General features: G+C 56.1%; 4 protein-coding genes across 8 annotated transcripts; all 4 read right to left on the bottom strand.

Annotated features, from left to right (window-relative positions):
* Nucleotides 1-10,900: 10,900 nt before the first annotated feature.
* UQCRC1 (ubiquinol-cytochrome c reductase core protein 1) lies at nt 10,901-20,105 on the bottom strand. Its single transcript, XM_068409364.1, has 13 exons — nt 19,947-20,105; nt 19,272-19,412; nt 18,799-18,885; nt 17,705-17,834; nt 16,707-16,905; nt 16,017-16,096; nt 15,754-15,869; nt 15,205-15,348; nt 14,307-14,467; nt 13,193-13,278; nt 12,607-12,695; nt 11,977-12,052; nt 10,901-11,119 (listed from the first exon to the last, which is right to left on the bottom strand). The coding sequence occupies exons 1-13, from the start codon at nt 20,094-20,096 to the stop codon at nt 11,055-11,057; spliced, it is 1,524 nt and encodes a 507-aa protein (XP_068265465.1). The 5' UTR covers nt 20,097-20,105; the 3' UTR covers nt 10,901-11,054.
* Nucleotides 20,106-20,860: 755 nt separating this feature from the next.
* SLC26A6 (solute carrier family 26 member 6) lies at nt 20,861-29,158 on the bottom strand. Its single transcript, XM_068409403.1, is given in 22 exon segments — nt 20,861-20,884; nt 20,969-21,090; nt 21,373-21,427; nt 21,544-21,729; nt 22,295-22,399; nt 22,504-22,596; nt 22,767-22,836; nt 22,926-23,032; nt 23,155-23,250; nt 23,392-23,469; nt 23,573-23,686; nt 23,794-23,941; nt 24,038-24,120; nt 24,300-24,452; nt 24,582-24,746; nt 24,843-25,018; nt 25,288-25,398; nt 25,496-25,635; nt 25,955-26,112; nt 26,447-26,515; nt 26,517-26,658; nt 29,082-29,158. Coding segments are annotated over 22 exon segments (2,472 nt in total).
* On the bottom strand, nt 29,118-62,475 carry CELSR3 (cadherin EGF LAG seven-pass G-type receptor 3). Of its 3 annotated transcripts, none has more exons than XM_068409714.1 (36): nt 59,349-62,475; nt 52,071-52,703; nt 50,218-50,440; nt 49,655-49,770; nt 48,726-48,814; nt 48,158-48,315; nt 47,782-47,945; nt 47,202-47,327; nt 46,862-47,031; nt 46,445-46,630; nt 46,186-46,296; nt 45,760-45,928; nt 45,365-45,506; nt 45,053-45,173; nt 44,550-44,733; nt 44,358-44,459; nt 43,704-43,718; nt 41,999-42,093; nt 41,071-41,280; nt 40,399-40,582; nt 39,754-39,903; nt 39,298-39,478; nt 38,851-39,018; nt 38,398-38,524; nt 38,022-38,228; nt 37,745-37,919; nt 37,075-37,187; nt 36,690-36,769; nt 35,925-36,051; nt 35,160-35,273; nt 34,845-34,981; nt 34,652-34,758; nt 33,783-33,956; nt 33,439-33,639; nt 32,178-33,258; nt 29,118-31,458 (listed from the first exon to the last, which is right to left on the bottom strand). In XM_068409714.1, the coding sequence occupies exons 1-36, from the start codon at nt 62,473-62,475 to the stop codon at nt 31,431-31,433; spliced, it is 9,495 nt and encodes a 3,164-aa protein (XP_068265815.1). In that variant the 3' UTR covers nt 29,118-31,430. The 3 variants fall into 3 exon arrangements, with proteins under 3 accessions (XP_068265815.1, XP_068265816.1, XP_068265817.1); XM_068409715.1 differs by having other exon boundaries at nt 37,745-37,847; nt 59,349-62,095; XM_068409716.1 differs by lacking the exons at nt 29,118-31,458; nt 32,178-33,258; nt 33,439-33,639; ... (2 more) ...; nt 34,845-34,981; nt 35,925-36,051 and having other exon boundaries at nt 35,165-35,273; nt 59,349-62,095.
* Nucleotides 62,476-66,698: 4,223 nt separating this feature from the next.
* Nucleotides 66,699-119,614, bottom strand: NCKIPSD (NCK interacting protein with SH3 domain). Of its 3 annotated transcripts, XM_068408813.1 has the most exons (14): nt 119,394-119,480; nt 117,990-118,047; nt 97,492-97,604; nt 96,519-96,720; nt 92,046-92,133; nt 89,208-89,836; nt 81,408-81,578; nt 80,118-80,204; nt 78,531-78,669; nt 73,954-74,034; nt 72,563-72,691; nt 70,610-70,702; nt 68,901-69,073; nt 68,042-68,340 (listed from the first exon to the last, which is right to left on the bottom strand). In XM_068408813.1, exons 3-14 carry the CDS (start codon nt 97,536-97,538, stop codon nt 68,137-68,139), a joined length of 2,043 nt encoding a protein of 680 aa, XP_068264914.1. In that variant the 5' UTR covers nt 97,539-97,604; nt 117,990-118,047; nt 119,394-119,480; the 3' UTR covers nt 68,042-68,136. The 3 variants fall into 3 exon arrangements, with proteins under 3 accessions (XP_068264913.1, XP_068264914.1, XP_068264912.1); XM_068408811.1 differs by lacking the exon at nt 117,990-118,047 and having other exon boundaries at nt 119,394-119,614; XM_068408812.1 differs by lacking the exons at nt 68,901-69,073; nt 117,990-118,047 and having other exon boundaries at nt 66,699-68,340; nt 119,394-119,614.
* Nucleotides 119,615-125,938: the final 6,324 nt, after the last annotated feature.

Raw genomic sequence — 125,938 nt, 5'->3', positions numbered from 1 at the left:
TCCCTGCTCCAGCACAGCATGGGCATCCCCAGCCGGCAGAGGGGGATGCACGGGGCAGCTCTGGAGCTGCCCCCTCTCCAGGCCCTCTTAAATTTGGGGGCTTTCAGGCAGAGGAGAGCAGCGGGTTGAGGTGGGTGAGGGGAGGAGGAGCTGGACGGAGCCGGAGGGGGAACCTCGCCTGCCGCAGGGGCCAGTTGGGACACGCTCCAGGAATGTCTCCCAGCACCAGCCACTGCTGGATCCCTGCCGCAGCACCCAGCTGCCCGCCCCTGGGGAAGGGGTCTGTGGTCCCCCACCGCTGTCACCAGCCAGCTTAGGGAGAGTGCCGGAGGGCTGGCATCATGCTCGCTGGGTGGCCTCGGGGACCCCCATGCCACCCGGCAGGGCTCCCCAGCAAGCCCATAGCAGAGAACCGGTCACCCCTTACCTCTGCTGAGATACCCCAAGGGTTGTGGGGTGGGAGATCAGCCCTCCAGGCAGCACTTCACAGGGGGAAAGGGCAGCAGACCTCCAGCTCCTCTGTGCCGGAGAGGACATCTCACAGCAACCCCCGTCCTGCTGCTGCCCAAAGCCATGTCCCTGCGGGAAAAGGAAGCAAAGTGTCACATCAGGGTGAAATCGTGACCAGTGAGCTGCCCTCTCTGCCCAGTGGCTCTGGGGATGCCCAAAGCGAGGGGGATGCTCCCAGCTGCGGGGACCACAGTGGGTGTGTGGCAGCAGCCGGGAGGGTCTAGGGGATGAAGGACGATGGAGGCAAGTGGTCCCGCTGCAGCCAGACTTGGGGTCAGGCTGAGCCCACTGTGCCCCCTTGCCAGGGCTCCCTGTGGGGCGCACACGTGCCCCGTCTCCCCCCACAGCTGCTGCAGAGCAACGGGAAGTTTTTCCTGCCCATAAACTGTTGTGTCTGGAGGCTGCTGCCGGCGTGGCCTCACACCAGCATCTCACGAAGCTGCGCTGGGCTGCGGCCAGGCTCTGCCGTCCACGCAGACAGGGCTCCCGGAGGGAATGGTGTCACCGTGGGGATGTGACCCCCCCGTGGCTGAGTCAGGCAGGAGAAGGCAGCCCTGGTCGGCCTGACCGTGGAGGCCAGGCTGGCTCTCAGGGACAGTGAGGGAGGGGAAAGCCAGGCACCGCCTGGGCTCTGCCAAGGGCCGGCGGCACTTTGCAATGGCACGGGGCATGTGCCAGAAAGGGAGGGGGATGATGGGGACGATGGCAGCAGGATGAGGAGCCAGCAGCACTGCGTGAGGCTCAAGAGTCCCCAGTTAATGAGCTACCTTCGTTAGCTGCATCCTGCGGCTGGGCTTTGGGTGATGCTGGGGATGCCCAGAGAGGCTGCCCAGAGGCTGGGGCTGGGCATCGGGGACCCAGGGGGAAGCAGGGTGCAGGCAGGGGCTGAAGTGTCCCCGGAGGTGACATGCCCCCATGCTGCACAGAGTGGCCACCCACACAGCCTGGCTCATCCCACAGGAATCTGGCTTCAAAACTGATTGAGGCACGGGCTGCTCCCCTTTGCGCCTGGCCCCGCAGCCCCCACCCGCAGCAGGGACCAGGCTCCATAAAATAACCCTGGCTTACCCCCGAGGATGGGGATGTGGGAGAGGGTGGAAACGCAGGGACCAGGTACAGCAAAGCTCCCCCAGCACCTCCGCGGGGGTGAGTGCTGCCTTTCCAGTGCTGACAACCCCGCGGGCTGCACATGCCCTGGAGGTGCCCTGGCCAGCCTGGTGCACACTGCTACGGAAGGGAAACTCTGGCCTCTTTGTCGGGGCAGACAAATCACCTGCCTGGGGGGCACTGCGGATTCAGGTGGTCCGTGCCCAGCCCTGGCTGCGGGGTGTGCAGGCAGCAGCAGGCAGCGCCCAGGGCACAGCCAGGCTCGGGGTGGCTTTGTGCACGAAGGGGGACCTGGGGACCCATCACGGCGGGAGAGCAGGGGCTGGCAGAGCAGAGGGAGCAGCTTCCCCTCGGATGCCTGCAGGAAGAAGAAGGTGATAGGAAGCCAAAGGAGAGCCGCCAGCCTGCGGCGCGCGCGCTCGGGGCATGTACGGGCCGGGGCTGCAGTGCGCAGAGCGTGACTCGACACGCCGGGCGGCTGAGCCAGCCCGTGCCCGCCCGCGCCCGCCGGTGCCGCCCAGCCTGCTCGCCCGACCCTGCATGGCGTGGGGGTCCCTGGGGACCAGCATCGATGGCGGCGCAGTGCCCTGGGCCCGACGGCGGGACGCGGAAGTGAAAGGTGGCATCCCTGCGTCTGTCCCCTGGGAGAGCGGTCTGGGGCAAGACCAGGTCACGCGTGCTTCCCCGCAGGAGATCGTCTTACCTGCAAACACCAAGGTGCCGCCTCGAGTGGTCACCAGCATCCATCCAGGAGGGCATTGTGGGCAGATGGGTTCGCTCAGACCCCGCCGGGTGCCAGGCGGGCTGTCACCAGGGCAGGGGATGCTCCTGGCCTCGCACCATGTCTGCCACTCTGCACCAAACCCGGCTCCCAGGAGCAGGGCAGGAGGGACACCACAGCTCTGAGGGACCAGAGGGGCACACAGCAGCCCAGCACTGCTCCTGGGGACATTGCAGGAACAGTCACCAGCACCACAGGCAGGATGGTACCACCGCTCTCTGCTTCAAATCAGACTTGACACAGGGAACAGCCAAGCAGGGGCGTCTGCAGGAGCCCAGGACACAGAACGCAACTCCACAGAGCTGAGCGCTGGCCAGCAGCGCAGCAGCCCCTGCCACGCGTGGGGGCAAGCTGCCTGCCAGCTCCCAAACCCTGCAGCCCCCCTGCATCCCATGAGAGGGGGGCAAGCACTGCAGAGCCGTGGCTGCCCCATCCCTCCTCCCCCAGGCACAGAGCTGGGAGCAGCCAGTGCACGGGCAGATGGGCACGGCCCCGCCACCTCCCCTGCACACGGAGCAGCTCCGCTGCCCAGCTCCAAGCTTTTCCCAATCCCAGGGCTGGGAAACGGTGGCTGCCTGGCCCCCAGCATGGCACGCAGGGCCACAAGGCCAGCTGGGGGCTAGCCCGGCCGTGGGAGCTCTCCCAGGAGGGGAGACCTTGCAGGAGCGGGCAGCAGCGTGGCAGGGGGTGCTGGGGGAGCAGTGCGGTGGCAGGGGCACTCGGCAACGGCTGGCAGGGCTGGGAGGAGGAATGGCAAGCGGGCAGCGTGTGTGCCTAGGAAGCTGGAGCCGTTCCTAGGATGCTGCCAGCTGCGCTACAAGAAGCTGCTCCTCGCAGGGGCTTCACACAGCTTGATGGGGCCGGGAGTATTTGTTCCTCCTTCCAACAGCAACAGCAGATGCCTCCCCCACTGCAGCGGCTCAGGGCAGATGTATTCCCAGGGGAGGAGCGTTGCCAAGAGGAATAGCTGAGTCCGAGGAGGCAGCCCGCAGGGGGTCCTACCCCAGCCCCGAAGGCAGGGAGCGAGGGCACGCTGGACCACTGTCCTGGGACCCTGCTGCTGCGCCAGGGCTTGCTGGAAATGGCTGTCACCATCCTAAAAGATGGAAATAATGAGTCACTAACGGCTTGTGCACAAGCCCTCCTGCTGCCAAGCCATGGGCACAGGGGCAGAGACACGGCCAGCCCTGGGCAGAGCAGGACCCCAGCTTGAGCTCACGAGTGACCATCGAGAGGGACCCGCTCTGGAGCTGCACAAGAGGGACGTTGCCCACCTCAGCTCTCCGAGCTCAGCCCTCCCACAGCCCCAGTGCCAGGGGAAGGCTGCCCCTTGCTCCCTGCCCTTTCAGCCAGTCCTGCTCTCACTTCCCCACTTTTGCATCTGGGATGCAGCTCTGGCAGCTGGGAGGGCGGGGTGGTTACTCAACGCTTCCTCTCTGCCATTCAAGTGTTTCACAATCTGCACCAACACCCCCTAAAACACTACCTGTGGCTCCACATAAATTGCTGGCAGGGCTCATGAAAGAGCCCCCGTCCCGCTCTTCATGGGGCTTGGCCGCTCCTTGCGCAACAGGCGCCCGACGGAGCATGGGGAGCACTGCCTGAAGCTCCAGGGCTGGGGGAGACGTGCGGGGCGGCACTGCAGCCCAGCTGGCACATGCTGTGCCGGGGAGGGGACGGCACAGCTTGCACCAAGGCACGGCACGGCCCTGCCCAGGACAGGCAGGGGCATGGAAGGGGGTACATACTGCTGGAGAGCCGGGACCACACTGCAGTCTCCATGGAAGGGGCTTTGGCAAATCTTGGGTGCTGGTAAAGACACGTGGATGGCACAAGCTCCTTTTCCTGCAAGATGCCATCGTGCCTTCCCCTACGAGGGGTATGGCAGCTAACAGCTGTAGGATACTGCCCCGAGTGTTTCAGCAGCCGTGGTCCATGGGAAAGATGAGAAAGGTTTGGCCATCAGTCTTCTAGGGTGGTCAGGAAGCCAGGGGGTGGCCCAGCACCCAGGGGACCAAGGCTGCAGGAGGGGCTGGGAGCACCCCTACCCATGGAGCGGTAGCCAGGGTGCAGGGGGGAACTGTGCTCCGGAGGGATTTGTGCAGTTCACGAGACCAGACTTGTCCTCACGGCTCTCCCCCGCGAGGCTGTGCCACCGCTCCTTCAGCTCTTTGGCTGGGTGCCCGACTCCAGAAGAAAAGAATAAAAAGGACTAAGCACCCGCCCTGCCCCGTCGGGTGAATCGCTGTCTGTCACCATGGGAACTCCTCCCTCCCCAGACCCCCCCCAGGATGACTTCATATCTCCATCGAGCAGGAGGGCTGCGTCACCGGGATGGCACGGGGCGGGTGGCCACGTACATCTCACACAAGGACTTCTGCAGCCGCAGCGGTGGACACAGGGCAGGATGCTGCAGAGCTCCGGGGGAAGGCCGAGCAGCCCAGGTGAGGGTTCCGCAGAGGATGGGGGTACAGTCTGCACCCGTGCAGCGCATCCCCAGAGGAACAATGATGGGGGGCTCCCAGAGCTCCAGCTCCTTGCAGAAAACATGTCTGCAGCACCTCTGCACCCCTCCCCGTTGCCATCAAGGAGGCAGAAGCACAGGATCCTGTCTCTGGCCCCCCACCACCTTCGGGAGTCACCAACCTGGGACCATGGGGACCTCAGCCCTCTCCATCCTCCTCAGCAAAGCCAGGGCAAGGTCACCTGTGAGTCACCGCTGTGCGTGCGAGGCAGAAACATGTCATAGGGGCTCCTGCCAAGCGCTGCACATCTGGAACAGCTGTAAACAAATCAGGGGAAGCCAGAGAGCCATAGCAGGGAGCAGCCAGGGGCAGCGGGGACCTCCAGCCTTGCAGGAGCGAGGCAGGGGGAAGGGGTAGAAGTAAATGCAGAACCGCCACGTGGAGCCCAGACGCCCGGTGCTTAAGCACGCTGCCCCGCCGCCTCTTCCTAGAAGCCCCTTGGCACACCAGGGCATCCTCTGCATCGGGTGAGGGGAGGCAGGAACTCACCATGGTACTGCCTGCTGCTCCGGTTCCTAGAGCCGCCGCTCACCAAGCCTCCAGCGAGAGGCCCCAGCCCCACTCGCCGTGTCCGTGGGCAATTATCGCTTCACAGACCCCTACCTGGAAATCACATCCTCCAAGTTTCACTGGTAGCACCAAGCCTGTTTCTCGATTGCTACGAGCACTACTCAAGAGCGATGTGGTCTCAGTGGAGAGGTCGTGGCTTTGGTATATGCGAATCTGTACAATGCTAAACTGTACAGTTCTCTGAAGCTGGATACACACCAAATCCTAAATCTCAAAGCAACACAACTTTAATTGCCTAGATTAAACATCCAAATAAAGCAGAAAAAAAATCCCCCCCCAAAGAGTCAGCTCACTCTTCCCTAAATAAAACATATAAGAGATAAGCAGCACATTCCTTTTACAGCTTTATCCAAGTGCCTACTTTGAACAAAAGTTACACGCGAAGTAGAAACTAGTGCACAGTACTGGGGCTACCTTACAAAACGCTTTGCACATCTGAGTCACCGTGTGCCGAGGGCAGTGCACGTGGTGCAGCTTTATTCTGCTTATTGCACTGAGTGTCAGTACCCACATTCATGGCAGGGAGACGCAGTGCCCAGAAAACCTAAGTGCTTGACGTTGCACTTCAAGCTCTTGGCGAAACTAGGAAGAGCACTCAGATATTCAGGCTTCTGTTTCAATATCTTAATTACATAATTAGCCTCGCTCAAATCGGGTCATGCGGCATTCAATCCAGCTTCCTGCACTGCCCTCGTGCCGTCTGTGCTATGCGGTTCTCACACCAAAGCGGCGTACGGAGCCTTAAATAATCCCAGAGTGTGGCAGAGGCTCAGCGATGGATGGTGGGACACTGAGCAGGAGCAGTGGCTCCAGAGCACCTGGCAGGTGATCTAGCACAGGCACTACTCCCATCGACACTTCTTTGTACAAAGAAAAATCCCTCCTGCTCTCACAGACCAGGGCTGGGACCTCCCCAGGCTGCCAGCCCCAGCAGCCTAGTGCTGGGCCAGCAGCTCCGTTTTCCATTCCTGGGCAGGTGAGGAACCCTGGGCAGATCCTCCTCCAGGCACCATGCTTCTAGTAGCTTTTTTGGGCATCCCCAGCAACAGGCTCAAGGGGCAGCAAAGCCAAACCTCAGCCCGGCAGCTCCATTAAAAACCTCAGAGCCCTGAGGAAAGAAAATGCGTAAGGGGAAAGAACTGGAAAGAGACTTGCATGGAAAAGCGAGAACCACTGATCCTCTTTGGATGGCGTGTGGGGTAAAGCAGCTTTTAATGAGGGTGTTCAGGGCTCAGACTTGCCACTGAAGAAAGAGATGAGACAATGGAGACAAGTCCTGCTGCCGTGCCCTGCTCGGCTCGTGCCTCATGGCAGCCCGGGGTGGCTGTAGCTGGCAGTCAGGCCTGGATGGGCCCTTTGTCCGTTGCTTTTACACGCAATGAATGCACCAAAGCTTTAGATGAGCCATTTCTTTTTCCAAGCAGGAAACCTGAGTTCTGGGTATGTGTCCAGATACCGCTGCTCGCTGTTCCTCTCTCCCAGTGTACAAAGTCCCAGCGACGTACAGAAGGGCAAGGTGAAGCGCAGGAGGCCTGGGCAGGGCAAGCCTGTGAGCTGCCAGGCATCGGGTACCACCCTCACCCTGGCAATCCTGCAGCCCTGCTGAGTGACGCTTCATCACAGGGAAACTCAGCCCCTCTCTGAGCAAACCACACTACACAGGGGCCAGCCGGGGGAAAAGATCCCTGGTCACGGCCATGCCGATGCCTCTGTCAATCCCTGCCAAGGGGTCCAAGCAGTGCAAGGCTCCAGCAACACGAGACACCAGCAGAGCTGCACCTCTCCTGCCCTGTCTTCTAAACCTCGCTCACCTATTGCTCCCGCTGCCATTTTTCACCAGCCTCGGCAGGAGAGCGGGTAGAGAAGCAGCCCGGAGGGCTGCAGGCTCTCCTCCCAAAAGCTCTCTGGCACCAAGGAGTGGCATGGCTCCAAGCCTCTCATTTCTGTGAAAGTCTCTCTGCAGCTCCCTGCTTCCCTGAGGACAGGCTTGGCTCAGCACCTATGATTAGTATCAACTGTACTTTCCAGGGGGGGTAATTAGTTCAGGTGAGGCAACTACTGACAATTGGCTGCTCTGGCCCCTCTCTTGGCAAGCGCCTGAATCCCAAACAAGCAGCTCACATATCAAAGGGGCTGACTGCTCCATGAGCAGATCCACCCTGCACATCTGCCCCAGCCCCGCAGCCCCACACTGGGGGTACCGACAGCTTTTGCTGCTAGAGACCAGGGAAACCTGGAGTGCTCAGCACAGATCTCTAGCAGGCGCTCCCCATTTTCACTGCTAGATTTTATGTACCTGGAATAGCTCTGTACAGTGGAAAAAGGTCACTGAAGTGCTGTGCAGGTGGCTTTGCAGAGCCTTGGATGGGGTGCACACCACGATGCACAGCATCCTCCTTTCCATATCCTCTTCTCTCCCAGCCAAGAGACAGAGTGCCAAGGTGTCAGGGAGGGAAAGCAATTGCCTAGACGTAGGCGGAGGGCGCAAGCTTCAAAGAGGGAACTTTACGGGAAAAGGATAAGACAGCACCGTGCAGAAGGGGAGGGAGCAACGGCCAATTCATACACCAGACTAAATTTATCAGCACAGTCTAATGGGATCCCAAGTAACCTTCCAAGTGAAGTAGCAAAATAAAACACTTGAGCCATTGAGAACTAGACTGGTCAAAGAGCCCCGCTGAACAATCCCACATTGTCCAGGGAGCCAGGAAAAGATTTATTAGGTCACCCAGGCCATCTCCAGTTTCAGTGAAATTGCCCTGTTCTAGGGATGGTTCCAACTCCCTCCTCTGGCACTGCCACTGTCCTTCACTGGGCAGCGGAAACCGCAGGAAGGGGAAGGGAGAGGAGAGGTCCAGGAAAAGATCTCACTTTTTCAAGGTTCGGGAAAAGCACTGAGGACACTTCTGTCATGCCAGACATTTCCCAGTTTGGATTCCCTTGGACTGAGGCTGCTCTGGTTGAACAGAAACACACCCCTACAGCTCAAACAGCAAGAGACTTGCCAACGAGATCAGAGCTTCAGTTCCTCCAGCACCAAGGGATTCAGCTGCCAAATGCTCAACGCCTCTGTACCAATTCCAGGTTACGCTTTCCAAGCCCCTCACTAAGGCTCAGAGTACGGGTGTCTTTGCCAAGCAGTAACGCTCTCGACTCCTGAATGGGTTTCCCCTCCTCGCCTGTTAGATCCCCAGGCTGGCTGCTCAAAAAGGTTGTTTACCAAGGAAAAATTATATCGCAAACCTCTCGATCCTCAGAGCTGGTGCAACGCCCGTGTTTCTGGAAGCACGGGCTGCCACAGCACCCAAACACGACAGGCACTGCAAGGCAGAGTGCCAACGGAACTGCAGCCAGAAGATGCCAACATCTTGGGCATGGCTCAGCCTTGACTCCCAGCTGCTAGTGGGCACCCAACAGCACTCTGCACCCGGTGCCGCTCACCAGGGCACAGGTCCTAGTCTAGATCAGCCCAGATACTCAGATTTCTACATGGATAAAAGCATCTACAAAATACCTTCCAACGCTGCATGAGCAAGCCACCCTTGCAGAGCTGCAGCCTCTCGGGCAGGAGGAGGGAACGGGCGTTAGTCCTCGCTGAAGAGCTGGGAGCACGCTGCTCAGCACGGCCAGCCTACCACTTCTGCACGGAAACAGAGTCATTCGGAAAGCAACAATCGCAGAGGCGTTTGAATCTGTTCCTTGGACAAAGTAGTACAGGAGGGGCTGGGGAATCACTCAAGGAAAACCACCATTCCCAAGTAGATACCTCCAGAGAAGAAAACTTGTAGGAAATGCTAAAGCAAGGATGTATATCTCCCTTTCCTTGTATTTCTCACCAACTGCAAAACACCCTGGAAGCTCACCTGGGGGGAATATACAGCAATGGAAGACAAAAGAGGATTACAGTCTGATTGCAGTCGCAAAATCAAGACAGAAACATTTACTGGTTCCACAAGGCTTGAGGCGCAAGTGAACTTGTTTAGTTTTTCAGCCCTCAGTGCACTTGTAACGAGCCAGAGCTTGCGACGACAGTTAAACCCCAATTGCATCAAGAACATTTAACAGTTTCAAACTTGCCTAGTATACGCAATGAGTTCAGACACAGAGACTCTCTCATCAAGAATTCAGATTCAGCACAAATGATTTAGTACACTGGATTAGTCTCAAGTGTAATGACTAACTCCTAGAAACTTTTACACTATTTTTAAATCCCACTTGCCAGGGCAGCACCTGGAAATTAAATGACAATCACAGAGAGATGTATCCTAAAGACAAGAATTAAACAGGAGTACCTTCCAGCTTCCGAGGGTAGCTGTGACAGGCTAGTGCCACCTGCTGGGAAGCTTTTCTGCATCCCCCTTGCTTAGATTCATCCTTTCTGTTCCATGTTCCAGCTTCCCAGAGGCAAGACAAGGGAGCAACGACCAGGTTAACACCGGACAAAGCAGAAAGGGCTGGGTAGCTTTTTCAACTATTCAGACCTAGATATTATCTTCCAGGTATAGGCCAGATCACCTTATACTTCAGTCAGCAGCTTCTCAGCTATTGCATAGGTGAGACTGACTGGATAGATGGGAGGCTCACCTGCAAGAGGAATGTGTAGACCAACACCAACACACTGCACAACAATCTCTGCTCGTTACCAAGCTGGCTTAAAGCTAACTGGGAAGCTTAAGATGAGAGGTACCATATCCCCATATAGGCTCTGGAAAGGTGTTTGTCTAGCAACAGCTCCAGCTCCTCATGCTATCCCAACTCTGCTAGACATAACCACCTCAATCGTACCGAGGCAGCGTCAGACAAGGCCAGGCTGATCACCTTCACCAGCTTAAATAGCTGGTGGGAACTCGGCGACCAGTTTTGTCTGTAACTGATGAGGGAGAGAGGGATTTGCACGAACTGCCTCTCCCGCAGAGGCGGTCACTCCAACGAGAGGGTCACAAAGCCAGGCCAGAAACACTAACACCCCACCCCAGGGACAGGACGAGGGCCACCTTTCCATAGATACATTTTGATCTCCTTGACGAGCAGGAGAGCACAGAGGTCCCCTCCGATGAGGGCCCTTCGTTCTTAGCTCTGCACAAACAGCGCTGTTACAGCCCGAATCTGACCATGCTGCTGCCTGCACAGAAAGGCACAGGGGAAATAGCCAAAGCTCCCCTGACAGCCTTGTACCAGTGGAAAGACTTCCTTCAACCAGCCTAAGGACAAAACCTCTGAACCAGGGCACTGCCAGGTCCGGACAGAGGAGGCAGGGCTGCAGACAGACACACAGACAAGTTTCTAGCAAGAGCCCTGACAAATCAAGACTGATTGGTCCAGTATCTCACCAATATGGCAAGATTAACAACGTGTACACACACAACCCAGCAAGACGCGGTCGACTCCCAGAAGAACCAACGCCATATAGGATATATTTATTTTTATTTTTACACATTTAACACCAAGAAGACAGCCATTTTGATGGGACTCATCTTGCCCCTGCTGCCCAAGACATTCAGAGCCAGAGGGAACCTGTCACAGTCCACAGCTTCACTATTTCTGTCCTGCAGGGACACGTCCTAGAAACGGAGCCAGTACATGGCACTGCGGATACGGTTGTAATCCAAGAGCTGTTCAATGGGACCTGAGTGAACAGAACAAGAGTCAGTCACTGGAGACGTAGTTAAAATCCACGTGCAGTTTCCCATGGTCTCAAAGGAGATGGTGGCAGAGCAGGCTGTGCTCACAAGCCAGAGCGGCTATGCACAAAACCAGGCAACTATAGCTCAAATCTACATCACAAAACCAGAAGATACCATCTCCTGACAGGGAAACTGGTACTTGTTTCCTCATGCTGCTCCACAATGCTCAGTGCAAGTCCACATACAGGTATGAAATACAGGGAGCCACCAAGTCACGGAGATTTTGTCTAGTTCATTCCAACTTCCTGTTCAAAAACCTTCTCCCTTTTCCAAGCTGCTCCGCTTTGAAGGCCAGTGGAAACAGCTGCATGGAGGAGGGGAATCCACAACACACAGGAAGGAGGCAGCAGAGCGGAGCTGAGCTGCTCAGGCAGGTTTTCCGAGAGGAATTTGTCCTTGGCCAGACAGACATGCCAGAGCAGCACAAGAGAATCAGGTCCCTTCACTTCCCTTACATAAACCACCGTGACCCCAGGGTAAGGACACCTGGCAGACGCTGCTGGGCCTGCACCCAGCTATGGGACTCCCAGTCGTAGTCATGGCTCCATAGCAAGTAGAGAGGTGGGAGGACAGCCAGCAGCTCGCTGCCACTGCATCTCCATCACCTGCAGGTTTGATCTCCTGGCAAATGTGCCTTGGCACATCTAATGTGCAGAGGTAGGAGGATACCAGCAAAGAACCAGAGTGGTTAGGAGGCCAGAACAGACACATGGAAAGTCCCTGCAGCTCTCTTCCACTCAGCTCTTGACCCCTTCCTGTTTTTTGAGCTACCGTGTACTAATTGCCATGTACTACTTACCAACTGCTGCAACTGCCGGGCACTTGTCATAAATGTATTTACTGCAGACCTCTCTCACCGTTCTCGCATCGACAGCCTAATAAATATCAAGCAAGCAATTAATGACCCTCCTAGCAGACCTGCATTTCTCAAAGTTGGAAGTTACTGTTGCCACTACATATAAAGATCATTAAAAAGATATTGTCAGACCCTTGGGGCCCACCCGCACCAATCGTACAGCTCTTGTCTGCAAGGATGGCTAATGTTCTACACAGAGCGTTCTTCTGAGGGTACAGCAGACGTGGCAGTCCAAAATCTGAAGCCAAGGGATACAGTGGCTGCAGAATTACACAAACTAGATGCTGGCCACCTCTAGGGAAGCTGTTAGAGGAAGTGCAAGTTGTGCTGCTTAACACAGGCATATGCCTTCTTTCTGGAATGGACTGAATCCAGCCACAGGGACACAGGATACACTAAGACTATGCCAGAGATTCTGACATATTTCTATCAGTGTCAGTGAGCTGACTGCCTGGCCTCCAGGCAGCTTGACTGAGGGATAAGTAAGCCTCAGGTTACTGCAGCAAACTACGGCCAGAAAATGCTGACACCAACCATGCTCAGGTACCCCAACCAAAACCAACGGATACCTACAGCAATCCTGGCATCCCATTCCTCCAGAGGGATACGGCGTCCATAGTTTAAGAGATGGCTTCCAATATTCTCACACACTGGCGTAGTACCTAGGTGTTGAAGATATCACATGGTCAGCATAGCAGAAAGCCCTCCAGAATTGCACAGCGTGATCATCAGCCAAAGCAGACAGAAGCAACTCTAGCCATTAAACAGCTTCTAATGAAGCACCAGTCGTCATTACCACTCTAAGCAGCTCCAGTACGAGTTAAGCAACACAAAGATTGCTTCACCAGTCTCCAAAGTGTTACAGCCTAGGCAGACCAGTTTGAGGGTTTCCATTCTAACTTCACCAGGAGAATGTTATTCACCCTCAGCAACAGAACGACTAGAAGCTTACAGAGTCAGAGCTAGCCTGGAGCACAGCAGACTGGGGTCAGCTGCTTTGACAACATGGCAGGAGGAACGCAGAGCGGGGAAAAGGAAGTTTTGCCTGGTGCCTGCCAGCAGCACTGCAACATCTAGCAGAGCTCCTGCTACCCAGGAGAGACATAAGCAGTAACCCTCTGAAAGCTGCACACTAGTCAACCCACAAACCAGAACATACCATCCAGCTGAGCCACCATTGCATTTCGGAGATAGTTCTTGGCTCTCTTCACCTCTGACTCTGTGGTACTAGTGCACAGACGCATCCTGGAGAGGAGATGGAAAGATCACTAAAGCTCTTAAAGATGTTTGTCTGCTCAGACAGAAAGTGAATTCCTCTCTTTCCCAGGCCTCTGCAGAAATAAGCTATTATCAACATCGCTCGTCTTGCAGGCTTGGGATTCATTCTTGATCACTGCAGAGCAGCTAAGAACTGGGGAACACTGAACAGCAGGAGGTGAGAGAAAGAGCTCAGGCTTACAGGCAGGGGATACCAGCCAGCAGGTTACACGCTGAGTTACACTCACAGAGGTCTAAGCAGCCCTGGTGCTGGCTCTAGCTTGCCCCTCAGGCACAGGAGCAAGTGGTCTGCGGTACGCTATCACAAGGCAGGGAAGGCGTGTCAGCTATTCCCACACGTAGGAAGCTGCTATGGAAACTGATGCTGAAAGAACAAGACAGTTCTACAGAGTCTGTTTGGGCTCCAGCTGCAAGATCCCTCCCTCCCCTGCCAACTGCAACGTCTCTGGGGCAAGCGCGAACTCCATCTGCTCCATACGCAGCATGGCTCAGCTCTGAATGTCAGATGTAGCCTCAACCATTACTGGGACACACACATATACAATAAGATGGACAGACAGAAGGCCCCAGAACGCTGGCATGACTCCAGCAGCAGGGCATTTATCAGCCACAACACAACAGTCTGAAAGGCAGGAACTCTGCCTGTTTTGCTCAAGCTTAACAAGACAATGGAGATGCATCTCTTGGACACCTGGGAAAGCCTTGTCTCTAATGAATGATCTCACTTGTATATAAAAAAACAAAGCCTCAGTGCTGATACTTGGAAGCATGAACAAAAGACCTGAAGAGCCCTAAGGGATTAAAACAGCTCCTCAAAAGCACATCCTAAGACATTTACAGAAACCACTTACAGGATCACTTAACCAGAACGGGAGTTATCACAAGTTCATAAAGAGACACAGCTCTCTGAAGACCTAATATGCTCCCCCCACCAGCTCAGTGTCCCACAAGAGGGTCAGATCTTAAAGAGGAACTTTTTTCAAAGTTGTACTTACCACTCCCCCTGAGCACAATACAGCATATCATCTATGGACAGGGGATCAGAAACAAAATGGAAACCAAAGAGGCCGGTATCAGAGTAAGAGGTGTTAAATGTCTGGAAACTGTGGCAGAGATTATGTTCCACAGCAAGCGTAGCCAGTCTGCTGGACTGATTCTGTAAATAAGGAGATACCATCAGCCATTTCACTCTTACAGCTGCCTCACAGCTCAAATTCTTTCCAACTGAGCTGTTTTCACAAAGACCACAGACAAGACAGAGCGGAACACTTTGCTGAAGGAAAGCTTAAATTTAGACCCTTCATGTGGTCACCAGATGAAATTCACTGGTGGAAAAGCCACAGACAATGGCCTAAGAGTCCATCCAGCAGAACCATTTCCTTTCCCAGCCACAGATGAGGAGCTGGTATGCATACTACCACAGGAGTGGGAGAAAATGGGAAGCAAGGTCTCCCAGTAGCAGGGGTTAGCACAGTTATGCTGGCCAGAGAGACTCCAGACAAGAACGGATGCAATATTGGGGTTTTAAGCAAGTTCCACTTGCTTTGCAGTTGTAAGGCAAGCTTGCATCATGAGACTATAGACTGCTCTGTCCCACCTCCATCACCGCCCCCACGTAGAGGTTAGTTTGTGAGGGTAGGAATAAGTTGCTCAGAATTCATCAGCTAAACTCTTCCAAACTTAGCAGAGAAGGCTCAGTTCATCTCCCAGCATCACCTCTCAAGAACGGTCCTGGACTAGCCTCGATTACACTTCTATCTTACTTTCCAGTTCCAACTTTCCGTTGGAAGCTAACCACAACAGCCTCCCATAAAGCACAACCAGCCAGGGTCTCCATAATATTTCGTATTAAAAGGCTCCAAGCTCCCTCTATCACACTCACAAACCTCTTACCTTACCACCTCCAAACGTGCGGTCGTAGCATCCAATGACAGCATTAGCCACATTGAGGACAACGTTGTCTGGATCAGCCCATCCTGGCCCCTCCACGGCAAGAGCAATATGGGCAATGGGCAGAGCATCATCCCTGGCACGGATCTAGAAAACCACCAAGGAGAGGGGGAGAACTGCGTAAGCACTCTGGTTTTGTCTGCTGCCTGCTGCAATACCAGGCTGACAAACTGGGGGACCTGGTATTATCTCAGTGAAATGGTCTCATGCACCACTGAGCACAAAGCAGCTGTTCCAATATGAGTTTTCCAGCAGATGAAGTGAGCAACAGCCTCACATCCCTAACAGATCTGGGTCCTATCTAAAACCCAACCTGTTGTGACAATAAGCCCCAAGAACAGGACATGGGGGCACTACCAAGATGCTGCATCATCAGCGTCTCTGAGATATACAACCAGATTTTTCCTCTCAGAATCAGCTATAACTGGTTTCACATTCATTCAATGGTTTGGCAACAAATGCTTGTTTTATTCGGGACCAAAACAATTTTACCTCGCTCCCTGTGAAGCGACAGCGTGGGAGGACAGGTACTGCATCCTCTTTGTATGTAAAAGGCACTCCACTGAAGTGTTGCTTAGCTACATCTACCAGCTCGTTGTGGGAAATACCTGGCAATGGGAAGAGAGAGATGTGCAGACTTAAACACCTTAATTTAACAAAATCATCTGATTTTACATTAGAGATGTGTGACAGGGGTTTGATCACCAGCTTGAAAATACCCAGGCTTTCCAGAATCACAAGGATCTAGAACTTACCTCCAGCAGCTGCCAGAACCATACGAGGTGCCTTGAAATGAGCATCAACATATGAAGCTAGATCTGCTCGAGTCAGATGCCTGGAAAGAACACAGAGACCCAGTATATCAGCATCCTTGAGTTGGAGGGATGAGAGGCTTAGGACAAGCAAGTTCACAGTGCAGAGACAGCAGTGATTATGTTGATTCTCAGTTGTGTGTAACAATACTTTTTAGAAGCAAGACTGCACTGTCTGTACCTTCCCTGTGCTCTAATTCCAGAACACAGAGAACGGAAACCAGTGACCAAGTCAAGGATAGACTTCAACACAGACAGAGTACTGACCCTGATCACTGAGTTACCAGTACGCGAACAGGTGTGTACGCTCAAGGCCCCTGCTTTAACGAGCACCTCTAGCTCTTAATCTCTCTAACGGTGTCAAACTAACAAGTATGGGAGAAGGTTCAACCTGGCCCTACCAACCTCACGTCTGGTGTGAGGAGGCTTCTAGAGAAGAATGTGTGCAGCATTACGCTTTCACCAGCACCGATAGGGAAAACACAGTCAAGACACAACAAGAAGCCCACAGGCACGGATCACCTCTGCGTAGAGACCGGCTTCCTCGTGCAGTCACCACTACTGAGAAGCAGCAGTCATGCACCCCAAGGCCTGAACCCATGGCCTGTGTACTGCATCCAGCCTGTTGCTCACTTGATGTTCTCTGTGGTCCCCTCGACAGTGCGGGCCAGTGCAGTCCCCTGGAAAGCAGTGGCATGAAGGTAATCAAAGGTAACATCCGTCAAGTTGCTGTCGATTTCTTTCAGCTCCTGAAGGATGACGCCCCGTTCTTTCTCGATCTGAGACTCCTCCAGCGCACAGTTCTGCACAATGTCAGCCAGAAGCTCTACAACTGCAACACATTTCCTACGTTAGCAGTGCCGCAGCCTGACTGCTATCCAGTGCTGCTGAAAGGAGAAAAGACACACAGGCAGCAGGGGCACTGCAAGAGGAGTGAGCAACAAACCACGCTGGGGAGGGGATGCAACATAATAGAGACAAGTACTACCCATTCCCACAGCATCAGAGAGGGACAAACACCACTGTTTTAGCATGAAGTCTCCACATCAGCTTGCCAAGCATCACTGCCAGTGGAAAGCAGGCAACAACTGCAGAAGGTGAAGCATATCAGCAGCAGGGTACTGTTGCAGAAATATGCTGAATCCTTACAGAAAGCTTGCGACACCTGCAGCGTAGCCCACATCTACAGTAGTGCCCACAGCTCTGACTCAAATCCCCGCCTCTGGACAAAACCAAGCATGCACATGGTAGCAGAGAGCACAAGCAACACCCGCAGGAGCTCCACGGAACACTCGTGACACAGCAGCTGTCACTGGCCTCGGTTTCTTAGCTCCATAAAACAACCACAGACTACTCAATCCCCCCGCCCCTCTCCTGGCAATATAGTGCAGCCTGACATAACAAGAGCTTTGCAAAACTGGTTTTAGGAACACATGAACTTGCAGCCTTGAAGCACCATGTCACAGCAGTGCTCTCTTCAGCTACCAATTAGAACCTCTAATTTACTGCTCAGCCACAACTTCATTCCCAAGTCTGTTGTTAGAAAGGATGCTGGTGGGGGAGAAACACGAGCACACACACTTGCTTCATCCTTAACCTTCGGATCAGACTTTGCCCACTGGCCATCCTACCTTTGGGCATGTCCTTGGACAAGGCTTTTATGTAATAGGCAGTCTGCTCACGTGAGGTGTACCCATTCAGGTGAGCACCCATACTCTCCACCTCCTTCTCAAAGGCAGCACAAGGACGCTTCTTTGTGCCCTAAAAGAAAACAGATAAACACAATTATGAAATGAACAGGCTTCCCTCTCGGGTAGAAAAGCAAGGAAGAGAATAATAAAGACCTAAACCAATAAAACCTGTCACACAATTCATAAAAGCCAAGAGCAAGTGCAGAAAGGAAGAGATTTAAAGCTTGGCTTATTTACTCCAGCTAAAGAACAGTTGAAGTATATTTTGGAAGACCAATAAAAACCCAGTGGGGAAGGAGAAGATCTATGTTAAGAGACAACAGTGGCTGAAGATAACATCAGTGGAAGTAAACCAAAAACAAGCCTAAATCAAAAATAAGCAGGTTTCTAGCTATCCAAGCAGCAATATTCAGAAGAGCTCATCTCTTAAGGAGCAAGCCAGATGCTGCAGTTGCCTATGATGGCACAGGCTGGACTCGAGTCAGCAAGTCCCAGGCTTATATGCCTTCTGCCCTAGGGCTGTTCAGCAGACACATTATTAGAACAGTAAGAGCTGTAGCCTCTAAACTTTGCTGGTTCACTAAGAAAACCAAAGAAAAATAAACGGCTACAGGAAATGCTACTTTGAGCTCTGCCTGCTGACCTGAAGAAACATGCTTCATAACATAGTCCTATATGTACGCTACACAGCGGCTGGGACAGTCAGGGACTGGAACCACAGCATCAGAGACTCAGTCTCACTTGTTACTTACAATTTTTTTTCCTTTAAGAGGGGAAATACCAACTAGTAAATAAGAGTTGCCTTAATTCCTGCATGCTTGCAAGTTGCCACATATTCAAACAAAGAGCACCATATAGGCTAGATGCCTTTCGAAGTTTATTTTATACTACGTGCAAAGTCTCTGGGACTCAGATGACCTGATTTACACGTTCTTTTAACAGCTACAGCCTCCATAGCAAGAGCGCAATATAGAAGCGAATATTTAGAACAGCTCTCCACACAATCCTGCGCCAGACCTAGCATACCTCCTTACCTTAAAGGCCAGATGTTCCAGGAAGTAACCAGCCCCGTTGTTCTTCTCATTTTCATGGCGGCTCCCCACTCCAATCCACACACCCACCTAACGGCAAAAGCATCAAGAACACGTATTAGAAAAGAAAACAAACAGCACGCTCAAGCTTCATGCCACAAATATAACAGCAGGGACAAGAAGTCTGCTCCACAGACACTGCACTAGTAGCACCAAAATAAGAACAAGCACCAGCAACTGTTTCCCATACACAATTTCACTTTTTACCTAGCAGCTTCGCAAAAGCCTTTGCTAGTTTTGCCACAGATATAACTACTACTGTTCACTTACTGCTTACATAAAAACTGTAAGGCTAAGAAAACTTGTAGAGCATGAAAGCTTTACTACAGACTTACACAAAGTCACTTTTGGAAGACCAGCTACAGACTAGGCAAGGCTGACTGTTCAAGTAAGCCCTTACCCTATCTCAAACTTACCGTACACGTTGGCTGATTGGACTCCTCTGAAGCTACACGGAGACCATTCTCCAGAGTGGTGACCTGGGTCTCTGGCATATTATGGAGTGTCTGCGCATAGGTGGCAGCACCTCGGTTCCTTGTCAAAGTCAATAAAGCTGCCTAGAAACAAAAAAAAAAACCGCTACCATGACCACTCACCAGCAACTCCCCTCTGCAGGGCCGACCTCCGGAACACAGACTGCTGGGCGCACACCTGACCAAAGCTGGGGCAGACCAGCTCTTTCATGTGTACATTGGGGAGCTCTTGCTGCACACCCTTACCCACCCACTCACATTTAACTGTTCGTTAACCGGAGCGCTGGGAACCCCCCGCAGCGCCAGAGGCCTCAAGCAGGCAAAAAACCCCTTGAAGAGCCCCATGAATCGGCCAAGACCCAGCACCGGGGCGGAGGAGGGGAGCAGGCAGCAGGCCCCCGGCAAGCCCCGCAATGGGTGAAGGCCGCCGCCGCCCCCCGCCCGGGGGCAGGGGCCTTCCATAGCGACTGCCGCCCGCCCCGCACCGGCTGCCGAGTCCCAGTGACCTTCCCACCCGGCCGGCAGGCTGGGCCCGGCAGCCCCACGGCTCCGCAGGGCCTCCCGCTCCCTTTGCCGGCCTCCCCCTAGCCCACCCCACCGCCGGCCGCGGTGACTCACGGAGGGGCGAGGGCCCCGCAGCAGGGCCCGCCCGGCCGCACACCCCGCCCGGCACACGGAGGAGGCCGCCATCTTGTCCCCGCCACCGCCGACCGAGCGGGCCGCAGCGCGCCTGCGCGGGAAGGTGGGGCTCGTGGGCGGGGCGCGCATGCGCACCAGGCCAGGCGGCGGTCAGCCAGTGACAGCGACACGCATGCGCACGGTGGGGGGGGTGTCCGCTCAGGTGGAGAAGCGCATGCGCAAACGGAGGTGGGGGTTGCGGTGGCGCCCCCTGGTGGCGGGAGGGCGCGGCACCGTGTAAGGGCAGAGGGCGGCCGGGGCCGCGGGGCCGCGGGGTCCCGGGTGTGGGGGTGGGCGGGTCTCGCCCGTACCGCTCCCTCGGGCGCAGCCCGACGGGCCCGGAGCGGATCGGGGGGGGCGGGAATGCGCAGAAAAGGGCCGGAGGGAGGGGGGTGGCGGGCCAGCCCGCCCGCAGGGAGGGCCAGGCGCGGGCGGTGCCCGCCAGTGCCAGGGTGCAGCCAGGCGGCCCGGCCTGAGGTCGCCTTTATTGAGGAAAGTACAATAAAACGAAGCCTGAGAAACGCTACACGGTTTTACCCGCCACGCCAGCCCGCTGCCGGGAGCAGGCCCCCCCCAACTCAGCCGGGTCCCGGGGCCCCTCCGCTGCCCCCCAAAGCGGGGCCTGGCCCCAGGCCCGTGCTGGGGCTGAGCGGGGTGCCGTGGCGTGAGGGCCTGCAGCAGCTCCGGCGCAGCGGGGGGCTCACGGCCAGGGCAGGGCCCCAGCTCTCAGAGTCCGGAGGGGCTGGTGGGGTTACGAGGCCTCCGGGCCCCAGGGTGGGCGAGTTGGTGCCATCAGGGAGGCAAAGCCCCCTCGCCCGCCCGGCTCCTTGGGGAGACATCTTCCTCTCACGGGGCTACATCCTGGTGCTGAGGTCCACCTACGGGGGACAGAGAGGCAGGGGTCGGCTTGGCTGCTCCCCCCCCCCACCACACTGATGGGGACGGCGAGGCTGGGTGCTTACCGAGGCCCAGCGCTGCTCCCTGCTGATGTGGGCCACGGCATCGTGCACCGAGGGGAAGAAGCAGTGCTTGGTGATGGTTGAGCTGAAGAAGTTGCCCCGCTCCAGCTGGGCAAGGACAGGCCCTGTGTGGAGGGAGAAACATCCAAAGCTGTGGCACCCAGCTGAGCCCACCACCCCCCCACCCAGAGCAGCCTCCTTCCTCCTGTGCTGCGGAGCCACCAGGGCCAGCACCAGGGATCCAGCTGCCTCGCTGGGGGCTGCGGGGCTCAGACTGGGACAGCCTGCAGCTTCTGTCCCTGGGGATAGGGACACCACGGAGGGCAGCGGAGCCCCAGGCCAGCAGCTGTGTCCCAAAGGGGTGGGCATGCTCAGCTGGGGCTGGTGGTTCTGCAGACCCTCCTCACCCGGGCAGCCAGCAATGAAAACGTCCACTTCTATCTCGTGGAAATCCCTGAAGATCTGCAAACGGCAGAAAACACGTTTTGCCCAGGAAGTGAAAGGCAGCAGCCATCAGGCCACCTCACAGGGCCGCCCCCGGCGAGCCTGCTGGCTCGCCTGCTCCCCCAGCCCCTTACATTCTTCACAATCTTGATGGAGACAGTGTCTACGAAGCTGACAGGGCTGAAGTCCAAGATGACGGAGTGGAAGCCAGGCTGGGGCAGCCCCAGGGTGTGCAGGGTGGGCTCGGGGGGCGCGCTGCCCTCCGCCCCGCTCAGCTCGATCACCGCCACGCCCGGACCATTGAGCCCGTCCTCTGCGGCCTGGGGGAGGGAAGGAGACCCGGCCACACTGCACGGGGGCTCATGGCACCCCCGGCCCTGCTGGCGAGGCAGCGTGGCTCCCCCGGGCTTGCCCTGCCCTATAGCGCAGTGGGGCCTGGCCAGGCTCGCTGGCTGCATTAGGTGCCCTCCTACCATTAGGCCACCCATCCAGGTGGCCCCTGGAACGGGTGCCTTGCTCGCACCTTCACCCACTCTTGGGTGCTTTCCGGACATGTTGAGACCCACCCCTCTCCCCAGTGACCTTCTCCAGAGCCAGGCTCATTAGCTGGCGCCAGGTCAGCCTTTGCTCTCCCTCTTCATTCTGATTAACTCACCAAATGGCTAATGACTCACTGGCTCCACCACCTAATCATTAACGGCCCCGCTTTCCCTGATGACCTTGGGTGTGATGCCCTGGCCTGCCTCTGCCCAAGTACCTCTTCTCACCCCGTGGCCCCAGACTGGATCAGGAGCCCCAAGGGCCACTGAGCCCGGCGAATGCCAGGGCCAGGCAGGGACATGGTGCAGGCTGGCACCGAAGAGGTTCCCCACAGCAGGGAAGCACCTTTTTCCTCTTTGCCTTCTCCTTCTCCACTTTCTTCTGCTGTTTCTTCAGCTTCTTGAGGGCCTTCTTCTTCTTCTCGATCAGGCGGTCCACGTTGATGCCGCTCTGCAAAACAGTGCAGCCCTGTGTCCCCAGGTGCCCCACTGCCACCCTGGTGCTGGCAGGTAGGGCGCACGGAGAGCACCGGGGGGGCCTGGCAGCTCTCCTACCTTCTTCTTCAGGGCCTCAGCATACAGCTCCACGTTGGCAAAATAGAGGGTGGAGGAGGAGCGGAAGATCTTCACACCTGGGACCTCCTGTGCCTGGGGGCAGACGGGAAGGGTGCTACCCCAGGGACAGAACCCCTGCTCCCCTTCCCTCTCTCCCCCAAAATGCCCCTCGATCCTTTCCCCAGCGAACTGCCCCTGGGGGTGCTTCGAGCTGTGCCACCCCCATTGCAGGCAGCCCTTCTCCCAGCCCCTGCTGCTGTTACCATCTGGTATTCAGCCACGTCCCTGTAGACATCGGTGTTGGAGATGCGTCCCAAGATGGAGTAATGGGGGCTGTGGGGAGCAGAGCAAGGGGCTGAGGTCACCACGGGCTTCCCCTGCCCTCAGGACATGGCACCGGCCCCCAGCCCCGGGGTACTCACAGCTGGGTGCGGAAGATGACGGTGAGCAGCCCGAAGGCCACGGAGGCCCCCAGGCCGATGTCCAAGTTCAGTGTGAGGGTGGCCACAAATGTCACTATCCAGACCATCTGGAGGGGGGACACGGTCAGTGGCAGCACGGCCTCCCTGTGGGCACCTGCGAGCCCCAGGGAGGGTGGAGAAACCCTCTCCAGGGACAAGAGCAAAGCCCCAGGGCCGGTCAGCGCCTTACCAGGTCCACCCGGTTGGACTTCCAGAGCGTGCGGAGGTCATTGAACTGCTTGAACATGCCTTTGAGGTTGACGATGATGATGGCAGCCAAGATGGCCTAGGAGAGAAGTCCCTGCAGCCATGAGGATGCTGAGGACAGCTCTGGAGGGCACCCTTGACTGTTCCCCTCCCACACCACCTTGCCATGGGACAAGCACAGGGGTGGGACGTGGCATGGAGGCTGTGGGGACAGATGTACCTTGGGCAGATCCCGGAAGAGCTCTCCAATCTTCAGGATGGTCACCAGGATGACCAGGGATGCGATGACACCAGCTACCTGGGGGTGAGAGCAGGAGGCGAGAGGTGAGCCCCCCACCGCTCACTGTGCTCCTTGCCCCTGGCCCAGCCCCATGGAGGGAGGCAGCGCTGCCCAAACCCACCTGGCTGTTGCCCCCCGTGCTCTCCTGCACCAGGCTCCGCGACATGGAGCAGCTGATGGCGAAACACTGGAAGAAGCCCCCCAGGAAGTTGCAGAGGCCCAGCGCGATCAGCTCCTGCAGGAAGAGAGCAGCGGTGGGGGAGCACCATGCCTTCCCCCAGCTGCAAGAAGTACAAGCTTTGTTTTCACCCAGAGAAGGGGCCCTGCGCATCGGAGCATCACCTGGTTGCTGTCCACTTTGTAGCCATGCTTCAGGGCAAAGATCTTGCCCAGGGAGATGCAGATGGCGTAGCCCACCACGGCAATGGCGAAGGCGTTGCCCACCACCTGCCCAAAGTAGTTGACGTTAGGGGCCACAGGCGGCTTCAACCTACAGCCAAGACAGGGAGACGGGGCTCAAAAGGAGGGGTCCCATGGGTGGCGCGGTGCCCCCGCACAGCCACCCTCACGGCCCGGCCCTGCTCACCCGCTGGGGATGTTGCCCACCACAGAGATGCCAAACTTGGCGTTCAGGTTGACGCCGTAGGAGATGCCAGTGGAGATGATGATCTGGGGGAGGATGGCTGGGGTGAGGCAGGGCCTTCCTGCGCAGGGACCGTGGTGGAGGAGGGGATGCATGCTCTGGAGCTGCGCTCACCAAGGCACCCCATCCCACCCCTCCCCACCCTGGAGGGGACAGGGCCACCCATGGCTGCTGCCCCACGGGCAGCTGGGGCAGCTCTGGGTACCGTGATAAGCTCGATGGGGATGGGCATGGGCAGCTTGGCGGCGAGCTTGTGGTTGAGCTCTTTCACGATGAAGATGGCCACCATGGCAATGATGGCTGTCACCAGGGTGCCCACATTGGTCTCTGGCAGCTTCTGGCAGATCTCGATGAAGGTCTAGAGGATGCAGGAGGAGGGAACGGGCTCAGGAAAGCAGATGCCTCCCTGGCACATTTTTGGGGGCCTCTGTGTGGCCCACAGATGAGCGCCTGGGGGGTCCCAGGGCAGCAGCAAACGCCCACTCACCGTGAACAGTGAGAGCGGCCCTGAGTGCTCATTCAGGGAGACCCCGAAGACGTTCTTGAGCTGGGAAATGAGGACATGCACGGAGGCAGCAGTGGTGTAGCTGCGCACCAGTGGGTCTGAGAGGTAGGTCACCACAAAGCCGAACTGCAGGAGGCCCAGGGCCACCTGGAAGGAGAGGTGACTGGAGGAGTGCCCTGCAGCTCACAGCCATGGGGCACCATGGCCCCCATTCCTTGCCAGGCTGGGCTGGGGCCCCCTTACCTGGAAGATGCCTGTCAGGACAGTGATGGTGGCCACCAGCTCCACCCTGGCGGCATCACGCTGTTCCTCATTGACCATCGTGATATTGCTGCCATTGACAGGCTCCAGGAAGTTCTCGCTGGGCAGCAGGGAGTCTGTCAGGCTCCCGATCATGACGGAGATGACAGCAAAGGGGCCTGGGGACAGACAGCGTGTGGGCAGGGAGCCCAAGGTCAGCACCAGGACCTCTCTGAGGTCCACAGGCACCTGTGCCCTTGGGCCAGGCTCAAAGTGCACCCACTGTGCTTTGGCTCTGGTTTGGCCAACCACCTTCTCGGTGGGGCAAAGTAAAGGCAAGAACCCCCAACCACTGATGTAGCAATGCTATGCTGTGGGTGAAGGCTTTCCCCCTCATCCTCGCTCCCTCTCCACCGTCCCCATGGGAGCACATGGTTCCTCAGCTCACCCACGGAGTTGTGCCTGGACGTCCCGAAGAAGAAGTAGAGGAAGACGGGATAAAAGGAGGAATAGAGACCGGTGACGGGCGGCAGCCCGGCCAGCAGCGCGTAGGCAAGCCCTGGACATGGTGGAGCAGGGAGACACGTCACGGATGGCCGAGCCCTGGCCCCCCACCTGCGGGGAGCCCCCAGCAGCCTGGGCATGGCATTGCTCACCCTGGGGCAGGTGCATGATGCCCACGCTGAAGCCCGAGGCGATGTCCCCGGGGAGCCAGTCCTTGACCGGGTAGCGGGGCACCCAGCGCAGGAAGGGCAGGAACCGGAACAGCAGGGACTTGGCGGCAGAGGGTGAGCATCTGGCGGGGAAGGAGCGGGAGCCGGGGCTGAGCACAAGCGCAGCGGCTTGGGGACATCAGCAGGGGTGGACGGGGTCTCATGGGAAGCAACGGGTCATGTGGGACCCCCAGCTCCATCCACTGGAGCCAGGTGTTCCTCCAGGCAGGAGGACAGAGTGGGGACACGGGTGTTTGGGCTTGGGGGAACTAACCCCTGGGTCTGCACCGTGTCTGCTGCAGGGACTGGGACAGCCGGAGCCAGGCTCCCTGTGGCAGTGTGGCTGGGGTGCGGGGTGCCTGGCGGGGTCCAGGCACATTCCCCCGGCCGGCGCGGTCCTACCTGGTCTTGCGGAGAAAGCCGCGCAGCGAGGGCTCGGCGGGCGGCTTCCGCTGCGCCACCTCCTCCAGGTCGGCCTCGCTCAGCACCTCGCGGGGCGCCCGGTGGCTCAGTGCCATCTCCGCTGCCATGGCCACCCGGCCCTCCCGCGTGCCAGCCCACTGCGGGGGCACGAGGGACAGCTCAGCCACGTCCCCACGGCCGTGGGCACCCAGCACCCTACCCGCCCCACAGCCCCTCCCGCAGCCCCGCTCGCCCCACGGAGCCATCCCACCCCGGCCAGGCGGGCAGGATCGGCCCCGAGGCCAGGGGTGAGCTGGGTTTTGGGAGTCCTGAAGCAGTGGCAGCAGCCAGCGTGTGGGCAGGGACAGAGCCGAGGCCCCGGCAACCAGCGCTGCCCACTCCTGCCCCACACCAGACCCACCTGCCCCGCTGGGGTGCACGGGTGGGGGCTCCCCCTCCCCCTGCCCATGCAGGACCCCCCTCGGTGCCAACCGCCCTTCTCCTCCACATACCGCAGCACAGCCAGGGCAGCGGGCCAGCGCCTCTGCTGAGCGAAGCCCCGGCCACCCCACAACCCTGTCCGCAGACTTTGTCCCTTTACACATGAGGGGAGCAGGAATGTCAACCCCCGGCGAGCGTCACGGGCTCGCCGGCTCTCCACCGGTGTCCTCCCCAGCCCCCTGCACTGCAGAGCGGGGCCGAGCCTGTGGGCGCACAGGAGCGGGGCCGGGATGGGCTCTGTCCCTTCACGGGGCTGGGACGGTGGGACCGAGGCGTCTCCACACGGATCCACAGCCTGGCCCTGCTCGGGGCTCGAGCCGAGAGCTGCCGTGATCCTGCAGGGCTCACCCAGCTGCTGGCCCTGGCTGGTCCCGAGATGCTCACCCACTTGCAACCGGACCCGTGAGCCACTTGTGGGGTGCCCAGGGCTGCACCAGCCCGAGTCCCCGCATTGCCCCCAGCCCTCCTACCTGCTGTGCCCAAGTTGGTCAGGTGTCACCAGCCAGGCGCACGCTCTGCTCCCTCCTATTTATTAATACCTGCCCTTGATCTTTGAGACACCGCTCCCTGCCTCCTGCCCTCCCTCCTGCCCTGCCAAGGAGCTGCCCGCTTCCCAGCCCCGCTGCTGCACAGCACCCACCACGCTCCCCCAGTGCCCTGTTGTGCTGGGTGCCCTGGCTGTGGCAGGCCCAGGGCTGTCACCACTGTCGCCAGGGCCATCCCATCCTGGGGACTGTCCTGGCCAGTTTCAGCTCCTGGCCCGCAGCTGTGCCCGGGGTGCCACTGTGCCACAGCACCCGTGCTGGGCACAGGGCAAGGGTCTTCTTGCCACTGGGCACATCCTGGTGCCACCTCCCTGCCAAGAGCTGCTGGTTGCTCACCTCCCCAGGGCACTGCTTGGGGTCCTGCCATCACCCTCCTGTGCCCCCAGGGCTCCCATGGGTGTCCCTCCATCCCAACCCATGTCTTGGAGCAGGAGCTGTGCCCGGGGCAAGGAGGGTTACCCACATCCTCCAGCCATGGCATCCAGGGTATTTTCCACAGGCTCCGGCCCCTGCTTACCTGCTGGAAACGGGTGTGCTGTGCCCTGTGGACTGCCCCGCTCTCCCACAGCACGTGCGGACCCAGCCGTTATCTTGTTCCAAAGGTCCCCCACAGGCACCAGAGTCCTGCTGAACCCATCACACCTTCCTGGGCTCCACCATGACCTGGTACCACCATTGGTTTCGGAGCATTTCTGAGTCACGCTTGGCCCAGGCCCATGGGGACACAGCAGTGGAAATCCAGGCACCTGTAGACTGGGCTGACTGGTAACAGGGCGTGGGGTTAAGCTGGCGGGCAGGGCAGGGCGGACAGGGCAGGGCGGGCGCCAGGGAGTCCCGGGTGCCCTGGGTGGTGGGATGAGGCTGGCGAGTGGCACGAGTGGTGACACCTGGGAACGCGCTCTCTGGGGTCAGAGCGACTCGATCCCATCCCCTCTGGCTGGGTGGGGGCAACCTGTGGCCGCCCTGGCTCTCCCCATGGTCGGCACTACCTGGGTCCCGCAGCAGCCACACACAGACCCCTCGGCTGCCTTTCAGCAGCGGGGCTGACACCGCTCCCCTGAGCCTCTGCCGCGTCCCCAGCCCCCTGCCATCCCACCCCCTGCCCATCAGTCCCACCGTGGCCGGGTAGCGGCACCCCGATGCTGGCACAGGCGCTCGCACGCAGCCACTGCCTCCCCATCGTTTATCTGCTCTCCTGGCACCGAGGCAGAGGCCGTCACAGGGCTCCTGCTTGGTAGCAGCTGATAGCGCCAGGTGCCATTTACTGCCTCCTTATTGCCGCTACCGGTCCCCGCCCTGCGCCGCTGCTCCCTGCGCCCCAGCCTCCAGCCTCCCACCTGCACCCCGCGCCAGCCCCTCTGCCCCTGGTCCCCTCGGCCACCCCAGCCCCTCGCCCCTGGCCAGCCTCGGGAAGGGCTGCGGGACACGACCGCAGCTCCCACCATCAATGCAGGACGCCCCAGGAGCCACGGTGAGCCCAGCCCCGCCGCGCTCGGGGGCTGCCCTGGGCCAGGCTCATGGCAGTGCTAAGGAGGGAGCCCATGAGGGATGACGATTGATGGCGACCCTTGCTCAGGGCGCCGTGGATCAATACTGCCCTTTGCTCACCTGCTCCTTCTCCTCCAACAGCAAGAAAGGGAGGGACGGAGAGCACCAGGATCACGCTCAGCCTCTGCTCCTCACACTTCCCTCTCCTTCCCCACAGCCCAATCGGGCCATCTGAGGTCACGCTGCCTTTGCACAGTGGATTTTCTCCCCTTGGCCTCGCCCAGGCTGCTGGCCATGGGTGCTGGCTGCTGCCAGGCGCGGGGCCCCACGGCTAACCACAGTCACCGCAATGCCACAGACCTGCCAGCCAGAGCTGGGGCCACGGGGCACCACTGCAGCCAACCCCATCTCTGGGTGAACCAGCCTGGACACAGCCAAGTTCAAGCAAGTGGCAGCACCTGAAGTCCCTGTCACCTGAAGTCACCTTGCCCCAGGCCACAGCAGCTCCCCTTCAGCCCAGGAGCTGGCTGTGAGCTCCTGCCCAAGCCCCCTCCCAGCATTGCCCCAAGCCTGGGGCAGCCCCAGCCACGGACCTCGAGCCCAGGCGCAGGGAGACGGTAGAGGCCAGCACCTTTTTATAGGCTTTTATTTCCAAATCTGGCGCTTCCATGATACACTTTTACACAGCAGGGGGGAGCACGGGCATCTCCCTGCTCCCTGCCCACAGAATCGGGAGATGGAGAGAGGAAAAAAAAAACAACCAGCCAACCAAACCCCCCAGAGAAACAAACCCAAACCCCAGGAGGATGCTCCCCAGAGCCCAGCCCACAGCACTACAATCAGGGACCAAGCTGCAGACTGACTCCTGCTTCTTGACCAGCCCGGCTCTGCGGGGACAGCCACCGGCTCCGCCGCTCTCTTCTTATTTGGCACTTGTCACTTGCTCTCCATTTGGCACCAGCACAAAGAGCCCCCATGCCCAACTTAGCAGAAACACGGGCCCTACGGCACGGCATGGACAGGACCCCAGGACTGGGGTGCGGGCACTGCGCAGCCGGAGAGAACCATGTAAACGAGCTTGTTCCCGAAGGCAAAGACGGGCAGCACGGAGGGGCCTGGCTGTTCCCGGCGTGTGGGGCTGGGCAGGCTTTCCCTCTGCGCACCGGTCCGGAGCGGCATGTAAACACATCAGCAGGCCCTTCCCTCCCCATCCCTGGGAGAAGGGCGGCAGCGAGCCTGCCTCATCAGGGCTGTGCCGGGGGCAGGCAGCCCCCGCCAGGCCCACGGCACCCCCATCACCCAGCCCTTCCAGGGACGTAGCTGAGGGGCCTTGGCCTCCCTGGGGGCCCAGAGGACAGCGGCACAAGTCCTATCCTGTAAACACGTCAGGCTGGGCTGCAGTAAGAAGCCACGGCAGTGTGGTAGTAAGGCAGTAAGGAGCGTGCTGTCACGCAGTCCCGAAAGCACCACGGGTCAGCCAAGCAGAGGCACCGCGCTCGGCAGGTGAATGGGAGCGTGCCGGCCCCCCAAGCCGGCTAGGGTAGGCACAGAGGAGTGTCGCCTCGCAGCAGGGCCAGTGGGAGCCCAGGGCCAGGCACCCAGCCGAGCAGAGAAACCAACAGGGCAGCCTGAATTTCCAGAGAGGGCAAAGTGCTGTTTATCTCCATCTCCCAAAATCCAGGCCCCTCTGAGCTGGGGTCCTCTGCCAGCCCAAGAGCGCTGGGACGTGTGCGTATGTACGCAGAGCCCGCAGGGAACCAGCTAGATACAACTTCTGTGGGCAATGCTGGACCCCGAGACTGGAGCCACATCACGTTCCTGCGGGTGCTAATGCTCTGCAGGGTGAGCGCCGGCTCTGGGAACAGCCCAGCCTGCTGCTGAGCAGGGCTAGGGTCACCCACCACCTTGCCTGGACCCACAAACCGACAGAGGTTTGCTCTGTAACGCGCAGGTTAAAGAGCACAACGTACAGTGGGTAAAAACATCGCACTCATTTGCAGAGCGGAGGAAACCAGCGCTTACAGGAGTGGGACCCTCCTGGTACAGGACGGGACTGAACAACAAAGCTCGTTTCCTCCCCGTGCGGGTCCCTAGTGCCGAGTTTGCTGCCCCACTCACTTGCGCTCTCACTGGTGCCCAGCCCCGGCTCACAGATGGGGGGCAGCCCCAAGGGGTCCCACGGGAGGGCAGAGGGAAGCCTGGCTGCGGGGCCAGCATGGCTGCAGGGGCCTGAGGGACGCCAGGCAGGACGGCACCGAGACACGTGTGGAGCTGCACGGTGGGAGGGCAAGAGGGGCAGTGGGGCAAGCTGCCCTGCAATGGGGATGGGACAAAGCGGTGCTGGCAAAGCCATAGGGGCTGCCTGGCACTGCCTCTCCAGTGCACTGGGATCACGGTCCCTGGTACCCCCAGGGAAGCTGGCAAAGGGCCACTGGTGAAACAAATGCTCCAGGTCCTGGGAACAGACCATCCGTAAAAATAACCATAGAAATTTCTCTTCTCTCTGATTACAAAGTTACAAAAACGTAGAAAACCCCACCCCGCCCCCACGTCCTGGGCTCCGTTTGCATCCCTCTGCCCCTGCCCACCCTCTGTGCACACACACTCGCACACACTGTGTACAAATGGGTTGCAGAGGAAGAGCTCGGCCCCAGGGGGTCAGAGACACCACCCTCACCCAAGCAGGGCCCCGCCGTACCTGTCACACCGGGTAGGCGACCGGGAGCACGGCAGCAGCAGAGAGCCCGGAGGCTCCCGGCGGTGGGTGGTGCGGGCTGCCGGCCCCTCAGCCCGGAGGGCAGGGGAAGGCAGGGTCGGTTTTGGGCCTCTGACCACCATCAGTTCTGGCCCCTGCCCCCTGGGGACACCAAACCTCATCTGTCCGCGCCTGGCTAGGTGAAGGGCCCTGCTTCTTCTGTCTCTCTTGTGGACGGCTTCACCCCTCAGGAATGGCCATCGCTTCTCGTTATTCTTCTCGGAGAAAAGAAAAACAGCGTTAAACTCTGGCATCTCCCCAGGGCTCCAGCTGCCTCCCCCAGCTATGCCCGATGGGGACAGGGCAGAAACCCACTCCTGTGTCAGGGCAGGAACAACTGTCTCCAAGTCCCTGAGTTCAGGGAAGAGGAAAGATGGATGGGATGGGATGGGATGGGATGGGATGGGATGGGATGGGATGGCAGCAGTACCAGCAAGGAGCAGATCTGGAGAAGAAATGACAGACTGGGACAGGGCCCCTGGGGAGAAACATGGCTGGGGCAGGCAGGGTTCCTGCAGGACTTGGGCCCCCTCCTCCCCAGCCAGCCTGGCCCTTGCACACTTCTGCTCGTTGGGACTTGCAGCCGGCACCAAGCGAGGGGACCAGCCAAGAGGTCAGCCTGGCTGCACGAAGCATCTTCCCTGAGCCCCCACAGGCTGCAAGTGAGGGCCATTCCTTCTGGCAGAGCAGGCAGTCTCAGACACACTGATGTTCCTGCTCGCGTTGCACTGCAAGCACCCGGAGCTGTCGCACCCAAGGGTTCTCCCCGCCTGGTCACTATTCAGGACCAGGAGACACCTGCCACTCACTCCAGGGGCTCATCCTTACACAGCCCTCTCCCCCCAAGCCAAACCCCCTTTGGGAAGAAGCCAGGCAACCGGATGATGCACAAGACCAGCTGAAGAAGGCCTGGCCAAGGAAGGGACACACTTACTCTGAGTCTGGCGACAGCTCCGAAATGCTGTGGGAGGTGGTGGAGCGAGGTGTCGAGGGGCACATTGCGGAGGGCGTCAAGGAGGTCTGCACGGCAGAGGGGGTGGCGGCGGTCTGGGAGCCTGACGGCGTGCTGGAAGATTGCACCGAGGACAGGACAGAGGAGTTAAAAGAAGCAAGGATGGAAGAAAGGATATCTAACTGTTCAGTGGAAGGATGTCGGCTGGGAACGGCCTCCAGGTTCTCTCTAGAAGGCTGTCTCCTCGACAGCGGCTCTAGGCTTTCCCTAGACAGCTGCCTCCTAGAGAGACTCCCCAGGTTGTCCTGCGAAGGATGCCTGCTAGGCACTGTGTCCAGAGGCTCTCTGGAATTAGATCTTCTGGAGAGAAAGTCCAGCTGCTCCCTTGAAGTTTGTCTAGCTGATGCTAGCTGGTCCCTTGAAGGCTGTCTTCTAGAAAGCAAATCCAATTGTTCTCGAGAAGTATCTCGACTTGGCAACATGTCTATTTGGTCTCTGGACACTTGCCTACTTGGCAATGTGTTTAGCCACTCTCTAGAGACCTCTCTTACTGGCCCACAGTCTAGCTGCTCTCTTGACCCAAATCTGCAGGGTAAAGTGTCAAGGTGGTCTCTGGAGCCCTGCCTCCGCGGCAGCGTGTTCCCATGATCTCTCTGACTGGGCCTAGCAGCAAGCAGATCCAAGTTTTCCCTAGACCCATGTCTGCTTGGGATACTTTCCAGGTGTTCAGTAGACCCGTGCCTGCTGGGGATAGTGTCCAGTTCCTCCCTGGACCCGTGCCGGCTGGGCACGGCTTCCAAGCACTCTCCTGAATTGTGCCTGCTCAGCTGCTCCCGGGACATCTGTCTCCTCATCAGCATGTCAAGCTGCTCCCGTGACGAGTACCGGCTGGCTGGCTGTGACAGACTGCCCGCCCCAGAGTAGATCCTGCCGTAGGAGGCAGCGGGGACAACCCTGTGACCCAGTGTGGAGGTCTTGTACCATGTCAGCTCGTTGGTCATCCTGCCAACGGATGGCAGGCCTTGGAGAGTCGGAGGGTACTGGAGGCGGTTCTTCAAAATCCCTGCACCAAACAGAAAGAGAAGTCAAATCTTTGTATAATAGTGAAAAGAGCATGAAAGCCAGGGGAGACAAGCCATACCTCCCCAAGGACACGACAAGATGGGTCTGATGCTGAGCCTTCAGGGCCATGTCAACCTGAGACAGGCAAGGCCACCCTTGCCCGCTTGCTCCAGGCCGTTACCTTTTCTTTGCCGTTGGGTCTGGGTGAGGGAGTTCTCGTCCCCGCTGGTCAAGGCCAGGTCCGGCTGATTATTGTTGGCCGCGTCCTTGTTGATGTCGAACCCCAGCTTCCGCTCGGAGCCCCACTTCTGCAGGGAGCAGGGGTGAACCTCGCACTCGCCCAGAGCCGGCCAGTATGACATGAGGTCGTTGCCATCCACATCTGGTGAAGGACACAGCAAAATGGGCCCGGGGGAAGAGGAAGAGAATACTTCTGTGAGGGGCAAATGAAGCCACCGCAAGATATGGCCTGTCCCCCAGGGACCTGAGCTCACCCCTTCCCCTGCCAGAGCCCCCAGGACTTGCCTTTGGGAGCGGTGTTGGCGGGGTTAGTGAGGAGGCGTTCGCTGTGTGCTGCCCGCTTGAACTGGCGCTGGAAGCGGCCCCGCAGGCGCACGTTCTCCTCGCTCTCCGAGGACGGGATGGAGAGGCTGCGCTCTTCGTCCAGAGACAGGTCACTGTCCGAGTCCGAGTCCTGGTCTGTAGGAACACGGCGTGTGTTGGGGAGATGTTTGGAATGAAGGTGGGAGAGGCTCTCTGTGGCAGGGCCAGCTGGACTCCGACTGCCTCCAGGAAGGCAGAACCAGCCCAGGGCTGACCACCCTTGTGAGGACACAGCCTGTCTTACCCATTGCTGCCCTTCCCTCGGCAGCAGCCTGCGCCCGCTCCCCCGTGAGAGGAGCCTGGCTCTGTCTCGCTGCAGCTCCCCAGAAGGCAGTTGCAAATAGCCATAAGATCCCCTTTGCCTCCTCTTCCTCCAGGCTGAGCAAACCCACCTCCCCCAGCCTCTGCTCGCCTATCCCACGCCCAGCCCCAGGTGTGAGGGTGACCCCTGCCAGTCCCACTCCAGTGGGTCAGTGCCTGTGCTGTACTGGGGAACCCAGCGTGCCCAAGGATCCCCTGACAGCCTACGCCCCCACTCTTGCCTCCTCCATTTCTAGCTCCTTGGAGACTGGCTATGCCCTTTGCTGTCTGTCCAGGAGGAGGCTGTGCTAAGTGACACAGCTGCTGCCTCTCCCTCACATCCAGGGCACATTTGGGAGTCACAGCTGACCATGGGGTGGAGGATGGAATCGTGCAGCCAGAACCTGCACTGGAAAGGATTTCCTTAAGCCAGGAGTTAATCCAGGATGCGCGGGGTTGGCCCCCAACCTGGGCACCGGGCTGAGCCTTACCTCCCCCAGCATCACGGTGGAACATGGCCACGTCGATGTCCGTGGGGCCGGCGTGAGCCAGCAGGCTGTGATCTAGGGCTGAGCCCTGACGTGCTGTCACGTTGTCTCTGAAAGACAGGAGGCCCGAAGGGTCAGTGCGGCCGGAGCTCCCAGCTCTGCCCAGGCACTCCCGGCACCCCGCACCGCTCCCTACCTGAGGTAAGCCCGCTGGCTGGAGTGGGTGCGGGCAGAGCGCACGCTGCTCACCGAGGAGATGGTGGAGGCCCCCAGGGTGATGCGGATGAGACCGCTCTCCTCAAACAGTGCCGTGTTGTTGTAGGCGTTGGGGCCCTGGCGAGGAGGGAAGAGAGGGCACATGCCCTGTTAAGGAGGTGCCACGGCAGCCCAGGGAATGGCCATCTCACCCACACCCGCCATCCCCCTGGGGAAGCGGGTACGTCCCCACCAGCTCCTGTCCCAGGCAGGCAGCCTGTCCCCACACCCCTGGGCTGCTCCTGCTCTTGCCCACCTGCGTGCTCCTTGTGGCCTCCTCGCTCTGCCCCTTCTTGCCCAGGCAGGCCAGCTTCCAGGCCTCCCGCACCTCCTCGTTCAGCACACAGAACAGGACCAGCACAGCCAGGCCCTGCGGGGAGAGACGCCGTGAGAGACAGACCCTCGCTGCTGGCCCACCTGCTCGCCCACAGCACCAACACTAGGACAGTCTCTGGCTCTTCCAGAGCCCAGCGTGTTGGCCCTGGTGGCCATGAAGATTGGGGTGCACCAAAGAGCCCCCCAACATCAATCGGCGCTAACCTCCATGGTGGCCATAGGTGAGAGAAGAAAGGGTGGGGTGTCCTCCTGGCTGGCAGCAGCCAAGGAGCAGCTGGCAGGGTCCCCTGCAGCAACAACAGCCATGGTGGTGGAGGAGGTCTGCGGGGTGCTGCTGTGGGTCATATTTGGGGTGTCCAACACCTCCATTGCAGGCCGCTTTCTTGCTCTGCCCTCTGAGAGCATGGAGGCCCCTTCCCTCCAAAGATGGTCCTTGGATGTCACCTCCGACCCAAGCACCTTGCAGCCACCTCCTGCTCCATGCCACTGCTCATTGCGGGCACAGCAGTGAGGACTGGCAGCAGCCACCCGCTGCCGCCGTGGTAACAGCAGAAGGGACAAGGAGCCCAGCGGGACGCTGGGGGCTCGCCGCAGGGCACCCACTCTCTACAGATGGCCGTGGGGACCACAGGGACACTCTCCTGGGCTGACCCGTGCCCTCCCCTGGCAGAGGCCGGGCAGTTACCTGGAGGCTGCAGAGGACAGTGTAGAGGTAGTGGAAAGCCAGGACACTGTTGTTGACAGCCAAGAGGCCAAAGAGCCAGGTAGTGCTAATAATTAGAAGCAGAACAAAGGAGCTCCGTAACGTCATGCTGGAGAGAGAGAGACAGACAGACAGGCACACACCGAGAGGTTAGTGCGTGTTGTTAATCTACAGTCTAGTGCTCACAGACAGAGATCCAGAGGGGAAAGCGTGCTCCTGCCCAGCCCTCTCTGCTGTGCCCATCACCGCAGGCACGTCCCTGCACAGCAGCTCAGCTCCCCCCGACCCCCAGGCCTTCCCTTCTGGATCACACACGGCAAACACAGGGGCCCAAATGACACAGGGCATTTGGAGCCACAGAGAGCTGAGCCAAGCTCCAGGGCTGGCCCAGGAGGGAGTGGGGAAAGGTCTCAGAAGAAGAATGTAGAAGAAGCAGCAGGCGCTGAGAGTCGACAAGGGCAGAGCATTGAATCCAAGCAGACGTGAGGGGTGGCTGTGAGGGCAGGAGGTGAAAGGGAACAGGCTGGCGGGACAGCGTGGAGATGGGAACGTAGGAAAAAGAGGAAAGGACAAAGTTTAGGAAGGGTTAACGTGGCTGGCAGGTGTGGGAGAGGAGAGCGGCTGCAAGGCTGACGTTGATGCACAGAGAGGTACTCTGCGGTGGTGGAAGAAGGAGGATGGTCACTGAAAACGCTAAAAACCATGAGCCACAGGAGCTCTGCTGGGAGTTTGGCCACTAATACTCACAGAACTGATTTCTTCTTGGTTTCCTTTTGGCCTGGGGAACAGGACATCTTGGCCACAAGCAGGAACATGACCCCATTCATCTGAAAGCATTGGCACCGATTAGAAGCTGTGCCAACGGCTGGCTCTGACCTGACATCCCCAGCGCAGAGCGTGGGCAGACTCCAGGTCCACCAGGCCCACAAGAACGTCCCCTCCTTTCCCCTTCCTGCCCAAGCCATGGCCTCCCCCAGGCTGGAGCGAGGAGGGACAGAAAGAGGACTTCTAACTAAGGAAGGAGAGTACAGGGAAGGGGGCAGGCAGTGGGCAGCCAAGGAAGGGGCAAGTGCCCGTGGTGCGGAGAAGGGAGGCAGGAGAGGGCTGTGGGTGAAACAGGACAGGGTTTTACCACAATGACGACAGTAATGGGGCCTGCAAAGCTCCAGACCAGCTTATCATGAATGGAAATCCAGCAGAAGTCGGGGTTCCCGTAGCCCTCGGGATCCAGGCCAACAGCCAGCCCTGTGGGAGGAAGGGAGAGGTCAGGTCCAGACCCAGCAGCCTTGGACTTGTCCAAGCCATGTCGATCCCATCCCAGTGCTGAAGGCCATGAAGGGGCTCTCTCCCTGCTCCTTGCCCTGTGCACAGGCTTCCTTGCCACAGGCGAAAGTGCCAGGGCCGTGAACCCCAGCATCAGGGCCTTGATTTCCTTTTCTCCAGGCATCCCTGACACAGCCCAGCCCAGTCGGCACTCGCTGCCAGCAACAGGTCACCCAAGCATGCAGGCTTGGGAAACCAGGAGATCTTAACCACAAGCCCTGGCACAGCAGCAGCCCCGTGCCCATCGAACAAGCCATGGGGAGGTGCACTGAGGAATTACTTCTCCCCAGAAGGAAAGACAACAGCCCTTGATATGTGGTCTCCAGCTGACCACCACAGCACTGCTTGCTGCCAGCACTGCTGGCCGTGGCATGCTCACCCTCAGCTCTCCCCACCGGGTGAGCTGGGCAACACCAGGGGATCAGGAGGCTGCTGAGAACCAGCGCTTTTGGCATGGCTGTAGGACAAGCAGCTCTTACCAGTGATGATGGCGGGCACTCCCCAGCCGATGGCATAGTAGAAGCGCATGGCCCCGAAGTTGACGTTGCGGGCTTCAGTCTGCATGCGGTAGATGTGGAGGCCCTGGACAAAGAGCCAGGCGAAAGTGGAGAGGAAGAAGCAGTGGAGGAGGATGGCAATCACAGTGCAAAGAAACTGGGGAGACAAAAGCAACTCAGAGATGGTCCCGCTGTGCCAACGCTAACTGCATCATCCTCGCCCCCACCCCCATGGGCGTGCCTGTTCAAGCCCGCAGACCTGGTTCTCGGTGCGGTTGATGCCCAGGAGAAAGAGCAGCTCAGAGAAGAAGAGGGTGACTGATATGTTGGAGTGGATGCCACGTGTGTTGGACTTGAGGCCTTTGAGGCAGGTCAGGAAGGAGAAGGTCAGCAGCAGAGCCACCAAGGAGAGAGACATCAAGGAATAGGTGACAATTGCCAACGTCTCCAGGTCACCTTCCAGTTGCTGCAGCAGCAGAGAACAAAAGGCAAATTAGGGGGAGACACAGGAAGCCTGCTGAGCTCTCAAACTCTACTTGTGTCCCACAGGGAATCTTCTGCCTGTGCCTGCTTATCCTGGGACCCAGTAGCTAACAGCCCCCACCACCGCTCACAGCCCCACAGGCCGAGGTTACCTCTCGGTGCGAGCTGTCCATCAGAACCCCAAAGGTGCCAAACTGGGAGCACTGGCAGTGGACATGTGTGGTGTTTCGGTACACGAGCTCACAGTCCCTGGCTGTCCAAAAGCCGGAGGGGTTGGTCCTGCAGCCACCAAAAAGTAGAGCACACTTAGGAGAGAAGACACAAGTGTGATGTGTGGGGAAGGAACTGCAGAGAAGAGGTGTGACTGGCAAGGCTTTTCTACCAGCAGATACAACTGTGCTCCTACAGCTGAAGTACTGGAGCCAGAGCCCTGCAGGGACCCTGCTGTGCCCTCCCAGCAGGAATGAACCACCTGGGAGAGGGCGGAAACCCCCACGTCCCAGCGCTGCCCAGGCACACAGCCTGTCATGGCCATGGAAACTTGGGGAACGAGAAGGTGCCTGGGGAAAGCAGCTCAAAGAGTGGCCCAGCTGTGCTCAACTCACAGGTTGGAGTGGTTCCACTGGACACAGAGAGGTTTGCTTCTGTTGGCCGTCTCCAGCAGGTGAAATTCCAGCACGAGAGGGGTGTCCAGGGGCCCCCGCAGGAAGGTGTGATTGCTGAACACAGACACACTCACGATGGGGGAGTTCATCACGGGATTCTTTGGGAGCCTGCAAGGAGCGATGGAGCTCTACCATCACCGTGCCTGGCAGCTGCAGCCCTCCAGGGGCTTCCCGGATGCCCTGTGCTGCCATCTCAGAAGAAACAGCTCTGCCCAGCCCACACCAAGGGGTCGGGAATCATGGGGCAGAGCACTGCAGGACCGTTTGGCTGGGAACCAAACCCAAGCCATTGCAGACAGACTCAGCAGCTGCCAGAGGGAGCAGAGCAGAGTCCAGCCAGCCTCTCTCCACCGATGCTCGTGGAGGGCAAAGGGGAGGCGGAGGTACCTGACGCTGCGGCGATCCACCTGGTAGCGTGCGGGCAGCAGCCCCCCCAGGGTGCGGTACATGATGAGGATGATCACAGTGAGAGCGGGCTCGGGCTCCGGCAGCGCCTGCCTCGGGGAGGAGTTCTCCACAGTGTAGTTCCCTTCGCCCCCAGCCAGCGTGGGCACCGCCGTGGGTGAAGCTGAGGCACACAAGGGAGTGGTGAGAATGGACACACACATGCTGCTCTGAAGGCAACTTGTGAGGCCATCAGGAGCCTCTGGGATGTGAAGTCAGAAGCTCTGAGCTCTCAGGGGTGACTTGTGGATCTCTGACAGAGCCAGGTCTCAGCAGGGTTGCATGCAGACTAGATGACCTTTAAAGGTCCCTTCCAACCCAAACCATTCTATGATTCCACATCTTCCCTGCCAGCCATGTCCACCCACGCTGTTCCATGAGTGATGCTCACATGCTCACCTTCGGCTTTCGGGGGGCTCAGCACTGACAGCGGCAACACAACGTGGGTGTGGGGGTCCCAGGCGGGCTGGCCCCGGAACAGGCTGCTGTGGTAGCGCGGGTAGCGCCGGCGGATATGGGAGTGGTTCTCCATGCGATCGATGCTCAGCACTGTGGAGAAGCGAGGGAGGGAAAGTCAGCTCTAGGATGGGGAGCAGCCATGCTCCAGGGCACCCCAGGGTTGAGGTCACTGGCAAAGGGACCGTACGAGCCACAGGCTGGGTTGTGGACATGTCCTGTGTTTGGGCATGACATGAAATCCCAGCACCCACAGTGCTCCTTCCCAGCCTGATCCTTGCTCTGCCGTAGGACAGGCTACTTCTGCCACTGAGGCCAGCAGCTTTTTCACCAGACACTGGGAGGTAACTGGGAGCGGGCAGCACACTCCTGGCTCTGCTGGCTCTTGGTGGAGTGTCAGCTGCTCCAGGCAGGGATGGGACCAGGCCGCCTCTCACAAACACCTCCCCATGTTTCAGAGAGCCACCGGGGACGTTACCAGCACCCTCGCTGAGGTGAAGCGAGATGAGGAGAAGGGGACAGGGTGTGACAGAGGAGTGGCTCTGCACCACCCCAGCCAGGCCCCACCACCAGCCAGCTCCTACTCACTGATGTTGGGGGTGACGACGCCGACAGGGTTGAGGTAGGTGAGTTTCATGTTGCTGGCCAGCGTGCCCGAGTAGTCCCGCAGCTGCTCCATGAGGCTGGCGCTGCCGTGCTCGCTGTGTGGCAGCATGGCCCAGTGCTCCCGGTTCTCGGGTGCCAGCACGGAGCTGCCTGCACGCAGCAGGTTCTGCATGGGAGACACATGGGGGCAGGGGGTGAGGGAAGCACTGCCTTTGGGCCCCGTCCTGACCACCCCCAGGCTGCAGCACTGTGCTCTCTGCCCAGCTTGCTGCACAAGGGCTCGGGGAAGAGGGGTACCTTCTGCTATGATGGGCCCCCACCCTCAATGCTCATCAACCAGTGTCCTACAGAGAGATCTTCCCTGCATCCCTGCCACGTGGGACTTGCAGGCAGCAATAAGACCTCCCTTTGCCTTCCCAGGCTGAGCAAACCCAGTTCTCTGCCTCTCCTCATCCACCCTGTGCTCCAGCCCCAACCACGCACATGACCTCCACGGGTCTCGCTCCTGTGGGACAATGTCTCTGTGGCACTGGGGAGCCCAGTGCTCCTCACATGGTCTCACAACATCCTCGATCCCCTCAGAGACCCGGGCTCAGGGTGGCTGATAAAGAGAAGCATCATCGTAAGCCTCTCTGATCTGGAGGAAGGACTCACCTCATTGAAGTGGGCATCCTGCGTGGCTGTCAGGCCAAAGCCACGCTGCCGGCTCTCAAAGGCCATGAGGCGGGACAGCAGGCGGAAAGTGATGTGCACGTCGTTGCCAAAGTAGTGGTCCATGTGGTCCGTCACGGCCCGGAGCCGGTGGGCCAGCTTCTTGGCTTCAATTGTGTTGAGCTCAGTCTCGTTCCTCTCCAAGCCCTCCAGCTGCCAGCAGGGAGAAAGGAGGGGATTAAACAATTAAGCAGGTTCCTCACTGGGAAACTGGGGTGCTGGAGGCCCTGCTGGACTCAGAGATTATTTTTGAAACCATGGCACAAGCCACAGACACTCACAGTGGTGGTCACTAGAACAGGGAACACCTCTGGCAGACAACCAGCCTCCAGCAACACACCAGGGGTTGCACTGGCCCAGCTAACCCAGTGCCATACACAACCAAGGCCAAGGAGATGAAAGGACAGGGCAAGCATCTAGCGGTGCTTCCCTGGAAACTCTCCTGGCTTCAGTCACAATTCAGTCTAAGTGAGATGCAAGTGTTTAATAAACACCTGGATATTTCAAAGGGACTTGTCACTGACAGAGTCTGGGGCTACAGATGTCCCATAGAGCAGACATCCCGCCAGCTTCAAACAATTCAGCCCTGTTCAGGGTTATTTGTTTTCCTCTCAAATACTGGGGGCAGGACACAGGCTGTTTCTGATGGGGACACTCAGATTAGATGAAGCCAAGTGAACTTCAGCTCAGACCAATGCTCCCACAGGATGGGTTTGGGGGCAGGAGATGAGAAGAGAAAGCTGCTGAGCACTGTGGCAAGGCCCTCTCCTACTCTAGGTGCCCCCGGAGAGCTGAGCTCTTTGAAACCTGGCTGTGAGCCCCTGTTCATACAGCTCCTGCTGTCAGGGCTGCAGAGCTGAGAGAGGATTACCAGCATGGAGAGCTCCTTGAAGGCAGGTGAAGTGCAGTTGAAGAGATCTGGCTCCAGCCAGCCCTTCTCCTCATCACAGTGTCTGATGGCTGCACCTAAAACCAGGAGGAAGGGGATGTCTGAAATTCAGCCCAAGATACACAGCTCCCCTGCTGCACCCCCCAGCAGGGACCCTCTGCCCCAGCCAACCCCAACAGCAGCACCAGCAAGGGATGGGGAGGGCCTGTACCACTCCAGGGCTGTCCTCCTGCTTTGCACCAGTGCAACCCATTCCACCCTTGGTCTGCATCACCTCGGCAAGCTGCTGCCATCCCCTCCCTCCAGGAGCTGGGTTCCTGTGTGTGCTTCAGGGCTGTGTCACACCAGGCGCCACCACACAGAATTGCAAAGAGGAATAAGTGACTTGGCAGGGCTCAGGCTGGAGAAGCCCCTGGTTCCTGGTGGGGACGTGGCTGTGTCCTCAGGGCACATTTGACCCCAAACTACTGAAGCCCATGCTCTAGGCATCCCCCGGCTGACAGCCTGCAATGCCTGCTGAGGTCCTGCCTCTCTCTACAGGGCAAAGTCACCCCAGGAGGACAACACCCCTGCTGTGGGGCCGGCAAACCCGCCCCAGAGATGAGCCCCTGCAGTCGAGCGGGATGGAGGGCACCCCATCCAGCAGTGTGGGTTCGGTACCCAGCGCAAGACCCCAGTCCCTGGCTGGGGCCCAAGCACTACTGTGCAGCAACGGAGATACCAGCAATGAATGGGATCAGCTGTTAACCACCACCAAAAGCGCTGCTAAAGCTGACATGGAGAGCAGTGTCCTGGGCCGGGAGTGTCACCATGCACACTTTGAGCAAGAGGAACCTGTCTGACTCCAGTGTACCCGGCAGGACTGTGGACCAGGCCCTCCTGGGGATGGCACCAGGGCACAGGAGCCCACCCAGGTGCCCATGGCTGGGAGAGGGAGCCTGAAGCAGACTCCAGTTGCTGCTCAGAAAAACCCCAGTGACTAGCGTGCCCCCTCCCACCATCTCCAGCTCCTAGCTGTCCTCCCCACCCACCTTTCCCCCAGCTGCAGAAGCACAGCGACCAGTGCCATTGCAGCTGGGAGCAGGGAGAACAAAGAAACCTCCACACTGCTGGCCTTCCCCCAGCAGAGAACAGCGCTCGGCTCAGCTGCAGATCTGGGCAGGATCCGGCCCCAGGCCCCTCTGCCTCCTCCTGCCAGCCGGGCAGAGGGAACAGGACCTTGTGCTGTGCATGGCCATCTGTTCCTGCCCCCCACTCAAACAGCTCCCCTCTTCCAACACCCCACGGCCATTCCTCCATGGCCTCCCTGGCCTCCCTACCCCTTGCTCAACACCAGCTCCTCCCCCTCCCAGCCTAAGCAAGCAGGTACCAGCCCAGGAGAGCCACCATCCATCCCAGCCGGGAAGCAGAGCGCGGACCTGCCCAGAGCCAACGCTGCAGGCTCAGGACAGCGAGGGGCAGGGGCTGCATGCGGCTGCAGCCGGGTTTGTGCTGGTTAGTGTGCTGGGAGCAGGGAAGAGCGTGTAGGAGCGGTGAGGCCAGGCAAAGCGTTGGGAAGACACTCGGCAGCTCCAGAAGCGGCAGGGAAAGCACAGGGGTGTGCAGGGTGCCAGGCAGGGAGCAGGGAGGGAAAGCCGCGTGGCACAGCCCTTACAGCACAGGGGGAAGGAGATGGGAACAACCTTACCTGCACCCCTCAAGCCTGAGCACGGAGGGCGAGAGAACCGGGGAGAGAAGCGACAACAGTTAGGAGCCGAACCTGCCTCCTCCTGGGGCGAACGGCTGGAGAAGGACAGGGTTTGTATTGTCCCCTGGGGCTTGCACTGCCCTACAGTCCCAGACACCCTGCTCGCGCCTTTGCCATCATGGAGGACAGCCTCCTCCAGCTTGGGACCTTGAATCCTACCGGAGACGCTCACTGAACAGCACGCCGTACCCCGCTGCCCTCACAGTGCGCAGCGAGGATGGGGCTGGCAGAGCTGTGGCAAGGCACTGAGGGCACGGGGCTGCCCTGCTGGGCCTGACCCCAGCCTCAAACCCGCTGAAACCAAAAAGCAGCAGGGAGAAGGTGGGGACCACGGCCGAGGGAACAGCACAGCCCTGGGGCTGGGTGATGGGCCTAGACCCCACAGCCTGTTCCCAGCCCCAGCCCTGTGGCCAGACCCCTCTGCTCTCCCCCAGGCTGCAGCATTTTCTCCTCCAACTTCCTTCTCCCAGCCCTCAAGCCCAGCTAAACAGGACTGGGACAGCACGAGAACAGAGCAATATTGCTGGGGCTGCTACAGCCCCCAGCAGGGCAGCCAGGCTGCCCCCTCCCCTCCCCATCGCATCCCCCACTCACCCAAGGAGCCTTTGGGACACAGCACTGCAGCTGAGAAGCCAAACTTGGTCTGGGGCCACCACACGCCCGCCTTCAGGCTTTTGGGGCAGCCGTCATAGAGCACTGCGGAGACACACCCCGAGGGGCTGGTCACACAGGGAGGCCCCCAACACCAAGCCCCGCCGTGCCAGCTCCCCGCCATGCCACACTTACCCTTGCAGCCGCCAGGCGTCACCTCGGCAAAAGGGCTGTCACAGCTATTGCACTGGCGCCCGATGACCCCGGGCCGGCAGTGGCACCGGCCCGTCTCCTTGTCGCAGGAGCGCGAGGTGGAGCCCACGGGGTAGCAGTCGCAAGGCAGGCAGGTATCACTGCCTTTGGGGCGGTAGTGGAAGTCCTGGGGGGAGATGGAGACAGCCGTCAGACAGCCCATGGGGACAGCAGCCGAGGCCAGCGCCTGGGGAACCACCGGAGCCAGGGCAGAGAAGGGCCAGGCTCTCCTCATTTGCAAGCACCCCCACTGCCCCCATCACCACCGTGCTGGGGCAGGAGGGCTGCACAGAACAGCTGAGCGGGGATCCAGCCCAGAAGCGAGCACACAAACCAGGGCCTGGGCAGCTGCCAGGCCTTTGGAGGGGATAAGGAACAGCGTCAAGGACGAACAGGGCTCCAGGCAAACCATGGGCCACGTCCCCATGGGCACAGCTGCCCCTCACCTTGCAGTGGCACAGCCCGTTGGTTTTATTGCAGTCGGGGTCAAAGCCCTTGTTCACATCACAGTTACAGGGCCCGCAGGTGGGGTTGCCCCACCAGCCCTTCGGACACTGCTGGTCCATCCTAAGGAGAGAAACACCTCCGCTGTTACAACAGCCAAATCCCCCGGGCCTTCCCCTCCCACCAGCTGAGCTGCTCAGCAGCTCCAAGGAGCCGGGTGGCACTGAGAGGTGCCTGGTCAAGTAGTGACAATGAGAGGACAGCACACAGCCAGGCACAGAGGCCATGGCCCTGCCCTGTGCCCTGCATCTCACCTGTGCTCGCAGTACTGCCCGAAAAAGTTCCCTCCACACTCGCACATGTAGCCCAAGGGTGAGCCTGGCTTGCGGCGACACACCGACTTGTTCTTGCAGGGGTTGAGGTGACACACATCCACGCAGTCCTCTCCATAGTACCCTGAGGCATGGACAGAGAGCACCGCGTATAGCCAGCACCTTCCCCCTGAGAGGTGCCAGAGCACCAAGGAGTGGATTCAGGGGGCTCAGGAGGGATTCTGCCCTCCAGAAAAACTAATGAGTGTCTGACAGGGATGCGACTTGCCCAAAGGAAGGACAGGAGAGCAGTCACAGGCCAGGAGGGAGCCACAGTGGGGAGGAGAAGACAGACAGGCGTGGAGAGTAAAGGGGTGGCAGGGTGCTGCAGGCCCTACCTGGCTGGCAGACACAGGAGTAGCTCTGCCACTCATCCTTGCAGACGCTGTTGGGTGGGCAGGGGCTGGAGTCACAGGGGCTTGGCACACTGCAGCCAGCCTCCACCCGCAGGGCATGGCTGGGCTTGGGCAGCACAGTCCCAGTGACGCTGTCGCCCAGTCGCACACCCTGCAATGTAGGCGACCAATTCACGGTGAAGCTAGGACAGACACGTGAGGCTCCAGTCCTGCCCCCCACAAACCCCTAGGGGCAGCCCCCCCCATCACCCCTGCTGCATTGATTTATGGCTGCCTCACGGCACCTCAGAGCCCTGAATGCTCAGAGACAGAGTGTCACCAGCAGGACGGACGCTGGCAGCAGCTGTGTTTCAACCCCTCCGTGTAACAGACCCGCTGGAAAGGGAAGGCTCAGAGCAATGGACTCACTTGTATGCAGCCCCTCAGCCCGTTCTGCACCTCGCCAGAGTCCAGGACTCCCCCCACGTGCAGGTGTTTCACCTTCAGGCCATGCAGTTCATTTCCAACAACCACGGTATCCTGCAGAAGGAAAGGGAGTAACATGGGGCAACCGGCACCAGCCCTGCCCCAGCCCTCTCTGAGGGTGCAGAGGCCCAGCCCTGCCTGGTGTACGCCAAGCATCCCCCATGGTTCCTGTGCTGGTGCCAGCGTCTCAAGCAGCACCTACCTGGTAGAGCCCAAAGTCCAGGGTGAGGGTGATGACGTAGCGTGAGTCTCGCCCGCTGCGGACGTCCCGCAGCTCCAGCTGGAGGTCGTGCCATCTCCCATCGCTGAGCCGCAGCTGGTCCAGGAGGAGGCTGGTGCTGCGCCCAGACCCCCTGCTCACCATGAAGGAGAGCAGGCCCCCAGCCAGCTGCAGAGAGGGAACCACCAACGGTAGCAGTAAGTGAAGACCTCACCAACTCTGGTTGCCTCCAGCCTACCCTCCCTCTGAACATGGGGAGGGAAACCCAGCCCTGCTAAACACCTCTCCCTGCAACCACCCTCTGCTTGGGCTGGAGGCAGCATGGAAGGCAGGGTCTCTCCTGGGGCGGAGGGCAGTAGAGGCTGGGGCATGGTGCTGCGGCTGAGGCCGTGGCCCTACCTGGCAGAGCAGGGTGGTGTACTGGCCAGCATGGGCCTGCAGAAGCACCCCGTCCAGCTGGCGCGTCCGAAACGCCAGCCCCAGGTACCACGGCACTGAGATCTTCACGTCTGTCTTGAAGTCCCAGGTCAGGACACTGTTGCCCTGGAAATAGTGGGCATGGTGCATGGCTGGAAAGGAAAGTGGAGGTGAGGAGAAGGGATGGGCACTACACAGAGAGCACTAGATGCAGGGACAACAGTTCATCTCACACAGACCCCCTACCCTGCTTCCACAGCAACCCCAGCAGAGTCTTGCCCAAACCCACGCTGCCCACACCCAGCAGCACCCGCTCACTCACGGTGGCGGCAGTCTTTGCCCCCGAAGCCAACAGGACAGAGGCAGGAGTAGGTCCCCCAGCCGACAGAGCAGGTACCACCATTCTTGCAGGGGCTGGAGTCGCAGAACGCGTGCTTGGCGTGGCAGCCTGAAGGTATCAAAGTCACCCACGTCAGCCTCAACCTGCTCACCACCTGCCCCCAGCCCACACGGAGAGGCACCACTGCCCCCCCAGCCCTCTCCCTGGCTGCCAGAGGGGCAAGCCCAGCCGCCCAGTCTCTCTGCACGGGCCCTGCCTGCTCAGGGATGCGGATCAAGGCTGTCGCTGCTTCTTACGCCAGAAGAAAGGCACTGTGGAGCTGGACTGCCCACCTAGCGACTCCCAGGCCAGCTCTGCAGGCTCTGCACTAGGGATCAGGGGACAACAGACCACTGGGGTGGGGACTGGCTCATTTAGGGGAGTCTGCAGGCCCTGTTCTCCGATGGGAAGCTGCTCAGCTCCAGCTGTGCTGCCATGGTGCTGTACGGCCCGGCAGTGCTGCTGTGTGAGCAGGAGAGGCAATTCCCAGGGCAGGGGCTGGCAGGAGCAGAGGCACCGGTACCTGCAGCAGTCCCGTTGTTGGCGATGTAGGAGGCCAGGTCAATGCGTTTGCTGTCGATGTACAGGTCTCTCATGCATCCCACAAAGTCCCGGTGAGCGACGGGGAAGTTTTCCGGCAGGTTGGGGACCCCTCCAAGGAGCAAGGGACCTGTGAGGTCCAGGGATCTACAAGGACAGAAGCCCAGGGATTTTAAGAGACACAGTGACCTCAGGCCAGCCAGCTGGCTCCCCAGCGCAAGGGGCTGGGAAGCAGACATCCCTGGGGACAGGCACGCACAGCCAAGGTCCCAGATGTGAAGGGCTGACTCCGCGGGGGACCCAAGTGCCCTGCTCCTCTCCCCACTGCAGCAGTGCCCAGCAGTCCCCGAGGAACTCACTTCTTCGAGCTGGTCTGCACACCCTCTGCGGCACAGGAGTAGTTCCGGATCTCGCTGCCGAACTGCAGGGCCACTGAGGCATCGCATTCGTCCACTGTCAAGACAGCCACTTTGTCCTTGGAGGGACCCTGCACCACACCCAGAGCGCTGACCTTGGGCTGAAACCAAACACAGGGCATTAGCAGCACATGTGCCCCCAGACCCAGGCACCCAAGGGCTCACATGACAGCAAGAAAAAGGCCTGAGCATGTCCCAGGCACCGCTGCGCTGCTGGAGGTGTGAGTGAAACAGGAAGGACATCTCCAGCTGAGCCCAGCAAGCAGCAGAGATGGACATGGGCAATGTGCACTCCTGCAGCCTCCAAGTGGGGTCCTGAGGGTCAATCTCTCCCTGCACCCAGCTGTCTGCTCCACTGTACCCACCCCCAAGGGCTGAAACCCACCTCTCCCTTCTCTCCACAGCCTCCCCCATGGGGCAGAGCCAGAGAACAGGAGAGCCAGAGCCACTCGCTCACGTCTCACAGGGAGAGAGACCCACGTGCGCAGGGGGACAGCCGGGGCACACGTACCTTGTTGTAGTAGCGGAGCTGCAGCGTGTGCCACTGCCCGTCACTCACACCCCCCGGCAGGTACGGGCTCACCACCGTGCTGGACTCTCCTGCAGAGACAGGGATGACGGCACGCTGAGGGACACTGGACAGCCCTCAGACAGGCACCAAGCCTGCCGTGCTGCCGACGGCTTTGTGCAGGGATGGAGAAAGGCTTCAGAGAGACAAGCTCAGCACGCCAGCCTCCGCCTGCTCCTGCCTTGCAGCAGGAGGGGGTGGGGAGAATCGCACCCTGGGATGGCTCCTCTGTCCAGGCTGGCTGCTGGGGTGGCACTGGCACTGTGCATCTGGCCCCTTGCCAGCCGCTCACTGCTGGGCCTTGCTCTGAGGAGCCCAGCACACCCGGAGCAGCAGCAGGATGGCTGCCAGGCACTGTGTGCAGGGCAGAGGGGAGGAGCGCCGGACCCAGGATGGGAGGGAAGCCCCAGCTGTTAACACAAGGGCCCAGTGCTCCTGGCAGCTGACCCTGACACCCCCCGGAGCAGGCCCAGTGGCACAGCACCGCACACAGCAGCAGGGGTGAGACCAACGGGACAGCAAATGCCCTCCCAGGAGAGTCCTCCTCTCCAGACTGGGTCACAGCAAGGCAGACTGGCTCATGGTGATATAATGGGGCAGAACAGCAGCGGAGACCCCAAAAGGGTTTGTCCTGGTTTGTGCTCACAACCCCGCTGCTGCACTTGCACTTGCACCCTCCCCTTGTCTCAGGGAGGGTCCTGAGACACACACCCGTCCCCTGTGTCATCCACTGACGCCCACCAACACCTCTCTCAACCCTGTGTCCCTTCGCACAGGCTCCACCCAGGGCAGCACCCCGCTCTCCCCGCTCAGCGCAGGCCCTCTCACAGCTCCCACGGCACAAACACCGCGACAGGCAGGGCCGAGCCTACCTGTGGAGTACTTCAGCTGGACCTGCCCCTGGATGATCTCCACCGCCAGGAAGTCATGCCTCTCGTTCAGGCGCCCGTTGTAGAGCAGGAGGCCGCTGGGCTCCACGGTGCTGAACCTGGGGCAAGGGAGGAAGCGGGAGGGCAGGGTGTGTGCCAGGAGCACACGGAGATCCCCGCTCTCCCGTGGCACACACAACCACCCCAGCACAGGGACAGGGTGAGACCCCGGCCTGGCCCCGGGTGCAAGCCCAGCTGGGAACTTGATCCAGCGGATGCTTTGGGAGCACGGGGACTTGGCATGGAGGCAGAGAGCTGGTGGCAGGGCAGGGCAGAAGCACTGAAGGAAGGGATGAGCTGATGCTAGGGCAGACGTGCCAGGGCAGATTCAGAGCCCTTTGGCTAAAGGTGCCAGGGCAGCCTCGTGGCGAGGCAAAGCCGGTAGCGCAGGGGTCTGGGGAGCACCAGCAGGTCCTTGGACAGGCCCATGGTGCACAAGAGCCGCCAGAGCAGGGCCAGGTGACCTGGCGGGTGCTCGTGTCCAGTGGAGGAACGAGAGGACTCACGAGAGGGTGAGGGTGAGGTGGAAGCGCTGGCGCAGGCCCCGGAACATGATGAAGGACCGCGGTGGGAAGGAGCGCGTGGACACCTCGCAGAAGGGCGTCTCGAAGCCGCCCGCCGGGCACTGGCAGCGGAAGCCCCCGTCGGCGCCGTCGGTGCAGGTGCCGCCGTTGCGGCACACGCCGGGCACGCAGCGCCCCGAGCGACTGTCCACCTCGCAGTTCTCACCTGGTGGGGAGCGAGATGAGAGGCTTGGGACACGTCCCGGCTCGGGGGCACGCACACAGTGGCCACCCATCCGCTCCTTGCCCCAGGAGAGCGGACCTCAGCCCAAGTTTGGGGCAGGGCAGCCAAAGGGCAGGAGTTTGTGGGGTGGCTGGGGGCAGGCGAAGGATGTGACAAGCCAGGTGTCACCCAGGTGTTCCCCAGAGTAGCCAGCAAGCCAGCTACCACCGCCAGCCCTGCAGCCCGAGTCACTGGGCTGGATGGGATGCCAGCTCTGGCTGAAGGGGCAAGTTTGGACCCAGGACGGCATGGGAATGGGAGAGCAGGGGACTGGCCACAGCTGGGCCGTGCAGTCCTAAGGATGGAGAGGCAAGGACAAGCCAGGGAAGTCCTGGCAATGCTGAGAGTGCCTCCTTGGGCACTGCCATCACACAGGCCTGGGACAGGCATCACAGTCCTGGCTCCAGGGTGTCAGGACAGCCCAGTGCCACCAACCTTCCCTGCCAATAGCTATGAAAGTCTCACCCACAGCACCAGGAGCCTCCTAACCCTGCATGCAGGCTCTGATGTAGGAGAAAAAGCCAAGTGGAAACCAGACAGATGAGGGACACCAAATACCCTTGCCCCTTGCTGGCATGGGTAACAGGGATGCCCCAAGCTGGCTCAGCAGGGCAGTGCAGGGGGTCTGGCCAGCCCCTTTTCCTGTGCTGTCCCCACAGCACGCAGGGAACTGCTCAGCTGCAGTCCTACGCCCCGGGCCCTGCTCCCATTACTTGCTCCCATTACTTGCTCCGTGGCACGCAAGGAGGATGAGGAGACAGCATGAAGTGACAGGGAAACGAGTTCATCAACCCTTCTGCTAATGGCTGTTCATGCTTCAAATGCCTGGGGTTAATTACCACTGACTCTGCTTATCTCACCAGGAGCCACCGACAGGAGAGTGGCTCCAAGGCAGCCATCTGCCGCCACGCTCCCTCCTGGCAGGGAGGGCAAGGCAGGGACTCCCTCCCCAGTAGCCACAGGCCACCTTCCCTCACCCCCAGGTTGCCAGTGGCCGGGCATGGGCTCCATAGCCTGTTGGGGACTTGCAGTAACAAGACACTGGCTGGCTCAGGGATTCCCCCCCACGGCTAGGACCAGATCTGCCTGGATCAGATCCTGCCTGGTGAGGCAGCTAGGCCCAGCCTCCCCTTCTGTTTTGGGTGGGCAGCAGCTCACCCATCGCACATGGGGCCAGCGTGAGCTCCACACCCCTGACAGACCAGATGAAGACTGGCACAGGCTGAAACCAGCACTTCAGATGGTCCCAGAGCCCATCACCCCAGCCTCCTTGCCCCAGCCTGGCACGGTCCAGCTTGGTCCTCCTGCTCTGTGAAAAAGGCTGGGAGGTGGTGGCCAGGGTCCCCAAGGGCCCTCCATGCCACCTCCCTACAAGACAGATTTCTATGGCAACCTCAGCCCTGCACATCCAGCACCATGGAGGCATGGAGAGCCGGGAGCAGAGCCGGACCTCTGAGGGAAGAGGGGCTCCGACACCCGCTGCCCTGCTGGGATGAGCACCCCACCATGGTGACAGCAACGCCAAGGGACCCGCTGACCTGTCCCTCCACGGACCCCAGCCCCAGGCACTCACCGCTGAAGTGCTGTCGGCAAACACACGTGTATCCCCCCTCCTTGCGAGTGCAGATCCCACCATTCAGGCAGGGGTTGGAGTAGCAGAGGTTGATCTCCGTTTCGCAGTAGTCCCCGGTGAAGCCCTGCGGGCAGCGGCACCGCAGGCCGGTGATGGGGTGGATGGGCCGAAAGAGGGTGGAAGGGGAGGCGACGAAGGGGGCTGAGCTGTCGAACTTGAGGACAGAGATGCACTTCATGTAGTTCTGGCAGGGCTCCCGCAGGCAGACGTTGTCGTCAAAGGGCAGCACCTCCAGCATGGAGGCCCCCGTCAGTACCATGCGCTTCATGTACAGCTGCTCCTGCAGCTCCTCCGAGCTGAAGTAGCGCCCGCCCCGCGGCGCCAGGGCCGAGAAGCTGACGTTGAGCACCGTGCCGCCCACGTCCGTGTCATTCTGGATGTTGAAGATGAAGATGTCCTCCTTGGGCGTGGCGAGCACAGTGGCCACCCCTTCCAGGAAAGTGGACAGCAGCGGGGAGAGGAAGCGCTCCTGCCACATGTTCTCCAGCCGCACCGTGATGCTGTTGGCCAACATGTCCTCCGTGATGATGATCACCCGCAGGACGCACTGGGCCGTCACGCTGTGGATCCCATCTGTGGGAGGGGACAGGGACATGCTGCAGGTCTTTGCTTGCTGCTTGGAGGGTCTTCTCCCTCCCACCCCGGGGCAGAGCCCTGCACCCCAGTGCAGCCCCCAAAAGGCCCGAGTCCTTGGCTAAGTAAGCTCAGAGCCACAGCCCCGGGGGCTAGTGGGGTGCCACCTGGGCTGGAGGGGAGCGGTCACTATGGCTGCACCTTCTCCTTCCCACCAGGTTCTCCACTGAGACAACTCTCAGGTTCCCTCCTTGTCCTGGATCTCGGCAGCAAACTGAGCTCTCAAGAACAAAGATGCTGGTGAGAATCGGGCAGAAGGAAGTCCCAGCAGGAGGTTGGGCAAACACAGGAGCTGGTGCCAGGGCCTGGGGAGTTTTGCTTCCCCGCTGCGCCCTGTCTGCTCCCCGGCGCTGCCTTTCCTCACGCTCTCCTCCTGCCATTTCCTTCCTCTCTCCTTCAGGGTCTCCCAGGCTTTTGTGCTGGTCTCCCTTCTTCCCCCTTCTCACCATCTGCTCCGCATCTCTTCCTCCCTTGGCCCACCTCCGGTTTGTTTAATTCTCTTTAATCTTTATTTTCCTTGGAAACAAACTCCCTCCCCTCGGGACCCTACACCACACCAGCAGTCTCCCAGGCGTGAACACGAGAGCGTGCCCACGCTCGGAGCGTGACAGCATGCCCGCCTGCTCTCTCCCAGGATCGTGGCCTCAGCCACACGTCGGGCACACGCACGGGGCAGGGGCGCGGGCAGCGCAGCACCAGCCCGGACGGGCAATGGCGCGGCTCCCACCACAGCAGCTGTGCAATTGGGGGCCCCCTGCCTCACCCCACCTACCCAGCTCCCAGAAACCCAGTGAATCCCACGGCCTTGGAAGGTCACACCCTGCTGCAAATCAGGAAGTGCTGGCCAAGGTGGGAGCTGGACAGACAGACAGATGTGACCACAGTCCTGACCTCTCCAGGAGACCCTGCCACAAGCACAGGCAGGCACATAGCCCCCCGCTCCCAGCGGGACACAGACCGCATTTACCCCAGCTGGGGACCTGCCAGGCAGCAAGGCCTGTACCTTGCTCAGATAAAACCCCCACTGGTCCCTTCCAGAGCACAAGTGCCCCAGCCCATTCCCCAGCCTCACCCTGTTACAAGGACCCCGCACCAAAGGTGCCACGGCCTGGCCCAGCCTGCGCTAGCCCCGGAGGGACCACAGTGCATTACTGGTGTGAACACAGAGCTGCTCCTTCACTCACACACCGTAATCTCTGCCCCTCTCTCAGCCTGGGTACGACACCACCCTGTGCTCATCAGAGCAGGGAGGGGACCCACAGCCTTCACGGTGATTGTCCTCAGCTGTGCGCAGGTGCAGCACAGCCCCGTGCCACCGCACCTCCCCTGACCACCCTTCCACGCAGGACGTAACGGCCTGGCACACCTCCCGCACACAGACGCAACCTGGACGGCTGCTCAAATGAGCGCTGCTACCAGGACGCACAGGACGGACTCACAGACTGGACCATTGCCACCAGGCAGCCCTGGCCAGCCCATGCCGAGGCCACATGTGAAACAAGCCTGGCAAACCCAGCCAGACCCTGCTCAGCACCGCTTCATCTCCTGCAACCCAGCGCAAGGTGGCACGAGGGGCAGCAGGCTTCCCGGCACCCCCATCAGCCCCGGCCCTGACGAGGACCAGGGGGTAAATGCCAGCCCCCCATCCCCTGCCCCAGCTCCAAGCCTCATGTGCAAAGCTGCCTTTGCTGCTCCTCCCTTCCCACAGCTGCTGCACTGCAAAGCCCTTTGATTTCCCTCAGCCCCGTTTGAAGTTTGCAGTGCAGGAGGATTTAAAGATTGAAATATTTCCCTTTTTTTCCCTTCTCTCTCTTCTACTCTTCAGAAGGTGAAAGCTTCCTGGCGACCCTGCAAATTCCCACGTGAGCCCCAGCCTGCACGCCGGGGCTGGTGCTCTGGAGATAAGGCTTGCACCGGGCTGGGGAGCAGCGGTGCCAGCACAGTCACCCAGGAGCTAATCTCCTGGAGGAAGGGAGGCTGCTCCCACCCCATATGGAAGCAAGGTGAGAAACCACCCCTCTGTGTGACACCCTGCTGGCTCTGACACGGAGGGCAGCGGGTACCTAACAGCTCCATCCAGCACCTGGCCGGACACACCGGGGATTTAGACCTGCCTGGGCTCAGCGCAGGGAACTGGCATCGTCACCTGCGGCCCCCCCAGGCACCTTCTCTCTCCCAGAGCCTCATGGGCTGCCGAGATCACCCAGCCCTGGGGAGGAAGGAGTGAGGGCAAAGCCACAAGCCTGGCTCAGCCACACTTGGCGTAAGATGCTCCCCAAGCCAGCAGCAGCCTGGCATCCCTCCCTGAGGGACCACCTGGTGAGGCAGCACCCCGGGATGTCACCACTTTGACACCAGCTCCCCGTGTCCCCGCTCCCTCTCCTCTCCCTTTGTCCCCTCCTTGCAGTTTGCCTCTCTGGCCAAGGCAAGTACGAGCTCGGTCTGAGCCCAGCTGCCTCCCGCTCTCCTCTCTCCAGCTCATGGTTTGGCCAGAAGCAGCCACGAGGCCCAGGGGACAGCTCTTGCTCTCCTTGCGGGCTGCTCAGCGCCCAGCAATAGGCAGGCAGACGTCTGCCTGATTTATGGCTGTTATTAGGCCTCAGCTGACGCGATGCCGAGTCCTGGAGCAGGCTGGAGGCCAGCAATGCCTCCCAGGAGCAAGACGGCCGTGGTCGGGGAAGCAGGCAGGCTGCGTGGTGCCCAATGCCTTTGGCATTGCCCAGCCCACAGCAGGAAAGCCCAAGTGCCCCCTCCCAGCTCCCCGCAGCGATGTGGGGCCAGCCCTGGCCCCACAGCCCTCCCCGGTAAGCTCCCCCATAACATGCTGTCCCACCTCAGCATCACGCCCATGGCTGCCCCCGCCTCAGCTCCGTGCAAGAGGAAGCAGATGGTTAAGAGAATGACCTGCTGCAAATGGGGGGGAGCTACCGAAAGAAAGCCCAAAGCTGGCTGGAGGCACTGACCCCCCTGGGAGGCATTTTAATCACGAATGCTCAGCCTTTCTGATTAAATCCTGTGGCTGTAGAGCTGGTGCCTGGTGAATATTCATGCAGCAGAGCGAGGAGCCCTGGAAACATGCCTACATGGAACAGAGCGGGGAGAAGGGATGCTCTAACCCCTGTGCCAGACAGCACCAGGTCATCGTGTTTGCGCTTCCAGGACTGACAATTACCAGCTTCAAAAGCAGCAAAGCTACACAAATAAGAGCTCTGGCTGGAGAGCGGGACGGGCAGCAGGCTCCTCCTGGGGAACTGTGCTCCCAGCCTGGGAATGGAGCTCCAGACCTGGGCTGGAAATTCCTCAGGGGCTGCCAACTGCTGCCCAAGGCTGCGCTACGGTCCCTCCGTGCTCTCCGATCACCGGGCAGAGCCCCAGCCCGCCCTGCGGCACGAGGCATGGGCTCCAGCCAATGCTCCCACCCCAGAGCCATGGAGTCACTGGCAGGGGTTCCCCTTGCCTACAGCAAACATTCTGGCCTTCAGCCTCCTGTGGAGCTCCAGGGATCGGGAACAAGGCAGCTCAGCTCAAACAGCCTCGCTGACCCAGGAGAGGGTTGCACCCCTGTCCTTCACTTGGTGGGACCAGTAGCTCAGACATAGGCTCCAGTGCATCACCACCTGTCCTCTTCTGAGTGGCAGAGCCAGCGTCCGAGAAAGGGAAAGCCACTGCTCTGACTGCAACACCCCAGAGAAGGTGAGGGTGCTGCGGGGACGGACGGGGTAGCTTACACATTTGCAGCTGAGGCACAGTAAAATGCCTCTAAGACAGAGAAGCTAGGGAAGGAGGAGACAGGTATGGGTAAGGTGAGTGTTCCTCACCACTTCTGAAGGGCCTTAGCAGACGTCTCAAGATTTTGATGCTCCTTTGACAGATTAAGAGATCTTGTAAATCAGTAAATCAGACTCCCCTCACACAGCACAAAGTATGAATGTCACTCTCCCGGCAACTATAAAGACAGGGACTAAAATATAATAACCAATAAGACTCCAAAATCATTCCCTAATCAGGAACAGAAATCCGTAAGTCTCCCACCCCTATTTTGTGGTCAGCAGCTCCAGCTGTGATGGACCTAACAGGGGATGAAGCTCCCGAGGTTGGGCTCCTCGAGAGAGGAGAGGCGTTCAAGTTGTGAAAGGCGAGGGCAGCCCTGGGACCCTTCCCTGGCTTGAAAAGATGGCTCTGATGTGTTCAGACATAGAAGTCAGGACAAATGTGCTCTAGGGGGGTCTTGCCTGCCAGGCTGGGATTTTAGGTGAAAAAACTTGGACAAACGGGTCCCCTCACCAGGGCAAGCTCCTGGGCTGCAGGCCAAGGGGAGCTGTGCACAAAGAGCTCAAGGAGAACAGGGGCAACGCAGTAGCCACAGCCGAGTGCGGCTGAGCCTCCACCCTTGCCACCAACCCAGCAGCCTGGCCCAGCGAAACCAGTCTGGAATGGATTAAAGTCAACACAGTGTCAGTCTCCTGCAGTGCCCCAATCTCACACAGTGCTGCCGGCCATGGACACGGCCCCACCACCCCCTGCCCTGCATCCTCAGCGGCCAAGAGCCACTTTTAGCAGCCAAAGGTGCCCACACACTGGTGAAGAGCTGGGGTCAGTTTTCAGGCTGTCAGTCTCCCTGGAAAGGCACTGGTTTGTGATGGCCCAAGTCTTCCCTGCCTCCTACAAGGGGCTGAGCTGAGAACACACACAGCTCACAGGCAGGCAGAAGGGCCCCTTGCCCTGTGATTCAGAGGGATCCAGCCTCCCTCAAAGGGACCGTAAAGCTCACGGGCAGGGCAGGCAGGGAAACCGCTCCCTGCTCGGATGCTGACCCTCGGGGCATCCACCTAGGTGCCATTGTTGCGTTGTTGCCTTCCTCAGAGGAAGGTGCTCCATCGCGGCGCTGCGCCCGGGCAAACAATGCAGCCGGGTCTGAACATCCTGGCTGCCAGCCCTGCAAACCCACCCGCCCGCCCTCCCCCTGCACACAGCGACAGCACGGGGCGGCGGGGCTGCCAGCTGGGCGGGGGGCTTCGAACAATAAACAAGGAAAACCAAACCAGACCTCCACCTCCATAGCTAGCATCAAAGCCAACAAAAGGCCCATTTTCCCGTGTCTTGCTTCCCTCCCAGTACAGCTCTTCCCCTTCCATCTTCTCCCCTCCTTCGCGAGCACACCTCTCCCGGTCTCCCTTCCCACTGGAAGATGACGACACTGTGATTGAGGTGGCTCGGCGCAGGACTTCGGGACGCGATTGTCTCCTGCCTTTGTGCAGGGTTAAGTGTGCGAGGAGGCAGGGCTTGCATAAACACACTCGGGCAGAAGCTGGAAAGGTCAAAACCACCCCCCATCTCCAGCAATGGGCATGTGTGCGCCTGCACCCGCTCTCAGCCAGCCCTGCGGTTACAATTAACCGCCAAAGAGCCCCAGTCCACCCACGGGCTGGTGCTGGCCATGCAGGATTGCCTTGAACAGGTCTTCTCTTAAAGCCCTCGCTCCATCTTTTGAAAGAAATCCTCCCTTTGCTGAATAAGACAGAGAGGAGAGGGTGAAAAGGGAGGGCAGCTGGTAGCCGAGGATCAGAGGAGCATCATGATGTAACGTACGGCTCCCCAGGCACTCTCGGTAATTTGGTGCTTGGCCCCTCCAAAGAGGGCTCCTGCCCTCCCTCCCCCAGAGCCGCTCCTCGGTTCAGCGATGGACGGACGCCTCCATTTCAGATCACGCATCCACGAGCAAAGAAAGGCTGACGGTGAAGGCAAAGCTCAGGCGGTGGGGAGCTCCAGGTCCAAACCCCGCCTGCTCGCAGACAAGCCCCTCGGTCCATCTTTGCCCTACCCCCAGCCTGTCTGGAGGGGACCCCACCACTCCCCAAAGCCATCCCGGCAGCTACCGCTAGCACCTGCGTTTGGATACTCCGGCAACACACACGATGCGAGAGTTTTAAGCGCCGCGCTCTGAGGTTTGTCTCAGCTGTCCCCTGCAACACTAAGTTGGCTGCAGTAAGGTGGTACCAGGTTTTAGAAGCTGCACCAGCAAGCGCAGGTGTTGGTAGGTGCCACAGCCAGAATCTGGATGGAACCGTTTGCTACCAGCAGACAGGTATTTTTAAGAGGGCTCCCTCCATGCTGAGTTCAGTCCCTCCCTCCCAAGCACAGCCAGGGAAGCGCTCGGTCCCAGCAGGGAGAAGAGTTACCTAGGCTTGGGAGCAAAGCAGTGTGCCAGCCCCTGGGCTGGCAGCTTGGCCACCCCAGGAACCGGCTGCTTGCCCGGCCAGACCCCTACGGCGTACGTCACAGCGTCGCTGGTGACAGCACCTCCAAAGGTGTCTCGCTAGCAGCTACAAGCGATCCTCACAGCTCAGTAACGATGCTTTGTTCTTGCAGACCACCTCCAGTCTTGGCCCCCCGACCAAGCGCTCCCCTGCAGCACGCCCCTGCTGCCACCCTTCACAGCCCCTCCGGTATTGCCCGATTTGAAGTGACTCCCAATTCAAACCTTGTTGCCGGTCCCCAACCCGCCCCCCCGATGCAGAACAGGCTGCCCGAGGGGGACCACACAGAACCCCCCGAAGGTGCTGCACTAAAGGTTTCACACCCTACCTGTGACAGTCACCAGCATGGAGGCCACGAGTGGACGGTTGTTGTCCAGCTTACGGCTCAGCCTCAGCTCCCCGCTCGACTGATTCACGATCAACAAGTGCAGTTCATTTCCCCGCTCAAAGGTGTAGAAGAGGCGGTCGGACACATCTGGGTCATAAGCTGGGACCTTCCCTATGACCCCCGAGGGGAAGGTGTTGGACTTATTGGACACATAGTTATTGAACAGGATCTGGAAGTTCTTGAGAACAGGGCTGTTGTCATTCTGGTCAATGAGTTTGATGTGGACCGTGGCTCTGCTGACCAGAGGGGCAGAGGTGGCCTGCACTACAATCACGTACTCAGGTTTTGTTTCATAATCCAGGTCTATCAGGGCTGTGAGTTCCCCAGAAAAGATGTCCATCTGGAATATCTCGGGGATGTTGCCTTCCACAATTTGGTACATGATCTGGGCATTGGGTCCCTCATCCGGGTCAACAGCCGTGATTTGGGCCACGACAGAGCCTACGATGCTATTCTCCTTTACCAAGACCTCAAACTCCTCAGCAGGAAAGACAGGGGCATTGTCATTCACATCCTGAACGGTAACCTGGATGTGGACAGGAGTTCGCTGAGAAGGGATGCCCCTGTCCACAGCGTACGCAGTCAGCTCGTAGACGGGAACGTTCTCACGGTCCAGCCTGCGGACAGTGCGAATGATCCCCGAGGTGGGCTCTATGGTGAAGTCTCCATCCCCGTCCTCCCCATTCTGGAAGGTGTACTGCACTCGCCCGTTGGTGTGGGCATCCCGGTCGGTGGCAGAGATCTGGAGCACACTGGTGAAGGGAGGTGCATCCTCGGAGATCATGCCCTGGTAATGAGGGCTGACAAACTGCGGGGCATTGTCATTAACGTCATTCACCATGATTTCAACATAGGTGGTGTCCGCTTTCTGGGGGATCCCGTTGTCCTTGGCAGTGATAGCCAACGTGTAGGTGACCTGGTCCTCATAGTCCAGCTCTGCCTGGAGAGTGATGGCCCCAGAGTCTGGATCGATGCGAAACTGAGGGACGTTGTCTTCTAGGTAGTATGTGATGCGGGCGTTTTCCCCCACATCATCGTCTGTGGCACTAATCACCACCACGGTGCTGCCCACGGGCCGGTCCTCATTGATGCTCACAGAGTAGTGGGCACTCTGGAACACGGGCCGGTGCGTGTTGGCATCGGTGATGTTGATGTGAACGTGGCAGTTGTCACGCAGGGTGCGGTCAGAGGCCGTCACGGTGAGCACGTAGCGCCTCTCCTGCTTGTAGTCCAGCGGCAGAGACAGAGTGATGAGCCCCACCCCGCCTTGCGTGCTGATGGAGAAGCGATTCCGTGTGTTGCCTCCCGTGATCTGGTAGGTGATGGCGCTGTTCACGTCCCGGTCGATTGCTGTGACGCTGAGGACGCTGGTCCCCACGGCTGCGTCCTCGTTCAGGCGGATGAAGTATTCCTTCTGGGTGAACTCGGGGCGGTTGTCATTGACATCCATAACAGTAATGGTGACGCTGGCGGAGGCAGATAAAGATGGAGAGCCATGGTCCCGAGCCTCCACCCCAAAAAAATAGTGCTCGACTGACTCCCGGTCCAAGGGCCCGCTGACCGTGATCCACCCCGTGGCACTGTTCACCACGAAGGGTGTGTCAGCCGAGACCCCCGTCAGTTTGTACTCCAGGCGTGAGTTCTCGCCGTAGTCTGCGTCCACGGCCTGGATGTGGATGACGGAGTGCCCAAGAGGAGCGTTCTCCAGGACGGAGATTTGGAAAGGGGTGCTGACAAAGATGGGGGCATGGTCGTTGATGTCCACCACCTGGATGCTGGCCATGCCGGTGTTGTTAGAGAGAGGAGGGCGCCCCGCGTCCTGAGCCCGGATCCTCAGGGCGTACTCCCGCTCCACCTCAAAATCCAGCGGGGCCACCACCTGTATCTCCCCAGTGACGCTGTCGATGGAGAACTGGCCCCGGCTGTTCCCGCTGATGATGTTGTAGTGGACCAGAGCGTTGTTGTCCTTGTCCAGGTCCGTGGCAGTGACGCGCAGGATCTCAGTGTGGGGCCGTATGTCCTCCCTCACCTGGACGATGTAGCGCTTCTCGCTGAACTGAGGGGTGTTGTCATTCTCGTCAAGGACCGTGATGTAGACCTTGACCGTGGCGGAGCGGGGCCCCGGCTCCCTCCCCTGGTCGTTGGCCTCCACCACCAAGGAGTACCTCTCCATCTTCTCCCTGTCCACCGGCCCGCTGGTGGTGATGAGTCCGGAGCGGGGGTCGATCTCGAAGACGGCGTGGGCGGCCCGCTCGTTGACGAAGCGGTAGCGGATGTTGGCGTTGGGCGGGGAGTCAACGTCGGTGGCCCGCAGCTGCAGGATGGGGTATCCCTCCTCCACGTTCTCCCGGATGGTCTCCCGGTACTCGCCCTGCTCAAAGACGGGGTCGTGGTCGTTGCGGTCAGCCACGGTGATGGCCACCATGGTGGTGGCGGAGAGCCGGGGCGTCCCGTGGTCGGCGGCCGTCACGCGGAAGTAGTGCAGCTCCATGCTCTCCCGGTCCAGGGGCTGCGTGGTGGTGATGAGCCCGGCCCGCGGGTCGATGCTGAAGAGCTCCCGCGAGCGGCTGTTCACCAGGGCGTCCATGGAGTACACCAGCCGCCCCGCCTCGCCCCCGTCGGGGTCCTGCGCCGCCACCGCCACCACCGCCGTCCCCGCCGGCTGGTTCTCCGCCACCTCCGCCTGGTAGTTGTACTGCGGGAACAGCGGGTGCCGGTTGAGGGCTGCGCGCCGACCCCGCCGCCCCGGGGGTGCCGCCGGGAAGGGGAGCGGGCGCGGCGGGGCGGCGCGGGGCGGGCAGGGCGGCGGGGAGCGGCGGCGCGGCGGTGCGGGCAGCCCCGGGGGCACCGCCACCGCCCAGCACGGCACGGCGGCGGGGCAGCCCCCGCGGGCCGGCGGACCCCATCCCGGCGGCGGCGGCGCGGCGGCCCCCAGCCCGGGGGGGAACAAAGGGAGCAGCAGCAGCGGCAGAAGCAGCAGCAGCGGCGGAGGCGGCCCCCGGTGGTGGCAGCAGCGGCGGCGGCGGCGGCAGCGGCCCGGGGCGGCCACCGGCTCCTCCGCCGCCATGGTGCCTCGGCGGCCGCCGCCCGGCCCGGGCGCACGGCGGCAGGGCTCGGCGCCGCCCCCGCCTAGCGGCGGCGATGGCCGCCCCCCGCGCCGCGCCGCTGCCTCTGGTGACGGGGGTGGTGGCGGCGGCGGCTCCTCCCGCAGCCCCAACATGGCTCCCACCGCCCCGCCCCGCCCCGCCGCCGCCATGTTGAGGGCGGGCAGCCGCCGGCCGCCCCGATCCTCCGCCCCGCTGCGGGCGTGCCGCCTCCCGGGGCCACCGGGCGAGCCCTCTGTGGTAGCCCCGGTGAGAGGCGTAAGAGGCACCGTGCGAGGGACGTGTCCCCGGGTGTCAGCCGCCATGTGCAGCACCCCTGCCCCGGTGCGAGGTGTGCCCAGCCTCGGTGAGAGCTGCCCGCCGTGGTGCAGAGCGCGCCGGCCCTCACGGGGGGCACGGGCGCTGCCAGCCGCCTCACGGCCACCATAGCTGCCCCTCCAGGCGCGGAGCCCGGCGGTGCCGGCTCCGGTGATGGCTGCCGGTGGTACGGCCCGGCCGCCCCTCGCCCTGGCACGGCACGGCGCCGGCCGGTGCCTGGCGGCTGGGGTGTGACGGGGGCTGTGCCCCAGCCAGCTCCTAGTCCTGCCTCGTGCCGCGGGGACACTCGCCTGCGCCTCGGGGGGGCTCGGAGCCCCCCAGCCGAAAGTAGCGCTTGCCCGACGGGGGTCCCGGGGCCCCTGGATGCCGAGCCGCGGCTCACACCTCCGCTTACACCCACCAGCACCGCTGCTGTGGCACTGCGGGTGCACCGGGCGGCAAGCACGGTCCTTGTGCCACTGCGGGTGCACCGGGGCCGGGCTGTATCCCCGGGTGCCACAAAGAGACCCTCGGGCCAGCACGCTGCCTCGAGCAGAGGGGCAAGGCAGGAAAACGCCAGCGGTTTGGCAGGAGGCACCACCAATGCTTCCCAGCCCTGACAGCTCCCTCCGCCCGCCCCATCTGCGAGCAGCACCCAGTCTGGCGTCCTCAGGGATGGGTGTTTTTTTACTGTGCACATGAGAAAGGGCTTCCCCTTGTCCAGCCCGCAGGGCGGTAGCTCTCCCAGGGGTGCCCAGGCACCTGCAGCGGTGTCACAGCCCCTACCGCTTGGCTCTGCCACCCACGGGCACCCCAGCACGTGGCAGGGATTGAGGTGGCCCGCTCCCGTGCCCCGATGCAGACCTCAGCTGCCCCCCCCACCAGGTGAGGCATCAACACTGGGGAGAAAGTTATAGGTTTTTCTTCCAGCATCCATGAAAAAACCCTGTTTTTCCAAGGAAAATTCAGTTTGGGGCCCTTGTATCAAGATGGTTCATCAGCACATCAGCGTTGCAACTTAGCTGTTGGTTTGATCTCAAGCAACTACTATCGCAGCCTAATCCACTGGAGCTTGTAATAGGCTTAGGAATAACAGGGGTTTATGTCCTCATTAGCGTTGAGGGCGCCGCAGCAGGGGGAACATTCTTGGCCATGGCCTGTTGAAGAAGAGGGGAGCCTGAGGCACAGCGGCTGGGACACGTGCTAGGGAAGAAACAGCCGTGTTGGGGAGGAAAACAGAGTAAATTTGGGAGATGGGGGGAATTTAGGATAGGGTAGGGAAGAGAAGGGAATACACAGGACACACAGCACCTCCATGCACACCCCAGCTCCAAGGGGGCTGCAAGAGCCCCCTGTGCCACTGGGCTGGCGGGGCTGCGGTTCAGGGTGGGCAGCTGCTTGGGACAGCACAGGCCATCTGCACAGCAAGGAGGAGGTCAGAGGAGACGTGTTGACCCCTGGGCACAGCAGGTCTGGGGACCTCAAGGGGGTCCAGCTGCCACTACCACGGCGGTGCCCTCTGCACCAGCTGCGGATGGGGCTGCAGCATCCCACACGCTGCTGCCGCAGTGCTAAATCCTGGCGTCACCAGCGCTTTGCCTCTGCCCGATGCCCCGTGTTCCTGTGCTCCCCCGCCAACCATGACCACCACCAGCTCTCACCTGGCTTCAGTTCCACCGATGGTGACAGATGGTCCCCTGTCAATTATCGCTAGTGTAAATGAGGGGGTGAGAAGAGCACATGCTGCCTGTTGATTTGGGGTTTGACCGCAAGCAGGCACCCACTCCCAGGGTGGAAACTACACGAACACAAAGCAGGGTCTGCAACATGCCGAGCAGGTCCCCAAGCCACCTTGCACCATCCTCACGGTCAGCGGCTCTCTGTGCAGGGCTGGTGCCTCCCTGCCACCACCACCACCCACGCAGAAGCCAAGGCCTGGCCACCACCGGGCAGCGGCAGGGTGGGCAGAGCAGGCAGGGCTTGTCCTTGCCCCAGTGTCTGGGCTGAGCACAGGTTTCAAGACCACCATGGGAAACACCAAGCAGGCCCTAAAGCAGTGGCTAGCGCAGGTTGGCTCGTGCCGGAGAGAAGTTCCCACAGTGCTCACACAACGCTGAGGGCTGATACCTGGTGCGCGTGGATTTCTAAGCCTCCAGAGAAGCTGGTGTGTCAATTTATAAACTCCGCAGGATTCCTGAACATCTGTAATCTGCTACGATTAACTCCTCAGCCAGCCCAAAATGCCTCTGGCTTGGCTGGTCCAGCACCAGCGCTGACGGGGCTGCGGCCACGCCAGCCATGCACATGCAGTGTCCCGGGGGGATTTACGTTGTCCCCCTCCAGGCCCCCCTGCACCCCCCCCGAGCCCTCCTGGTGCCGTCAGGCTAATGCCAGAGCAGCCCTGGCCCTGCGCACAGCTCACCCAAGAAACCTCATCTAATAACGGGCAGCGCAGCGCCCGCGTGCCCCAGGGATGTGCTGGCTTCACACAGGCCCCCGCTGCTGGCTGGGTTATACATCGAACCTCAAACTGGGGATTTGCCATCAGGAAACCCAATCAGGAGAGAGGCGATGCTTTTAAAAAATTATGAAGGCTTTCAAGTTTATTTGTTCTAATTACCCAGCTGACAGCTCAGGGGAGGAGGAAAAAAATCATTGGGGTATAACTGCCACAGAATAGTTGTAATTGAATCATTCCAGACAATAAAGCAGAGGCGCAGGGCACAGGCAGCACGTCACTCCCCCCGCGCCAGCCCCTCAACACCCCTCGCTGCTGCACCACAATAAAAACACACTGATAGGAGGAGGTACCCCTCTAACAGCGGCCCATGACAGCTCAGGGAGACGCGGGTGAGCTGCGCCCATCACCTGTGCGCAGAGCAGGAGCTGCTGAGCAGGCGTGGGGGTAATGAGGTTTGATTCCATTTTCTGGGCAGCGGGTGCAGCTCTGCCCCAGGACCCTCCCAGCAAGCTGCCCCCCACCTCTTCCAACCTCGGCTGCGGTGATAGCACAGCGGTGGTGCAGAAGGGGTCACGCTTACTGTGCGGCTGGGACATGGGGGACACGCAATCATACACTGCACAGAGCAAGGGGGCACGGGAGAGCCGCGGCAAGGTGGGCACCCGTGAGTGCTGGCAGCCCTCAGGTATCGTGATTCCCCCCAAGATGTGTAGCTTGACACCCTGCAAGGCCACGAGCCCGGGCACCTGGGAGACACAGGCCAAAGAGGCAGGAGCTGGGACACAGCCCTGGCCCCGTTTCTGCAGGCAGCCCCCATGTTTGGGGGGGGCACAGCCTGCACCTGGCATTTGCACCCCTACTCTTGGCCAGGGCTGTAGCCCCCTGCCTGGCAGGCTCCAGGAATGCAGCCAGGAGCAGAGCCCACCATCCTCGGCGCCTGACCAAGCACCCACTGCCCTCCCACCGCACGCACCACTCGCCCTCCAGGGCACCCCCCAAAAGCAGCACACGCAGGGCTGAGGTTTGGGAACTGACATCCGCAGCCAAAGCTGATTCATTAGCACTTGATACGGACCGTTACACCCTCGCTGCCTCGGCAGCTCTGCCCGGAGCCAGCTGAGGCTGCACGTGCCTTGCGGGAAGTGAACTGCGGAGTCCAGCTCTGCCAAACCCTGAATCTGGAGCAGGGATGCGGGGCAGGCCCACGGGGCAATGGCTGTGCCCCTCGCTGGGGCTGCTGCCCTCCGCCACTCCTGGTCTGCCAGCAATGTGGTAGGAAAACGCAACGCAAGAACCTGAGTGTGGGAAAGCTGCTGCGTTGATCCCATTCAGGGGTCAGCACCCACTGCTTCGCCTTAGTGGGCAGCAGGCACCCGAGCCCCCCCCGACCCCTTCTGTCCCCCCACGACAGGACAGCGCAGGCAGGGCTGTGTTCACAGAAGTCCAGTTTAAGACATTTTTATTCCTCTGCATGTTACACTTAGTGTTTAAGAAAATACAGGATCCCTTTTGACATTCATACATTTTTACAGGGGAAAAATAGGTTTCTCTACAACGGTAGTTATTAAGCTTTGGGCATTCCCAGGCTGACTTCAGGGGCTCCTTGACCCCCTTGGCTGCCAGACCAACCCCCTCCGTTCCTGAGCATCACTGCCGCAGTGCCCAGTCCAGGCCTGCAGAGCAGAGCTTGTGCCATCGCCTCTAACTAAAAAAACCCCACAGTGCCAGTATTTCCAGTTCCACTTCCCAATAGCTACTACCCTGGATACTGCAAAGGAAGAGCTGGGGACAGGGAGTGACCAGACTGCGCACACAAATATCTAAGAGACCCATGTTAGTGTGTGTGACTGTCTGTAACAGAGAAACAGGTTGATCCTGTTCGCTAGAAACCTAGAGGAAATATAAATAAGAGTTCCCCACACTCGTGCATAGTCACAAACAGCTACTGGACACCAGGCTCACGCCGCCACGTGGCGAGGGAGGGCAGCGAGGCAGAGCTGCTATGAAGCTCAAGGCAAGAAATCCACACACTTCACGAACAGAGCGCGCCTGCCCCCGCACAGCCCCTCGGCAACGCTGCGAGAGAGGTGGCAAGTGGCAGCTCTCGCTCGGCAGGACACGTCTTTGCGCTGTGTCCGGGCCAAAGGCTTCCTAAGGGCAGTGTCACCCACACAGTCATTACTTCTAGGCTGCCACAGTGTGCAAGAAATTCAGATTTAAACATCACTATAGAAAGCAGACTGAAAAAAGCATCTGTTGGGATAAGACCTCTATGACCCTAGGTGGGCTGCTCCCCAGAGGCAAAGCTGATGGCCAGGAGGGAGTGAAAGGCTCACCAGACAAGGCGTTAGACAGCGAGCGAGCTGCCTCCCCTTGCCAGGGCTGCAGCACATTGGCACTAGCAGCAGAAAACAAAACAGGTGTTACGAAAGCTTCTTCCAAGCACCAGCAGACACCACTTGGTCACTGCGGGGGGAGAGATGCACATGGAAAAGAAGTGATACTCTAAGGCAAAGGCCTTTCACTCTGGGACCTCGGGACACCAGTGCAGCTCAACACCCCCCCCACCCCAGCTGCGAAGTCCCTCGCAAGCTCTCTGCCCTTCCCGCTGACACCAGCTGCCTAAATACCTCCTGCCAGAGTCCTGCAGGCAAACCACGTGCCAGCACCCACCCTGCTCTGACTTCCCCCAGGGGCACCCCCTGCCCCTTCTGCCGCTGGCATCTCTAAAGGGCCATCACCAACCTTAGGCCTCGCACGGAGGGATATAAGGTATGAGCTGTACTGGAAGGGAATGGGGAGAAGGTGTCAACGAGAGACGTTGTCGATCCAAGTGGTTCACACTCCAGTCCAAGCCGAGGGGCGGTTAGCTGGTAACGGGAGAGATTTCTGGGAACTCCTTGTAAATCTCCAAGATGATCAGTTTGTCCATCTGGCACTGCTGGCCCTCCTCCTCCTCGCCCAGGATGCGCTGCAGGATGCCCTGCAGGTCGGCAAGGCGATGCTGGTGCTGCAGATAGGGTGTGGAGCGGATGATGGCGTGCATCAGAGACAGATACTCCATCCTCAGCTGCCAAGTGGGAGGGGAGACAAAACACAGAGCACAATGAAAGATTTAAAGTGAGATAAACAAGCATGCCAGCCTCCATTACAGCATGAGCACAGGAACAGCTGCTGCTGCACCACCAGCCTGAGAGCGACTCCAGAGGCACCTGCTTTTCCTTCAGGCTCATTAGTAGCTATGGAAAAACTCTGCTTTTCCCACAGCAACCCAGTGCTGCTCCCAAACACGTGCACATCCCCTGCCTCTTGCAATACCAAAACAGAGAGATCCCTCCTACTGCTCACAGAAGGTCCCTGTTCACAAAGGTCCCTGGACAGAAGGGTGCAGACCACCAGAAGCCTGGCAGATCTTTCTTCAAACACACCTTGCTACTGCTGTGTGCTGAGCAGGATAAATCCCCCCCTTCATCCTCAGCCCCCAAGGTTGATTTGAGAACCCAGAAACGTCGTGCCCACCCCAGGACTCCACTCTTGCCTGCACCAGCAGGCCCCACGGAGGGCCAGGAGAAGCACCATTGCTTTGGGACTGCGCTCCCTTCCCCAGTGCCTCTGGGCTCCTGTGAGCACCTTGTCTCCTGGGGAGAGATCAGCAATCTGCCGCACCAGGATGTCTATGAGGACCATCATGTCCGTGTGGTAGAAGATGCTGGCCGTATCCTTGCTGGCAAAGATGTCCTGCAGAAACTTCAGCACTGAGTGCGGTGGCTGAGGCTGATGCTTGAAGATACAAACTGGATCATCTGGGGGAGGCAGAGAGACTGTGCTAAGCCACACGCTCCCCGTTGCCCCCCTCCTCCATCTGCAGTGCACATCCCTTCATTAGACTCTACAGGCTTTGGAGAGGAGACTGCCGTGGCCTCGGCCAGCAGCTCCCAGCCCGTGGCTAGCTTTTGTGCTGGAAGACCTTAGAGCCTTGCACAAAGCTGCATAATCAGGATGGCAGCTCTGCAGGGTACCAAGCAGAGATCGTTAGCATTAATTATTGTTTATGTTTCACCTGCCATCCCAGGTAAGAGCTCATCCGCACATCACCTCTCAGTGTCTCCCCTTTTTGCTCAACAGCTACCACTCATTTTCTCCCTGGTTTATCAAGTTTGGTTCAATGACCCCTCTGAAAAGCCCACCAGAGCCTGTACCAGAAACGAGCTTTCACCACAGAGAGCAGGCTAGCACCGTCCCAGAAGCAAGAAACGAAACACCTCCAAGTTTAAATGAGCCATCACATCCTGTTCTCTTCCAAAACATGTCCCTGCAGACCCCAAGAGGGGCTCTTGGACACTGCAGCCCCCCCCAGCAGTTGTCACAAAGGTGGGCAAAAGAGAAGCATCTTCATTAGGTTGTAGCCCCCCCTCTTTCTTCCCCCAGCCCCTCACACTAAGGTGATTCCTGCAGGGTATCTGGCAGGGAAAGGACTAAACAAAGGCTTTGGGAGGAGGCCAGACAGAAGAACACTGAGATGCGACTGCCCTCAAGCTGATATAGTGTGTAGACAGTGATTTGCAACCCCGAAGAGAACGAAAGCCAGAGTAAGATGAGCTGCAAGCATCACAGGATGAGTTATTTACCAGCAAATCAACAAAATGAATCTCAGGCAGCAAAGCCCCTGTGCTCCAGAGGGTATTAGAAAGCACAATAGTGGCATGCAGCACAGGCAGAAATACCTGGCACCGCTCTTCCTGCGGAGATCTCCAGCTTTCTAGCAATCTGCTTTGCAAAAGCTCTACACGTACAGTGGATTTCACTCTACGCCTGGAGCAGACACAAAGCTAACCCTCTGCCGGCGACTCTGAAATGGGAAGTTCCACTCTAAGCAGCATCTCAGGAGGCGAGACCTCCCTCCGGATCTGCCTCCCGGGTCAGACGATCACCAGCACATCCTGAGGTTTGTGTGCCAGCGCTGATGGAGCTCTGTCTGTCCAAGGGCAGTAGTGGCCCAGGACCAGCTTTCCTCCAGACAAGAGCTTGCCTACATTGCAGCCAGCCTTGCCATGAGCTGGGGCTGATCCGACCCAGAAGGGGACCAGTTTGCATGGAAATGCCAGCCCAGAGGCCTCTTCTCTCTTCCTTGATGCCACCAGCATCACTTTATTCTTTGTGCATCTCCATCCTCAGCAACGCAGCCTGGCACCCTCACAAACTCACCAGGAAGCAGCACGTCCTGCTTGAGCTGACAGTTCCTCAGCAACCTGCATCCCCAACACATCCCACCCCTTAACGAGCACGGGGCTCCCTGCGTCACCCCCTGCCAGGCACGTAATAGTGCCACAAACACTCACCTCCCCTGTTCAGCAGCAGCAGCAGCTTTTCTGTGAAAGTCTTGACATTCGAGTGCTTGCTTATTGTAGTCATGATCACACTGTGTTCTGGAACTAAGGAAGAAACCTGTTTAGCACATCCCTTTGTTTCCTGAAGACTACGGTAATAAAAAAAAAATAGTGGAGGGCTCCTATTTTGCATCAGTGCTCTGGGGAGTTTTGGGGAACCACAGTCTATCCGGGCTATGAAAAGTTTCAACACCAGAGTGGGTGGGCAGGAGAGAGAAGGTAAAACAAATCTGGAGATAATGCATGAAACACTTGGGACTTTGTGCTTTCTGTGTGCATCTGATCCACATGCGAGCTCCGGTCCAGCCAGCCAAATACTGTGAAATACCTTGCAAAAGCTTTATGTTGTGAAACATTACCTCTACTCATAACCCTCTGAGGCCTCTATCGTACTTCCTATCAGCAGTGCCCTGCTGGAATTTATTACCTTCTCATCAGAAGGGATGGCCAGCTCCCAGCAGCATGTCAGAAGGGAAAAGTTCTTCCCAGCGCTCAGCACGGGGCTGTGCAAGGGGAGGTGCTGAAGACTACTTCTAGAAAATATTCCCTAGCTGCTTTGGGGGTGACTTCTACTAATTAAAATATGTTCACCCTAGCAGACTTCATGCATGTGTGTGAGTGTGCACACTCAGAAGCATCCAAACAGCAGTGTGGATGTTTCTGTGGCATAGGATTGGCAACCCTGTAATACTTCACAGGCTGCAAAGTGCTTTAGGATCCCTCACACTGAAAAGCATCAATGTAGTATGTTTTTGGGAGAGTTTTTGAACTAACGCTGCATCACTGAACTGTACAATAAAGGAATCTTGCAGACAGAGGAATAAAAATTCAATCCACTAATAAGCAACCTGAACATCTTTTGACATGTTTTTAACATCAGAGAACAAGTCACTGCTCTTGGCTACACCCCAGGTGGGCAATAATCCCCCAGAAACACACTGCCTGTCATGCATTATTGCCTAATTACTGCAGCCAGGAATTACATGGGTAACTGTGAGAAGGGGTAATGAATGAAAGCAGCAGAGACCATACTTAATCAGTCTCTGTGCAACCAACTTTCACATGAAATTAGAAAGTTTCACATAAATTTTAATGAAGTGCAACTCAAAATAACAGGTAAATTACTGGACACGTCCTCGCTGCTTTATCCTCCCCTCCTTCTGCAAAGCCAAGGATAAAGCCGAACAAGAGGAAGTGATTAACTAAAGACAATTGGAGCAACAGGAGATTTTGGGTTAAGAAGTGGCCTCTCTTAGCAGGACCTGGAACTACTCTCCAATCTTCCAACAACAGGCTTCAAAACTCACAGGCGGCGGAGGGCAAATGCCCCTCTCTAGGTACTAGATGTGTTGTCTGTTCTCATGGAACTCAGCAGGGGAGGGGACAGAGAATGAGGGCACTCAGGAGAGAGCACAGCTCAGGGCAACATTGAAGAGCCTGGCCTCAACACACAGGCATTGAATGAGCTTCAAGAGGTGCAGTCATGTAAGCAGAAGGTTTGTCAAGACCTACAGAAGGCAGAGGACTTTCTTTCTGGACTGGTACCAAGAAATGCCTGCTGAAGCATTTTTCTCTCCCAAATCAGCTGTGCCTACGAGTTAACCCCACTCACATTCTGCAAGTGCAGCCCAGCAACTGCTTTAATCTAGGCAGCATGGAAGTACAGAGAGAAATCTGCTGGGCTTCCCAGAGCTGCAGGCCCCAGAGGGTCAGTTGGTTGGACACAGGTGCTCATATTGCTTTTTCCTCTAGGGTTTAAACACAGTGTATTGCCAGAGGCTAGTGGAGCTGGAGAGGTTATCACAGCACCGTGAAGTTCCAGTGAGACTCTCCCTCCCCATTCTTCACGTCCTCACTGCTCCAGACCACTGAAATCCTGCCAAGGCAGAGCAGCACCAAACTGACCTGGAATGTGGAGATTGAAGGCCAGAAGGACATTGACAAATAAGTCTGGCAGCTGGTCGGTGGTGTCCGAGGGCAGCCCGTCCTCAATCACATCCAGCAGGAACTGCACAAACTGAGAGTTGAGATGTTCTGCGCAAGGAGAAAGGGGCGTTTACAGCACAGTGAAAATAAACCGAGCAATAAGGGACCACGCAAGCCACTTCTCTGTGCTTTTATACTTAAAAACCATTAGTGGAGTGCCAGTGACAGCCTCCAGGGAATTAATAACTCTGCAAGCGGACTAGACAGACCACTGAAGTGTCTTTGTGCTAGAGGCAAGTGCCTCAGAGAACTATCCACAGTGCAGGGGAACACTGGAAGTTCCCCCACTGGCAATTTTTTTGGATTAAATAAAACACCAAATCCTGTTCTAGCTGTTGTTCCAGCACCACTGCTGCCAACGAAGGCTTCAGGTAGGAAGAGATTTGTATTCTTCATCACTGGTTTAATCCATCTATTTTTAAAAAAGTAATCATCCAGATGATTAGTAATAACCCATTTTTCAATTTACCTATTAGGAAAGCTCAGAGGTTCATGCAAATAAGTCCACCTGCAGGAAATAATTGCCAGGGTTACACAAGGAGAGAAAAGCAGGAGGTGTGGAGGCTCATTCCACAGTCTCTACTGCACCAGCTTAAATCTTTTATGTGTTTACCAGGGTGTTGAGGTGAAGCTGCTTAAGAGATGCTTATAACAATCTCTATTGCGTTTCTAGGAAAACTGAACCCAGAGTTTCCCAAACACGGGGAACACAACACGAGCAGGGGAAGCAGCAGGCAGGCAGTGCTTTCTGGCTGAAGGTTGGAATGAAAGCACAAAGGATTAAACAGGCACATCTGGCATGTTTGCACTTCCCTTAATCATCTCTGCCTTCCCTAAGAGCTTGAAATACATAGGGCTGCACCGTCCTGTTGGAAGTGAGACCAGGAAGAGGCCACATTATGCAGCTGACAGCTTTAGTGGTGTTCATGGAATGATCTGGGCTCTCGGCCTCATCAGCAGACAGAACATCTCCGAGGCAAGCAAGAGGTGCGTGCTTTCAGGCAGGGCAGAGGCAGAACAAAATGCCGCTTAGTCACAGTGATGGGCAAATCGACCTCTTCTGCAGCATGGCATCAGTCCTCCACTGCTCCAACTCAGATTTGTGCTGCTCTCTCTGGAAATCTGGCACCTCAGCCCAGTGTTTCAGCAGACAGGCTCTACCAATAAAGACCAGGCCCTACTCTTGCCCTGCTCATGCTGGGCTTTCCCCTAGCCATCCCCACCTTGGCCACCAGGAAAGGTCCCCTCCCTGTGCCCACCAGCACACCCCAGATGTCCCACACCAAGCCATACGCATAAGCTGCTCTTACCATAGTGATGATATGGCAGGGGCTCCCCCATGGAGAACATCATTGCCAGCACCAGTGCAGAGTAGCACATCTTTTGGTGATCTGCAAGATAAAGGTCCTGCCATTAGTTCTGAGGATGTGAAACACTGTTCCCCAGCTGCAGCTGGGAAGTCGCACATTGAATACAGACATTTAACACTGATTAGACTGCTCCTTGTTCCTGTACTTGCTGAGCTGTAACAGGGTTTTTTCCCATTTAAGCACACCACACACCTTCTGCGCCATGTGTTTCCAAAGCAACTGAAAAATAATCACAACAAGAATTCTCAAATTTTTTTCCCCCTCCACTTAAGAGAATCTGGGCAAACTTGATCTGAATAATTAAAAGCCTCCCCTGCACAGTCCCAGGACACATCCCATAGTTATGTAATTACTGAGCCCAGAAAAAGCATCCATCTGGCCACCCTGAAATACTGCCTGTTCCAACCAACACCACCCCCGGACAGTCGTGCTGCTTGTTACCATCTCGGTGCTGTTCTACTTTCGCTACGCTACCTCAGCTCTGCCTGGAGGTATAAGAGGTCTCTGAGGAGACTAGATCACTGCTCATGACTCAGGCTGTGCATCTGCCCACCTCCCAGGCCACATGTCTCCAGCATTAATACGCCCCGCAGCCTGCTAGTCCAACACAATTTTCGCTGGCAGCAGCTATACGTGAATGCTCCACAGAACCACAGCCAGTGCCTTTCCTGAATTTTAATTAACGGATACACCTCAGAAGATATTTGCAGAGGAAAAAAAAAAGTCACGGAATAGGATCTATGTTCATAATAAAATGTAGCATCCGTCCAGTTCAGCAAGTCTGAAGACGATAGGAAAAGGAGTATTATTTTTATAAAGTAGGTTACCACACATACTGGCTAAATAAAGTCCAGCCACATTTGCCAGAAAGAGCCTGGGGGCACTTGTTACAAGAAAACTGAGGATGTATTTATTAAAAACTGGCCAAAACTACTTTTTGTTAGAGGAGAAAGCCCCTTCAATGTATGATGCTTCTCCCAACAGTACTGCTTCCCTGGACAACACATGCTGGTTCCAGTTCCCTCTCCAACCCTTTAAGACATTTCACTTCTCTGTGCACTAATCGATCCATCTCTAAGCACCTGCATCTGCACTTCGGTTTTACTGCACAGGCTGATGCCTTCACTGTCACTGGACACTCCCGAACTTGGCCAAAGGAGTTGCAACACTTGGCAGCTCAGATTTTCTGTTAGCATGGGGGAAAAATGCTAGAGAATCATTCCAGCCTCGTGCCCTGGGAAGTCAGCTGTGTGAGCAAAGCCTTTATAAACAGAGAACATGCAGACTTTGTCAGAACTCCACAAGATGCCCGAGTTTTCAAACAGCAAGTACGTTGAGTAAAAATAGATCATTGGGGGCTTAACCAGAGATACTACAGCATTAACAAGATTAAGAGTTTGTAGGAGAGTGTTCTAGACCATGTGGCAGCAAAGGAAAGCTGTAAACTGCTCTTTACTCTTGGTAAACAAAGAGTGAAGATATTCAATGACTTAAATATAATTCACACTTATTTAAGAAACTCTCAGCCATAAGGTGTCAGTGATGCCAAAGCTCACTGTAACAGAAAAAGAATCTGACAAACCATTCACCACACGATTTCTTCATTCTTTCCTCCACAGCTTCAGGAATTGGGTACCAGAGGCAGGATACCGCAGCAGGCAGACATAGGGACCTGCTGGTCCCATATGGGCTCCTAGTAAGGCTTTCGTGAACAAAACATTTTCTCTCATCACATCAGGAGCAATGAAATAATGGTCTGAGAACCAGAAGCCAGTGAGAAACATGTGGTTGTAGGAAATATGGAGGAAGAGATTAATTAGAGGTGGGAGGGTAGTTTTACACATCCTTGGCCCATCTGCCATGAACTGATGTCCATTCATCTCTGCTGACAGCAGACTCCCCTACTAGGTGGCAAATCTTGTCAGATTTGCCTAAGGATGCCAAATCAAAAGATGCTGAAAACCAGTCAGAAAGCTGAACTCAGTGAAAATCCAGATTAACGCGGTGTACTTGCTCAGCACAGACTCTACAAGTTTTTGGAGTGTTCTGGCTGCAGCCAGACTCATCCAAGACTCACCATGCTGAAGAACAGAGTAACTGCCAGTCAAAGCACAGCTTTTTTTTTTCCTTCCAGAGCAGCACCAGTGGCTGCAAGAAAGTAAATAGCATTAATACAACTCTCCTGAAGCAGAGGGACTCTGCTGACGACAGGCTCATCACTCAAGCAATCACAGCATCACTCAAGTGGCCGTGAAGGGCAGGAGAGATGCGGCTATTTGCTCACCAGCCTGCATTTCCAAAGCCTGCTGAGGTGCTGGTAAGAAACCTGCTATTTATATATGAAAGATATTTCTCAGAGGCCTTCAAAGACCTTGCTTCCAACCTCTAAACACAGCAGTGCAAAATCAGGGCACAACTGTCTACAACTCAAGCAAAAAGAGCCCGACAGCTGACTTGCATGTACACGGAGCTGCGACAAGGGAGAAAGTCACGATTACAGAGTGGATTATCCCGGCCTGTTTTCTCTGGAATTGTTCTGGCTAATTCTGCCTCACTGTGGCTTATTATAAGCTTTTCTAACACTGATAGATGTGCAGGCCAGCCGCAGCAGAGGGAAGTGGCTGTCCAGAAGCAGTAAGACCCAAGCATCTGGCAGAAGAACTGGCCAGCAGCCAACACGCCTGCATCAGCCCCAGGGTAAAGCGCCTTCTCATCAAAGGCGCCCAGCATTAACACATAGAGCTTCCGCCTCAGCTGCTCTTCAGTAATAAGCCAGGAGGGATCCCACAGAGCTGCTGCAGCCAATTCAACGCTCCCCAGTTGCTTAGTGCTGGCACTGATTGCTCTGGCCCCTGCCATCCGCAGAAGGGATTAGCTATTCCACGGCATGTCACGGATCAGCCGCTATTCCCCAGTTTCTAATACTAAAATAAGCTCAAGTCATTCTAGGATTCAAGGTCGTGTTTTCACACAAGGTACTGCTTGCCATTTGCTGGCAGGACATGGAGCAGTAAGCACCAGAATGGCAGGAGGGAACTACTAATGCCCTAAAACACCTCTGAGGGACAGACACGTTTGGGTCAAGGATGGTCAGTTCTCTGCAGCCCTGCTGCAAAGGCCAAGAGGACTGGATGCTGCGCAGATGACGTTTGCGCCAGTGGCTGCCATAAGCTTAGCACAAGGAAGGCAGCACGGCATCAGGACACGGATTTGGGAGGCTCCTGTAACCAAAAGCAATCTGTCAGCAAAGGAAGAGCAGCTTTTCATCGCACAGTCTGTGGTGGGATGCCGGGGACAGGGACATCTATTATGCACATCCAAGGTTGTCACCTTGGACATTTACTTGGCTCACATGAAACAAATGTGACGGTCCCTGTTCTGCACAGACTTGTCAATCCCTACACAATCTCATCACCAAATTAAGCTTCTCCACAGCTCCACAACACTCACAGCAAAGCAACAGGCTACAGACTGCAATCAGGGCAGCGAGGCTCCAAATATTGGGATTTGATCCACATGGTCACTCAACAGCTGCTCTAATTGTTGGCTGTGACTAGCACAAAACAATGCATTTTCAATATCCCTTCAAGAGAAAGTGTAGCATATGCCACTGCCAGCACTGGTGGCCTATAGGCTGACTTCAAAATGGGAAGCAAAGCTGTGACTGCCCAGGGCCAGGCGTGCATGGACGGCTGGAGGGTAACGTCAGGGGAGCATTACTACATGTTCACCTTATTCTTAGGTTCCTCCTCAGCATCTGCTCCTGGCTGCTGGGAGATAAAGGACACTGGGCTAAGCATAAGCTCTGGGGGACAACACTAGCAAAATCTGACCACACCACCACCATTGAGCTTTTGAACACATGGAGCTCAAAGGGCAGGAAGGACATTCCTGTTAACAGCAGGGACAGGTCATCCTAACGAAAGGGAGCAGGAGCATGAAGCAGAAGGAACATGAGGGCAAAGCCTGGGTATGGAAAGCAAAGAGCTGGAGAAAGCAGGGCTGTGGCACTATCCTGCAGAGGACCAGGACTGCAACTTTGTTAACACAACTACCACCTCCCTTGGTACAGTGGTGGAGAGAAGGTCCTTTCCTTTAACCAGCACACATCTTATTTACCAGCAACAAACACTGCAAAGATCTGGTGTAGACTGCAGAGAAAAACTGCCTGTAAGACGCTGCAGAGATCTTGAGATCTGCAGGCGCCTCCTGTCAGCGTCATGAAACAAACTGGAACAGCTCAAAATGTGCTTTAAGACATCTACAAGAAGTGATGCAGATCACTAATGGCACGTTCAAGAGCTAGAGGACCTTGCATCATTGGTCTGAAACATCCCCTCCCGTGCATTCTTCACTTACAGCTGTAATAACCTGAATAACTTTAAAAACAGACACCCTTCTCGCCAGAGCACGGGTCATCTACAGCAGTCAGGCAGTGAGGGGTCAACAGTGCTGCTGTAAATCATCTAATGGAAGGACACGTCCCTGGGTACCTGGGTACAGCAGCTCTGGCTCACCTTGTGTGTGAGTCTGCATGTCTCGGGCCAGCTCCATCGGCAGCACAGAGTTTACAAGCGTTGAGATGATTGCAGCATCCAAGCTGCACATGGCTCCAAAGCACTTCAACAGCAGCAGCCGTAACGGCACCCTGTGTTCCTGTAAAAACAATTTATTAGATGAAATGATGTCCCAGATGAGGGCTTGCTCTAAGGCAGAGACATAACTGGCTAGAAGTCCCCACTGTTGGGAAGCTACAGACCCTCCCAGGATGACGGTGAACCCAGAAGCTCTACTAGCTTTTAACAACAGCGTAGGAGTCATTTTATGGTAACATTCACAACTGGGCTGGCTACAGGCTGTTAGCACATGTGGTCAGATGGCAGGCAGAGCTCAAATCTGAAATGCCCCACTTAATATGATACAAATCAACAACCTCAACCCATCCTCAGCAAACAGGGATTTAATTTGCTGGGTAGCCAGGATTCTCTGAGCACACTGAGATTTTTCAAACACTGCTCTGAAGGATGTTTCCTGACAACACAATATTTGCAAACCCTCTTTAGTATGTGACGGTTACTGAACAGGATGGGAGCAGCTCCTCCTCTACAAAGCTGTCGGCTTTGTGCTGGGAGCAGAGGGTGTAACCAGAAAGTTTTGGGACATGCAGCGATTCCAGCAAGGATGGTGCCCAACCTGCAGCTCCCACACAGGAGCTCTGGTGCTGGGGTAACCTTCATACTCCAGCCTCAGCCAACAACCCCAGACTTCAGAGAGCAGGAGTGAGCCAAGCCCTGGCACTAGGCTCCATCAGCCAGGACAGGAGACCCAACTGCTCTCCACCTGGCCAGGCTTCCCTGAAATGCTGGTCAGAGAAGAGCAGGCAGTGAAAGCCAGCAGGCTCCGTTAAGCCTGCCTTCCCACTGCTCTCAGGTACGCCACAGCACCCTGATGCCAAGCTCTGGGTTCAGACACACAAGTGCCAGATGAAAGCTAAATCCCACAAGGCTTGATGTGCTGTAGCTGAGGACTTAGGGACAAGATGGGGACAAGTTTCCAACCCCCGCAGAGTCCTACAACAGCAAGTTCCAGGAAGGAGAGGGTCAAAGCAACACTGCGTAGGCATTGAACGCAAAACTTCCTTTTCTTCCTCTGAATACTGACTTTCTTCCTCACTCCCAGGGCTTCTACTCACAACCTACTTTCCTAAGCAAAGCTATTCACTAATGCACAGGAGTGCATCAATTAGAAGAGGAGCAGTCACAGCCTGTCAGCTTTCCCAAGGCATCCTCGGAAATCCTTCCTCTAGACATTAGCGATGACGATTCTGTCCCTCAATGGAGCTAGTAAAAGCAGCAAGCTTTACCCTTCACAGTGCTAGCTACCGCTTCAAGGTCTGTAGCATCCTTTGCTCTTCCATACAGCTTGCATGCATAGCACTGACATTAGCTGGCACACAAAGGGATATGCTGCAACTCCATCCAGTTCACAGAAGTGCTTTATCCAGCAGGAACGTCTTACATATATTCATCCTAGCAACACTGCTCTTTTACATCTTCATGGAAACCTCAAAAAGAAGAGATATTTGATGCATTCTGCCACCTTACCATCTGATAATAGGCCACAAGGGACAAGACGGATTCAAACTCATTCTTCTTGCACATTTTCTTGCAAACTTCTGGGTCTGCATCTGTCTGGAAGTAGGAATGAACAGGTCAGGCCAGTGGCACACCAAAGCAACAAGGTGCCTGCTGCAGGGACCTTGAGGGAGGTCAGCTGCTTTCAGATCTCAGTAGCCCCAGCCTAACCATCTCACAAAGAAACTGAAAGCAGAGCACAAAGACAGGTCAACAACTGCTACCCTGCAGATTCTGCATCAAAATGAATTCTTGAGAAACGTCTCTGCCATACAGCATGCCTTGGGCTGAAAACATCTAAAAAACCCATGACCTGAGCAGCAGCTTGATCATCATGCAGTTGCACAGAGTGGCTCCAGCACCATTCCCACCCTGAGAACTGTTGTACATCTCCCCCCATCCCTAAACTATGAGGCAATGGTTGCACAAAATCCGCCTCTGCCTTGCCCTGCAGGCCCACAGTGAGGCAGCAGGCCACATGTTGAGTGACAAAGACACTGGCACTTACTACACAAAAAAATATCTGTTCTGCTTCTGTCAGAGCTGGAAAGGAATATGAAACGGGTGCCAGAGCAAACCCCACACCAGCACTAGTAACACAGACCATGTCACTGTGCTGAGCGGCAGCTCCCGTATCATCACGCTCCCTGTACACGTATGGGATTGTACGTGCTTGGGACAGTAATTCCCACTGCTGCTCACTGTGGGGATGTACCTCTCCTATATGCACAGATATAGTGAGAATAAAATATATACAGATATAAAGTGAGAAACTTTATACTTGCTCACAAAAATAGCTTTGAAGCTCACTTTCAAGACAACCAGTTTTCTTGGCATTTAATGGGCCTCACCCTGCAGGTACTTCCCAGCCACAGAGGACATTTTAAATGGAAGACATTTTATATGGGCCTATGAGCGCAACAACACTCACAGCAAACTTCTAGGTTTGCCGCAGGATGACAGTTGTTTTGGAGGCGAGGGTTTATATTCTCCTGTGATAGGTAAATACCACAGTTACCATCAAGAACAGTTCTATAACTCTTTTCAGAACAGCTTTGTAAGGTGGAATGGAAGGCAGCTCAAGAGCACCGCAGACCCCACACAGGAGGGCAGGGATTCACATCGATGGTAAGGGATACATAAGAAACCTATGTCCTCTGAAAGAGGAGATCCAATGGCAACACAGGGGTGAAGGAGGCCAGAAAACAGGAACTTCACTGGGGCTGTCTGCTCTGCCTACAAAGAGAGAAATTTACTCACCAGGATGCGAAGCAGCTCCTCCAGGTAGCAGCAGATGACATTCTCATCCTCATAGAGTGCCCAGCTGCGCTGCTGAGCATCGTCCTTGTGCCTGGCCAGATCTGCGAAGATCACCTCCAGCCGCTGCTCGTCGTGGCAGATCTGTCCTGAGGGCAGCCCCGCACTCAGATTCTGCACAGTAGCAAAACCACTGGTTAGTGGGGTCCTGACAGCTAGCTGTTGTTTGGGTGCCTGTTTCCTCTAATCTTTGTCTCGGCACTGGCAGTTGACCTCATTCAGTCAAGAGCTGGCAGCAAAAAGACATCAAGTTTAAGACACGTTATTGCAGCTCTCATACTTTTGGGGCCTCTACCCACCACCTCCTTTCCTTGCACAGCCAATGCAGTGAATACATTAAAATGGGTGACAGAACAGGTGCATGGTCAGAAAGTCTTTAAATCCAAGCTACCACCATCCTGCTGGAGCATTAGCTGTCTTCTGAGGATGTTGAAGAACCCAAGAAACCTCACTCAAACAAAGCTACACCCCTTTTTTCTTACTGCTTTTAGTAATCTAAGGCTGATCCAGGCAAACCAGCATTCCCAAAGCCATGGGAATTTGTACCTGAGTCTCTCCCAGATCACATAATTATAACCTCTTGGCACACATCCACACCACAAACTTCCCCACTTCCCTTCGCAGAAAACCAGAGGGTGTTTGCAGAACACCACAGGCTGCCTGCCTGCCCCGGGGAGGGCGAACGCTGCGGCAAGGGCAATGTGCATTTCCCGTAAGAGCGGAACTTAAGGCAAGAAGCCAGCTCAGATGACCACAGCCCTCCGCACGTTTCAACACACTTAAAGGAAAACCCAAAATGCTTGGCCAGAGTACTACGCTCCATGCCAGCTAAACCCTTGTTTGTCCTTCCTGCAGGGCAGCCAAACACACCACATCCTTCACAAAAGCAGTCCAGTGTGCCAAGAGCATGGGGCAACCCAGCCTCAGTGAACCCACAGGTACTCTATTAACTCCCCACAAAACAAGCAAAATACTGGTTTCCTTCTGGGTGCAGGCATCAGGCAGGTGTTCAGAAGCCCTTCAGAGAACACACTGCAGACTCTGAAAATCATCCTGGGAATGGGAAAAGACAAACCAGCCCAGCATGGACCAGGGTCGCTGCCAGGCAGCAGCTGAGCACAGCTCCAGGCTCACCCCCAGTAAAACAGATGTGTCCCGGGACACAAAACCACCACAGTGCACAACTGCCTCCAGGAAGGAGAAGTTCCCTTCACTGCCCCTCCCTCCAGCCTGAAAGGAACAGATCTTCCTTTAATCCTTGACTTGGGAGCAAACGCTTGCCTGGTACTCTACATGTCAACTGCTCAATACCAGGTCTGCCATCTTCCGCAGCAAGGACGGGAACCAATTCATCTTGGGCTGCTTTGGTTCTGCTTTCTTCCAAACAGCAGAGCTCAACCACTGTTCACAGCAGCTCTGAAGCTTGCAGCTACAATGCAGACTAACTCAGAAGATCTTACCACACATACTCCTTTCTCAAACTGCTGTTATCTGCATCCCCACCACTTCCACCTCACACATAACCCTTGCCATGAAGGCTTCACTCTTCAGTTGTCTTTCCTACACTTTTCTCTTTCTCAAAGAGAGGGGAGTAGCCAGGCAGCAGTTAACCTGCCCCAGCAGCTGCTGTGGTCCGCGATTTAGGATAACCCTCTAGGACCTAAGCATATCATATGAACTACCTGGTTTCCTGAAAGCAGGACAAGAATGGGGGACCAGCACACGGAACTGGGCTGATTACTGGTGATAAGTCCAGGCACCATTAAAAGAGGTAAGGACTAATCTGCAGAAGAACTTAAATTATATACACAAGGGTTTAGCAGCAGTGACAACAGCAGCAGGAGATCAGCGAGGTGGAAGAAAACTGAGCTGAGAAATTCAAACAACAGGGAAAACACACTCACCAGGACCAAACCCTTAACAATTTTTGGATGAAGCTGTCTTGCAGCGCGCAGCGGACAAGTCGTGATCATTCAGTGTGAAAAGGCCTTTACCGCTACCAGCCAGGACACCCTGCTACTGCACGGTGTCTTCTCCTGGAAACCTGGAGAAGACAGTCCTGTCCCGGCGCAGCTCCTTTGACCAGGCTGGCTGTGCGGCCGGGGCAGCAAGCCTTTAACCAGACTTCACATCACAAGCAGAGCAGAAGGATTTTGTACGGAGACAAGAGCCCATGTTTTGTGTCCGTGGCGACACGCACGGTCGCACACGCACAACACCAGCACGCAAGGCTGCCAAGCGCAGGAGCAGCACCTTTCCTGTGCACCTTCCACCCTCCAGCCCTGGCTGAGAAAACCACTCCAGGTTTAACAGTAACGTCTTGTCTGCTTTATTAGAGACAGAATTGCTAGTAATTTGCTTCGGGGTATTTGGGGTGTGAACTAATTAGGACTTCAATTGAGTAATAAAGAAGTATTCTTGTTGCTGCTCATAACGTAATTTTTGTCAGGCAGGTAACGAAGGCAGAAGCATGCTGGTTTAACACAAGCCTCCGTACGCTCTTAAAACTTTGGGAGGCTGTGGATGGCCTAGCAGCACACCAGGTAACCAGCTGTGAGAGAGGACAGCAGCTTTCAGGAGCTGAGCACAAACACAAGAGAATCTCCCACTGAACGGTGGTTTATCACAGAAGCAAATATGTTTAAGAGACTGGCATGGTCTTGCCATCTCCTTCTCTCTTTAGGAGGACCTACAACACTGCAGTGTTACCTGCCTGTCCTCCTGCGTCCCAGCTGCTTGGGAAAGGGTTCTCCATTTATGTACCTTACTCATCTCCTCCTCGCCAGAGCAGTGCAGGGCTGGTCCTACCTCAGTCCACTGCTCGGACGTCTTTTTAGATAAGCATTTTAATGAGTACTCATTTTAATGATCACAATATTCAGCCTCTTATTGCTAATCTGCTTCCTCCAATCCTTCATCTGCAGCCCTTACGACTCCACCGAGCATCAAGCTCCTAATGGACTTGGATGAGATCAATCCATTAAGGAGCTCTTTGGTCCGACCAGTGTAACTACACCACACACCGTCTCAATGCACTCTCAGCACCATTCTCAGCGCTCCCACCACCGGGGTCAGGTCTCTGCTTATTAAACATCTTGGCAGCTACTTCAACCTGCAGCCTCATCATATGGTCTTTTCCAGGAATCTGCTGGAGAGCCCATAAGCAGGAGGTTTCAATATTTCTAACAATGCCACTTTGCATTATCTCGCTGTTTCGAATAGTTCCCTCCCAGCCCAGCAAAACAAACTGCTGTGGGGATTTTGTTCCTCCTGAGCAGCCCAAAACCATTTTGGGAACCCCATCGCACCCACACTGCGCAGAGGTGGTCATGTCTGCCATGAAAACACGGATGTCATCCTGCTGAGCACTTCTTCCCATTTTTTCCTTCGCCCCCTCCCATCCCTCCCTGCCACCACCACCCCAGCAAGTGTGGTGGATCACCAGCACGGTGGGTACACACACCTACCAGCAGTTTCCCTCCAGATAAGCCCAGATCTGCCTCAGGTAAACCATATATCAGCTTTTTACATACATTGCAGGGGACTACTCTGGGAATTCCCCCCTCCTCTGGGCAGCAACCCGTTCCCACTACAGCACCATCTGTAAAAAACAGGCAGCTAACACCGCTCTGGACACACGCAGACTGCCAGGCTCCTCAGCAGCCACTAAACCAGATGAAACGGTGCAAGAGAGACACTTTTCAGGTGTCCCAGCCATCTGCAGCCCCACGCACATTCGCTCCGCAGACGTACTCAGCAGCAGCTCTCTCTGGATGAGCGTGGCCTGTCTACAGCTGAAGCGAGATGGCTGCGTGTGAATACTCTGGCACAGACCTTCATAAAGGCTCCTCTGGCAATTAGCGAGCAAAGGACTTGCCTAAGCATTGCTGCATTCCTCCCACCCTCCAGATTCACTTTTGTTACGGTATTTCACTAAGGAGGAGCCCTACATAGACAGCCCTGAAAGCACTCACCCTGCTGACCTCCACGTTGTCCCAGGCGAGCAGAGGGACAAAGCTCCCGCAGGGAGAAGCCAAGCCCCAGAGCAGCGTTTGTGTCTTGTCAAAAGCAATTCTCCTTCAAGCAAAGCCAAATCAATGAATGAATGCGAACTGCACATGAGAGGCAGCCCATGGGGATTCAGGGGAAGCAGAGGGAGCTTGGCCACGTCAGCCACGAGGTTTGTCAGGGCTCGCTGGGGACAACAGGTGGCCACCAAGGCACCAGTGATGGGCAGCTGGGAGCAGGTCACAGCCCAGCACTACAAGGGAAACCCCCTCCAGAAATACACCACCTCCCACACCAACTTCCTAACTCACTCCTCCATCTCCAGCACATCCAAGAACCGTTCGACCCCACCCCAGCAGCCTGGGCTGACCTGTAAGGCCAAGCTGAATTACACACCTTTGTCAGCGGTTTTCAAGCTTAAATTTAAGGCAACCAGAGATGGGTCTGAGTCACAAGTGCAACACAGCAATGCTAATTTAATAAAAAGCAGATAAGTGATTTCTAAGCGCACCCTCTCAAGGCGCAGCTACCTTGTGCATTAGGCAGTTTTGCTTGCCTCACACTCAGTTTAATAAATCCTCAAATCGACCTCCCTAGACAAGACATCTATGGTACTACCCCCTCCTCTCAGACGGGAGATAACTCAGCAGAGCTGAAGGCAATCACATATCACCAATAGGTTCTAACCCGAGTGATTCTCTAGGTGCTTGACAATCAGGCAGCATCTGTATTATCTTTAGTTACATCCAAATTTCAAACGAGTTCCCACGAACGCCAGCTCCAGTTCAGACAGTCACTGCAGCAATGCCTTTGAAAAGAGGCTTCGTTTCCCTTTGCGCATCTTGCCCAGTCACCATGCCACCCATCAGGAACCAGCTCGAGGACAAGAAGAAGGGCCATTTCCAAGGCCAGGCCAAATCCTGGCACAGGGAAGCCAACACAGCACAAAAATAAGACAAAAATAATATTTGCTCCTGCAGATCAGGCTTCCCCACATAGTACTCTACCTCTGAAGCATCCTTCCTAAGGTGTGAGCACCTCAGCCCCCTCCTTGTCTTTGCTGTCCCGCCAGCGTAGCTTTATGTTACCTCTCTAAAAGCAGAAGCATGATGCTGTCCCAGCAGAAGGGTCTTTTGTTCTCTTGACAACACATGCCTGGTCATACTCCACGCTGGGGGAGCAGCAAGGTAAATAAGAGGGAAGTACCACCACAGTTCAACCTTCAGAAGGCACTGGGGATAGCAGCGAGGCAATGGATTCTGGAATTGATTTTGTAAACCGGTGATCTGACTTCAAATTAAGACTGGAATAGGAATAGAAAGGATATAACTAATTAAAGAATGTGATATAAAAGGTTGAAGTAGGTACGATACCTACCATGAGCAGACTGAAGCTTTAAATCAAAGTTGATCTCTCGCTCTGTTTTACAGGGTGGAAGAAAAACCTTGAAAAATATGCAAAAGAAGAACTGACCACGTATCTGCATGGATTGGGGTGTAGAGAGATTTCAGAAGTTACAAATTAAAGAAAAAAAAAGCCCTTGGCTTAGAACTGACGACTCAGCAACAATTCTACACAAAAACCCCTGAGACGGTGGAACTATTTGGTATAATGAACAACACAAAGTCAACAATAATAATTTGTACCATTAAACTATGCTAGTGAAGCTACAGCAGTGCAGCCACCCTGCAACTACACGTGACTGCCCTTTTACCTGTTAGAGCTGATCTTCTACACCAGGTGAACAACCTCACCAGGGACCAGGCACCCACGTATCAGCAGACCTACATCTTCTGCATGGGACATTCAGGAAAAACACACACTACAACCACAACATTTACACCTGAGCACCGTGCAAGCCCACCCAGGCTCCCCTTCTGTAAGCAGTACCGCTCAGGATAGGTACGATGGAGTATTACGAGATGGGACAGGACCTTCTTCTGTGTCTCCATACAGTACCAGGCATTTTTAAGCCCTGCAGATGTCCTAGATGACACATACCATATCAGTTATGGGTAAATCCATACTCGCCCCTGCACCAGCATCAGAATTTCTTCCCATCTTTTTCACGCTGGTCTGCAGCAATGGCCACGAAATGGAGGTTTTCAAATCCCCTCTGCAGAAGCCTGGCACTAAATGACCTCTGTGGAATTAAGCTTATCGTATCCCGAGAACAGGTATTAAAGACAAAAATAATATTCAAATCTTATCCAAGGTCCAAATAACAGAAAATCAAACTTCTTAGCATGCAAGTCAGAGCTAGAACATTTGCTTGAAACAGCTGAATTTTTTTTCACTCAATCTAGATCGCACACTGACACGGTATTGATACTGAAGTAGGAAGCAATTAACCGATGCGTTATGGCCACAAACTGAGACTTGATGATTGCTTATAGGACCCTCTATTCCACGCAGACAGTTAACCAGATTACAATTTGATCTAAAATTTGAATGCCATTAGTTTTCCGTATTCAAATGCCTCTGAACAGTTCATTATAACCTTGCCATTAGCAATGGAACTCCAATCTTAGATATTTATATGAAATGTACTCCTCGGGGCTGTATTTAGCAAGTGGGAGCTGAAATTTATTATCCCTCCAAGTAAAGCTGAGGGTTGCCCAGGTGTGCTTCGCCATCTCGATGACTGCTGCAAGAAGCATCCTTTTATTTCCTTCCTTGTGTGTCTGCAGCAGAGGAAAGAGGAATATATGATGGTTTTGGCATAAGGTTTATTTAGAACAAGCTCAAAATAACGCTTTTCCTCCAGTGGCTGAAAAACTACCCTTCCATGTTTTCTTAAAAAACGCAGGGCTGTGTGTGTTGTGGAATAATAGAGAGGTTCACATCTACAGAAAACTAGTTTTCATCACTTTGATGAAAGACTAGGCCAGACATATAGATGTTTCGGGGGCTCTATCATCAAAAGATGAGAATCCGTGAAGATTTATAGTATGCATAGGCATGCTGAATCTACCCAGAGGACATGCAGCACCAGAGAAGACAACAAGTCTATACAATGCATTCTTTTATAAACGCTTTCCATAAAGAAGCACTTATTGCAAAGGCTCTATTTTCCTCAGCTTCTATTTGTCCCATTCATAACAGAAAATACCTCTTTAAAAAGTCACCATTCATTTCTTTCCCCAATTCTGTGCTGCCACAATCGTTCTCCGTGAGCCCTCACAATCAGCGGTCAACAGCTCACGTCAGAGCTTTCTCAGTGCGCCTCAAGTCCCACTGCATCCATTTCTACCACTGCTTTGTCACCAGCGCTGTCCCTGGGACCTGGAAGGTTGTCACCTCCCACCTGACATGCTCATGTGGTTCAATTCACTGCTGTCCATCTCATCACCCTGTCCCCAAACCGCAGTCTTATCTGAGACACCCACCCCTCCACCACAGCCTACCAGTGCTTCCCAGCACCAAGGGCCCTCTCATCTAGTTTCACCTCTCACCCCCAGCTCCAAACTCAAGGTTATGCTGTACATCTGCAGCTCATTTAGGGAATAAAGCCACCTGTTTTCCACTTCCTTGCTACCTGTACTCAGACCTGGTTTAAACCCCTAGTTCCCTTGGCTAGACATTTACCCATCTAGCACCCCTCCCCTTTCCTTTGGAGTCTTGCTGCACTTCTCACCCCAAATGTTACGAGAGCTCATTGAGCTCCTAACACCGTCTGCCCAATGCTAGGAGGTGGTGTGCAGCAGTTCCCTGGCCCAGCCCCACACATGTTACCTTACTCTCCACCACGGAGATGAGAATCTGCTCCATGATGCTGCTGGTTGCTGGGACAGAGGTCTGGATGTGGCCGATGACCACGCCGATGGCCACGCGGGACAGCTCGTAGCTGAGGTGGGTGTTCCTGCGCACCAGCTCGATCAGTTCGGCACCTATTGTCTTGGGCACGGATGTCGCCAGACCACTGGGTTCTGCTGGCACCGGCTCCACCGCAGCCGCCTTCTTATCCTCCAGGCAGAGGGAGCTGAAGGCATCCAGGCTGGCAGGGGCAGCCGGGGCAGCTTTCTTCACCTGAGAAGTCTTCTCCCCATCCAAAGTGTGGGACCTCTGGGTCCCCCCTTCAGCTGGCGGTGCCGGGGCAGCCCTCTTGGTCTGGGGAGATTTGCTGGCCCCATCCTTTGGTGAAGTCCCATAGCGGGAGTGGGCCACAGAGCCGGCGTCCAAATTACGTGTTATTGTGGTGTGGACACTCCGACTTGGGACAGGGGGTGGGGTGTTGGCAGGACTGGAGGTGGCCGTTGGGAGAGCAGTCTCTGACGCAGAAGAAGCGGTGTACAAGGTATCCAGGGATGCTGTGCTTATAGAGGAGGCACTAGAAGCTGACCCAGGGATAATTTCAACAGTGTCTGAAAGGGAACAATTAAAAATGCCTTAGCAACAGCATCAAAGGAAAAAAGAAAAAAACAAATTGCTACAGTGTAGTCATTAAAAGCCTCATTGTGCAGGCGGCCAGAGCAGTTTAACTCCTCTTCCTGCCTCACTTATCTCAAAGCAAAATTGTACCAGTTCTCTCTGGAGCATTCCTGCACAATCACCTCTTTAGAAAGGGAAAACTACTCTATTGAGATGAATACCCTTCAAAGGGCTTAGTGTTTTATGCAGGGGAAGGGAGGGAGGAACGGGACTAAGGGACAGAGAAGTCTTCCCCCCCTGGCTTAGCAAGGGCCTTTTTCTGCGTTCAGGATCTCAGCCCTCACTTTTGAATGATGGTGCCCGAGAATTGCAAGACACCGATGGCTTCACACACCAGCCCGCACCTCCCTCTTGCATGAACCTCACCGACTGCACATCATGGTTAGCACTGACAGTGAAGGAAACATTTGGCTGACAACACCTCTAGTCTCTCCCTTTCAGCACTCTCCAACATTTGATCACGAGCCCCACGCCTGCTTTCACAAGCCCCCACATTATCTGCTTTTCTGTATTTCTCCCCCACCTCTAGTTTTGACTAGCTCTAGCAGTTGTAGCTGTCCCACCTTCCAAGGAAAAAAATCCACTACAAACAAAGAGATGTTAAGATTTTTTTCTCCTTTAACCTGGTCTAATATATATTTTTGGTAAACCTTATACATTCATTTACAGGGGGCAGAAATGTATCAGAGTCCTTCCCTCACTATGAAAACAGTTACTCGGGCAAACACCGGGCTACCTTCATCTAGAGCTTCACAAGAGCAGCTGATGTTGGTGCTGGAAGAGAAGGAGCTCCCCACCACAGGGAGCCCAGCTCTCAGGGAAGGCAGTTTCCCCCACATCAAAGGAAGCAGCAGTGGGACAGACACATGAAACACCTTTGCTCCCCTCTACAGGCAACTCCAACCCTTCCTGGCCCGTAGGCCCTGGGAGCCATCCACCACTTCACCCCAAGGCAAGCACAAGCCAGGCAGGAAAACAGGGCCTTCCCTCCCATAGGGGTTCAGCACCACTCTTTTTTCCTCCTCCTCCTCCTCCTCACAGAGAGGCATTCACAAATCATAGCTCCCATCATGCTTCATTAAATCAAGATAACGAGTTGAAGGAAACTGACCTTTGTGAATTCCCACTACCACAGTGAAAAATGGCTCAATACCATTAGGTACAATTAAGTAAGCTGGTGCCAGCCTCAAGTTTCAACTAACTACCTGCAAGTCACCAGCTCTGCCCTGCTCCTCACAAAGAGACATGAGTGGGCTTGAGATGGGCTGCGTGTCACTAACTGCGTGACCATCACATCACAGCAGAGCACTTGGGCAAGCTGACAGCAACTCAGCAGGATAACCACTGCCTCTGCCAGCCCAACCACGCTGAATACAGAGAAGCTCCTGCCTTAGCCCTGTGGTCCTGCTCTGCTCTGAAGTGCTCATGACCAGCAGACGCCCTGCCTGTGGGCAGCACATACACGGCTGTGCCCCTGGTATTATTTCTGCTCCTTACAGACACCAGCTACTGATTTTATGGAAATCCCATCTGAGCACTCTACAAAGAAAGCACCCGACAGACTGGGAGCCAAAAGCAGACTTGGGTCTGTCCTAAAAGAACTACCAGTGAGCTCCCCCTGGTGAACTACCACACTCTGCACTGCTGGGAGATGGCCATGGTCTCTGTGGGAGTAAAACACCCACAAGGATCTTAAATCACTAAGTTTGTGTGGGGCCAGATTAGCCACGCGAGCAGGCAGAGAGTTTGCTCCTTGGAGAGCACCACGTTTCCCAGGGCCACCGACACCGGATGAGCGGGAGGATGCTGTACCTGGCACCCATCCACAGGCATCAGGCTGCCCATGCCCTCCCAGATCAGAGAGGGCTTGCAGGAGCCCTGGCCACCAGCTCGTGATCATTAGCATTAAAACCTATAGGAATTTATGTATTTATAGATTTTTATATATATATAAAAGGATATAAAACCTATAGGCATTTAGGAGAGATATATATATTTATAAGGATAAAAAACCTACAGGAATTTAGGATATATATAAAAGGATGCTCTTCTAAGCACAAAGCAGAAGCATCCGGGCACCATGACTGTTACATCGCCCAGGGTCCGTTTCACGCCCGAGATCTCAAAGCGGTTTGTCCTTACTTTTAACGGGAGCAGCAATCTGCGCGTTCTTGCGTTTCTCTGGAGGTGGGGGGGTGATGGGAGCAGCACGCCGGGCCTGTGGTGGGATCTATAAGGAAAGATTTCAGAGCAATCAAAGGAGGTTGACAATAAAGACATTCTCCGTTATGAAACCTGCTTTCTTGTGCACGTGTGTACATTTGTCCTTACATCTCTCTCATCATTCGGGGAAGTTTCCTCAGGAGGACAGATATTAATAGGCAGCTTCCTAGAAGAACAAAGCAGGACTCAAGCCTGCTTCATCCCCTCCCTGTGACAGGCAAAGCAGCCCTGGTTTAATTGCTGTGTTCAGCAGCACACAGCACACACATCATGTAGACTTGTCAAGCATTTACTCCTCCTTTATTCCAAATGCAATCCCACACGCACACCGTGACTCCACATTACTCTCAACAGCTCCACAGAGGCTGCAAACAGAACGCATACTTAGATACTCTTCTGGAGAGATCCATTACATCAGCTACAAATACCCTTGCAGAAAGACAAAGCCAAGGACTGGAGACATGTAAATGCCTTTTCCGTGCTTTCAGAGCTATTTCTGCTCATGCAGTGAGAAAACAGGGCTAGACCCTCTGTGCAATTCTATGCTACCTACAGGAAGACCTGCTGGGAAAAGCTTTTGCCAGGGAGCTGCATTAACTCCGCATGTGGGGTTTCTCCTGTAAGTCTCCTCTGCCAGGAACGCCGAGCCAGCAGCGTACGAGCCCCAGACCCAGATTCCTACACTCATCTTTTCCTGTCGGATCCAAACACCATGATCACCGACATTGCTTTCACACAGAATTACTCTGGTGAGGCATAACCTCACGGTTAACCTCTAAATCAGTAGGATGCTGCTGAACACAGCGGCCAAGCTAGGTGGGAGCACACTGCATCAATAATCCTCACATCCCAGCGGCTCAGGGCCAGAAGACTCGGTTCGGGGTCTCTTAGGACTTCTGTGATTCAGAGCCTGCTGCCTGAAACATGCCTGTTTTTATGGGATATTGCAATCACTGCCTGCGGCAAAACCACCTAGGGCAGCACGGGAAGGGAAAGGAGGTGATGGCCTGAATGCCTCAGGTAGCCCAGCTTGGAGCCAGCTGGAACTTACCTACCATAGTGACATATGATCATCACATGGTGACAATTTCCCAGATTTCTTTAGCCCTGGAAGAGAAGTTTTTCTGCGACCTGTCAGTGCTGAATAGCCCTATAATGCTGCACAGGGCACAGGGCAATGCCAGGCCCTGCAGTGCAAAACTGAGACAGGCCCCTGAAAGGTCTCTATCTTAAATAGCTCAGAACAAGGAGAATGCAAAGTGTACTTTTTTTCCCCCCTGGATCCAGAAAGGGTAGAAACCTCCTCTGAAATGGGAGCAAAGATATTCCTGAAAATAAGACACCTTCAGGGGCCACCTCGAATGTCCAAGACTCGATGCCAAAAGCTGACAACACGGTGCTCACAGCCCATGGCTGGAGCCCACCAGACATGTGAAGACACAGCAATTTGCACAGCTTACAAAGACTTTTAAAAAGGGATCTCTCAGTCCCTTTCTGCCACCCAACACCTAATACATCCACCCTTTTACTAGGTCACATAACAAGTCGCTTCTTTACAAGTGCCTTTAGCTGGTGGATTAGTATGAGATACCGCTGCAGACTCCCAGCCTGAGCTCTTCTGCTCTTGTCAATCCATCCCACATTGTCCTCGGGGTAAAACGCTATATGATACTTGCATACAGCTTTAAAAATGATCCGTGTCGGTCCAAAAAGAGACTGCACAGCTGAGAGAGGCCAAACAGATCAGGAGGGGTCTCTGAATCGCGTGGCTGGAAGGCTGGTCCCAAATGCGGGGAGCTCAGCTGTGCTAGCAGCAGAGCAGCACAGCTAACAGCACGAGTCGGAGCTGCTTGGCACGGCACGGCCACGATCACTGAAGCAGAGGGATTTAGCAGACAGGCAGGCTCAGAGCTTAGAGCAGCAGCGTGACATTATTTGGAGACAGCTAGGGCTGGGTCATTTTGGAGTATTTCCATGGCTTCATTAGCCCTTTCAAATTTACCATGTAAGTTTAACACAGCTATTACAGACTAGTGCTTAAATTAATAGATGTACAGCTAATGTTAGCTCAGAGCCCTGCCAGCCCCATTTAGATGTGAAGCATCAGATGAATTTCCCAGTGCTGGTGCCTGCCTGAGCTGTGAGCTGCCGCACGGTCAGAAGCTGCGAGGAGTATCTGATGGCCAGCCTCTCCCTCTGCCCCATGTCCCAGCTGCTGCGTGGGGCCAAGTGGAGGATGTACAACATCGACACCCCCAAGGAAAGGGGAGGAAAGGGGAGAAAACATCTCTGTCCAGCTGCCGTGGGGAAGGCGACCGTTCAGGAGTCCTTGCAGCTCAGATCCCTCCTGTTGTCCAGAGGGGAGAAGAGGAGGGACCTCACTGAGGGTCCAGAGAGAAGTGCCTACACATGTTGAAAGACTCCCTTTTCCCTAGGCCTCTACAAGGGGGCTGTGAACTTCCCCAAATCCACAGATTTTACAGTGTGCTTCCTCTCCTTTTCCATTTTGCAGGGACTGCTAGCAGAGGCTCTGCTCCCTGCGCTGCTTCAGACAAGAGCTGTCTCAAATCACAACACTCCCATCCCCTTCCCAGCCAGGCAGCCAAAGACCACCACCACTCCTTCAACTCTAACTCCTGGGAATTACGCTAGTGTAGTAGGCATCTTTAAACAAACAAAACAAAAAAACAAACCAATAATCCCACACCCACCACCTTCTCTAGGCAAACTCTGCCAAGCCAGACACACTGGTCTGCAGCACAAGCTTCTAGAGACGAGCATCACAAACCCACTGAGCATTCACAAATGCAGCAGGCTGACTAAAGTACTCTAAGAGCCCAACCTCCTCGCTTGGCAGCTGGTATGTAACTGTCCCAGCTTCCCACCTCATGCTAACCACGGGGGACCAGAAGAGAGGCTCAGCATGGGTGTCATCACCAAGTACTTCAGCCAGTTCAGCCCTGGGAGCAAAGCCACCAACAGGAACAAATTTTACTTAAGTTTTCAGATGCAAACGTTGAACGCACCTGAAAATCCCACACAGTAAGAAGCACATCCCAAGACCTCTGTTCCTCCAGAGTTAGTGAGAAAGTTTAGATTTCTGTAGATCTCCTCTCAGGCAGCTGCATAATCAATGGAAGAAAGCAGTGCTGCTTCCTCCGTTTCGTATTTTCAAAGCACACAGGAAATCCCTCGACTAGGCTGTTAAAATCTCAAGGAGCCCTTTCAATACAGGGCAAAGCTGGAAGCCCTTTGCATCCTCAGTGTCACCGAGACAGAAACTGTTCTTTGTCAGCCAAGGAATCTGTCTTGCTCCTTTTTGGCAAGCGACCAAACCACAGACCAGATAAAGATGGGGAATTGGCACGGAGAATGGGCTGTAAGGTGCTCCATCCTCTTAGCCTGTAACGCACAGGCTTGAGAATAGAGTTGGTTTAGCTGCCCAGAAAAGAAAACGAACACCAAGGAGAAAAATGGGGTTTGTAAGGATTGCCGTGTTCTGCATGAGCCAGAGCTACCTTTCATCTCTGCAGACTCGCAGTTCCTCAAGTGTAAAACAAGCCTCATCTGCTAGGAGTGACAGCATATCAGTACCTTATAAACTCTGTCTCCAAACACTTATCCCAGACAGATGAAGAAAAACTACAGTGCACATGTTCATCTGTAGGAGAAAAAAAATCTCCGTGTTCATCCTTGCTTGCACCTTTAGCCCTAACATCCAGCTAAACCTCCACAGTGTAATTGTCCACATCATTCATTCCCAGCAACTGCTGCATCTGTCCTGGACTACTACTTTGAAGCCTCACTGGTGCGGCACAGTAACCTTGGAACTGTGTGCCGTCGAGATAAAAAAAAACTGCTCTAAATCATATTTCCTGCAATTTACCGTTGATTCATCATGACAAGCAACATTCAGACAAAGCATGGTCTTTTGTTTTTTTTATGTTTTGAGTAGTAAAAATAGTCAGCCATGGCACATAAAAGGCTTAAGGACCAAAGATCTTGTGCAGATTTAACAAGGGGGAAACAAAGCAGTGCTGAGTACTCGGAGGGGGTTCTGCTGCTCACGTCAAAACTGTTTTTCAAAGTATTCTCTGTGGAGCTTGAAACTCTTTTAGAAAGTTGTTAAGAGACAGTCACACAATGCAGAGCGGATCTTGCGTGTCACCATAAAACCACAGACCCTTGATGATCCCAAAAAACATCACAAGTGTAGATGGCAGAGGGACCGTTCCAGACTTCTTAGAGTCAATCAACCTACACTGCAGTAATTCTAGGTAAGCAGCACAAACACCTGATTTGTGACTTCAGCTGCAAAGGCATTTTATTAAATAGGACAAGTGATGTCATACTACAAAAGGAGGAACCTAGAAAGTGTCCAGCCGCCGTTACCTGATAGAGACCTTCATCCTCCTCCTCGAACTCGGTGTTTGGAAGGCTGTGATGGCGCTCGTACCCCATCCGGCACACCCCATTGGGCTGGCGGGCCACATCCAGATGGTGATCGCTGGAGGACTGTGTCATAACCATCCCCTGCGGGGTGGGAGAGTGACCTTTGCGGGACACGGTCTCCTTCCGGTGATGGATCAGTTTTCTGAAATGGAACGACGACATCAGGAACAGCACAGCTAAAGGAAGGGAGCAGCCGTGCTACAACATTTAAGTGATACATTTAAATGGCTTATTGCATTTGGGCTGTATATACCAGAATGGATTACATTACTCTGAACACCAACTCCAGTTTCATTAACAACTGAGGAAGCACTTCTGGGGGAGGCAGGAAGAGGCTTTGCAAAAGTCCATGATTTATTCATCAGTTCGCTGGAGAAAAATGCCTCTTCCTCAGGGGGAGAGTCACATATTGCATTGCAAGCTTCAAAAATTGCCTGCACTTTAAAATCACTGTTCAAGTGAGATTAAACCAGCATGCCTCAGCGCAGAGCGTGAGGTGTCAGAAAAAAACAAAAATTCTCCTCACAAGCAATTATCTGAGAATATATTAAGGACCTTGTGCCACATGCCAACAAACTCTACAGTTCATGGCTGCTAGAGAGGAGGAAATGCATCCAGAAAGGTTTTGGATTTCTCCTCTAAGCCTACAGTGCAGCTAAGAGTTTTCTCTTCTTTACATGCACAGGGATAGAGGGGGGGAGACTGAAGCACTGCTTTGCTGGACACAGTTGACAGGAGGAGCAGCAGTGGCTACCAGCTCACACCCCGGGAAGCTCTGAGTGCATCAGCACTTTGCAGCACAGGGATTTAAGTCAACAACATCCAACTTGACCCCCAAGAACAGAAAAGACACAAGCATCACACACTGACCACCCTCCATCCTCCAGCTCTCCCAGACACCTGTCATACTTACTGGAGGACATCTCTCTGCTCCAGGTTGTACTTTCCCCCATTCTTCATGGCCGCATTGTGCACAGCCTCAATGGCACGGTCAATAGACTGGAGAACCACATCTTGCTCCAGTACCTGAGAAAAACATCATCCCACATGTTACTGTGCTGCTTCGGTTCTTTTGCACCAGAATTTAGGGCAGGAGAGACCGAGGTACGGGAAACCCATAGAGTGGGCACCACATGAGCCAAACTGCCAACAAACAGCTCCCAGAGCCAGAACCCCATCTCAGCACCATCTCCTCCCTCCTTCCTCCAAAGGAAACATATTTGAAGCCATGCTTCAAACTGAGTTTGCTCTTTCAAGGTTTACAGTTGGAAAACAAAGTCACTGTTACAAGCACTGAACTCCAGCGACCACTACAGGAACATCCGGGGCAGAGCTTCAGGGCCATGCAGCAGTCTTGAATATTCAGCCTGCTGCAGGGAGCTTTTGAGATCCCACTGCAAAGCCCAGCTTACCCCAAGCTCAATTATTTCTGCTCTCGCTGCCCTGCTATGGAGCAAGTACACCGCTGTGAATGTTACAGACCTAGGTGAAATCTGGTGGCCTTCAGAATCCATTGGCCCTAGGTTTGCATTTTTGCTCGCTTTTTTCTTGATGGTTTTTATACTTGTTTTGCAACTTGAAATGGCTTTTCCAAATCTCCACCCAAACTGTCATAGCAACATCCATTCCTCCTGCCAGCCAGTTTAGCACTCGTTACTGCAGCTGAAATAAACACCAGCCTTGAGACAAGAAATACCAAAGACATCATTCCCGGGCTTACACAGGAGGTGGAGAGAGCTGTGGCGAAGGGCATGGGAAGGAAAAGCAGGTTTCCAAACTTGGGACGTTCTCCAGGGCTGTTTATCAGCAGTTACATGCCTTCAGAAGAGACCTTTACAGGACTAAGGCTGAAGGCAAAGTACATGCTACCGAGTCTTTATCCTGGGTCTAGCAGGCCCACAGGTCTCCCGTAAGGTGCTGCTGGTGCCTGCACCATCCATTCGGTACCACCACTGGTGGCCTCAGCCCATGCACACAGGGCAGGAGCAGGAGAGCAGAGGAGTGCTTGGACTCCAGCGCTCGCTGCAGCTGTTTGAATGCTAAAACTCCCTTCATCTTTGCTTGCTTTGCCCCCTCCCTGCATCAGAGCAGCCATTTATCCAGCCAAGGAGCGGCTGGAATCTCATCAAGGATGGACTTTAATTGGCCTTAGGGGGCTGCAGAGCAGCAGAAGGCAAGCCCTCCCCGCCGGGGCCGAAAGTGCCTGCCTCCATAGCACTGGCATGCAGTTTTCTGATAACATGCTATGTATTATTTATATCCTGATTAATTACTAAACCAAATGTGTATTAACAGCAACTGCAGACTGTGGAGGGGAAAAAAAAGCCAGCCTCCAAACAAGGTGGGGATGAGAGGCCCCCCTCTGCAATACTCAGCTTTGAAAAGAAAAATGTAGGATGGTTTTTTTTTTTGTTGGTTTGTTTTCCCAAGAAAGAGAGACAGGGAAGAAAGCAACTGGAGAAAACTTTAAAAATAAAACTAGGTATGTTAAAATACATCTACTGAATTCATTAAAGTATCAGATCAAGGACAAAACCAACACACAGAACCCAACATTGGGATGAAGCCTTCGAGCAGCCCCATGCGGGTTAGGGAGCATTTCATCACCTCAGATCTAAGTAAGGAAACGGAGCAAAGCTCATTTGAACATCTTTAAAGGAGCACTGAGAGGAAAGGAAAGGCAAGTTATTTCAGAAAATGCATCTCTTTCTGAGAAGATAAAATTACAGCAAGCCACATGCTTTCTCTGGGAAAGGGGAGCAGAGCAGAAGCCTCCAGCGCCGCTGTCCCCAGGGGAGCGCCCGTGCTGCTCCGAGCAGACCCCTGCCCTCTGCACAGCCCGCCTGCCCTCGTGCCACTCCCACCCCAAAATTCAACACAGCTCCTGTTTACAGCCCCAAACACCTGCCCTGGTGCACTCCCCAATCCCCCACTCATAGTCCCTCTGCACCCACCAGCACCCCCTCCCCAAGCTGCACCCCTTCGTGCTGCCCTCCCTCACCCTCCCCAGCCTGCCAGGCTTTCACCCATGTGGGTTTCCACCCTTCTCAGTCCGATCTTCCCAGGGAAGATCGCAGTACAGGGCCGTGAATCCTACTGAAGGGCTCAGCATCTGTGCCTCTCCTGGGGAGCCTGTCGACATCATCCACAGGAACCCAGAGGCTGGAGCTGCTACTCACTGTGCGATGCCATTTGTTACGGAGCGGGCACTTCTTTTCTGATAAAAACCAGTATTTTCACACTAACGCAGCACCAGCGCTGGGACAACCAGCTTTTAGCTGCTCTGCTCTTTCCTTTGTTTCTGCTCCCCAACCCTCTGTCAACAGGGCCCTGTCAAAAGCTGGGTCTGGAATAAAAAGCAGCATTAACTCGCCACTTGCACTTTATAACATTGTTGATGCTGCTCGTGTATCACCTTCTCCCTTGCTCAGCTGAGCTGGCCAGGGGACAGGGTCTTCAGCACAGGGGCTGCCTCGCATTCAGGGTTTGTAGGACACCCAGCACTGGGGACCCCCTGCGCTATAGTCCTAAACTTAAAAAATAGCAATCAGTGTCCTGGATAAATGATGTGATTAGAAGGAATCCGCACGCTCCTCGGGTTAACCAAACGGGGTGGCTTTGTTTGAAGAGGATGGACAAAAAAGCACGCTGCGGTTAAGAAGAGCATGGGTTGTACAGGGGCAAAAGTCAGGTTTGCCAATGTCTCACCCACAATCCCCTCGTCTCTAGGACTCCGGGGGTCACCTGTGCACGGCAATTCAGGATAACGCACATGCCTCGCCATCCTCCCCATGCAGTTTAGGGAGACCGGTCGCTCCACAGCGCTGGCAGGGTGCTCCTGCCCGCATCCAGCACCCGCTCCCGAGGATGCTCGCAGCTGGGACGCTCGCAGGCAGAGATCTGGAGCAGCATGACCAGGCAGCATGTGTCCTCACCTTCGCACACGCTTGCAGGCAATCCTGGCAACGCACGGCTCTACGGCCAGCAAAGGAGAGGTCACAGAGCGGCCCCAAGGTCAGGGAGCAGAGCCTTTGAGCTCAGGCAGGAGACCCGTGCTCAGCAGCCTGCTCTGGCCCCCGCAGGGCCCTGCGCTGTGACCCAGCCCCTGCCCCCTCCCACGCTGCAGGATACCGAGATGAAACCCTGCTCATGGTGGGCTAAGCTAAGGCTCACGTGGCAGCAGGGGAGCGCAGGCAAAGGGCATCGCTGTGCAGAGTGCTGTCAGGGGAGACACGGCAAGCAAAGCCCAGGAATTCAGCCGGATTTAGGGAAGCTGTGCTGGTAACGGCACGGCCGGGGGCTGGCAGAGCCCCGAGCAGCCACCGCGGCACACCAGCTGTTAACTACATCCTTCACCAGTTACCAGCTCACCAGTGGCACAGCCATGCCAGCGGCTCCCGAAATGCAGAGAAGGCAGCGGGGACAGGGCGATGACGGTGGTGGACGGTGCCTGCTGTGCATGCCCACCCCGAGTTAGAAAATCCCTCGCACCCAGATGGTTGTCTGTACTCCTGAACTCAGTTTTAATGCAGCCTCTGCCTTTGCAACCTTTCAGAACTACTGTGTCAAGCAGTAGGTCTCTCTTGGTTTTAATGTCTTGTATATTTGCTATTTCTTCATTCATCCCTCTCCTCTGGCTTTCATTTCCCATCTAGTGTAAACAATGACAGCCCAGTACCTCACCTCTGTTGAAAGTAATTTTTTTTATAAGTTAAGGAGCTAAGAAATGTTATATTTAAGTCCGAGGGGTCTCCTCAGTTGGTGTGGGGTGGCAGAGCTAGCTGTGCCCAAGAGGCATCCATAGGACATCACCTTCTGCCCAACGTACTGTGAGAACAGAGGGGTATTTTTGGCAAGGTGTTGATCCACATTCACACGGCATCTCACCCCAGAAAGGAGTGGCTGCCACTCCCTCCATCAGATATTTCTGGTTTAATCAAATAAAACGCTGCAGCAGAGAAACACTGGGCTCTCTAACAACCTGTCATGACCAGCCTGGCTATACCAGAGGCAGGGGAAGAGCAGAGCGGTGAACCCTGACGGTCACAGGCTACAGTGGCTGGCGGGGTGCCGCAGCAGAGAACCGGGGGCACCGCTGGCACCCTGCAGCAACAAGGTACAGCTCAATTAGAGCCACGAATATCAGCCAGGAAACAGAATTACTTCCTTCATAGCCCAGCGCAGGAGAATCACAGAAGCATCAATAAATCATTACTTCCTCTCTCCTTGCTAATAACACGAGCAAACAAAGGGTTTCCCCAGAGCCCTTTGCCAATTGCCTCCTGCCCCCCTTTGCAGGAGGGGGCTCCCACCGGCGAGGGGCAGAGCCAGACCTCAGCGCTGCCCTGGGGTGCTCTGTGCTCCCCTGTCCCAAGGCAGGCGGGGACAGATGCCTTTCCCAGGGCCAAAGCCAGGCCTTTCAGAGGCATCCTTCTGGGGTGCCTTGCGGGTACCTGAGCACAGCCAGCACGGGGCCCGGCTGTGCACAGGCAGGGGTGCGTTCCCCCGCGGCTCACACTACTCTCATCCTCACCGCCCCAAAGGGACCGCACGTGCACAGGACGTGTCGCACGCCTCTGCTTCCCCCGCGTACGGGCTGCCGAGAGACCCGAGCCTTTCAGAAAAGGCTGTCGGTGTCCTGGCTGCACAGGCAGCACAACCTCCCCTCCTGGGGCATCACCAATGTCACCCTCCTCCCTCTTCGTTTTGAGCCCTTCCACACGTACCGCCGGTGTTGTTTAAACGCGCTCACACAGAAGAGCTTGCTCAACAGTGTAGAATAATCATCCCTTTCAGAAAAGCGTTTCTAGACAAACAGGCTGACAGCTGCATCAGCACAGACAGGCTGAGCCACCCCGCCTGTGTGAGGCTCCCACACTTATGAAAGTGGCCCATTAACGTATGGCACGCTTTTCTTTGCCTCTGCAGGGGGCTGATCCAAGAAAACATGGCATTTTTTTTTTCCTCCTGCCTCCACAGTTTCTAGCGATCAAAGGCATCTGCTCTTCTGCGCGTGCAGGAATCGGTGCCCTCACTCCAGCGGCTGCTTCTGCAGCCATGGGGGTGTCCAGGCAGGGCTGCCGGTTTTCACCCTCATGTCATTGCTCCAGCTTTCACAACACGACAACAAAAGACAGACAAAGTTTTGTCTCCAGTGACAGCTCAGTTTTCATGCAGCTGCACTGACACGGACCACCGCTGAAATTAGGATATTTATCCCGCTGGCGTACACAGGCACAGGCTGGTCCTTTGTTACTCAGATCAGAGACAAACGCCACCTCTTAGGTCACATGCCGTTCGTCCCCAGTCACCGCCAGACTGTCTGCACGCTGTATTCCTTCTAGATTTAAATGATCACGGCAGCAATTTACAAAAATCAACTAGCCTTTGTCCGCGGCAGAGCAATGTACCAGATATGAGTTCCCCCTTCTGAACCATGCAGCTCAAACAAATGGGCTGAGTTTTGTTTTCTGCATTGCTGTGGGAAATTCAGCTCCTTTCTCTTCCCCTTTTTGCAGCCCCAATCAGAAATGTTTAGTCCCTAGGCTCTTGGCTAAGAGATACACATTAACTTATCCTTGTCAGCATGAAGATATTGTGCCTTGCAGCACTTAAAAATGCATGATAGAAACACGAGTGAAACAATGGGCAACTGTCCTGGTTACTGAGCAAGTAAGATGAGGAAAGCTCCAAACCAACCTGCAGCATCTCTGACTCGCTAGCGAGCGAACAAAGACACAGCTGAGCTCTTCTGACAAAGAGGCAGCCCAGAAACAGACCTGGAATTCCTGCTGTGGTGGATTTAACAGGTCGGTGTTTTTCCACAGTGTGCTGACAGCAGCCACTCAAGCGGACAGCCTGCACAAATGAGAAACGAAGAGAAAGGATAGCCAGGGAAAGGGCTTAAGTTGTGCAAATCGTGCTAGAGCAAAAGCCAGAGTTCCTGGCAAAGGAGACATACTAACTAGGGACAGTACAGGCACGAGTGGCATTTGGCATACACAAACCCCCGAAGGCAGCAGAGGGACACACAACCACCAAACTTCAACCCCTTTCTCTCCCAGGGGAAGGCGGATTCGGAGAAAGAGAGAAGAGGGCAGAGGCACGCTGAGGACCAACAAAACGCATGCAACCCACCACCGCACCCTTGTACTTCCCAAGGTGGAAATGCCCCGTCCTGGGTCTCTCCAGCCGTGCTCAGACCCTGTTTACTGGCCACGATGATCAGAATCAGCCACTGATTCCTTCCCCTCACAACTCTGTGCCTTCCAATAACCAGAACACGTCTCTTAAGCCAAAACAGGCTAAGAGGATAAAAGCAGAAACACAAGTTTTTAAAATAAAGCAGTCAACACGCACTTACATATCTTGCTGTTCCCTGCTGCCTTAACTCTTCCTGCTCTCAGTGCTTCAGGGGACTTCTCTGGCTCAGCCTGGCCCCAGCAAACAGCACCAGACAACAGAGCTGCCCCTCTTCAGGGTTTACCTGTTCAGCAGCCTCTTGGCACACAGCTGTCAAGCCAAATCAATATTGGACATGATCAACACTGCATCTGTGCAGGGGAAACTTACGTTTCTACTTACATATACCTATAAATCATACACACACACATATATATTACAGCTACCGTCTACACTGAAAAACTGCGGATAGCCTCTACTTTGATGAAAGCTCAGGATTATGAACCAGGGTATTTAAAGGTGGAAGGAAAGATGCTACAGTGAACCGCTAGCAGTTATTCTAGCACTTTTCACATATTAGTGTTAAAAGTTGCAAAAAAAAGCCCACCAGAATGGGTTGTGCCAGTCTTTGCACAGTCACCCTTAGTCTTCAGCCCAGAAAACCACTACAGATGCCTCTCACTGCTCAGTGAGGTTCAGTACAGCTCCTAGATCACTTGCATGCGATTAGCACAGGCACGTAAGAAACCCCCTGTATTAAGGATGAACAAAAATACAACTAATTTCTAACTTCCCAAAGTGCTGGGCAGACTACAAGGTGCTAGTCTCAGCCCACCTTCGTTTCGATCCAACCAGCAAGAACACAGATGTGGGCTGAAGACCCAGCCACAGAATCACTCTGCAGTTTATCAGGTTTTCCACATGTTGCCAGGACACGGGGCAAGGACAGAGCCCAGAGGAAGAAACGAGCCCGGGAAACCATGCAAGTTCTGGCTCCTCTTCTGTCATTCAAGGAGGAACGTTCAGTTTTCCCCCAAATCTATTTCCATAGTACAGATTGTAGCAAAATGCTGGAAAGGTGACAGTCATATGAGAGGCAGGACCAAGAAATTCAAATTTCTGCCACGTTCAAGAGAACTGCTCTCCTCTCCCATTCACCTCTGCGCCGGAGTACATTTCCAGCATGTGAGGATCGAGAAAGCAAAGTCTCCAGGGGTCAAGCAGGAAAAACTGCAAGTTGGCAATTCAACTGATGCACAAAGACAGATGCAAGAGAAGATCATGTACGTACGTGTTAACCAAAAGGGACTTTCCTCTTGCATACCACAGACTGGCACAGATTTAACAACATGCAGTTACATGTTTGGGAGAGAAGTCACAACTCACAATTTATCTTGCAAGGGAATTTGTGATTTATCAGCTTTTCTTCCGCAATCCTCCCTCTCCTGTGGCCAACCTTCTGGCAAGGGACAAAAGACAGCAAACCACAGCTACGATGCCCTTTGGGCATAATTACCACGCTGTCCAAACCCCAAACGATGGACAGATTGTAAAGCATCTCGTATTGACCTAACAGGAAAGGGGAGACTGGAAAAGAAAAGCGACCTGCCATCTCAGCCCCAGTGAAGATGGGAAAGCAGACCCAGGGGTGGGCACAGGCACACAACCCAGGAACACTGGCCAGGCATGAGGGAGAAGGGGCAAGGAGGGTGGGCAGGTCACCATCCGAGGGAGCGCAGAACCCGTGGGCTTGGGCACGCAGGATTTGGGTCTGCCACGCAGACAAGTGCCGCTTTCTGGTATCCGCTGCATGAACAGCCAGATGTACTTTATTAAAGCCACTAATGAGGGAAAAGAGCTTCCATCCTCACGGGGCAAACACAGGAAAGTCATCAGCTAGTTTTATTCCTGGACAGATGTAAATTGCACAAAACTGTAAAACAAGTACATATCCCCGGAATCTGTTCAGCAGCACTGGGATGGATCAGAGCCACCGGGCCCGGCACAGCCCGTGCTCCTCCCCGCAAAGCTGTCGCTGCGAAGATGAGAACCTGCTTTGCGTTACCATGAGCAAACCTGAGAGAGGCCTTGGAAAGTGCTCCCCAAACAAAGATGATTGCAGTTGGAAGGATCAAAGGCAGCTTGCTTGCTGCAGGATCCGTTAGCAGTCTGGCTAGAATTTTCCAGTGCCCTGGGCTCTGCATGCGGAGTAAACGCTGCCTCTTCTGCCATAAAGGGATGTAGCTCTTCCCACATGCCTCAAAAATAAAAAGAAAGCTAGCAGGGCAGGATCAGAAACCCCATTAACTCATACAGAAAACCTAGTGCTTCCCTCTGTAATGAGCATTTTTCTTCAAGCTACTTGTGCATCCTACCCGAAACACAGCTTATCACAGTGATGTGATCAGATCATACCTGCGACCTACTCTGAAATACAATGACCCCAGACGACCATATGAAAAAACCTGAGTATTTGTTACCAGGAGCAGAATTGCTCCAAGCAACGGCAGAGCAGCAGTATCCAGAAAGGCAGGGTTTATGCTGCCCTTCTGCTCAAAGAGGGCAGCTCCACATTCCCATGGAGCAAAGCTGGTTCCAAGGTGGAGGGATCACTTACAAACAGTCCTTTCACCATCATCCCTTCACACAACACCCAAGCACATCAGGTAGACCAAGATCCTTGAGGACTTCTCCTGCAAATAGTGTTTCAGGGCAGGGACCCAAGAGAGCAAGCACACTTACAAAGTTTCTCCAAAGTATGTGCTCAAAAAAACCCTAATTTCTATATAATGTTCCCATAATGTGGATCTCACCAGCAATTTCTCTTCTGTCCACAGTCCCCCCTGGCTCACAGGCATGCGTATTTGAAGTATCAGTACTAGGAAACCCCAGGATACCCAACCACCTCCTGCCCAACATTTTCAGGCTGTACAGACCAGCTCCCACCCATGTAGGGGAAACACAGCTGCTCCCCTGCGCTGGGCAGGTACTTCCCAACACGGGAACCCCAAACAAGTTTCCCACCGAAGTACAGCAGCATGTCCAGTCCCAGCAGGCTCCCTCCAGCTGCCAGCAGTCTTCATGACTTTAACCTGGGTACAAAATACTCTTTAAGGGAATTAAACAAGAAGTATGAAAGCTGGGCTCCCAGTACAAGATAACACTCAAATGCTCATTTGCTTTCAGGTGGGCCATTGTAAAGCTGAGACGAGAAGACAGGCATCTCCCTCGCTCCCCTACCATGGATTTTGGTAGCTATATATTTCAACACATTCAGAGTAGTCCTGTCAAACAGGAGAAGCTATTCACACTTCGGCTTATTAGTGCTATACACAAAAATTACATGAAGTTAGGTGTGCCAGCCAATTATAGCAAAGGCATTCACAGACTGTTGAGGGAGCAGGTGCAGGGCAGCAAGGGAGCGGGTATCAGGGGTTGAACTATGCCACGCGGGCTGCGCTGTCAAGAGGAAGATCGTGCTAATTGGCCACAGATGAAACACCGAAGCACGCCAACGTGCTTGTTAGCCCAGAGCTGCTGCTGCAAGCACATTTATTCCTGGTAAAACGGATGCTTCTGCTGCAGCATCAGCACCCAGACACTCACCAAATTCAGGGAGTCAACACAATCGAGCTTTATCGGGACAATGATAAAGCTAATGCTAACTCATGCCCAAAAACAAAGGAAGATACCACCGAGATCTATAGCAATGTCTTAAAACTACAACTGCTACATGCGTGATGATAAAGACAGAGAATAAGCCAAAAAAAAAAAACCACAGAAAACTGGGAACTAAAGACCTTGCAGCCTCCCGAGATGCTTTTTGACTGGCAGACAGTGGGACTGGACAGCACACCATTTTTCTGTGCTGCAAAACTTAGACAGACTGACAGTTTCCATTGACCTACAAAAGTACCTTGAGAATTGCAAGTTTAGCTATGTTTATCAGAGGAATGAGGCTAACTTGCTGTTATCTCCAGATTCAGTTCAAGAACAAATTCTGGGGTTTGTTTAGTGGGCTTTTTTACCTTAAAAAAAGATTAAAGGGTTCAACTGGATTTGCTGACATTTCACCTATAAGGAAGTAAGAGGTGAGTCATGGAAGAAAAGCAATTCATTAGTGTCCCACACTATCTGCAGCTAAAAAATAGCCTACTGCTCTAGCTCCAAATTATAATCCCATCTCCTTTCGCAGCTTAGAGTGGCACAGGCTCCCCAGCAAACACGAAGAAATGGGAACAAGAGCAGAATGCCCTCTCAGAACATTTGCTACAGGCAGCAGAACAGCCATAATCCTGTTTTCCTCACTTCCCAACACAGTGAACAAAAAAAAAACCTGCATTTGTTGGCCTGTTCACTTCTCAGGCTCAAAACTTTCAGCCAAGCTCATGTGCCTTACGACAGTATTGATTTCTCACCCCCTCTGAACTTCTCCAGGTCAAGGCTGATCACTCTTCACCGCTCCTAACTCCCCACAGCTCATCTATGAGAGGTTTGGGTGGTCCTCTACATCTGAAGAGTCACACGAGACCAAACATTGCCAACTGTGGTTTTGCTGGAAGATTTTTTTTTTCCCTCAGCCGTTAATATATATTAATAGTGTTAAAAGCTTTTAAAGTGACCAGAGCTTGATATCATTTTGAGTCCTAAAGCTTCTGAATGAGAGCTCAAGAATACAGGCAGTTCACATGTGTTCATTCATGTAAAAGTCTCAGATGCCAGCCTGTATCACTGGGCAATGCTTCTAAGAGAGCCCAAGACCACAGGCAAGATGATGCTTCCCAAAACTGGATGCTGGAGGGGTTTCTTTCCATCCCTGATGTAAAGAATTATAGCAGGCCCCTTGATAAAGCTGCACAATTATTTCAATGCTGCTGCTATCTCTTCTCACCAAGCTAATGGAAGACAGACATGAAATCAATCCAAAAAAAACCAAATTAAAGGGGATGCATTTTTCAGTTTAAGTCAATAAAGGTGATTCTGGGCCAGACAAAAACCTCATTACTTAGAACCCAGCGCTTCAAGGGATGATGGTTTTTTTTAATGTCAAATGGAAAAAGTCTTCAGCTACAAACACTTTGATTTGGCCAGGCTCAGGGAAATCCCTAAGCTTCTGCGTTAAGTAGGTAATGAATTTTTATGATCATCATTCCTACTTGAGGTACTGGGTTTTCACACAATTATTCTTTTTACATGCTGAAAAACATGGGCTTCCCTGATACTTGAGCTTCTCTCCACATATTTCTCAGGGACAGCCAAGCCCGGGCACAGAGGGAAAGGGACCACGGACCTGCCTTCTGACCTGTCACTCGGGTACAATTTATGACCTGGGCACAGCACACTCCATGTCCAAACCACAGTAGCCCCTCCCTTCCCTGCAAACACACACCCTTTCCTGGGGAGCAGAGAGGAAAAGGGAATCCTCAAGCAGTCTGGAAAACCACAGAATTCACTGAGTTTACCCAAAAAGGAATTGTCACCAGATCAGACTGAGAGGCCATGGAGGTTTGCATTTGTCTGCTCAGCGGAGAGCTTCAACCTGATCTCCTTAGGCAGCCATCTGGTTTTTACAGGAGCTGCCACAGTTCTCCGTACAACCACCGCAGCACAAACACCGCTCTGAACTCGACTGACAGAGAGCCCTCCACCCTGAAAACCTGTCCACCACCATTTCCATCTTCCACGTGCGAGCAGGTGAAAGTTGCCTGCGAGGTCCATCAAGGCTTTTGTCCCACCTCCAGAGAAGAAGGACACAAATCAGAGGCTGAGCCGTGGCTGGCAGGACAGGCAGAGGAGCTCGAGGGCAGTGGAGGTGGAGCAGATGGCAGGACCAGTGGGAGGTAACCCATCCACATCAGCAGCTGTGGATGTATCAACCCATGCGCAAACCCCATGGACAAGAATTCAAGACCTTTTCATCAAGACATCATCCCAGCTTCAGGTGATCCCCTCCTCCTCGTGGGCGAGCATCTATTTTTGCAGCTCTTTCCTCATCTCCTCCCTCATCCCTTTGTTTTTATTCAATATAATAGAAGGTTCAGAGCTGGGGCCTGCCCTCAGGTTTCCATACTACAAGGCATTGCCCCCACTTTTACTAGAAAAAAGAAAAACAAGAAATAATTAATAGCTGTTACTTAGAAAAGATCTAATCTGAACCTCGAACCAGTGATTTAGCAAGAAGCGATCCACAGCCTGGAATTATCTAGAGTGCTTAGTCCGACAGCGTGAGTTATTTTTAATTTTTTTTTTAAATTAAACCTCTTGAGCAGCTGAACAAACTAAACCAGCAGCCTATGCTGGCATTTCCAGATCACAGGCACGAAAACCACCATCTCACAGACTGCCTTCATGCACACCACCCCAGCCTGAACAGGACAGGGGGACGAAGCGGTGTAGGTGGGACACCCCCACGAAGGGCAGTGGGAGCCCAAGGAATGGGCTCACTACGCTCGCAGCGGGGTGATGCTGCCCCTTCAGCTGTGCCAGACAGACAGGAGGAAGAACACAAGCTTTGCAACTCAGTAATCAAGAAGTAAGCAGCTTCCAAGGAGGAATGGAGTGACTTCTTCTAAACTTCAACAGGCAAACAAATAACCAGTAAAAACAAACCCATGAACTTCCCACCTCATTCTAAAAAGCCCACGCTGCCAAAATTTCACTTCCCCTTCTTGCTTAAGCCCTATGCTAAAAGAGGACAAGCATCAGTGCTTTGTTCCCTCGCGAGGGACGTAAACAGCTCTGCCAAGGGAGCTCTGCTTCGCAGGGCGTGAAGGCAGAAGGGCTGGCATGAAGCTAACGCTCCTGCTGCAGTGGGCCTTGTCTCTGGGACAGCTCTGTTTCTCTGTTAGTGTGAGCAGAGCTTTGCCCAGAATAGTCCTCGACACCCCCATGGCAAGAAAGCGATGGGGAGGTGAAGGGGAATGGAGAGAAACAGATGCAGCCCTGAATCGTCCTCTGTTCCACTTCTCACATGACAAGCTTCAAAACACTTTTCTTTTTAAAATCAAAGGTTATGCCATGTGATAAACACCAAGACCAATTAGGCTTGACAAGTCCCTCTCATAAAGGTCAAAACTTTATTCGTGAGCCACTGGCCAGGGAAGCAAAGCAATGCTCCTCCACAAGCAGGACCAGGACCCACCACAACTCCTGCTGCAACTCAAGACCGGAGTTGCCGGAGGCAACGAGGGCAGGCAGGGTCCACAGAAAGAATTTCCAGAGGACCTAAATGGACTGTCATTTCAAATGAGAATTTTTCCTCTAAACACAAGCATTTTGCAGCTCCAGATGCCAGCTTATGGAAAAAAAGACCAACTGGGGTCCTCCCACAGCGCTGGCTTTCATTCCTCTCTGCTGCAGCACAGGGATCGAACTGCTTCTTGCACCCTGTCACAGGAGCACTTGGGAGCGGCCTCAGCGTCAAGCTCAATTATTTCTCCCTTGTGACACAGATTTGTGATCTCCACCCACCAAGCCAGCCCTGGGAACAGCAGCTCCTTCCCCATCAGAAGTCAGCACCCGTCAGCAAAGGGGTCTGCATGCACAGCCTCAGCAAAGGCAACAGCAGCAAAAATTTTTACTTTTTAAATTAAAATTTTAAAATTTTAATTTAAAAGTCTCTGCACACAGAACTCTGTTAGAACCTGTGGCTTGTAAAATGTTGGTTGTAGCACTGACCATGTAGGATGTCAGCATCTGTGAAGTTTAGTTTTCCTGCAGACTATCTAACGCTACAGTTGCACACTAAGGCTGCTTGTACTTCCCTGCTTATAACCCCTTCTGGAATTCATCCTTCTTCCAGCACCCAGACTGACAGCTCATATGCTGAATACATAATCCTGGCTGGGAATGACAAAGTTTAAATCCTTCATGAGGGAGTGAAACTGGGATGCTCTTAAAAATTCTGTTTGGTTTTATGCACATCCAAGCTATACAAGTAAGGAAAGGAAAAGAGACAGCTGCCTCTGTCGCAGAACCAGAGCTCCTAACCACCACCTCAGCACACAGGTTCAGCTGTTTTCCATGTTTCAGCCACTGACAGAAGCAAATGCCCGTTTTACACCATGGGATTTGACTTTCCCCACAGGCATTAATATACCGCAGACCTTGCAAAGGATCTTCTTAGGTGAGCCAGTGACCATGATATAGTCTGCTTTTGTCAAAGCCCTTCCTAGTGTACAGCCTGCTCCGAGCACAGAGGTTACTCTTCTCTTGCTAGGAACGTTCTTCACGTTGTTTTCACATCATCACTAACACCAGCACATTCTTCTCCAAGGACAACCAATATCAATTCCTTCTCCCTGCTCTTCAGTGTCTTTTTCCCTCTAGTTCACACAGAGCAACAACCACAAAAAATCAATTTCCATAAACTTTCTGGTTTATTTGTTTCAATACAAGCCTCTCCTCCTGTTTTTTTTCCTATTAAGAGTTCACCTGATGGGATGCTGGCAATCCTGGGAGAACACGCAAGAGCGGGATCACGCGAAGATGTGCACAATTACAAGCACAGAGCAGGGGCAGCTCAGCAAGCCCAGAGACATTCAAACTTCCTGTTTGAAGGCATCTGCTAATCGCCTTCAGCTCAGCAAGCGCAGCCAGGGCTGAGCTGTTGGTGCCCTGCTCAAGGCGAGGGCAGCACAAGACTGATCTTCTGAAAGATCAGAAGACAGCCATGGCTGAAGGTGGGACACCATTCAGCAGACCTGTTGTCTAGCACATCCACCAGCTTGACTTGATGTTAGCACTGTTGTTTTAGAGACATACCTACACTGCTGGGCAGTCAGCAACAACTTACTTTCCTGTGGGTTGACAGCACGTATTGATCAGCTTAAATTCTCATCAACTAAATTTCAACATTAATGAGAAATTCAGCTGAGCCACAACCCTCCTGCCTGTATCCTCACTGACAGGCAGGGAGCAAGGTCTGGTGAAGAAAGCCACTTGCATGGAGTCCCATAGTGAGCTAGTGGCAGACTTGAACAGAACCCAGATTCCCATATGTTAATCACAGAAGCACCTTGCTCAATAAATACACACAATCCAGTCATTACTAAAGACTTTTTCCTGCAAATGAGGCGAGAGGAAGGTGTCTGTGTTTGCTGTCCTCCCACGTCAGCACCTTGGCAGCTATTTTGAACAGATGCTCCTAGTTCAACTCTGGCAGTTCCTCCCTTTGCAACGAGAAGTTTATCATCTTCCAGATGTAAAGCAGGGAAGGAAGTCTAGCCATCTTCTCCTGATGAAAAGCATTCAAAAACCATACAGCAGGCAGTTCCAAAAAATCACAAATTAGATCAGTAAAATTGCAAGATAACAGCAGGTGATCAGTTGTGCAACACAGTGAAACACTCACGGCAAGACCAGCACCAGAAAGCATGGGTGCAAGTGACCTGGCAGGCACTGCAGCTCCGCGGGGAAGCTCAAAACCAGACTGTGTCTATCAGCTCTGGGCAAATGCCTCTCCAAAGGCCTAGAAGAAAATGGCACATTTCTTCTTGCTGGTCTGCCCCCTCACCTTGCCCTTCCTCCAAGGCAAATGATGTGACTGTGGCTCAGTCCAAGAGCAGACATGGGCTCTCTGACATCTCCCTAGTGCTTGCTCATTTCTGACCGAGACATCCTTCACGTTGTTCAACCCTGAAACAGGCTGAAGGTTTCAAGCCCGAAGCAAACCCACCAGGACCACCCAAGCATCCACCAGTGCCACTCCACCCATGCTCAGCCACGCAGCTGCAAGAGCGATAAGCCCATACCTCCAATATTGCTCATATATGGGCATCCAGGTCACAAAGGCAAACTTTATCTGATATCAAAAAGCCTAATTATTTTTAATTAGAGTAAAAGTGAGAAGAACATATCTTCACAGCCAAGCAAAAACAGAGGCTAAAGATCATTAGCATATTTCTACTTTAATCATTCTGAACTGTGAAAGATTCCAGAACTTCTGGTTAAAATGTAAAATCTTTAGCTACAGTAATTAGAAATGGTTATAATTGCCCTGACCGCGTAATTTAGTCTCAAGAATAGAACTCCACCTCAAAGCATTAGCAGCTCTGACACGATAGCATCTCTGTTACTGCAACAGCCCAGAGAAAAATGCTTCATTCTTGCAGTTTCTTGCATGTGTCAAGAAACGCAGCCTCAGCTGCAAGGCGCTACCAGCTGCTTGTTCTCCAAAACAAAACTTTATTTTTAGCCTAAGTGCTTATTCAGGATCTGTGCGAGTATTGCGATTAAGCTCTCACACCCGTTGAAAGCTCCATCAAATCTGCAGCAGAGGACAAGTAACGATGCAGGCTCCAGCGCAGGAGATGGTCTGTACAAAGGCTGCACGATCATCACCTTCTGTTCAGGAGCAATGAGAGGAACTCTGCCAGGGGCCAGGAGCACAGAGTTTAAAGCTGGATTTGATGTAGATGGAGGGAGAAACCCTTACAGCAAAGCACAGTTGCCAAAGCTCAGTTTCCAGCGACTGGGGATTTGCTATCAGAACATCTGATCATTTGATTGACACCACACAAAGAACAACCATCATCGTCTCCATGCCAGCGTGAAAGGTTTGACAGTACCTGAGCTACCCCAGCTCTCTGCTTCCCCAGCAGTCCTAAACCGGCACCAGCCTCGGCATGTGCTGCTCCATCACCGAAACCAATGCATTTGCTACCCTGGCAGAAAAGCAACCAGATTAGAAACACAGAGCTTTCCAGCAAGCCGGTGAACTGAATTAATTGAGAGCGGGGCCGACGAGCAGATGCAGCACGGGGGAAGGCTGGACCACGCGTAGGACGTGGGGTCAGGCTGGAGGAGCGGCCGTGAGCTGTCAGCTGTCTGCGAGGAAAGGCAGCTCCTACGCTACCTCACTCTGCACAACGCACTTCCAACCCTGAACCCGTGTTAATGCCACAACACGGCCCAGGACAAAGGGGGCTCCTGCAAACAGAGAGCGCTCAAATGTCATGAAACCTCTCTTCTCTTCACAGCTTGGGAGATGAAACACCGTTCCTGCGCCTGCCCGGCCAGGACCGCCTGTACTCTGCCGCTGTGCACTCACTCGTGCTGCAGGAGAATTTTAAGTTGTTGCTAGGCTGCACAAAGCAGTCTCTTATTTTTATCACATGCCTGGTTTATTCTTGTAGAAAAAGACACAGCAAACAGCAATCCCAAGCATCCTCAAAACACTTGTATACTCTCGGCTGGGTCCATTTTCTCACCAGACAGTCCAAAGCTTCTTGGCCATCAGCATTCGCACCTTCCCACCCAGACAGCCCCCTTCTCACTCCTCCAGAGGTACAACACAAAACTGACTGACCAGAGAAGGCCTCAGCTGAGCACAGTATCTAAACCCCCACTGCAAACAATTTTTCAGTTACTCCAAATAAATTTCTAGTGATTTTGAAAAGGCTGCTAACAGTAATTTCAAAGCTATTCCCTAACAGCTTAACACAGCTGAGCAGCTGACCTGCAACAGCCAGCAAGCTAAACTATTCCCACTTCACCAGAAAACATCCCCCTGCAACTTAGCACTTATTTTTGCACCCCTGACATTTACCAATACAGCATTTTACAGCTGCCATCCCCCTCCTCGGCATGCAATATTAACCCTTCCATTGCCAGGGAATACAGCCTGGGCCAGCGTAGATAAGAGATGCGGCAAGACCAGTCGTGGTGCCTGGTGAAGCCAAGAGCTGAAGCAGACGGCTGCTCCCGTACGCAGGTCCCACAGCTGGGAGCAGGGCAGCGTCCCCCGTAGTTTGGCATCCTCCAGGACAGCCGCTCGCTTTGTGCTCCTTGTGCTGCTGTGGTACAGCCCAAAACCTTCATCCAAAACTGGAATAACGCCAGACTCTTGTTATGAAATTACATGTCCCATCACAATGATAGCAATTTACAGGCTATTTAAGCCAAAGGAAGGACCCTTACTATTTGCTAGACTCAGCATTTGTCCCTTCCTGACACTGAGTGAACCTCCTGCTCCTAAGGAAGCTTTCTGAATTGAACCTTTTCCAGCTTCACACAAAGCTTTGAAAGGCCTGCCTTCCGGAGTGGCTGGCTGACTCCTGAGGACATCCTAAGCTCCAATTTAACCTCCACATTTTTCTGCCACTCGTACATCACTTAAGGATCAGCACACGGCTGGAGACAAAAGACCAACCTCATGCCGACAGGCACCTTCACTCAGAAGCCACGGCACTCGTGCCGACAGCTTCGCTGCAGCAGTACTTGCCTGGCATTAGATGTTGGCATTTGTCTCTTGCTCCATCAATAGCTGGAGGCAATTACCCTACCTGCTCTTACCAGCCAGCGCGGCACTGGGTACACGTTTTCACTTGTCTCGGCAGCAGCCCCGAGTTTGTTACGGCTTTGCTCGCCACGACCGCTCGAGATCTCTGCCGTGGGCAGCCAGGTTCAGCGCGTTTCGGCAAGCAGCTTGCTCCGCTTGCAGCTCACAGCCTGCCCCATTCAGCAGCACACGGCCCGATCCTTCCCTCTCGCTGCTTGATGGCTTCAGTATCTATCCCCAGGTTGGCACTCAACTTGGAACGGCTCTTAATAACCCACAACAGAGCTAAAAGGGAGCTACGGAAGAGTAAAATCAGCAGGAATATCAGCTGAAGTTGGGTGTTTCTAATTGATCCAAATTAATGGCACATCATCTGCACCTTCTGCTGCCCTGGCCTGGCCCTAACTTGTTTCTTAGAAGCATTATATGATTCTAAGAAGGGTTTGTTGGGTTTTTTTGCCCCCTACAACTAGTACTCTTTTAATAGCAACACCGAGCCTCAAGGATTTCAGTACAAAATTCTGCCGCATCTGCGACAAGAAGACATCAGCCAAGAATAAGCTTTAAATAATAAATGGGAATTATATTTCCCTCTAGAGAAGCCAAGGCATGAATTTCCCATATCTATGAAAGCTGAGCAAAAAAACCCTGAGAATCGAGAGAAGCTCAAAAGAAAGCTAATGCTCCTAATAGCGGATGGCAGCAGCAACGCAGCCCAAGCCTCCCCCGTGAGCATCCCCTCAGCGGCGGGCTGCGAGGGGCTTCGGGAGATTTGCTGCCACAGGCTGCCACTGTTGTGCAACCTATTGCTCACCTGGAACCTGACAGCACTGCTGAGGAAGCCCAAGGCTTACTTTTACAATGGTGACTCCTGTTGGCCACTCTCTCTCCCTGCTAGGCACGCTAACACTAATCATTAGCTGTGTTTTTTCTGTTGTGATTGGGGCAGTATTAATTGCCTCCCAAATCACTGTCACTAATTAGTCTCAGTGCCCTTATTAAACCAAAACTGGGTGACAAATTGTTTGCACTCTCATCCCGGACGTTCGGCAAACAGTCTCAAGCAAGCTTTCAGCAAGCAGATGCCTTCTCCCATGAATAAAAGGGGGTTCTGACTTCAGATCAGCTCTTCAGAGCTGGCAGGATGCAACTGCAGAAGGAAAGCCACAGACACAGAGCATTACTGCAACTGCAGAGCAGCAAATTAGATCCTGCTGCCTCATGCATCATCAGGAAAGTTCTGGTGCCAGAAATTTAATGGCCAAAAAAAAAATGAGCGTATGCAGGAAAGGTTCTTCTGTTTCCTGCTACCGTCTCTGAGTGCATTTGGGAAAGTTACGTCTCAATTAGAGAAGAGTGCTCCCAAAGCTACTGGCAACGCTGCTTTAATATTAGTGAATTACCAACAGACTGTCAGGAGTCAGCCGTGGCAGGCTGCACGCTACCTTAAGGCTATAGCAAAACATAACCTGATAAATGACTGCAAAGTCAGCAAAGAAATGCTTTGCCTGTAAGATTTTGAAACTGGCATGAGCGAGGTAGAGAGATGCATGAAGGCTGCTCCAGAAGGCAGCCTGGGAGAAGGTTCCCACACCTACAGCAGTGAGAAGACGTCACGCCACACAAGCAAACGAAGCAGGGGACTGCAGAGAGGAAACTCATGAGCAGCAGCCTGGAGCTATGCCACTGTGGGGTTCTAAAATCCAGTAGTTTAACAAGGTCTTTGCTCTGTAACTAAATAGCTCCTGTAAATAGCTTAAGGGCTTACTGATACACAAGATGTCCCCTCCTGTCAGGCTGCAGAAGAGCCCCAGCCTCACAGGAGGGCCGGCTCCTGAACCCAGCAGCCAGCAGAGAGACCCAGCACTGCCCTAACACACATACGTGCTCCCCAGGTGACGCTCGTCTCACTGAAGTGTTCTGCACAGCACACACCCACACTTACTTACAGGCTGAGTTACTGCTAATCAGAAATTCAATGGCATCTGAAGGAGCGTCAGCAGCACACTGAAATAAAGGGGTTTGTCACCATTTTCAGCCAGACATTAAAAGGCCCATTTGTAACATTCACATGCATTTGTGTGTAGTTACCCATTTACTGATGCAAGGACTTTTTGGCATGCAGTCCCCACAGCTATCCCCTGAGGCCCAGAAGTATAAAAAAAACCATGAATTAGCCTTATATGAAAGGCCTGTTTTAATTTCAGAAGCCATACTGTTACTCAGAAGCCTCCACTGAACAAGCTATAAGCAACCTCTCTCCCATGACACCTGCACAGGGACGGGGCTCACACCTGCAGCAGCGACAGCTGGAGGTGCCCTCCCTCCTCTGACCCCAGTGAGGGCCGCAGCAGCCCACTCAGACTTTCTGCAATTACCAGTATCACCGACTTGGCTGTAATTACTGTCACTGCAGGCAGCTGCCATGGCTTCTCCCAGTCCCTAGGACAGTACAGGTCTGCTGTCGGTATCACTGTGTGCTGGTGGGAGGAGGAGGATGATGATCACCCCCTTGCTGCCCTGACAGCACTGGGGTGCCATGCAAGCAGAAAGCCCCGTGGCTAAACAACAATGGGGAGGGCCACACAATCGCTGCTTACTGACACCAGCTGGGGCTGCTAGTTGGCACATTCCAGAGTCATCGTGTGTGCTCCTAGGAGGAGGATGCCCCTCACCATTGCCCCAGGGCATCACCCAGGCATTTTTCTGCCTTTCTCTCACACTTCTGCAGCAGTGAAGCCAGCCTAGAGCCCCTCAGCTTCCAACCCGCATGCCGGCACCCAGAGGACCCTTACCTGGCCCATCTCCTCCGGATGAAGCTGTCGAGCTTTCATTTTGTCCCTGACCTGCAGAGCTGGTGCTCCCTACACCCCGCTCTCCAAACGTGACACCCGCAGATGTCTCCTGCCCCTCTTCAAACTCCTGATTATCACCCCCACAGGAACACGATGTCCCAAAAGGTTCCTGTGGGCTGAAGCCCACTGCAGGGGGTGACCACGTTCACAAAAACCACACACCCCACTCCCCCCACCCGAGGCCAGCGGCTCCCAGAAGCGCCAGAGAAGGCACCGTGAGCAGCCAAAGCACCGCACTGCCCTGCTCCAGAGCGCCCAGCTGCCCCTCCACCGCCCACCCCAGCACACACCCGGAGTGGGGCCGGGCTCAGCAGGAGAGCCCCGCCGCCCGCCCCACAGCCCCGCCGCCCCACCGCCTGTGAGTGGGCAGCGGGAAGAGCTGCCCAGCCCCGGGACCCCCAGCCCCCGGCGATGCACACGACGGCCGGTACAGCCGCCTCCCCCGCCAGCCCGCACCCCGGCGGGTCTCGGCCCCGCGGCCCGCCCGGCCCGGCCCACCTGCAGCCGCTGGAGGTAGGAGGCCGGCGCGTAGCCCGTCTCGCCGGAGCCGGCGCGGGTGACGAGCCACCAGTGCTGGTTGCTGCGCTCCAGCAGCAGGAACGTCTCCCCGGCGGCGAAGGGCAGCGAGTTGGGCTCGGCCGAGCGGAAGCTGTACAGGGCCCGGTACATGGCGGCGGCGACACCGGCGCCTCCGACCGCTCCGGCCCGGCCCGCCGCGCCGCTCCCCCTGGCGGCGCCACGCCCCCGCACGTCACCGCGGCGCCGCTCCCCCGCAGAGCACCGCACCGTACCGCCCCCTGGCGGCGCGGCGGCACCGCTCCCACCGCCTCTCGCCGCCCCGGGTGCGCGGCCCCGCCCCGCCGCCCGGTGCGCCGTGCCGCGCGGCAGGGGGCAGCCGCGGCTCGCGCAGCGCCGTCGGGGGCAGCAGCGGCGGAGCCCGGCAGAGGCCCGGCCCGCCCTGTCCGCAGTGGCGGGGGAGGCGGCCGGACCCCCGGGACGGACCCCGGCAGGGCCCGGCAGGCCCGGACGCCTCCCCGGCGCCGGCCTGTGCGTGTCCCCAAAGTCCCCGTGTGCCGGTGAGCCCCGACCCGGAGCGCCCAGCGCTGCTCCCGGCACACGGGCGTCCTCACCCGGGCGAGGTCCCTGGGGACGGCCCCGTCCCCCCGCAGGGAGCGGCCGTGCCCGCTCCCCCCACCGCGCACACGGGGCACAGCCAGAGCCGCCGCCCGGCCCCACGCTGTGCCCCGCGGCGGGCACGGTGACCTGGTGCGCGGCCGGGGGACGCGGGTGCAGTGCCCGTCGGGCCGGGAGCTCTCGGAGGGGCCGCCCCCGGCCCTGGGCACCTCTGTGCCTTGATGCCCCGTCCCGGGAGAACAACCCCTCGGGCCGCCACCCCGGGCAGCCCAGGCCCCCCCCTCCCTGCCGCCCCCAGCCATCAGCAGCTCCCCTCGGACCCCGGGTCCCAGCCCCTCCCGCTGTCCTGGGGAGTGGGTGGCAGCCCTGCAGCACATGGCCTCCCTCCCTCTTCCCCAGCCGGGGCGCTCTCCCTGCCGCCCTGGGGACAAGAGGAATTTTCCACCTGGGGAAGGCGGCACCGAGAGCCCAGCACGGGGCTGGCAGCAGCGAGATGAGGGGGGGCCCGAGTTGTGCCATCCCAGTGGGACTGGTACACGTGCTCCTGCCACCAAGGAGATGCCCCTCTCTGGTCCTGCCCTACCCTGCGCCCTGCTGGGATGCGGGGATGAAGGGATGCAGAGGTGGAACTGGTCCACAGACCCCCCATCCCAGCGACGGGGGAGTTTAATTCATCCAGAAACAGCAACAATGAAATCCAGCTGGCGGTTATACAACAAAAGCCAGGCTCGCAGCTGCCACGACCCCCTGCCTGCTCCCAGCACGGCCCCTCTGGCCCCCCCAGTTTTCCCAGTGCTGCCGGTGAGGTAATTCCGGCTCAGCCTGGTTACGCGGTGAGGATGGAGGATGGACGGGGGCGAGCGGTTGCCTGGGCACCCCCGGCACCCCGGTGCCGGGCATCGGCTGAAGCCGGGCACATTCGGGCTGGAAAGGCGACCGGGTGCTTTGAACAGGAATTGTGAGCTGCAACCACGGCTCCACCCCCCTGGGAGCCTTTTGGGGTCTGGGCTTCACACCTGGTCACAGTCCTTTCCAGATGCCCGGCGGGGGCACGGCGTGATGGTGGGCAAGGGGCAGACAGCCGGGGAGCAGCGCTGCGGCAGGGCAAACCTTCCCGCTTGCGGGGTTATTTCTCTGGGTATTACCCGGATCACGAGGGTTCCCACGGGACCGGGATCTGCTGCCTGCCCATCCCCTGCCCGCATGTTTGCCCTGCCTTGGGCTCCACTCGCAGCCACATCCCCACTCCCGGTGAGCCCCGGCTGCTCCCTGGTGCGGGCCCAGCTCCTGTTTGCGCTGGGATCACGGCACTTTGTTCCCTGAAGCGGGCGGCACAGGCTGTGCCGGGAGGCAAAGGCAGGCAAGGGGGAGGAAGGCACCCACCTCCCACACCCGCGGCCGTGGCACGTTGGCCTGTCCCTCTGCTCGGCACAGCGTGCCGGCTCTGCCAGCCGGCGGCCGGGAAGGGGCCCAGATTTCCTCTGCAAGGGCTCCTGCAAACCCTCCCACGCCTGGGTACGACACAGGGGGGCAAAGAGCCTCCGAGGGCCTTGGGAGCCCAGGACGGATTCCTGCTGCTGAGGAATCGGCTCCGAATTGCAAGCGCTGGGTCATTTATCTTGGACAGGGAGGGGCAGCGAGCAAGGATCCCACTGCGTCGTTTGTGGGAGACTTTTAAAGCTGACCTTGAGACCTCAGATAATAACGCTTGCACCCCTCGCCCTTGGAGCTGTGGGGACCGGGACCACCACGAGCACTGGAAGGGCTCGGCGCGTGCAGGGCAGCCTGTGCCGAAGCACTGGCCGCGGAGGGGAAGCGTTGCACAACAGCGCTCATATGATTGAAACACAAACTTGCCAGCTCCACGTACACTTATATAATTCTGCACCGCCTGCTCATCAACATGTTGCAAAACAGCAGTGGGATCAATGGTTCTACTTTTAGGTGTACAAATATTATTGTACCCCCGCCAGCCCTCTCTGGGCGAAAGGTCATATGGGGTGGGAGGGTCTGCAGGGACCCCGGGCCTGTGGCTCTGGGGACAACGCTGCCAGCTGTCCCCTGTGGGGACTGGGGGTGTCCGTGAGCAGGACAGGGAGGCACTGGTATGTCCTGCACTTCCAGATGTCCTGGCAGCCCTCCTTCCTGGAAAACCTCATTAAAAGGCTGTAGATGGGACCCCCCAACCGGATGCCTTGAGATGTCCTGCCAGCATTGGCCCTGGCCACCCTGCTGAGCAGAGCAGGGCTACCCGGGGAGGGGACAGTGCCCTGCCAGCGTTACAGGCAGGAGGGGCAGCCCATGCTTCTGGGAAGGAGGTTTGCAGGTGGGAGAGCTGCCAGGGCTGCCATGGACCAGAGGCACCTCCGCAGCGGAGCAGGAGGGCGAGCAGCACGAGGCACGGGGCCACGCTCTGCCCGCTTGCCCACGGCAGGGCCAGCACAGACTGCGGTGCACACGGCGGCTGGGCACTGCGTGGGCTTGGGTGTCTGCACCAGGGCGGCTGGCACACAGGACACATGCGTGTCCCTGCTCCTGAGCGGGACATGATGCTGGGCACACGCATGGGAGGCAGGGACAGGTCTGGGCAGCTCTGTGCCTTGTGCGTGGCCCTGAGCAAGCCGCAGCAGCTCATGGCCAGGAGTACGGCCTCGCATCCCGCCTGCACCATGCACACACTGGTATCACTTACAGGGGACCTCACCCCTCCGACTGCATCTGCTCCCTTACGGGAGCAGCCCCAAAACGAGCGCTGGCTGCCAGCAGCAGGGCAGGGCGCTCTGCCAGGCAGCAGCAAATCCCACTGCTGCATCTTGCCAAGGACGCAGCGCTCCGCACCGAGCCCGAAATCACCAGCGAGGGGCTGCTCTGCCGGCAGCCGCTCCCCCACGGAGCCTGGAGGAGCCCGAAGCTGTCGGGGCGGTGGGTGGCTCTGGGACCCGCTCTGCTTCACCTGCCCGCAGGGCTGGGCTGTCCGCAGGGCTCCTTGCGCAACGTGTCCTGCACGAAGCCCATGGTGGAGCTGGCGGGGGCCCAGGCCCCTCCTGCGGCTGGGAGGAAGGAGCGGGCAGCCGCTGCCAACAGCTGCGCTTCCTGGAAACGGAGAAGACAGAAGGTCGGGAGAGTTGAGGGGTGGCGGTGGGGGGGCCGGGGGATTCTGCAGGAAGGACTGAGGCGCCGCCAGTGGCAAGGCAAGCGGCACACAGCCCGGCCCGCCCAGCAGCCCTGCTTCGGGAAAACAAGCCCTTTGGCTTCGTGCAGTGGTGCCCTGTCCTTCGCTAAGCTGCTGCCCAGGCAGCACCCTCCTCACATCCTTTCCCCGTTGCACACATGGTGGCTGGGGAAGAGCTGCAAAGTGAGGGGTTGCCCCGGGGTGCAGCGGCAGATCCTGGCCCTGTGGACTGGAGGAGCTCCCTGCTCCCCTTTCAAAGAGACATTGAAAAGACCCTGCAGGGCCAGCGTGGCCTGTCATGGCTTGGCCAGCGGGGACATCGCTATGGTGCAAACCCAAGAAAGAAAAGAGGACAGAGCCTGCGGCCTCATCCGGAGCTGGCAGGCTGGCACCGTGGGCACCAGCCTGCATCGTGTGAGGCTGCCTGCCAACGTCACCCTTTGCTGCCCGTGGGGCAGGGACTGTGTCCCTGCGTGCACCCCTTGCCTGAGGGGGGTGGGTGCAGCAGGCCCTGGTGGGCAGGTGAGGGGTGCCAGGACGGGGATCCCCGCCAGAGGAGCGGGGTGCTCGGCATGGCGGGGGCTGGCTCCAGGTGCCCCAGGGGGGTTTGCTCTGCCCTCACACAGGCAGCCGAGTCGCAGGCTGCAAGCAAAGGCTGGGCAAGAGGCGGCTGCAGGAGGCCCCTTAGCCAGACCTCATTTCCATACAATTCAGGGAAGGCGGCTTCGCCCCCAGCAGCTGCCAGCCGGGGCTACCAGCCGTTCCCAGTGCCCCCTGCCCTGCCCTGCCCTGCCCTGAGTGGCTCCGGGCTGCCGCACCGCCGCGTCAGCCAAGTGCCAGCATGGGACCCTTGTCGCCCTGCGCAGGGGATGGATCCATGCGCAGGAAGGGCGGACGCCTGCCCCCAGCCCCACTGTGGCATCACCGTAGAAATGGCTTAACGCCCGTTTTATTAGTGTCTGGTCACATTAACTTGAACCCACCACCATCAGAAACAGCGAAGGCAGCGCTGCTCGGCCGCATACAGCACCTGCTGTCCCCGAGGCACTGGGCACCATGGAGCTGTCAGGGTGCAGCATCTGTCTGTCCCGCGCACTCGGAGCCACCATGTCCCCAGCAAGGCCTGGGCAGGAGGACGTGCCCTGTGCCTTGCTGGGGCCCGAGCACTTGGCAGCCCTGGGGCCGTGGGGTGAGCCGGGGGCACCCCTCTCCCTTGGGCAGGGGTCACAGTGACGTCGTGCTGCTGCCCTGCGGGGATGCTGCTGCCCGGCCACGAGGAAATATTTTGCTCTTGCTCCACAAAAGCCATTTGTGTGTCCCTCCCCGCTGGCAGGGACCCAGCTTGGGGGAAGAAGTCCAGCGGCTACTCTAGAGGCAGCAGCACAGGATGAGGACAGCATAGGGACAGAGGTGTCCTCTCCTCTGGGGGACCATGGGCTGTCCCTTGCCTCTTCTTGCTCCTGCCCTGCCCAGCCCCAATGTCAGGGCAGCCCACCTGCCAGAACGCCCTGGCCACTGGGGCAAGCACCAGCCGGTCTCGGGCTCCTTCCCCTCACCAGCCCCAACACCACACATGGGGCGAGCGTGGGCAGGACTTCCTGTCCCCTCCCCAGGAGTGGGAGCCCAGACCCTCACCACCTCGCAGGCTCTCTCCTAGGTGAGGAGTGTGGGGGCAGCAGGGCTGGCAGGTCCATGGACCCCAACTTGGCCCCCCATCCCGGTCCCCAGCACCTCACCATCAAAGCAGAGCTCAATCCACTGGAGAAGCCGGCTCCGGCCGCAGGAATGCGCTTCATCTCCAGCCAGCTGACCCGTGGCGATTCCCAGCAGCCGCCCCGGTTTTGGGCTAGAAGCGACCTATTTACGTAAGGCAAGCTCCCCGCGAGCCCGGGGCCGGCGCAGCATGGCACAGTGGAGGCTGCGGAGCAGCAGGGCTGGAGGGGCTCAGGTCCAGCCGGGCTGGACCATGTGCTGCTGCCCGCCCAGCCCCTGCAAAGCCTTCGGTGCAGGGTCAGGCCCAGCACATCCCAGCCACCCTGGCAGCGGGGTGATGGCCTTGCTCAGGCTGGACTGGCAGGAAAAAGGTGGGTCCACTCCGAGCATGAGGAAGCGGCAGCCAGGGAGGAGACCAGGCACAGAGGAGCCACGAGGAACAGGGACGTGCGCTCAGCGTCGTCCCCCACGGAGCAGTGCCAGCGGGGAGCTCACTGCCCAGGGAGGACCAGAGCTGCGGGGAGCCATGCTCAGAGCACGTGCAGCGAGGGCAGGATTCATCCCCGGAGGGGAAAGCGCTTTCTGCAGAGGCAGAAGTGTGGGTTCCCATGGCACACACACGCCCCAGGGCTCGCTGGAGGTTTTCTCGCACAGGAGCATAGAGGCCGGGCTGCTTCGTCACCGCCCGGCTGCCAGCCCTGGCCGGGAGGGACATCTCTAGAGCATCTACCTCTAAGGGCAGCCCAGCACCGATGGAGGAAAAACAGGAGCAGAAAAGCCCTCAAGTCTCTTCCCCAGCCCAGCTGCTGCTCTCCCATTACCCGGTTGCTCTGTCCTTCTCCACGCCCCAACAGGCAGGTGACCTCCGGACCCCTCGGTGACCACACACACCCTCCCCAGACCCAAACCTGCTCGTCCCAGCCCTGTGCTCCGGGAAGCCCAGGCACAGGGCTGCCGGGTGGTGTGGCTGTTCGCAGTGGGGGCCGTGGGAGCCCCGCTCCCACCCGGCATGTCCCAGGCTGGC

The sequence above is a fragment of the Nyctibius grandis genome, chromosome 10 (genome assembly GCF_013368605.1).
Source record: "Nyctibius grandis isolate bNycGra1 chromosome 10, bNycGra1.pri, whole genome shotgun sequence".
Taxonomy (NCBI): domain Eukaryota; kingdom Metazoa; phylum Chordata; class Aves; order Nyctibiiformes; family Nyctibiidae; genus Nyctibius; species Nyctibius grandis.
This window is presented reverse-complemented; position numbering and strand designations above follow the sequence as displayed.

Excerpts from the sequence above, each read along its gene's own strand:
- CELSR3 (XM_068409714.1), bottom strand. The coding sequence starts at position 62,475 with ATGGCGGCGGAGGAGCCGGTGGCCGCCCCGGGCCGCTGCCGCCGCCGC. Across the intron at positions 50,441-52,070 it reads TTGCCGACAGCACTTCAGCG|GTGAGAACTGCGAGGTGGAC; the intron begins GTGAGTGCCTGG and ends GCTCCCCACCAG. Across the intron at positions 37,920-38,021 it reads TCAACCGCACCGAGAACCAG|TTTCTTTGCACTGTGATTGC; the intron begins GTCTGCGGGCTT and ends TTGTCTCCCCAG.
- UQCRC1 (XM_068409364.1), bottom strand. The coding sequence starts at position 20,096 with ATGCGCGCCCCGCCCACGAGCCCCACCTTCCCGCGCAGGCGCGCTGCG. Across the intron at positions 18,886-19,271 it reads CCAATCAGCCAACGTGTACG|GTGGGTGTGTGGATTGGAGT; the intron begins GTAAGTTTGAGA and ends TTTTGCCGTTAG. Across the intron at positions 15,349-15,753 it reads GTCGCTTCACAGGGAGCGAG|ATCCGTGCCAGGGATGATGC; the intron begins GTAAAATTGTTT and ends GTGGTTTTCTAG.
- NCKIPSD (XM_068408811.1), bottom strand. The coding sequence starts at position 119,564 with ATGTACCGGGCCCTGTACAGCTTCCGCTCGGCCGAGCCCAACTCGCTG. Across the intron at positions 69,074-70,609 it reads GCTGCTGCTGAACAGGGGAG|ATGATCCAGTTTGTATCTTC; the intron begins GTGAGTGTTTGT and ends TGCCTCCCCCAG. Across the intron at positions 68,341-68,900 it reads ATCTCTCCCCAGGAGACAAG|CTGAGGATGGAGTATCTGTC; the intron begins GTGCTCACAGGA and ends CCCACTTGGCAG.